The sequence below is a fragment of the Denticeps clupeoides genome, chromosome 18, assembly GCF_900700375.1.
Source record: "Denticeps clupeoides chromosome 18, fDenClu1.1, whole genome shotgun sequence".
NCBI lineage: Eukaryota > Metazoa > Chordata > Actinopteri > Clupeiformes > Denticipitidae > Denticeps > Denticeps clupeoides.
This window is the reverse complement of record NC_041724.1, coordinates 3,883,922-4,000,948: the sequence shown is the minus strand read 5'-3', so window position 1 is coordinate 4,000,948 and position 117,027 is coordinate 3,883,922. Positions and strand designations below refer to the sequence as shown.

Here is a 117,027-nt window from a genome sequence, read left to right as displayed (position 1 = left end):
GTGGGAGTATGAAATAACACGCGTGAGGTTCACACTCTTGTTTCCAACATTCCTGAAGGTTTATGCTGAACACTTTCTTATTATTCACTTATTTACATGTCAAAGGGGACATGTAATGATATTACAGTTGAATAGGTGCCCAGTATTTGTCTCTTGCTTAATCTTAATTTCCAGTGTCGCTGAGACTGAGTTCTTAGACATCTCTCAGGGTCGGAGTCAAGACTGCACATAACCCTGCAAGTTTGGGGGTCAAAATGTATTAGTTTTTTTTAAAGGTCCCCTATTATAAATATGTCACTTTGTGAGATTATTTAACATCAATACGAGTTCCCCCAGCCTGTCTATGGTCCCGCAGTGGCTAGAAAAGGTGATAGGTGTAAAGAGAGCTTTGTTCATTCTTCTTCCCCATTCAGAGAGCGGCAGCTCAGACGGTCGGATCTGGATTTTGTCCCCTTATGACATCATAAGGGGAAAGGTTACCTCCCGTTTCTCTGGCTTTTTCCGCTCAGAGAATTTCCCTCCCCTCCCATAAAAAAGTAACTCCACTGACCATCATGGCTTCCAAACATGTGAAGCATTGCAGTTTCTCATGATTGGATGTAAAAACAAGCACAAATTAATTTTTTTGTTGTTTCGTCACGCAGGACCAGTTGGTTCTTGCACAACTTCCTGTCTTCACCAAACATTGTGGTTGGTGAATGACATCATTTACGCTCAACTTCTATTCTCCTCCTCGTCCCACCTCTCTGCTCCTCATCAGCATTTAAAGCTACAGACACCGAAATGGTGCATCCTGGGAAATCTCATTGTGGGACTGGATCAAAGTGGCTGTAATTCTGCAGTTCTAATAGGAGATTGTCTATGTAATATTTCATACAATGTGTTGTTTAATTATTAAAGTTACTTGACCTAAACTGCTAATAATGATTTGTTTAAGGGAGAGAGTGTGTGGGAATGACTTCAAATAAACCCAGCACCAGCTCTGGCCTTAAACCTTAAAGCCCCTCAGCTGGCACAGTTTTCCCCAAATCCCACTCTTGAACCCTCTTCAGGAATTCTTTAATATGGAACGCTAGCCAATGGAGGACGGGGGCGTGCAGGGTGTGGAATCGGACCACCTCAGTCCACATGGCAATCATGCACCATGCCCCGCCCACTGTGGGCCTGGAGGAAGTGCCAGGCGGAATCCGGCAAGAATCCGCGCCGGGGGATTGTTCAGACATGAGCTGACCTTTCTTCTCCAGGTTTACCTCCCATACATACTAATAAAGGAGTTATGATGAATCACCTTCCGATGACAAGGACCTTCCATGTAAGAACTTTATCAGTCTTGTGACCATGATGTCTGCAGCCTTGGGTGGGTCAGGTAAAGAATGCAGCCGCGTGACCTTTGAACTCTTTTTCACCGCCATAATCCAACGGCAATGATGTGGCCCAGTTTCCTAGTTCCAAATAATCTGCCTCAGGCGTCGCCTCCCCCCGAACTGCGTTCTCGAGCCGCTTGCGTTCCCGTCAACTCTTATGCAAGAGCTGCTAAGGAGGGAAAATCCTCTGGTTCCTTCAAGGTGGAAGAACGTCTGCAGAAGCTTTTCTGCCGTGCAGCGGCAGTGACATCAGAAAACTCACCTTGTTGTTTATCTGGAGAGCCGCCGCGGTTCCAAAGTCTTCACGTTGTCCACGTGTCGTCTGGAACGTCCCGCCAGTGTGCAGAGGATGCAGAGACGGAAATGGTGTGTCCATAAAAGAGATGAAATCATGGTGCAATGTCACTACATATCATGTCCTATAATAATCATAACCACACATTTTGAGGACTGTGAGACTATGGTAAGCGTACCGTAGGCTCCCTGGTACAACAGATTATTGATCCTAGATTAATATTCACAGCTGCTGTGTGTGTTTGACAGTATGTTGAAAATACAGTGTGTTGTATTATATATTATTGTATATTTAACTTTAGTTCTTGCCTTCAGCACGTAGATGCAAGATAAGTCCAAGTAAAAGCTGCCTGACCAGGTTAATTTGGTTGACCAGCTAGTTTTGGCACTTGTCATGTCAGGTAAAAACCACCAGCAGGGGCAATGTTAACTAATGGCTAAATAATTCTGTGATTAACGAAGCCAGTGACTAATAGTCCTGTCCACTCTGGACGTGTGTGTGTGTGTGTGTGTGTGTGTCAGAGGAACTGTGCACCCTCAGGGCAGCAGCGTCCTTTTAAAAACACGTCAGGTATTCATGATCATTAGAGATCATTACTATTCCCTTCAGTTCCATTTACATTCACATTTACAGCATTTACCAGATGCCCTTATCCAGAGCGACTTACAATCAGTAGTTACAGAGACAGTCCCCTCCCGAGGGCAATTTAGGGTTAAGTGTCTTGCTCAGGGACACAATGGTAGGAAGTGGGGTTTGAACCTGGGTCTTCTGGTTCATAGGCGTGTGTGTTACCCACTAGGCTACCACCAGCCCAGTTCCTTACACACATTGAACTGTACAATTATTCCAATAATTGATTCCAATCCCTACTGTAGCTTTTGCAGTCTGGTGTTGTTCGGTATGATGTTGCCCACCGCTTCACACCCTGAAATAAAACCTGCGCTACTCCAAGGAGTTTCACTGCATTGCGACGTGTACACGAAAATATTCTTGTTTTTTAGAACGTTCAGGGCATCTACAGGACGCTTGTTCACCTTTACAACAACATTCATTTATTGCCTGAAATATCGGGCGAAACATACTCAACATACTCATACTGCATTTTGCAACACAGTTACATTTTTAAATAAGAGAATTGTTATATAATACATCAGCCACAATGCAAAGAAATATCTGAATCTGCATTGCAAGCTCAGATGGGCGATGGTCAATAAGTAATTTATTCACGTTGACACTTTCACCACCCATAAATGCTGCAAAAAAGTCTATTTTAACTGAATACATTAGTAAATACTTTAATGGCAGTATACTCAGTAAACCTAATCCAAATATTTGACAACATTGAACCAAAATCTCATTTGTCGTGTTCAGTCATGAGACGCTAACAATCATTCTGAATCATGTAGAAGAAGAAGGTGCAAAAAGAGGACCACTGTTTTTTGCAGAACTCCTCGGACAGCTTGTGCTTGTCCATCCTGTGTGGACACGGTTCCCCCTCCTCCGGAGAGCCAGGGGTTAACCTGTGAAGTCTGAAATGCGCCTCGTCTCCGGCGTTCCGGCACATCCTCGTCCTGATCGGAGACGCGTCGCCCTGGCAGATCTTCTTCTGCCTCTTCAGGGAGCGTTCAACTTGCTTCCAGTACGCCCTGGGGTTGGACAGGTACTCGGGACACGAGCGTGGATTAGCGGTGTACTCACAGGCCACGCCTTTAGCCCCGTTTTTTTTACATTTGACCGCAAGCCCGCCGTTGTCTCTTATAGCCCATCTGCATTGGTATTTATCCCAGGTAGAGAATCTTCCCCTTAACACTTCCAACCCTGGTCCATTCTTATTCCCAGCGGGGCCTGGGGTGGAAAATTCCGGTTCTGGGTTGTCTCCTCTCAAGCTTCCCCCCGATCGTCCCTTCTTTCTTGACCTCTGACCTTCTGCCCTGAGGCAGACAAGCAGCAGCAGCAGCGGCAGAGCAGCGTTCTTCCAGGGCATCGTCTCTTCATCTGCCTGCGAATGCAAAAGAATGCAAAGAAATGGCATAAGAACTGCGGACAGGACATCTCCTCACCTGCCGATGGCGTCTTCGCTTACCTGCTCACAGAGTCGGAGGAGGCGCTCAGGGGAGACTTTTATTGCTCTGGAACACCTGAAAGTGCTCAGGAGCTTTTTATAGACCCCCTCCCTCCTTCCCTCCCTCCCTCCCTCTCTCGCCCTCTCTCGCCCTCTCTCTCTCTCTCTCGCTCTCCATCAAAGACTGAGATATATGTATTTAATACACTAACACTACAGAACAAAATGAATGTGGCGCACATCACCGGGCCTTGACGTGCTGTTCGCAGTACAGTCAGACATTGCATTTCTTTCACAGCCATTTCTGGGAAGAGACTGGCCTTTTTTTTATTATACTTTATTAAACTGCAGCAATGTGAAGTGCATTTGTGACGTGTGAAGTGCGTTCTGGGAAGAGACTGGCCTTTTTTTTATTATTCTTTATTAAACTGCAGCAATGTGAAGTGCATTCGTTTGGCTCGGCCTTCAAACATGCTGCATATTTCAGACTTTTATGAACATTTTGTTTACTTCAGGCGGTCATATTTTACAGAATCATAAAGCTGTTTTCCGGAGTGACTGGGGTGGCTTTGGAATGTCCGGACGGCTCACGACGGCCCCCTCCTGGCCAAATGCCACTAAAACACATATTTTAGGCAGACTCCAGGTTTAACCATTTTTTCTATACAATGCCACCTAAAAGCCTTTTTCAATGCAAATTTAACAAGAATAGTTTTTTCATATTGGATTAGTTTTGGCTAACCCTTGTGTGGTGTTCATATTTTTGTGGGTCAAGGTCGGGATTGGGGGAGGGGGGTTAACTCTTTATTGTGCAAAATTTGGTGTTCTTGAGAAGCAGAATGCAAAATCATAGAAGCACAATATCTGGTGCTTTTAATAAAGCACAACCCCATTAATCTATACATATTATAGAACCAGTAGGTGCTCTAGGAGGTACAGGATATAATCTTTGATTTGCATTTTGTGAGCACACTTCATCTGCAACTTTTACTGAATAGTGTATGAAATAAGGGAAAAACACACATAATAAGCAAATATGTTTGTATTCAAACCTTTATACATAATCATATAAACACATGCACATTAATGCAAGATAATCATTTGACATTTACATTAATAGGCATTTCAAATATAAATACATAAATCATAGAAAATGTATGCTTTCCCAAATCTACGCCATGGTTCTCATTATAGAATACCTGGTTATTTATTTAATGTCAGTAACCATGGTAACAAAGAAGGAAAATGTCTTTCAGGTAAATTGATTTCAGATGTGGAAAAAGATATCAACTTTTTTTTTATACTTCTGTGTCAGCCATAGAAACACAAATACACCGTCTACAACATGATGATCAGATCAATTATTTTATGATTATTTTATTATTTAAGTGTCATTTTTGTTGCATTATTGTCGTATTTTCAGTTTATTTATTTATTCGATAGCCAATAAATGTTCTCAAGCTCTAGACAAGATATTTCATAATGTCGAGCAAAACAGAAGAAGGCGTGGCACCAACTGCAGGACACGTCCCAGCATCTCATCCATTCCCTGCCGAACTCTTTTCCACAACTGAGGGACGAACGATCCACCTGTCTTCAAACATAATGTCTGTAAAAAAAAAAAAAAACCTGCAACAAAAAATTAATAAAAAAAACCCGAAAGAACAGCAAATGTCTGTATTTATAGCAAACGTTCAGAACTCACCTCCCCGCTCTCAGTTCCGGAAGAGGCCGATAAAAAAGGCGCAGACGCGGTAGAAGGACTTCCAGCATTTCTCCTGGGCAAGCTTCTGGGCCTCGGTCAGCGGGGGAGGGTGTGTCGGGCCAGGAGTCGTGGTGGCGCCGTATTGGAACGGTCGGGGCCTGGTCGGCGGAGCTCTGTACGGGCCGGAAGCGGAGGAGGCCGTGAAGACCATCTGCGCCTCGTCCGGTGCCCTCTTGCACATCTGAGGCTTGATGGTGCGGCGGGCCTGGCACGCGTCGTGGAGCTTGCGGAGGTCCCACATGATCTGGGTGAAGTAGTGGCGCGGGTTCTTGCTGTAGGAGCGGCACGCTTGCGGCCGGCCTTCGTACTCGCACCAGTACTCGCGCTTCGGCCCTCGGCAGTGGACCCGCATCTTGGTGAGGTCCCGCTGGCCCGTCAAGCTCATCGTGCAGGCGTCCCGGGCCTTGGTGAGGAACCTGATGGGATCGGCCCAGACCCGGTCTGCGTGGGTCAGTTGACCCTCGGCCGCCCACAGGCAGTGGGTGAGGAAGAGGAGGGCACCCACGCTGCTCTGCATGATGCAGTCGAACTGTGTCTGTTTCCTCTCAGAGTCCAAACTCTGCTATTTATCCCAAACACACACACACACACCCCTCTTGATGTTATGGACACATGGAACCAATTTAGTGAACATTGTATAAAGTGTGCCGAATTCTACACAGCATCTATATTGGGGCGACGTTGCTCAAGTTTCCTCGCCTTTAGGGTGTTTGAGCTCAGAATCGGAATCACGCTCCACTGAAAGCGGGTAAAACAAAAAAACAACAAAAAAAAAAACCCACTAGAACAATGTGGCATCAGGAGGCCGCGGCCGCAGCTTTTTAGGGGGCCCTTGTTGGTAAATGGCTCTCCGCGAACATCGGGTGGTTTGCCAGAGTGCTGCGGCGAACCGAAGGATGCACGATGATGGGGACTCGTTTCCTTTTTTCCTGCTAAAAACGAGGAGCAAAACAGCGTTTTTACTGAAATACTAAATCCTGAGGCATTCAAAAAATGGGGAAAATAGACAGAATAAACATGCGGGGAGGGAGCGCAAATTTAGGCCACGTAGCATGTAATTACGGCCCGAGAGGAACGTCTGATGGGAGCTCTGTGGCCAAAATGAGTGTCTGATGGTGTGTCAATAAAAGGCCGTCATGGGAAAGATAAACAGCATAAATCTTCATCTTTCTACAAACAATAAGAAAACGTGCCGATCGAGATGATGGAGCCCCTTCAAAAAAAGTGTGTTAGATTAATGTGACACTATTGCAGATGTTCATCACATCATGTCTGCCTTTAAAACTGGACAAATCCTTGGTTTTTCATGGAGCATAATTTCGTACAAACCCTCCGCTAACAGCCACTGCAGCTCGCTTGTCCTCGCTGTCCCTCTCGCCGTGTCAGTTTGGTGTAGGGGTTCTGCAAAAAGCAGCAAATATCAATTTTAACGTCTTCCATCTTCCATCCGGTCAGTTTCTCTCGTCTTGTTTGGTCTGATTAACCAACCCAGAGAACTGCACAGCAGGCTGAAGCTAAAAGGTGTGAGCAGGAAGTGTGTGAAGGTGAAGTGATTGTCATTGTGAAACACCGCACACAGTGAAACATGTCCTCTGCATTTAACCACCATTCTTAGTGAGCGGTGGGCAGCCATGACAGTCAATGAATGCCGATAGACAGCATGGAAACTACAAGACGCAGTGGTGGCCTAGAAGTTAAGGAAGCGGGTAATCAGAAGGTTGCCAGTTCGAGTCCCGATCCGCCAAGGTGCCACTGAGCACCTGCTCACCCAGGGTGACGGTTAAAAGCAGAGGACACATTTCGGTGTGTGCATATGTGCCATGCTGCAGGGTATCACAATGACAATCCCTTCACTGAAACATGTATTTTTGTTATAACTGTCCAGTATCAGTGTGGCAAAATAAAACTGTGTTGGTCTCGCACACGCGCAGGGTGGTAGTAGCCTAGTGGGTAACACACTCGCCTGTGAACCAGAAGACCCGGGTTCGAATCCCACTTACTACCATCGTGTCCCAGAGCAAGACACTTAACCCTAAATTGCTCCAGGGAGACTGTTCCTGTAATACTGATTGTAAGTCACTCTGGATAAGGGCGTCTGATAAATGCCATAAATGTAAATAAAGTTTGGAGTTCTGTGTGTTCTTTGCGCCACAACTGACTTTGTATAAGTTTGACTTTTTTTAGAGGGTGCATGCCTTTTTGTCTGATCATAGCAAAACAGACCATGAAATTTATTTCATAATCTATTTAATTTGATTCTACTCACTGCTGCTATTTCATTTCTATTAAGACTCTTGCAGTTGTGTCTTCATGAGTAAAAAATATTCCAACAAACACTGTTACTTGGTTTAAGCAAAACCCAGATTCCATCTGTGGCCCAATCACAACAAAAAAAGCATGAAAAAGAAACAAACTCAAAGTTGTCATTTTATTCACAATTTGTACACCTTCACTCAGATAACAGGGACGTGAACGAGCATCAGCAGAATCCGAATGACGGCGAGTGAGACGCAGCGGTTCAGCATCCGAAGGTCCGGCGCAAGGGCTTCCTCGGGTTCCTCGCGGAGAACCGAGGACAGGTGGGCGCGGAGCGTTTGACACTGCCAGGTTCTAGAGAGCCGCAGCAGATGAGAAAGACCCTCTCATGTCCGCGGTGCTGGACTGGCTCCATCAGACAGAGGGGAGATGAGACATAACGAGATCTCACAAAAATCCACGTAAGCACAACATCTGTAATATACAAATATTTCACATGTACAGTACATTCCCCTTCCACACCACTACATGGTCCTTCAATAAAACAGGGAACCATTCTAGGCCTAAAACTAAGACCTCAGAAGAACCTACAACAGAACTAGCTTCTGGCTTCAAACAGCATCTGCTAACAGAAGCCCAAAATTATGTTAATTAACAAAGGTGAACATAGTGCATGGGATAATAATTCTAATTAATGATTTTAAATCACCCACTAGCACTGATTTAATCATTTTTTGTAAAGATGCAAAAATTATATTTGTGAAGGCAACGACAGTGTTGTCCCCAGGGGTAAAATGTGTGTATGAAGGGTTGGTACGGACCACCGTACGACTAATTCGCCCCAACGTGTGAGCTGCTGACTCAGTGGAGGGAAGGAAAGAAAAAAGAATACATTAAGAACTCTTTTTTTATTTCCAGCCACCCATTTCATGTGTCTGGGGCTTTTTGAATTTTGCAATAAAAAGTCACGGCGTGCCCGTAGGCTGCAGGTTAATTCAGCAGTGAACAGCGACGTTCCACCCGCATATCGGGGCAAATCCTCCGAGAAGATGGGGCAGCAGGACGGGTGGGCGTGCCTTGAGAATTTGGGGTGAATGTGGATCCCGTGCGCCTGAGGTGCAGACAGAAACCTCGTCCGGACGCCAGCGGGTTTCTGCGGTTTGGGAAATGTCCAATCTGTAAAAGCAAAAGGAACAATATATTTAGTTTTACGGGAAAATGTGATTGTTATACTAAAACAACGAGCTATTACAGAACTTGCTTTTTAAAAAGAAAGCTGTGAGAGGGGCTTGACTATGAAAAAGAATTCATATCTAGTTTCCAAGCGGTTACAAAACACTTATGCTTTATCAGATCTTATATATCATTAATTACCATTTAACGACTAAATTAGGAAATGTCATTAATGAAAAAGGTTGTTGACATTTAGCAGAGCAGGGCGTGGCATCCAGTACTTTAAGCTTTATCGCCTACAGTGTTCAACTTATTGTTTTCACGGTTGAAATAGCACCCTATAGCACTCTAGTTCTTTTACAATAGTATCTTTTACGTGATTGGTCATAATCGAGTTTTCGGAGTTCCGGAAGTCCAAACGTACTTACAAACAACAGTGCGGATAATTCAGTTCCAGTTTTCAATGGCACTGGAAAAAGAGAAAAAAGGCAATCAGCCAAAAGGCCACCCCCACTGCCGGTTCAAACACACAGACAGAGCAGACAGGAACAAGCACAGAAATTACAAACAATTACAAAACAGGAGTGAGACAAAAAAAACCCACCAAAAACTAACCGACATACTGGTACGTTAGTTAGTTTAAAGTTGAACATTTACAGTAAATCTAGACATATTTCGCTCTTGGGGTTGTCAATCGATTTAAAGTGCACGGGCCATCAGTGTAATAAACTGATTGGACACCTTACATGTTATAATGCATATTTAAAACTATTACAGAGAAAAGAAAAAGGCTCGGAACGTTTCCCATTCACTTCCGATAAGGAGACGTCATGTGCCACCAAAATGGAATAATGGGTCCATTACTTCATCTTGCTTGTGATAGAAAGTTAAAAAATGTTGAGCCAATCAAATCTGAATCTGAATCTGTTGGGTTCTCAGCGGGTTAAGCAGCTTTAATGTCGTAAAATGTCTCCGACATGCCCACCCTCAAGCGCATGTGTGAGCGTAAACTAGCCAATTCATTTCATTTAATTTCAACATGTTAAATTTAAGGTCAGGTGAGTACAGACATGCCGGAAGAAAGGAAAAACAACAATTATGTATTAGTAGGAAGAAGAAAAGGGGCAGATGAGAGTCCAAGAGTTTGGCCATCAGTACCTTTCTTCAACCGGTGAACAGAGCATAACCAAAAAAATCTCTCTCTCTCTCTCTATATATATATATATATAAAAAAAACGAAATAAAAAAAATCCAGCGGTGGTTCACCAGTTGCCGTGTCGAGGTGGGGCGGAGGCTCGCGGGAAGCGAGTCATTGTGTCATAGGCGGGGATGCTAGTGGCAAAGAGGGAGAAAAGGTCAGGAGCAGGCAAGGGCTAAACACAACAAACCTCGCCCACAGCCCTGCAACCCACAAGCAGCAACGATTAAAGCAACACTACGTACGTTTTACGGCCTCTTATATGCGGTCTCTTATAAACGCTGATGATTACATAACTGAGGGCTATACTGATATTTAAATAATTTTTAGGGGAAAAGTCGTGATTTAACCCTGTTCTTGCCAACAGCATGCAAATTCCAATCGGCAATGGCAGACGTAGTGCTGCTTTAACCAGGGCTCATGCTCAGGGACATGCAGTTAGACGTACAGCGTGATTAACTGGTAAGTGGTCGCCCAGGTAGCAAAGCAAATCTTCGGGGCCACAATCGTATGATGGCCGCGGTGAAAAACTGTTCTTTCTGATTAAAAATGTCCAGGTTTGGGTCGCACCCGAACGTTACAATAGGTCCGGCCCACTCTGTCTTTGCTATCTGGACACTTAAGTCCAGCCAAATCATTTTTTGTTTCTGTAGCGCACAAGAAAACATTCATTACAACGATTATCCATTAAGTATGCTCCCATGATCCCATGCAGGCAAAGAACATGCGGTTAGTGCCGGCAGCTGAGATCATTAGCCAGGTCAGAAGAACTCCCCCCCAAAACCCATGAGCCACATTCGCTTCCAACACTTGTGCATGCAAGACGTGAGAATTTGGGCTGTTTACCTTGCCATTACAGGGTTATGGACACCTTGTAAACGTTCGTTATGATAACCATTATTACCAATTTCCATACTGAAACAGAACATCGCATTTACACATATATTTTTAAAATGTGTGGAAAACAAAGACAACAGAACATGACTTGTGACATGTGGCATGCGCTCAAACAGCTGCAGCGAACGGGTTTAGCCTGGTTATAATAATTCATAAGCATCGGCAGCAGCTTGTGTGTATAAAACGGTACAAATCTCAAATGCTATCAAACACTGACACCGTGCAGGAACTCAGAGGGATTGTCGGCGTCGTTAAGGTGACGACAGTTTTACAGCCCTTGACATTTAACAGAAGCAAAAGAAAGATATTTTCCCCGAAACACAGCATAGGAAAAAGAAAAAAGGCCCTCCACCACAGAAGCATTACCGAAACAAAAAATTATACAGCTAAAAAAATCAGCACCAAGAATTTTAGCATTTATACATCTATGTACAAAAGATGTGCAAAAGAAAAAGTAAACATAATAGAAGGAATACTTGGAAAGAAAGAGAAGAATTGGAACAGGTAAAGCTTACTTTTTCATGGGAATTGTCTCAATGCTAAAAAGATACAAAACAGGCAAACTTGTTAATGCTTTGCTGCAGAATTGTTAGCCTATGCACCATAAGGTCTGTGTGCGTTGGCGCGGATGAGGCACCAGTCATGCAACACATCAACTGTGATCAGGACACTTGGTGATGTCTCTAATTCACTATGTATTACAAATTACTGTATGACAGTGAATGGCTGAATGTAAATGGAAAAAAACAAAGGGTTGTGCACAAATATATTAATATTTGCTTATGAATACAAAGAGCCGCACAGACAGAGAATAGAAACAGAAAGGATGGATGAGATGGAAAAGTGGCAGGAATTGGTTATCACAAAGTAAAATGCCAAGTCCCACAAACAGAGGAACTGCAGCAGAGAAATAAGAGAGGAGACAAGAGAGAAAGGCAGAGTGAAGAGTAAAGTCAAGAACAGAAAGACGAGAGAAAGACCAGCATCGTGGCACATAGCACAGTTGGCCATTAAAATTGATTTTGTACTGGTATTGCATAGTTCATAGATTCACCTTCATACAACATGCATATTATTCAAACTAGAGTCTAATCTGATGCACATTTACAGTTTGTATAGATTTCTGCATATTAAACGCATATTTTTTAATGATTCAGTCAGATACTCACTCATCGTAAACGTCCTCTGTGTCCATTCTGCGGTAAAACTTGGCTAATTTGACAGCAAATATGATGCTTGGAAGCAGGAAGAGGGTAGCACCTCCGAGTCCAAACCAGAAGGTGTTCTGAAAAAACACGGAATGTTTATTGACGCACGGCGCCCTGCTGCATGCAAGCGGAGCTGAAACCCACCATTGAGTCCATGAGGAAACTGCAGCCCACGATCTCCAGCGAGTCCACAATGTTACTGAATGGTTTGCACCCGGCCACCTCTGTCGCCAGCTGCAGGACAGTGGAGTTAGCAAACATCAGCGGTACTCGACAACGCAACCATGGAAACACATCTCTTAAAACTTTCAATCATGGAATCATCTCCAATAAGAGCGATTTCAAACAACCAACCAGAAATTTGCTGTCTGGAGATTCTTAGCTGGTGGGTCACAAACCCCCCTTTTTAAGTGTCACAGCACACGGTGACACAACGAAATGTGTCCTCTGCACTTAACCATCCCCTTAGTAGTAGGGACGGTACCTTTGCTTAGTGGCACCTTGCCAGCTCGGGATTCGACTACGGGTCCGTTACCTTACCCGCATCCTACATGCCTAGTCACTTCCATTCCTTCCCCGATCGTGCTAGTCAAAGTAACAAAGAACCGATGAAAGGTTTTGGTTTTATTTAAATTAATTTAGTATAAAAGGAAATATTCCCCTCTCTAGCCGAGTCATTTGATAGTCATTTTGGTTTAACATTAGGCCCTGGGCCATTATTGGAAGTTTACGAGCATGCACATCCACAATTATGGCAACATAATCACCATCCGTTAAGCACAGAACGACTCTTACCGCATTCACTAGCCATTCTAAATACTGCTTGATGTAACCGAGGATCGTGTCTCGGAATTTCGCCGTTTCCTGTAATAACACACATAATGCGTTATGCCACTGTCTTGTCACGACGTCAAATTACAGCACGTATCTCTTGATATTATTATGTGTATGCAGTTACCTGACTGACAACAAATGATGCATTGTGGGAGATGAGAAACTGGGCCACATCCACAGTGTTCAGGACGTCAGACACTTTGCTCTAAAGAAAAACAAATGAAAACAAGAAAAAAATGGTATGGACAAAGCACACTAAATATTGACATAAAATGCTTTTATTGTAGCGCTCAGTATGACATTTTAAAGGCGTACCGGTAAATCTGCTGCCGTTGCCTGCAGATATCTGATGCTCTGGTTCAAAGTACTCTTTAATATGAAAAACAAAACTACATCACAAACACTGACAAAAACACCACCACTGTGAACTTTAAATACATACTCATAACTCAAAAAAATAAACGGAACACAATGTAACTCCAAGTCAGTCACGCTTCTGTGAAATGAAACTGTCCACTTAGGAAGCGACACTGATTGACAATCACTTTGACATGCTGTTGTGCAAACGGAATAGACAACAGGTGGAAATTATAGACAGACGTCCCCAATAAGGGCGGGGTTCTGCAGGTGGTGTCCACAGACCACTTCTCAGTTCCTATGCTTTCTGGCTGATGTTTTGGTCACTTTTGAATGCCGGAGGTGCTTTCACACTGGTGGTACCATGAGACGGAGTCCAGAACCCACACAAGTGGCTCAGGTAGTGCAGCTCATCCAGGATGGCACATCAATGTGGACAGATGGTTTACTGTGTCTGTCAGCGTAGTGTCCAGAGCATGGAGGCGCTTCCAGGAGACAGTCCAGTACATCAGGAGACATGGAGGAGGTCGTAGGAGGGCAATAACCCAGCAGCAGGACCGGTGCCTCCACCCATGTGCAAGGAGCAACAGGAGGAGCACTGCCAGAGCCTGCAAAATGACCTCCAGCAGGCCACAAATGTGCATGTGTCTGCTCAAACGGTCAGAAACAGACTTCATGAAGGTGGTATGAGGGTCCGACATCCACAGGTGGGGGTTGTGCTTATAGCCCAACACATGCAGCATATTTGGCATTTGCCAGAAAACACCAAGATTGGCAAATTTGCCACTGGTGCCCTGTGCTCTTCACAGATGAAAGCAGGTTCACATACCCTCCAGGTAGCCTGTCTGCCATTAGGAATGAAGATGAGATCCTCAGACCCCTTATGTGACCATATGCTGGTGCGGTTGGTCCTGGGTTCCTCCTAATGCCAGACGATGCTAGACCTCATGTGGCAGGAGTGCGTCAGCAGTTCCTGCAAGACGAAGGCATCGATGCTATGGTCTGGCCCGCCCGTTCCCCACACCTGAATCCATGTTGCACCACGGACTGTCCAGGAGTTGACAGATGCTTTCGTCCGGGTGTGGGAGGAGATCCCTCAGGAGATCCCATCCTCCATCTCATCAGGAGCATGCCCAGGTGTACGGAGGTCATACAGGCAAGTGGAGTCCACACACACTACTTGTTTTAAGGACATTACATCAAAGTTGGAACAGCATGTAGTGTGTTTTCCAATTTTGAGAGTGACTCCAAATCCAGACCTCCAAAAGTTGATAAATTTGATTTTCATCAATTATTTTTTGTGTGGTTTTGTTGCACAGTCAGCTATGTAAAGAACAAAGTATTTAATAAGAATATTTCCTTCATTCATACCTAGGATGTCTTACTTTGTGTTCCCTTTATTTTATGAGCAGTGTATATTGTAACTCAGTAATTGGAATAATTGCAGGAATGTTATAGAATATTTCACTGGAAATATACACAAAAGATCAAAGTGCAGTCATTCAATGTTTTCGTATATATATACAAACACACACACACACATATACAGAAACATGTAATTTGTTGTGGCCTTTCAGGCAATAAAATTCTAAATGTAAATGAAAAATGTTCCAACAGCAGCACAGAGTGAAATGCAAGAACCAGAGGGGCGTATCTTACAGGGCCAAAAAATAACATAATCTGAATCAGTTTATTTGTGTCCTTTTGGCACAACCGATTGTGTGTCAAGAGATTTCATTTTTCATTTGATATATTTAACCCAAAATGTCACTTAAAACCCGTCCTCTGGTTCTTACCCCTTGATATCACAACACAAAATTGTAAATGAAATTGAGTGTTCACAAAGTGCTAAAATCATTTAGAAAGTAGTATTTCAACATGCGTGGAAGTAAACGTTGACTCCACTCTGTCATCTTTCCTTACGGTGAGAGTTGCTTCACATGCCACATCAGTGTCGAAACTAGAGGGCGCTACAACACAAAACATAAACGGGGTTCCAAAGAACAAATGGAATGAGGTCATCCTCATGCGCCAATCTGACCCGCTTTGGTATGAACTTTTTGCGCGCGCGTCTTGACACGGGTGTGGCTTTGACCCCCTGCGGGCGAGATCATGCGCTGCCTGTCAGCGGATGAAAAATGAAAAGTCAAAAAGCTCCAAATGGAGCCAGGGCTCAATTTGACTTTGGCTTTTCATTCCACACATTCACATTTCACCACAAATTTCTCTCAATGGTGTTAAAATGTCCACAGGAGACAAAGACAGCATCTTACCCTCGCTCTAACATATTTCTTGGCGCCCCACGAACGAAGACGACATTTTTAGGAGGAATAGAGAGAGATAACGATCAGAAAGGAACCTTAAATATGCTGAGTAACTCGGGTCCTTTTGATGTATCTAAAAAGTGTAGCATACATAATATGTGGCCTGCTGGCCTAGTGGGTGACACACTCACCTGTGAAGTCACATGCTCAAAACCCCACTTACCACCCATTGTGTCCTAGGGCTGCACGATTAATTGAATTTTAATCACGATCACGATTGTGGCTGCCATGATTGAATTAAGATGATTGTCGCCGATATTTACTTTAAAATAACCAACTACCGGGGGGACGAAAGCATAGACTGAGCGGCAACCTCAAATTGTGAGAAAATGTTCACTAGCCAAAAATCTGAAAGTCTTGTTCACTTACTGTATGTTAAAAATAGAAAGTGCAATAAAAAAAATAGTTTTACCTAAAATAATGAATGATTGTGCTTAATTATCGTGATTACAATATTGATAAAAATAATCATGAATATCATTTTGGCCCGATTGTTGTGTATAAAGAGGGTGGATGATGGATTACCACAGACTGCTCCATTGGAACAGCCAGCTGAGCGTGGATCTGTCTGATGGAGTTGACGTGGTTCTTCAAAGATGTCTGCAGGCTCCCGCTCGGCTGAGGAGGAAACACAGACAGACAGGAAACAGAATTAAAACACAATGAAATGTAGCAATTAATGATTTGATTTATTTCTTTTTCTTTCTTTGCACAATATCAATGAATAATTTAAATCAATGAAGATTTCTTTGAATAGATGTCTAATTGACAGCTCATAAAAAGACAAAAATGCATTGTGGACTGCCTGTATGCTGCATTGCTTAACTTAGATAATATCAAACTACAAGCCTCAAAACTTGCCACAATGAAATCACATCGACAATCTGGATTTTTTTGCACATAGAGATGTGAGCATTTAGTGTGTAAACGTTGCAAAAAATCTGACCTGTTTAGGATCTTAGACCACATTAGAAGTGGCCCAAACCGGAATGGAAAAGATGCAAATTACACAGGTTTACACGGATTTGCCAAATCGTTTGGTGCAACTCACCACCTGTTTGCTCTGGGCCTCCAAGTCACTGGCAAATGAGAGCAGGTCGACACGAGTAACTCGTTTACTGACCTGCGTGCGAGCAGACACACAGCGTGAAAACCCACTGTACACACATGCACTGTGTCTACACGCTCTCGGCCCCTCTTAGTGACGCTCACCTCCTCCAGGTACGCGGCGTAGTTGATGTCGCCGATGCCGGCCTCTGTGAAGTCCACCAAGTTCTTCCTGCCTTCCGTCTCCAGCAGGACGATGCCTCTCAGGTCCACTCGAATGCCATCAATCTTCTGCGACACGTGCTTAGCATACTGGAGAGCACAGGAAAAGATGGCTTTTTAGTGCATTCATATATGTGTGTGTGTGTGTGTGTGTGTGTGTGTGTGTGCATATATACCCACTAGGCATCAATTAAATATACTTTCAGAAGCCTCGACATGAGGCTTCTGATTACATGATGGTTACATGATTACATGATTACAATGGAGTAGAAAGTGTTCTAGAACATTCAGGACGGAGCTGTTTCATTCCCTTTAATGGGCTCTCCATGGACACATGGTAAAGGCTGCTGTTTTCTCACAGCAACACACCCCTACAAACACTTCATTCAGCACAGAAAATAAGGTAAATTATCTTGTTTGTTCTGTGGAATTAAGGTAAAGTTCAGGATCTGGGACACCCACCACTCTTGAGTTCAGGAAAGCGGTGATGTTGAAGACTCTATCCAGGTGTAGTGCCGAGTAAATCCCTCGGTTCTCCTCACAGTCTCTGAAAAAAGGGAATGTAAAAAAAACATAAAGATATGATTCATTTTTGAATTCAGTTTTTACTGAAAACATCTCACGTGTAAAGACTCTCTATCGTGAGGTCCATGTCGGGTTCATTGTACAGGTAGCCGGGGATGAAGTTCTTCCAGGCAGGCATGATGAGATACGGCGTGTCCAGCACCTGCACAGAATTATACTGTGGTTGCAGAAACACTAGACCAGATGAGCAAAGCAAAGATATGATCTCTAGCAATAAAAGTAAGATATCTTCCAAACTGAGCCAGTTCAGGAGCCGAATCACTGACTGAACAAAATTCAGAAGAAAAATTCTGTTTGATTCTCTTGTAAGCAATTGTGGTAAATTAAAGTTAAAGGGTGGGAGGTTCATTTATTGAACATGGGAGACACCAACAGGCCAGATTTTTAGCTCTGCTTATAACTGTGTCTTCCAATGGAAACATGGTAAATAACACTTTTCTTGTATAAAGTTTTACTCCCCTCCAGCAATATCCATTTCAAAGATAGATAATACATTTTAAAATACATTATTGTACCATGTCGTATGAAGAGGTTGTTAGATGTGGGGATGAGGGTACTGCTTGCATACCAGTAATGTCTTTAATCTACTTGCCTTAAACAGCTCTTTGGTGTGGAAGGGCTCACACACCAGTTTCTCTACATTTCCCCCAGCCAGGAAGGTAGTCGTCACCACTGCCATCAGCACCCAGGAGAACAGGAAGCTAAAGCCAACGCCACTAAAGAAAAAAAAAAAAGCACTCTCACACCTTGTAATTTATGTTCAGTGCATTACAACAGAACATTTCCCATGATTCACTGGGGTACTCACGCCATGAGCAAGTTTCCTCCAGTGTTGGAGATGCAGCCACGTGTTGTGGGTGTGGCATGCCTATCAAATCCCAGAATGCCGCACAGCAGCCCCAAGTAGTTGAAAGCCAGGACCATCACCACCATGCAGCAGAGAGTAATGCAGCCAACCCACCTGCAAGTGAGGCCATTATGATGGCAAATTGAACATCCTAGAACCAGGCATTGAACTGATTGGGCTGTAGATGGTAATGGCTGACATTAGAGCTGTAAACGTTCCGATCATTTCAGTAGGAGTTGGGGTGGGGCGGGATGGGGTTGGGTCTGGTCAAGCTTGTGCGATAAATGAGCGGTCAGCAAACACGAACCTCCGATCTATAGAGCAGGCCAGTGTTTCCAACATTTATGGCATTTATCAGACGCCCTTATCCAGTGCGAATTACAATCAGTAGTTACAGGGACAGTCCCCCCCCGGAGCAATTTAGGGTTAAGTGTCTTGCTCAGGGACACAGTGGTAGTAAGTGGGATTTGAACCTGGGTCTTCTGGTTCATAGGCGAGTGTGTTACACACTAGGCTACTACCACCCACATTTTCACATCTATAGTACATCTATAGCACCTATCCTTTATGATTCGTTGCTTGTTCATTTGTTTTTGAGCATGTTGAGAATGTATTTTTTTATTAAATGTTAATGTTTTTTTGATATGTTAATTTAGTTTGCAATTCATGAGAGAGATGTGAAAATGGATGCTGAGAAGGTGAAACGGAGGGTAGCTTCTGGCAATTAGGTTTTAAACCCGCTCATTTTCTTTCCCTCTTAGGTAAGCACTCGTAGCGCATGCAAAGAAAGCCAGGCTTTTAAAAAGTTGTACATGTCGGTTCGGGTTTGATTCTGTCGGCCTTAGGCCTAACCTCTTCGGCCCGGTTATGGCTCGAGCTGACATTACCTGTAGAAATCATAACGATCAATTTCAGGGTACAGGTCCTCAATCTTGGAGTGTGCGTGGCTGATGGAGATGGTGAAGTTGGTCAAAGGACTGTGCATTGAAAACAACTTGGGCAAAATGGTAATGTTGGAGCCGATGTCATCCAACATGTCTTTAATGCCTAAATAGAGTTCAAAATAAAAACAGAACAATAAGAACCAAGACCGCTACTTTGCTTGCAATTGACACACCATCTTGTTTGAAGATTTGAACCTCCCATCACTGAAACTGTAATGTCTCACACTCACCCCTCGCCACACTTGTTGTTTGTTCAGCCACTAGAGATGGTGTGTTATTAAAGGACAAAAACCCCTATAAAAATGTAAAAAAAAAGGAGAGGGGGAGTTTTTTTCACAACGGATGCACATTTTGAGGCAGAACATGCAGGAGACTGACCCTCTGCACAATAGCATCAAGGTCCGTCTTCAGGACGTTGTTCACATTGTTCAGCTGATCGGCCACATCTGGCAACTGCAGCAGGAAAAAAAAAAAAAAAACAGTGAAAGACTGAACACAAGCAAATAAAAAGAATCCAAAGCACATTGTACGTCAGTATTAAAATAATGCCGCATTTCATTTCAGCAGCATCATGGGACTGAACATTACATAATTTACTCATATATGTAATAAAATGAGCCAATCGTTACACTATACGTGTGACGTATGCTTTCACAATTACCAGACGGCCTTATCCAGAGCGTCTGGCTAGGGGACACAATGCTAATAAGTGGGGTTTGAACCTGTGACTTTGTGGTCTTCTGGTTCAGAGTGTGTTAACCACTAGGCTACTACCTACCTCATGTCATGGCCACAGTGAATACTGAATACCAGGTTAGTTTTGTCTATTTTTCATATACTGATAATGTAGAGTGAGATCCACTGAGAGCCTCTGTGATGCCAGGTGCTCCATGACAGGCTGTCTATCTCTTACCCTGGAGTAATTAGCGCTGATGTCAAGCTGTGCGAGGGAACTGCGTATGCGGCCACAGATATGAGCGACAGCTTCACAGGCCGGGTCGTCGAGGCTCTCGTTGAGACTGGAGCGCACCAAGCTCAGGTTGACCTGCAGCTTTACGTTGCCGTCCTGCAGGACCTCCAGCGTCATGCTGACGTTCTCCAGAGCCTCTTTGGTGTCGTGCATGGCTGAGGAACACAGTATCATCTCACAGGTTACCTTTACACAGCATAGAACATTCTATAATCCACTTACACACATGCACAACCACGAGGACCTTGTGTGTGTGTGTGTGTGTGTGTGTGTGTGTGTGTATGTACAATGCATACCTCACAAGGATATGCACATACACAGTTGCAAGCACAGATTAAATTGTATGCATTTATACATACAGTCGCACGCCTTATATCAGTCTATTCCTGCCCTATAACTGTAGGGTCTGTTCACCACCAGAAGCAGACTGATGAACAGTTATCCCCTCAAAAAACTGCACCTCTCTCTGTTCCTCAAAGCTGGCCAACACGTCACACTGGGGAAGAGGTGGACGCATGGGGGGATGACGGTCAGGACAAATGGACAGGGGGATCAAGGGATTCCAACCAGGGCCCAATATAAACTGTTACCTTTCATGGCCTTCTCCACTTTGACTTTCCGACCAAAAGCGAAAGAAGAATAAGAGAGTGAGGAAGAAGGTTGACCACACACAGTAAAATATGTCAGTGTGTCAATATTTCAAAGTAATACTAACGTTAACTCTCTTTAACAGCCGAGATAAATGTCAAAGTACAGTACCACAGACACGCAGTGAAAATTCAACTGTATACAGTGTGGATTAGTACCAGCATGCATTGCACTCCCAGTTCAGTATGAGCCTCTTTTTGTATCCTCTTTATGATAGCTTTCTCTTTTTTTATACTTTCCTTACTATAGACTGCTCATAAAGATTAAGGGAACACAAAAATAATGTACTGATGTACTGGCCTGTCTCCTGGTAGCGCCTCCATGTTCTGGACTCTACGCTGACAGACACAGCAAACCTTCTCAAAAAGTGGGGCAGTGGTGGCCTAGCGGTTAAGGAATCTGAAGATTGCCGGTTCGAATCCTGATCCGCCAAAGTGCCACTGAGGTGCCACTGAGCAAAGCACTGTCCCCACACACTGCTCCTCGGGCACCTGACACGGCTGCCCACTGCTCACTCAGGGTGATGGGTTAAATGCAGAGGAGAAAATTTCACTGTATGCACCGTGTGCTGTGCTGCTGTGTATCACATGTGACAATCACTTCACTTTACTTTCTTGCCACAGCTCACATTGATTTTCCATCCTGGATGAGCTGCACTACCTGAGGCACTTGTGTGGGTTCTAGACTCAGTCTCATGCTACCACCAGAGTGAAAGCACCTCCGGCATTCAAAAGTGACCAAAACATCAGCCAGAATGCATAAGAAACTGAGAAGTGGTCTGTGGTCACCACCTGCAGAACCTTTATATGGGACGTCTTGCTTATTGTTTATAATTTCCACCTGTTGTCTATTCCGTTTGTACAACAGCATGTCAAATTGATTGTCAATCAGTGTTGCTTCCTAAGTGGACAGTTTGATTCCACAGAAGTGTGATTGACATTGTGTTGTTTAAGTGTTCCCTTTATTTTTTGAGCAGTGTATATATATATATATATATAGATACCTCTATGGCACAGGGACGGCACCTAATTTCGTCATACTTGTTACAGTGACAATAAAGATATTCTGATTCTAATATATCATTACAAATTCGAGTGTTATTTTTTAACTAAATTGAGTAAAAGATAACTATATAAGGTGTAATCATATTAGTGTTAAATATTTTTAACACTTAGATATAATTAACACTGTTAAACAGTAAATAAAGTAGAATAAACTCTGGAAACAGTCAACTATGGCCATTGTGCAAATTTTACTCTAATTTTGAGTGGGACCAAATGTTACCTGAAACAGAATTAAAATCAACTCTTAGTTTTTGACTTGGCTAATCGTTTAAGCCCATGATCAGCCTTTAACACTAAAGAATTTGGTGTATAAGAAATTCGGTACAAACTAAAAATTATCAATAGTATGAGAAACCTTTTTTTAAGAAAGAAAAGTACTGAATGCATCCTGTCTTGTGCTGTTCTGCAATAGCACTGAGTACCACTAGAGGCAACAGTGAGTTACTGTCGGACGACCATCCCACTAAGTACAGAGGGCGTGTTCTCACACCCTGGTTACGAACAGGTAATATAGAAAAGCGTAAATGTCCAAAATATTTTGATATCACGCAATTAATGATTTGGATGTCCTTCTTTCACATGAAACAACGAAATGATATTAGAAATGATACAAAGGATTCTGTACCTCCAGCCATGTTTAGGACTCCATCCAGTGCAGGCCGTACCTCCTTCCCCAACTCGTCGTATATGCGTCCCCCAAGAAGAACCCCAATATCTGGAGAGTGACACATAGTGACGCAGCGATCACAGGGAACAGGTACACCTCTCAGATTGGAGATCTGAATCCCATTTCTTATTCAGTATGTACTTACTATCCAAATCTGCAGTGACGTACTTCTTGGCAGTGAAATACTGAGACACCAGGTAATCGATTTGCTGCAGAGAAAGAAGAGAGTGCTGCTCGTCACACTGGTATTAAGTGGAAGAAGGAAAAAGGATGGAAAATATGATATTTTTGGCAGCTTTTTGAACGGTTTGAGTGCACTTGTTCCCCAGCTCAGTAGGAAGTGATGGGGTCCTCTTACGGCAGGCGTGTCGTTGGCAAACGTGTGCAGGTCCCTCAGGTTGCTATTGACGAGCCTTCTCATGCTCTTCAGCTGGGAGCTCAGGTGCTGATTGGCCGCATATGCACACAGGATGCCGGCCCTGTTGTCATGGAAACAAGCATGCATTAGGTAAAAGGAGCGAGACGGTTTTAGTAGTTTTCTTTACCCCACCCCCCCAAGACAAATCATGTCTTTCATCTCGTTAATGGAGATTTTAGCTTTTCTTATTTTTTGTAGAGATCTGAAATGCTTCCCTCCGGGTTGTGTTTTGAGTTTGTGTGTCAGGCAGTACATCTGACACCAGGGGGCAGTAGTTGAACAGAATAGTCTCCACACTGTGTCGGATGGAAGACGTGCTCAATTTCCATATCTTTACACACAACTATCATAAAATATTAATGGTACCAAAGCTCACAGGAGCAGCTATGGTCTTGCTATGCTGTCTTAGCCACTTTTCTGTTCATTTTTTCTGTTCATTTTTTCCTTGCAGCATCAAAAGGATGCAAACGACAGCACATTTCCTGCACCCACATAGTCAGTTTTCTGAAACAACATGACAATGACTTCAATAAAGCCACTAATTCCATGGATCACAGCTGTGTGTCACCGTGGATTCATCACACGACTCACCAAACCACCAAACACCAAACACAAACAGGATTAATGCGCTTTCCGCTTCAATGCGGCATCTCCTTGTCAAGGCGTGAACGGCACCTAACCATGTCTCCAGCGCCGCACTTCAGGCAGAGGACGCCGCCTTGTTAATTGATTCAACATCAAGGGGATCTCGGCATGTGTATTAGCGTTCCTTTATGACTCATCCCCCTCTAGAACAAATGGGAATATCAAAGGCCCAAAGCGGATCTCGCAGCTTCTGCATGCTGTGATGAGGGGTGCGTGGTAGAACTGCAGGTTGCAGGAATGCTACACAAGAAGCGGATTTACATTTACAGCATTTATCAGTAGTTATATTAGTCAGTAGTTACAGGGACAGTTTCCCTGGAGCAACTTAGGGTTAAGTGTCTTGCTCAGGGACACAATGGTAGTAAGTGGGATTCGAACCCGGGTCTTCTGGTTCATAGGCGAGTGTGTTACCCCCTAGGCTACTACCACCAGGGATATCAATTCAAAGTTGAAGCCGGAATGAACCCCTCCCAAAAGCAGGCTATTTCGATGCAGAAGTTTTGTCAGAAATGGTTTGACAAAGACCATGAGAGGAGAGTCACCTCACCCAGGTTAGAACCCAGGTCTCAGAGGGCGTAAACTCTGAACTTGTGTAGAGACTAAAATGCGGTGATGGCACTCCCACAGATTTATTTTATGTTATTATCCGATCATTTAAAAGGCCGTGGGTAAATACTGGATTTACATTATTGGCAGACTGTTGAGTGACCATAACTAAATGGAGAAACAACGTCTGTGGTTCACACTTTCCCTCCACTTGGCACATTGTCCCTCACCTTCATAGTCACGTTTCCCAAACCCTAGACGGGGACGTGTCACATTGAATATCTAGATCCCAGGGAGTTCTACTATGGCAAATCCGGACTGATGGGAATTTTGCATATTCCTTATTTATCACATATACAGTTACACAAGTCCATTATGCAGCGGTTGGCCTAGCGGGAAAGGAAATGGACCTGTAATCAGAAGCAAACGCCCCATCGAGGCTGCCCACTGCTTGGCCCACTGATGGGTTGATTTCGTTGTGTGCACCGCGTGCTGTGCCATGTTTCACAATGACAAACACGTCACTTTCACTTTCAGTCAAAATGTACCCCGATCACCCAACAAGGCTATGTAAGGTACAGAAGGAACTATTAGATTAACTTCAAGACAGAAAGAAAGACAGATCAAATTCTATTTGCATTAATTTCTCCTATCTTGTTTTGCATGCGTATGGGGTGTGTGCAGTGCAGAAAATAAATACCTTCACACCCGAATTTCCAATAATTTGTGTTGAGCCGAGCACCTGAAGGAGTTTTATTTTACGGGAAGCGGGGAATGAAAGGCAGGAAACAGGTGGTAAACCCACCAGGCTTATCACTGACGCACAGGCACGCGTGCAGCGGCGCGTTTCATGTTAATGATGCATCCCTGTTTATCACCGACACACAGCTGCACCGCCCTTTCACCGAATCCAACCTGGCGTCGGAAACATGGAAGGCTTGTGGCCGGAGTGAGTGTGTGGCATGTGCTCTGATGGAAAAAAACAAACTGCAAAAAGTGTAAATGCACGAAAAACGACGAAAAATGAAAATAAAAATTCATTAAAAGAGCTCCAACTCCTTTTGACTTTGTTGGGCAAGTGGAAAACTCAAAAGGGCCTCTGCATCACAAAGAGCTTTTGTGATTCCTCCCCCTGCCCAGCCCCTGTCCCTCCTTCTCCCCCTGTTAGGAGGCCTGCCATCAACAACGGCCGGACCGTCAGCGCCGGGGAACAAAAGCCCTTTGAAGACGACCAGGGGAGCATTCCACACGCTGTGGCGGGGCGACGAGACGACCCCGGCCACGTTTAACTGCCCACTCGCTCCGAGCATACAGGCGAACTAGAGCAAATAATGATCAACTTAAAACGGGCTGGAGAATTAATTCATATTAAAACTCACGTTTCAGTTCCGCACAACGGAAGGAAAAGGGGACTTAATCTGGTGGGGTGAGCAAAGTGTCCTTTAATTAAAGGATGCAGAATATGGGTCGGAGTTCAATTGACGGAGTGTCGCATGGTCTGATGGCTCTATGGTTTTCATTTGGCCAAACAAGACCCTCCATTCAGAGGCTGGCGTGGAGCCCCCTGACGTGCACAATGGGGCTCCGATCGCGGCACAGGAACCCACCCAGAGAGGCCGGCTTCGCCCATTCACATTTTACATTTACGGCATTTATCAGACGCCCTTATCCAGAGCAACTTACAATCAGTAGTTACAGGGGACAGGCCCCCCCTGGAGACACTCAGGGTTAAGTGTCCGACAATGGCGGCTGCAGGTAAACTCCCGGCTTCTCCCAGATATGCCATTTCATAGACCTGCGGCCGCAGACGGGAACACACCGCTTCTCAATTTCCAAACAGGCCCCTCGCCTGCCATGAAGCGGCACAGTTCGATGCAAGTGAAGTGATTGTCACATGTGATACACATCAGCACAGCACACGGTGCACACAGTGAAATTTGTCCTCTGCATTTATCCCATCACCCTGAGTGAGCAGTGGGCAGCCATGAGCAGTGTGTGGGGACGGTGCTTTGCACAGTGGCACCTCAGTGACACCTTGGCGGATCGGGATTCGAACTGGCAACCTTCTGATTACGGGGCCGCTTCCTCAGCCGCTAGGCCACCACTGGCCCCTGAAGTATGAAGAGTCATTTGCTGGGATGCTAGCCACAAAAACAGAGGAATGGATGTTGAGGATGTTGAGGTGCACACAACGAACTGTGTCCCTGCATTTTACCCTGCATCAGGGTGAGCAGTGGGCAGCCATGATTCAATCCCGCAACCTTCCGATTATGGGTCCGCTTCCTTACCCGCTAGGCCACCACTGCGCCCTTCTTTCCGTTCTTCCTTTTTTTAACAGAACGTCCGACAAATCCCACATGGCTGCAGGAAAAGTAGGCCGTGGCGGCACAGCCACCGACGTGTAAGATAATCACTTTCTTTTGTGTAGGCATGCAATGCACGATCAAGCTCACAGTGAACGTTACAAAATACAATCTCAGATTACAGTCTGTTACCAGTAAGGAAATTAAATATGAGGATATATCAATTTGTGACCTAGTTGCCATCATTTGTATTTTATGTAGTTAGTCCACTGAGGCAATCATATAAGCAGGCCAGTTTAAAAAAATCAGGTATAAAGTACTTCTCGACATGTTCGTATGTTTTATCCAGAACAAAGGACTACTGGCCTAGTGATGGATGGCCTTCGGATTTATTTTCATTGTTACATAAAAGTCTTTGAATGAAAGCAGACATTTATGGACTCTTATTTCTCCGAATCCATGGTTCAGTCCAGATTTCCCTTCTGGACGATTTAACGCCCTCCCGTCACCATGTCACATGACCAGGTGTAGCGCAGTGTCCTCCGTTTCTCTTCCGTTTCCCTTTATTCCTTACACTCCTAATATCCCTTGTACACAGGGTGTGCCATAGGAAGGCCCAAACGTGACCACGCCCACTACAAACACCAACATGCAGTACGGTGAAAATATTCCATTATAGAGCCGTTATTTGCCTTAACAAAATGGCTGTTTCATAAGAGACGTGTGTTACCGTGTAAACTGTGAAGTGAAAAATGAGTTCGGGACAGTAATGGGCGCAGACTGCAACCCGGTCAGAAACGCAAGGTTCAGGCTGGACAGAAGGCTGCGGCGTCTGGCTGCACCACTCGCTGGACCGGCGGGCCACTGAGGGGACCGCAGATGGCTGGGGGGCGCAGAACACAGAGGCGGGGAGACTGTGTGTGTAAAGACGAGGATGTTCTGTCAACATGCTGACACTCTAGAAGGCACACACACACACACACACACAGAACACAGAACAACAGAACAGAGGATTTCTGGATATCTGATATTTTTCTGCAGGTTCTGTGGGTGTCTTGCACAAAGCCCCCTTCTACAGCAGAGACATGTGACGACTGGTGGTTGCCATTAGTGTCAAATAATTAGATCACGCTGCTGTCTTACTTGTTAATATGAAAGATCCTCATTTGAGCAGAAATGACTAATTTACTTTAATTACACTCTTTAGAAGGTGCATTAAAGGCTCAACTTAGTAAATTTGTAATATCTGAGACCTCCCGGTTGGTTTCGCACACTTGTGCCTGAGAACAACAGGCCATCTGAAACGGGTCGCTGTGGGTTTGAATGCCGGTTAGTGTGCCAGGTAACCCCAGTCGCAGCCTCTGAGGCAGCAGATGGGTGTCGCCGAGGTGCTGGGACAAAAGCTGAGCGTGGAAGTAGACCACTGCCTGCAGAGGCACGGGCGCAACAAAAAAGCAGCAGAGACGACGTGGAGAGCGCAGGCGGAAATGTGGAGCGCGCTAAATTTAGGCCATTGCACTCCCGGTTTCTGTTGAGACCAGACAATCATTACTGAGACATAACGTGTTACTCAAGCCACTGCAGGCAATGCTTCTTTTTTTTTTTTTTTTTGCGTTTTTACATTGGACACTAGATAAAATGTTTGGACAGTGTTTGGCTGCAAATCTGGGGGCTACGAGGTTTGACACTTCCTTTAGGAGGCTGCATTGTTTGGGCCTCAGGGAGCTCTGAGCCCGTATCAGACATTGTTGCTCTAAAAAAAGGCCCACAGCAAGGCGAGCAGGAACCAATTACTGAGTGGAGAAAAAAAAAAAGTTTTATGATGGGGAAGTTTTATTGAGACAGCTAGAAAAAAAATTTGTCTTACTCAATGTGACCTGTGAACTCAGATATGAAATGATCACAGCCCAATGGACAGATCAAGAATTAGTGTAAACAGAAAAATACATTACTTTTCTCAGTTTAAACTACATTTAAAAATATTATACAGAACCAATAGTATCATATCACCCAAAGGAAAAGGAAGGTTCAATAGGTTACGGTTTGAACACACAAACGATTGATTGGAAGAGATGTGCTCTAAATTCTAATTCACAAAAAACAGCTTTTGACAAAAATGAGGCTGAAAATCATGGTTATTACTGCTATCAAAATGAAAATGAAATTACAGTTCTTGAAATGAAACTGAAGAATAAATTTTTTTTTATGAGGAATTTAATTGCTTCATTTTCGTTAAATGTCCCCCCTCAATTTGAACTGTAATTAGATTACTGCTACATCTAGAAGAAGCACAACAAAAGTACACAACACACGAGGATTTTTCTAAATCCTATTTGAAGCCATGCTGTCTTTTATTCAAAGTTTTTCAATCTTTCAAAAATTAAGGTTTTCCTCTAACCTTCTCAAAACAAAAATTATAGACAGATTTCACAAAGGTAATTAATACAAATTAAAGGCAAAGAAAAAAAAACAACAACCCTAATACACCACTATAATGCCACACAACACAAATCCACAGTGGGTGTGGCATATTTAACAGGCTAATAGGTGGCTCCTCCCCTCATCATCAATTGAACCTGAAGCCCAAAAATGTCAAGAGGGTTACTCGAAGAGCAGGACGAATCCATTATGGAGTCCAAGGGTTACAACAGCATTAAAAAAAATAAAAAAATCCCAGAAAGGTCCAGGCAGAGCCTCAGATGACGTCTAAAAAAATCCCAAGGCGTCCGTTTGCTGATGTTATAAAAGCAGAGTCGTGTAACTAAGCAATCAGCTCATGAATGAAGTAGAGCGTAAAAATAACAAGAGGTCAATTGTTAATGATGGTATTAGGTGCTATTATTAGCGCCGGCTGCTTCTTCCTTTGCAGGCATCTCCGTCTGGCTGTGGGCCTCAGTTATTCTGATATGATTCGCGGCATCTGCCCCGCTGCCCAGCGCCAGTGACGTTTAACGCATCTCCAGGCCTGGATTTATTCATATATGATGCGGCTCTTCTTAACACAATGGGACTTTTTAGGTCTCCAAGCCCTATACACTGTATTGCTAACATTTAAGGACATTTAAGGATAAAATTCTGTGTCCCATATTTAATCTATACAGGACAGGGTTTGTCCCAAATTTCTACGCAGCTTCATTCCGTCCACATTTTGCGTTCAGCCCGGATTAATTAATTGGGGTCTAATTTCGTGAAGGATATCAGTGGAGGGTTGAGTGGGATGCTGCAAACATGTGGCTGTAAAGTATTGAGGGAAGTAATTTTGTTGGCAAACTGTCAGCGTTAATGTAACTAGCAATACAGAACATACAGTACAGGCCAAAAGTTTGGACACACCTTCTCATTTTTATTTTTTCCCCAATGTGCCTTCCCACTGAAGGCATCACAACTATGAATGAACACATGTGGAGTTATGTACTTAAGAAAAAGGTGAAATAAGCACTTGTTGGCCCCTTTGCCTTCACTCTGTGGTCCAGCTCACCCCAAACCATCTGGATTGGTTTCAGGTCCGGTGACTGTGGAGGTCGGGTCTCCACTTTTTGTTAAGTACATAACTCCACACGTGTTCATTCATAGTTTTGATGCCTTCAGTGAGAATCTACCAACGTAAACGGTCATGAAAATTAAGAAAACACATTGAATGAGAAGGTGTCCAAACTTTTGGCCTGTACTGAATATTTGAGACGCAATCACCATATTCTTAGCATCTCTTAGGAAACCTCCGCTGCTAAACGCTAATGCTGTTCTCAAGATAATGCTAATTTATTCATACTGCAGGTCTATTCAGCACGATATATTTGGTAGAGGCGCTGGCGGCGTTGCTAATCGCCTCTGACGGGACCATATTTCCATTTCTGCATTGATCTCTTCGTGGCTTCTGTTAGCGACTGCAGCCGGAAACATCTTGCTGTGACTGCTGGCCCGTCTTCATGCTACCTGGCCTTACCGGAGTCTCTTGAAAACTACTCAAGCCTTGAAAAGCCAGGGTTGCTACTTCTCGAGCTTTCAGCCTCAATCAAGCAAGAAATCTAAAAAAAATGTGTTGTTCACAACTAGACTAGACAAGATAAATAGCATTTCAAAGGGACAGGCAACGAGCTCTGACCAATATTACAAAATCCTGACTTCTAAATCCTGTTTTGTGGACAAACAAAAATTTGAGTTGTGGTCTTTTCCAGCATTTTTTTTTTTTTTTTAAAAAAAGAAGTGGTCACAAAACAAACCCATATTCAACTCCAGACCTTACTAGTCCATTATAAACCAAAAAATTGTCCACAGCAAAGGGGTTTTGGGATTTGACCATTTCAATTGATTGAACTGGAAGCCTCAACCCAGTTAACTCTGGCCTAGAGTCTTGGTAACAGTTGTTCAGGGCCCCAACGCATCTTCATGCCCGTGTTCTGCCGCCCTACTCAGGTGGTAGTGGCCTAGTGGGTAACACACTCGCCTACGAACCAGGAGACCCAGGTTCAAACCCCACTTACTACCATTGTGTCCCTGAGCAAGACACTTAACCCTAAATTGCTCCAGGGGGACTGTCCCTGTAACTACTGATTGTAAGTCGCTCTGGATAAGGGCGTCTGATAAATGCCATAAATGTAAATGTCCCATGAGAGCCTCATTTAGAGATTTCCGACCAAAACATCCTAGTGTGAAATGCACACGCAAGCGCTGATGTCAACCGAAGGAGGCCCCTGTCCTCGTCTGAATGCACAGATTAGCCAGGCAAAAAAAATTATATTTATCTCCAGCGCCGGAGGGCAGATGCCGCGCTGCGGTGGCTCCGCGCGGCTGACACGCAAACAGCTGCTCGTCCATGAGCGTCGACTGAGAAAAACGCTGCGCCGAATCGAACATTCTAATGCGCAAAACGACGAATTCCCAAAAACGCCGAAAGAACTGTCGTGGCCACGCGTTTCCACTCATTAACTGGGTCGCGTCTTTAATTATTCAGCAGCGTGCATGAAATAAGGCGATTAATAAGGCGCTGCCGTGCAGGCCAACTGCGAAGGTGTGTCAGCATCCCAGCCGCACGGTAGCCTGTCATAGCGGCGCCTTGAGACTGCTGCTTGTTTTAAGGTCACTTGCTCGAAAAGGCTGGTGGTTTCGCCGAAACTCGTGCCTCCACGTACATTCAATTGCAGTTACGGTTATTGCGCTTCAGCAGCCAGTCCGCCATACGAGGTTTAAGTCCTTCTTATGGTTTCCGTTCTTTGAGAGAGAAGGGTGTAATTTTAAAAAAAGAAGAAAAAAATTGTATTTTTGGACATTTTTATCATATTTTAGCTGGTGACAGTTGTCAAATGCCCTTCGCACATTCCAAAATGGACATCGGAATGTCCATGGAGTCGGCTTTGGAAGCAGCCTTATTTGAAGAGCACAAGTCAAATATGTTGACGTGTCAGCGGCAGTTAAAGCTCGTCAGTCCCGCGTCGAATAATTTAACCGTGGAATTTGCAGCAGAGCAGAACGGGTTATTTCACTTGGACAGGCATGAAGACAACACGAGCCAAGGCAAGCCCTGAACGTGTTTCCGACCTGACAAACTCAAAATTTCGCTGCTCGTGTGATTTTTAGAGCTATCTAAAGCCTCCTCACGTTCATCAGATTCATGCCTCTTGCCCTCTGAAAGAACCTGAGAGCTGAGACTGTCTAGAGCTGAGGTGCCTAGGCCCCACTGGCGGTATTTATTTTTATTTTGCCGTATATGAGATGTCGCTCTTTCGGCCCTTTTTTGCTCCTCATGCCACTGCTTATCTATCTCTGCTACACGCTGTTTTATTTGGATTGGTGCCTTGTGGCCCTGGAGATTTAATAAGAGGCCGAGGTGGTCGTGACACTCATCTCTAGGCCTGCGGAATTTCTCATATAGAGAAAAGAACATCAAACAGAGCCCGGGAAATTTCAATCACTGGCTGGAAGGTTTCTGTCCTCCCAGAACTTTCCAAAGCTCCCCCTAATTGTCTGGGTCTGCAAACATGGCAACAGCGTGCCACAGGACGAGCATCTCAAATGAAGAAGATGTATGAGCGCACCGACCGACTCTGGTTCGCTGGCATACAGATCTGCCTCATTGGGAGCCTAACGCTAGGAATGTGCGATACCACCGATTTCCTTTCGATACAAAGAAACATGAAGGCCGGAATCAGCGGTACTGATCTGATACTCATAGCAAAAAAAGCGAACTTAATAAAAAGTGCATGTCAAATATCGGTCCTGTTTTGCTGTGTGAATTTTTACAAGTGTGTTTTCTATATTTTGCACATGAAATGGTATTTTGATAGTATACCGTATATTGTGTACGGTACAGGCCAAAAGTTTGGATACGCCTTCTCATTCAATGTGTTTTCTTTATTTTCATGACCATTTACGTTGGTAGATTCTCACTGAAGGCATCAAAACTATGAATGAACACATGTGGAGTTATGTACTTAACAAAAAAAAGGTGAAATAAGTGAAAACAGGTTTTATATTCTAGTTTCTTTGCTCTGGTTACTGCTTTACACACTCTTGGCATTCTCTCGATGAGCTTCAAGAGGTCGTCACCTGAAATGCTTCTCCAACAGTCTTGAAGGAGTTCCCAGAGGTGTTTAGCACTTGTTGGTCCAGCTCACCCCAAACCATCTGGATTGGGTTCAGGTCCGGTGACTGTGGAGACCAGGTCTCCACTTTTTGTTAAGTACATAACTCCACATGTGTTCATTCATAGTTTTGATGCTTTCAGTGAGAATCTACCAGCATAAATGGTCATGAAAATAAAGAAAACATGAGAAGGTGTGTTCAAACATTTGGCCTGTACTGTATATGGTAGTAATGACAATACTTGATCTTGACTTAAATTTCCAGCATGGGGTGTGGGGTTACTGGCTACTGAGCTGCTGGGGGGCGGGATTTGTGCTCGGCCTGGGCACCAACCCGACTGGGACCGCCCCTTTCAGTGTCATGTTGATGTTTGAGGAGGCAGTATTTCTACTGGCACGTTTACCTTCAGCTGGAATGTGGTACAGAAATACAAGAGCGAAAATATCAATCCAATACTGATACCAACTTGGTATCGATAGTATCGATAATTCGGAACGAACTCACTTTCAACTCATCGAGCAAAGAACCCGGAAGAACGGCTACTGCAGCATCCCACCATGATCCGGACTCACGTGATGACGAGCGACGTGGAGAAGAGCAGCGTGGCCAGCAGGCCCCTCTGGCAGTCGGCGTTCTTCCGCTGGCGCTGGTGCATCTCTCCACCGCAGTTGTCGCAACAGCGGCACAGGCAGAACAGCAGGCCCACCAGCGGCATGAGCACGAAGAAGAGCACGCCCAGCAGCGCGCACACCACAAAGCCGATCTCGTAGTAGATGGCCTGCAAGGAGAGCAGTGAAATCACCAACTCCTACAGAAGACCAATCAATGGCTTTCAACGTGGCAGTGAACAAAGTTAGCCGCTACATGCTAACACAGTTAGAGTCTAACACTGATGAACTGTGCAGGAATGGTGCTACTGCGTCAAATGAACATGACATCTGTTAAAAGTGACTAATCCGTGTTTCCGTTTTCGAGAGCTAGTCAAATAACCATTCAGAAACATACAAACTGAAAAAGTCTTCATCATGAAGTCAGCGCGCTGATTTCCTGTCTCCTGAAGGTCAGATTGTGCCAAAATTTGTGGTTAAGAACTGCAGAATATACATAGGTTGAGCTTTATAAGAGTAAACTTATAAAGGAGTCTGTAATGTAAAGGAGTACGGGAATGGTACTTAGAAGAACATGAGGAACAAGGACACGTGGTTTATTTTTTGCTGAAGACAATCATGTCATATTATCATATTATATACTGATATATCATCATATTTATGCTAATTGTCCATCTTGTTGGTCTCAACCTGCACTGCATTAGGGGTCATTGCACAATGTCCTTCGCAATTTCGTCTCTTTGTACTTGTACATGGTGAGATGACAATAAAGTTGACTGTCACGGGGAGGGTGGGTGGAAAGGCCACTTTGGTCAAGTGGTCCCTTATGAAAGTAATTCCTAAGGTGGCTATTACCATGCCAATGTGGGATAAAGTGGCTTGAATTTCCAATCTGTATCGCATGAGGGACGCGTCCGAGTCCTAACCGCATAAGAAGAGGGTAGGACGTCCGCCGCTGACACCTTATTAGCAGTCTCGGGCGAGCTGGTCCGCACCTCATGCAGGGGGGAGTCGTGGAAAGCAGGAGAAATTGAATGAATTCCCCCGCTCGGCATCTAACGTGTCGCGGTGATGAGGAACGGCTGCTCCATATGGGCAGCGGAGATCCAAGCTGGCAGCTTTTCCCTGGACGTTTTCCCAAATGTGACAGAGAGGAACTCTGGGAACTTCACACCCTGTCATCAACCGGAGATTACCCTGACAGGCGCGCCTCCTCGGGGACTTCGCATCTTGCAAAGCTGGGCCTGTAGCCGGTGCTGCACCACCGGTGTGATTTGATGGTTTTTACACCCCACCCCCCAGTGATCATTACAATCCCTGGGTAACGTTAAATTTCACGCTGCAATTATGAACGGGTGAATATTTGCATCTTAGAACATTCTTATTATCTTCCACTGAAGTTCTTTGCAAGTATTTCACGTTAGATGTTGCTTTTTTGGAAGCGGAGCACGCTGAATCTAAAATATTCACTCTCTTCAGCTCTGCGGAAGCATATTTGATGAAGGTTGTAAAAATGCCAGCCCTCAGAGGGGGAAGCCTTTCTCTGAAACACTCTCTGACTACTGCATCAAGCCTTCAGCCGGACTGACGATAACACGCGCGCGACGAATGAAGCGCTGAGCATCGGACGGAACGTCAGCACCTGTCCGGCTGCTGCGGGAGCTCCACCGGAGGAAGGGGTGTTAACCAACTCTCCCCCCGTCAGCAGATCTCAGATTAATGGCTGGGCATGACATCATAAGATTCTGTCTGATTACCTGCTAATGCAGAGTCACGTGTTGTGTGTGTGTCCACTACTGCGGTAAGCGAAGGAAAAAAATTCCTGCTTGAGAGCTTGACATACATACATATTCCAAAATATTCCATATGCTTGTTTTAAAATTATGCTCAGTCTAGTGGTGCTTCCTTATATGACTTTTAACATTCGCAAAATAAGAGTTGGGTTTAAATCTAATCTCAAATGATTTATATTTATAGATAAGAGATGAAAGATGAATTCGACCTGAGGGTCATGAATGACACCACCAGTGGAGTTAAAATGCACGTGTGTGAACAGATGAACAGTAAACAGGCTGCTATGGGATTGGCTGGGCTGGGGAGAGACGTGAGGCGGAGGAGGAGGATGAGGAGGGCGGAGTGATAGACTTTACCTGAAGAGTCAGAACAATGTTCTCTGGCTGGAAGGGTTTGCATGCAGGAATAAAAAAAAAAAAAAAGTATATGGCATTTGATGATGGCACATTATCAAACAAATAAAAAAAGCAACATTTGAAATGGTGCTTCATGGAAACAAGGTCATAATTTATTGTGGCAATATATTTTTGACAACAAAGCTGTTGGTCCACTGCTTCAGAGACGAAGACCTCAAAATGACAAATGTTGGTTAATTAAAATCCTGCTGTGACGAAGCCACGAGCTTCTGTGCCAAAAACGGTTATCTCTAAGGCAACAAGGCTCCATCACTTACCATTAACGCTCCGCTCTACGTGATGCGGCACGACAGCGCAAAGCCTAATTAACCGTGTCAGCATACCTGCACACACACACACACACACACACACACACACACAGACGTGGAACACACAGCGTTACCTTCTGGTACTCAGTCTGGATCGCCCCAAATTTATCCTTGGCAACTCTGATGACGAGATCTGCAAAGGCGGCAAGAAAACAAACACAGCATGAGACGCCTTCTTGCAGTCCCCGGCCGCCACCGCGGCTTACGCGACGAACGCGGTTGACGGCCTTCTCCGGGCCAACGTGAGCAGTCAGCGATTCCGCAGACAGATACAGTAGCTAGAGATGTTTGGGGCGCAATAAAACATGGCCTTAGGCCCCCGTCTCCTTAGCCCGAATAAAACATATGTCTTTGGTGACTTGTGATGGTTCAGAACATAATACATTTACATTTACGGCATTTATCAGACGCCCTTATCCAGAGCGACTTACAATCACTAGATACAGGGGACAGTCCCCCTGGAGCAACTCAGGGTTAAGTGTCTTGCTCAGAGACACAATGGTAGTAAGTGGGATTTGAACCTGGGTCTTCTGGTTCATAGGCGAGTGTGTTACCCACTAGGCTACTACAACCCCAAAGAAATGTATAATAATACATTCCTTGTGTTATTAGTCAGCAACAGAAAGAAGATTTTTATTAAGAGTGGATACCAGAGACCAAAATTCAATTCTATAACCTACAGTGTAACACCAACAATGGCAGTTTGTAACTTTATTACGTTTTTATCATGCTTTATCAATTCTAAGCATCTCAAAATCATATTTTAGGGCAAAGAGGACTCGTAAAAACTCAGTCCATTACACAGTGACATCAATAGATGAATCGTGAAAAATATTAAATGAATAGAGGAAAAAAGCCGACGGCTTTCTGCCGCAGAGGGCGAGTTTTACAGAAGAAAAAGTGGTTTTATTCCTGGCGCATTGCAGAGGTTTCACATCTACAGGAAAACTGTGAGTGTGTGTGTGTGTGTGTGTGTGTTTTGAGGAAGGGATGAATTTGTTTTTTTTTGGACAGGCTCTCTCACGCCCTCTCTGTTCCTCGTGGTGCCCAATGTTCTATTCACCGGCTATTCGAAAAAAAGATTACGCGAGGTCTCTTCCCGTTTTTAGTGAGCCTCAGCAGCACCGCAGAGTTGACAGAGGACACATTTTTTTTATGGATTGTAGTGTCTGGGGGGGGGGGGGGGGGGGGGGGGGGGGTTTGACTTTACAAAAATGAATTTTTTGTCAACATGTACATTTCAGCTGATTATTGAGAATGATAGATTCTTTCACATTGACTGGAAGTGACTGAATTGAAAACCTTAAATCAACTTAAATCATGTTTGGCCACAAAAAGGCTTACGGCCATACCAGCCGAAGAATGCCCGATCTCATCTGATCTGAAGCTAAGAAGGCTTGGGCCTGGTTAGTACTTGGATGGGTGACTGCCTGGGAATACCAGGTGTAATCAGAAGGTTGCTGGTTCGAATCCCGAAACATTCCTCCCCGGGCGCCTGTCATGGCTGCCCACTGCTCACTCAGGGTGATGGGTTAAATGCAGAGGACAAATTTCACTGTGTGCACCATGTGCTGTGCTGCTGTGTATCACATGTGACAATTGTTAAGTAACAAGTTATAAAAAGCTCACTCTTTTCATAAAATATATTGTAGTAACATATAAAAACAATATATCTACATAACATAGTGTGTCTAACCACGGAGGACATGAGGAATACGTGAGTTGTTGGCTGCTGGACCAGACAACATCCCTGGAAGATGCTCAGAGAATGTGCAGACCAGCTGGCAGATGTTCTCACAGACATCTTCAACATCTCACTGATCACCACCCTTGTTCCAATGTGTCTCAAGGCAGCCAACATCGTGCCCATGCCGAAGAAGTCTTCAGTGTCGTGTCTCAATGACTTCCGTCCCATTGCACTCACTGGTCATGAAACATATGAAGACCCTGCTCAAAATTGCTGAAAGTCCACCACTAAAACGATCGACTTTGTGCAAAAAATACATTAAAGAACTAAAATTCACTCCAATGTGACTACTGTCACGGGGTTGTGGTGTGACGCGATGAAAGAGCGAATGTCGGAGGAGACGTGGAACCACATCGCGAAGAGACGCGAAGTGGTGGGTGAGTCTCCACCGTTAACCCTGCGAGCGCGTTCAGCATACACCGCAACCCCCACGGAGGTTGACGCTCGCATGACAAACACAACTAACCGGGAAGTGGGGATGAGGAAGGCAGGAGAAAGGATCGGGCTTACTGGAGAACAGATGAGGAGAGTTGAGGTGAGCCGAGTCGTTTCTACATTGACACGCAATGACTGAGCACCGGCCGGCTATCAGAATGCTGGTTAAATGGAGAACGCGCCACCCGGTTCCATGGTCTTGCTGCCACGCAACCAACAAGCTATATTGTAAAAATGCTCTGTTACTTTATACATGTTGCATTAAATATAGATCATATACAGGGTGGGCCATTTATATGGATACACCTTAATAAAATGGAAATGGTTGGTGACATTGAACACATTTTAGAAGTGGTCAGAAACTTGTAAATAACTCATGAAAGAATATAGTTAGGTTAAAACCACACCATTGTTTTTCTTGTGAAATTACCAATAAATTTGATGTGTCACATGACCCTCTTCCTATTGAAAAAACAAAAGTTGGATCCAATGGTCGACTTCAAAATGGCCACTATGGTCACCAACCATCTTGAAAAGTTTGCCCCCCTCACATATACTAATGTGCCACAAACAGGACGTTAATATCACCAACCATTCCCATTTTATTAAGGTGGATCCATATAAATGGCCCACAATGTAGAAATGCTCTGTCTGAAGGTCTTCGTAATGTAAACTGGGGAACACTGATCCATGTGAAGAGGACCGTGTGAGGCCGAGATTGAGGCCTGTTGGGGGTGAGTAGTAGTCGGCCGTCTCAGATATGCTAGTATTATCCATGCAAACCATACGGCTTTAGGGGCAAATTCGGTTATAGAAAGAGCGTCATCATGGCTGCCTCGCAGAGGGGATTACATAACCCACGTCAGGAAACTCAGGCTGGGGTTGCTCTGCTGCAGGGGGTTTAAGCGAAGCTCCACGAGCAGCGTATCAACTGTGACTGGAGCTGAATGCTCGGTGCTTATCTTCCATTCTGCACAGGAAGTAAATTTATCAACACATTGATAAAAAAAAATGCTGAAAAGCATAAAGATCATGTAAGAGAGGCTGCTGACTAGTCCTAAGACAAAAAAATAATTCCTCATGTGATACTGAACGCTACTTTATCAATGTCATACATTAATTGAGGATACTGAAAGTGTGGTCATGCAGCAGAAGGTTAAACAACGTTGGGTTCATTGTAGGTTAAGCGGCTATGCTGCTGCAAGCGAGAAGAGACAGCTGGTTGCCACTCCTGTGCTCCCTGCCCACCTGACACGCCCACCCCTCAAGCAATGACATGATGCATATAAACACAGAGAAAAACGAAATTATTTTAACACGCTACTCAAGCAAAAAAATCTCTCTTGCAATCAATTCAATTTTAGGCCTAAGAATTTTAGGGTAAGAAGCGTCCCATTCCCAGTCTGCGTGTCCTCCTGTCTCCAGGACCAGGTACCGATCCTGACAGGACTCAGGGTGACAAAGGAGATGCAGCGAGAGTGAAGTGAAGCTGAAGTGGAATGGCATCATCTCACCCCGGAGCAGCTTTCACAGTCTGATTCATTCTAACGCACTCAGGGGAACCCTGAGCAGAATGCAGAGGAAGCTGTTTTCGCCTGACAAGATGACAGTGGCTGTGTGAGCACGCGTGTGTGTGCTGGCAAGTGTGAGAAACACACTGGTGTTAAGAGGTAAAAGAATTGTGGCCTGGAGTACCAGTTCTCCTCACAGTGGGCGGAGCCTCACAAGGCTGAAATTGCATCTCATCCGCCCGCGGTGCCGACCCACGCCACCCCCCTGGAGATGAGCAGCAATCATCCACCCGCGTGGGAGAGCGAGTGGCTCTTCTTGCACGAATGCAGACATCGCCCTTCCAGAACGTTCCATCGGGAGGCTTCCATGGAGGAAAAACCCGAGAAAATGAGAGCACGACGCGTGATCACGAGAATGAAACCGTCCCTTCAGAAAACTCTCTCTCCAGCATCAGCTCCAGTCAGCATCAGCGTGACTTTCATGCCAACGCCGGCATCACAGTTCACATGGCGCCTGATGCATTTCCAGCACACGCCCCTGTCGCTCAGCCTCTGGCTGCATAAATAAAACACAGCAATTAATCACGTGTTAATCAGACGCATATTAAACGAAACGAACACGCACGGTTATTTAAAAGTGCTTTTTTTATTTCAACACATCTACACCTCAAAAATATCTTAGAATAAAATGCCAGTCAGAAGCCGATTGATCAATGTTTTATGATATCCCTAGAAATCATGCATTTTGCATTAATATGAATTCATAACCTAGCGCGAGCTCTCTTATTATTCCCTGTAAAGTTACTGGCAGGACCATGCACTGTAGTACTATATAATCTATTATTAACCTTAAAACAGACTGATACGAACCCAACCGAGCGGTCGTATTCATTAATGATAACCCGTAATATTGTGGTGCCAGTATAGTGAAATATCAAGTGCGTGAAGCGGGTGCCCATGCCCAGGTATGTGATAATTATTGCATAAACTTTCCCGGTAGACTTGTGCAGAAAAAAGGAGGATGGGTTTACATCTAAGTGCATGAACTGAATCTGCAGAGTATCACTGCAGCGTTAGATATGGGCAGGGGTGTTGTAATAAATATCACAATCGATGCACCGCGAAGCAGACCTGGATGATTCTGCATCGATGCAGTGCAGAACATAATCAATTATATCACAACATAATGATATTGCTTGATAATTTTCTGGCAGTGGGATAAAAATTCTAGTTAAAACGTAGTGTCGGTAGTGACTGTGGCTGCCTGATCTGAGTACAAGAGTAAAAGGCCTATTCCACACGGACGTTTGACAGGGTGGTAGGGTGGTAGTAGCCTACTGGGAAACACACTCGCCTATAAAACTGAAGACTCAGGTTCAAACCCCACTTACTACCATTGTGTCCCTGAGCAAGATACTTAAGCCTAAGTGTCTCCAGGGGGGACTGTCCCTGTAACTACTGATTGTAAGTTGCTCTGGATAAGGCGTCTGATAAATGGCATTAACGTCTGTCGGGATTTCGCCTAAAATGCCTGGTTCAGACGTCTGTGTAAACGAGGACTGAACTCATCTCACTGTCTTTATTGAAAACATAATGTGAAGTTATGTAGAAAAATTGATGGGCTGCATCATGATGCATAGATAATTGTAATCGAATCATATTGGGAGACCAGTGAAGGTTCACACATCTAGATATGAGTGTTATTATTGACTTAATAACTATGTAGAATGGCAGTATTGATTTAAAAGGTAAAATTTCACTTTTTAAGATTTTATTTTATTTGATTTAGGATTAAATCAAATCGAGCCGGTCTATGGTCCTGCGAGCCGGTCTATGGTCCTGCGGTGGCTAGACATGGTGATAGGTGTAAAGAATGCTTTGGTCATTCTGCTTCACCATTCAGACAGCAGCAGCTTATGACGTCATAAGGGGAAAGGTCACCTCCCATTTCTCATGCTTTTACCATCCAGAGAATTTCCCACCTCTCCGATAAAAAAGCAACTCCACTGACCGTCACGGCTTCCAAAAGTGCAGAAGATTGCAGTTTCTTGGTGATTGGATGCAAAAATATTTTTTATTCACAAGAGATTTAAATTTTTTTCTGGAAAATGACGACACAAATTCCTGCCCGCTCAACTTCTATAGGCCGCTCTCCTCGTCATTTAAAGCCACAGACACCGAAACGGCGCGCCCTGGCAAATCTCATTGTGGGACTGGATCAAAGTGGATGTAATTCTGCAACACGGCTGAGACTTCAGATACAGTATTAGGGGACCAACAAGACCGATATAAAAGCAAAAAAAAAAATCATAATGAGGGACCTTTAAGGGAAATGGGCCAACATCTCTGTACAAAGTGGCGAAGCGGCTTAAAATGCACACTTGAAAGAGCAACAACCGTAGAGAAAAGATGACAGCGACAGATCAAATAATTCAAAAAGCCACGCGGCGGGGGAAAAAAATGCCTGTAATATTACCCAGGACCCTGACAGCGAGAGGATTAGAAGAAGCCTGCCTATCTGAGGTCCATTTCTGCTGCGTGATTTCTGGGTTGACGTGGATCTCTCTGCCAGATGTCTGCAGAGCACCAGACAAAGCTATCAGTGGCGGGCAGGGTTCTGCCAGAGATGGCGGCGAACGAACCCGCTTCAGTGCAGAGCGCAGCAGGGGAGGAGCGGGGAGAGGCGGCGGCGGCTGGGCACACGTAACGGTGGAGGAGCGCCAGTCACATCTCTGAAATGGTGCGGGATTTCAGGCCGAAGGTTCCCTTTATCATTAAGAATGCTTGGCGTCTTCATTTTTATAACTCTACAAGTGTGTCCTATAAAATAGCCAAGATCACACATTTTACCGCTTTTCCTTCTATACATATATACACGGTTTTTCTGAAACATTAAAGACCTACAAACTGATTATAAAATGTTCATGTGAGATAAAATGACTGACATAAGTGTCACTGCAACCTGGATTTAGGGTTCAATCATGCAAGTTTATTTATAATAATCTGAAAAATACTGAGCTTTATGGATCTTTGTTTTTTTTTAATAGACAAGAAGTGGAGTGGAGCACACATTCATGGGGCATTCATTTCGACCATATCCTAATCAAACTAAATAACATTCCCTAATCATTGTTGGAATGTTCTATGAATCTTCCGAGGAAAGTATACTTCATTTGAAGTCACGTTTGATTGTGATTGTGTTGAGCATGTGAATATGACACGACAACTTTATCTGGAGGGTCTAAAGGAAACATTCCCCAAGGGTTCAATTTAAGTCGCATAACGACCAAATGAGGACTCTCTGCAGAGCTTGTTATCAGCAGCGCCGTGCTATTGTCCTACAGAGAATATTGTGGTGGAGACCAGGGTAATCTGGTAAACATGTGCAGCCCTCAAGGATGCAGGCGAACTAAATAAGCCACAGCTGACGTATCCCTCCAGAATCCTTGGAGGTAAACACGGGGGGAGAGCAATGTTAATAAAAACCGCATTAGGAACCTCTGTGGCTTTACCCACCATTGGGCTCCTGAGCCCCAGGCTGCACAGATCTTCAATAAGCCATGATCCATAATGAGAAAGGATGAGGATAAGCTTCAGATCATTTTGATATCACACAGCGTGAGTGCGTGTGTGTGTCCCACCGATTTAACGGTCCATACACAAGCACCACTGTGTAGAAGCTGCTGGACTACATTCCCAGTCAAAAGTTTGGACGCACCTACTCATTTATGGCTCTTGCATTTTTTACATTATATTTACAGCATTTACCAGACGCCCTTATCCAGAGCGACTTACAGTCAGTATTCACAGGGACAGTCCCCCCCTGGAGACACTCAGGGTTAAGTGTCTTGCTCTGGGACACAATGGTAGTAAGTGGGGTTTGAACCTGGGTCTTCTGGTTCATAGGCGAGTGTGTTACCCACTAGGCTACTACCACCCTATTATAGAGTAAAACTTAAGACACAGGACTATGAAATAGCCCAGGTGAGGTTATGTAAAAGCAAACATGACAATAGTCATCAAGAACGTTGGATTCTTCAAAATGGCTCCATCTTAGTCTCCATAACCATCACAGAGTAGGGGCGTCCAAATTACTACATTTCGTTGCCCTGTACTTGTACATGTGTAATGACAATAAAGTTGAATCTAATCTAATAATTAAAGTCAGACCTTTGAGGGACTGCAACGTTTGTCTGGAACTATGGAGAAAATAAACATATATAGATTTTTTGAGGAGAAAAAAGCCCTAAATGTGGTTCACAGCTACCGGTCCAGTTCTGGACGGTGACAGCACTGCGTCAGGCGAGTAGGCACAAATCATGTAAACAACCCTCACATATGTACTCACTCTCTTTCGATAGCTGTACTATACTAACCAGGGTTGTGGCTGTCGGAGCCCGTCCCACGACACTGGGCGCAGGGAGGTAAATGGTCATGAAAATAAATATGTAACATACATTATCTGCAAAAACCTCTTAACATTCTATTCTAGGCATAACGTAACCTAAACATAACCCCCCACTAAGAAAGATTAAGTTATAAAAAAAGGAGCGAACCAAACCGGCTGTGAAGCCTCACGTTCAGCTGCTCTTGTTTTCACTTCCATCCTTAAGTGCAGTGGGACAAAGAGGGAACAACCAAGTCCCTTAAGAATCGGCCCGCACTGAACAACACGGCCTTAAAATGTCAGCAGAAAAACGCCCAGCGTTGGCCCCAAAACGGAACCAGCTCAGCACCCTCCTTCGAGCTAGTATTCGGACTGCCGTGCTAAATGTAGGACCTACCTGGAGGCTGCAAAGACACATAGATGGCAGCCATTTAGCATTTACGTCAAGCTTTTCTCCGTCTTGGCTGCTTGTTTCTTGCATCGTCCTTCACATGGTTTTCCGGGTTCGCCGGGTTCCCCCGGCCACCCAAACTAGCTGGCCAGCTGACTAAATTGTCCATAGGCGGTGTCCGCTGGTGCCCTGAGACGGGCTCCGGCAGCCACACCCCTGACTAAGCGGTTATGGACAGCAAGCGAGCGCGTGTTTTCCATCTCTACTAATTTGAACCGTGTTCACCTTATCTCACAAATCACAAGCAATTAAACAAATAATCTGCTGAAGCACCATTTGTAATTTAATTACAGCATTCAGTTGTCTATCAGCATGGCACTTATTGTGACCACAAAAACACTTTTTTATTATCAAAATCAGTTTCAATTAATCTAATTTATTGTAATTTAATCTGCAAAAGGAAAAAAAATGCACAATAACAGTAGGGCTGTACGGATGCCCCGCCCCCTTATAACATTCAGCGTCAGAATGGCTGTTAACTGATCTGAGGAACACTAAAACCCGGGCAACAGCCAAACCCCAGGGGGCCACGGAGCCGCATTACGAGGAATAACCCGCTCTCCCAGCGGCCATTCCGGCTCCCTCTGCCACCTGCAGCACCGGTGACGCCCCTAATTCCGGAGACTTGAGGTCAATGGCCGCCCCTCCCCCGCCCAACCTTTCTCTGCGGCGCGTCTGCGGCAGTGACTGGCCACGTCGCGAACCGCCAGTTCCCACCGGGCACTGCGGCGCGCGGCAGCGAGGCGGAACTAAGGCGGGGAGATGTGCGCGACTCGCCACGGCTGACCCACATAAGCAAGTGCCCGGCTGGCAGGAGGCGGATCCGGCCACTCCCGCGCGGTTGGCCGCTGCCCTCTTGACACAGTGGCCCACTCCAGGCCCGGCATGCTGGGAATTAAAGTATTTCCTGACCTCTTCCCTAATACCGGGTCTTAAGGTGTCTTAGAAAGGCTAATTAACGAGATTACGTTACTCCGGGGCGTCTAGATTTCAGAAAGAAGTACCCTTTTTTTTTGCCCCCCGGATGGCCCTGGGCCCTATTTTGTTCCACCGTCCTTAAAAAGAGGCATTTTACGGTCTCCGAGGTGGTTCGTGTGACACACTCGGCCGTATTGAATGGCCTCAGCCTCAACAAAGGGAACCGTTGCGTAACGAGGGCAACATTCTGGGACCATTCAGCCCCCATCTCTCTCACCCCCTCTCTCTCTCTCTCTCTGAGCCGAGGCCTTTGTTTCACTCGGAGGCGAAATTCTACCCACGCGCAGCGAACAAGACCGAGGAGGGAGCGTTGGAAGGGGTAGCTAAAAATAAGAAAGCACAGCGGTTCCCTCGTTCCTTATCTGTTTTGGCCATAGCGGTATGCTTATGCCGATTACGTCCAGTCATGACAGAAAATTCATCTCTGCTTCTCGAGAACGTGGTGCAGTACAAACCCATTATGCGTCCATTAGAACATTTCATCTGATTTTCGTGTTGGCCGAAATGCATCGAAATGCAAAGTGAACAACCAAAAGTTCGTAGGTACACGTAGGCACAAAAGTGTTGCCAAGTGTTGCCAACTTGTTATGACTTTTTTTATCCCCCCAAAACGTTGTTGTCAACATTCCCTACAGATCTTCGTCCGTCCCCGCGCTTGGAAAGGGATTGATCTGCGTGTGTGTGCACACCTCGAAACCTTTGCTGGTTTGTCGCTCCCATCCACAAGTTGGATGGCCGACAGCACATTTTTTACTAGAAATTATATGTGTGATGACTTTATGATCAGATTTGAAGCTAATATTATATGTGGACTGCAATGGATTGACCCATTCGCAACATGCTCAGTAAAATGTATGGCATTTTAAAGAAGAAATGTGTAACATATATATATATATATAAAATAAAATAAAATGAAATCATTGTTAAATCATTGTAAAATAGACGTTAAAAAACAAAATATCCAAAATGTCCATGTCCAATGATGATGTCATTTATATGCAAATTAGTGGCTCATCATCTCGCAACATTATCTTTCTGTAGGAGATAGTTGGCATGAAGTATGATTAATTACACCAAATCGGTGCTAATCAGCATCAGTTTTCGCACATCATTTGAAATACGTTCATTTCCTGAAAGTGAAACAGGTTTATGGCACGTGTCATGACATCAGCCATGGTTTTTGCAGGCCAAGACGTGCCGTTCAAGCTCTTCCGAAGAAGCGGGCGCCATTAACTCGGATCCGGACCAGTAGGACCGAGGCACAGCCATCTTCCCGGAAGAGCTGCGGCCAAAAAGCAGTACCTCCGGCATGGAAGCCAGGCCAACGACTCGATTATGCACGAAACACGGGAACTGTGACGAAAACTGGCAGCAGGTGCTCTGGACGGATGAGCCCGAATTTGGAATATTTGGCTGTAGAAAACGGCGGCTTGGTCGCCGAAAGCCTGGAGAGCGGAACAGACAACATAGAAGTATGGTGGGGGTTTCTTTGTGAGTAGTGGAGGATGAAGAGAATTGCAGAAACTCCATTTCATGTCCATTTCATCCTCTCACCACACACTGACGTGGGCTTTGAAAGCCGAATGTTGAGGTCTCTTGCATTCTCAATTTAATGCCACAGCATTGGCAGCCCTTGCGTTTTACTGATGGTGGTCATTACGTGTTGAGCACCCGCTACCCACCCAGCGGCCGGCCCAAACATGTTCCTTAGCAACAACACCAAGAGCTGGAACTACTCTGCTCAAAAAAGAAAGGGACGCAAAAATAAGACATCCTAGATCTGAATGAATGAAATATTCTTCTTAAATTCTTCTTTACATGTGCTGGTGAATGTGCTGACAACAAAATCTCACAAAAAATAATTGATGAAAATCAAATTTATCATCCCATGGAGGTCTGAATTTGGAGTCACTCTCAAAATTGCAAAACACACTACATGCTGATCCAACTTTGATGTAATGTCCTTAAAACAAGTCAAAATGAGGCTCAGTAGTGTGTGTGGCCTCCACTTGCCTGTATGACCTCCGTATGCCTTGGCATGCTCCTGATGAGGTGGAGGATGGGATCTCCTGAGGGATCTCCTCCCAGACCCGGACTAAAGCATCCACCAACTCCTGGACAGTCCGTGGTGCAACATGGATTCAGGTCTGGGGAACGGGCGGGCCAGACCATAGCATCGATGCCTTCGTCTTGAAGGAACTGCTGACGCTGCTCGTGCCACATGAGGTCTAGCATCGTCTGGCATTAGGAGGAACCCAGGACCAACCACACCAGCATATGGTCTCATAAGGGGTCTGAGGATCTCCTCTCGCTACCTAATGGCAGTCAGGCTACCTCTGGTGAGCACAAGGTGGCTGTGTGGCCCCCAAAAGAAATGCCACCCCACACCACTTCTGACCCAAAACGGTCATGCTGGAGGATACTGTAGGCAGCAGAACGTTCTCCACGGCGTCTCCAGACTCTGTCACGTCTGTCACATGTCCTCAGTGTGAACCTGCTTTCATCTAAGAAGAGCCAATCAAATTTGCCAATCTTGGTGTTTTCTGGCAAACCCGTGGACGTCGGGACCTCATACCACCTTCATGGAGTCTGTTTCTGACCGTTTGAGACTACCACTAGAGTGAAAGCACCACCAGCATTCTAAAGTGACCAGAATGCATAGGAACTGAGAAGTGGTCTGTGGCCACCTCCTGCAGGACCGCGCCTTTATTGGGGACGTCTTGCTAACTGTCTACAATTTCCATAGAGTGTTGTCTATTCTATTTGCACAACAGCATGTGAAATGTGATGGTCAGTCAGTGTTGCTTCCTAAGTGGACAGTCTGAGTTAACAGAAGTAAGACTGACTTGGAGATATAGTTTGTAGTTTAAGTGTTTACAGAGAAATTTCTCCATTTCTTTCATCAATATGCAAAAATGTGAACAGCCTCACCAAGTGCAAGTATTGAACGTCAATAGTTTTACTGTCATTTGTTCATTCTTCAGGCCAGATTATTGGCCACAAGTGTCCTCGTTCTCCTCATCAGCTCTGAATGGAGCTGCTCTGAGTCACGTGGTATAATCTTCTTAAAGTGGTCTTGCTGTTCGGCAGCGATCCAGCTCCACAGATAAACCCGCACATCAACGACAGGTGCGGGCGCTACGCCTATAAGAGGGACAAGTGTAAAAGGGTGCGGAGGATTAGTCCGGCTTAAATGGGACACGGTGGTGAATCACCATGTCTGGACCCACGAGTGGCGACTCGCTACCTTCTCATTGGTTCCTTATGACATGCCAGTGGCTGTGGCCAGGAAAAGAAACGGACCACAGACACGGATCCGAGCACTAATGAGAATATTATAGCCACTGGTAATAAAATGATGTAATATTATATAAGTATAATTGTTAAATAATGCATTATGTATCACTAATTATTGAATTATTTTCCATGTTAAGTTAGCACTGTTAAACAAAGCAAATTTAAAGCGAATGGGAATTGAATCCATTTTCGCCACTTTTCAAAACACTTGTCTCTGTAATAGTTTAAAATATTATATTGAGCTTTAATCTTAAGAATGAATCCTGAATTAATCGCAATATATTAGTTACAGGTTAGTTTTTCTATATAAATATGTATGGTGGTACGTGTGCGTGTGTGTGTATATACATACCACCATGTATATTATCGATGGAATTGTTTCGATGGAACTGTTTCAACACCAATATTTATAGCATTTTAAATGTTTTAAAGGAACATATTTGATTAAAATGGGCATTTTTTATCCTTCCCCATATTGCACAATTGTGCATAAGTGTAGCCCCCAGCATGCCACTGACAAACCCGGCATCGTAGCAGTATTACATGCCAGGAACGTGGGCATTTGCTTTGTTGCACATCACTTTGGGTTAAATGAAGCTAAACTCGGATATTGTTTGTCACACATTAGCCTGGGAACACATACACTGCTGCTTTCATGAATAAATATGAGGAGTGGGACCTCCCCTGTGCATGGACAAGGCCGGATGGACACAGGACCCATGTTTCTTGATATGGCATCATGTCAGGTGATGTCCTGAGACGCAGCACCAACACGGACGTTACGACAAGTGACAGCCTGAACACCATTTTCTGGTTACCATGTGATTAAAATGCGATTTATGAAAAAATACATGCAAAGTTAAACATAATGAATGCTTTCATATGTTGCCCAATGGCAAAATCCCTGAGAAACACAAGAAATGATATTTGTAAATTTTTTTGCAATTAAAGGTCACATGACATTAAAAAAATACAAAGTGCAGTGTGTCTGGATGGAGGAAATGTTGTTCACCACCTCCCAGTGGTTTTAATGTAACGGCTGTTGCGTATGTGGTGACCTGATGATGTTTTCTGGCATTTTCATTACTTCACTGGTCAGAAGCATCTGCAGAGGGTGCATATGACCCACTAAAGTGCATGAATCCGCCTTGCAGCCCCCGAGCTCCTGCGTGCTCGATGGTCACTGGATCCCTGGTCGTATCGTACGCGTTTATGATGCTACTGTGCAAAGTGACCACTGCACTAGTGTGTGTGTGCGTGTGTGTGCGTGTGTGTGAGGGGGCTAGTTATGACGGAAACACTGAGTTGGCACGACTGCAATCACAAGCAAAATGAATATCGTCCTGCACTTAAACCGCGTAACTCTGCATTTTATGTCCCTTCATTAGATTAAAGTTTAAAGTGAATTTAAAGTGAAGTGATTGTCACATGTGATACACAGCAGCACAGCACACGGTGCACACAGTGAAATTTGTCCTCTGCATTTAACCCATCACCCTGAGTGAGCAGTGGGCAGCCATGACCGGCGCCCGGGGAGCAGTGTGTGGGGACGGTGCTTTGCTCAGTGGCACCTCAGTGGTACCTTGGCGGATCGGGATTCGAACCGGCAACCTTCTGATTACGGGGCCGCTTCCTTAACCGCTAGGCCACCACTGCCCCATCAATGGGATGAAATGCCACGAAACCGGAAGTCACATGATCAGTAAAAAAGCCCCCCCCCCCCACACACACACACGAGTTAAGTGGCGGGGGAAGGTGGACCTCGGCTTTTAGACATACGGAGGGCGATGGGGAGAATCGACAAACACCGGGGCTGCCGGGGCCTAGCACCTCGTTTCCCTGGCAACGCCTCCTGCTCGCCCAGGGTCCAAGACGCCTGTTGTTCACGGCCCATAAAGTGACCCGAATGTCACTGCTGAATGTGAAAAAATGACTGATATGACGTTTTGGGCTTCTTGCCTATTGACATGTAAAAAAATAATAAAAGAAATAAATAATAATCAGTTGTAAAAAGTCTCTCACCACACGTGGTTTTCTTTTCACATCGCAATAACGCTGATAAGATTTGGCCAGCGTGTCTGCTATAAAATTCATCATAATGCGTGTCATTATACTGCCGCCCTATAATTAAAAAAACGTTTCAGTACAAGTGAAGTATTTGGTTTAAAGTTGACGGATGCTGACCTTGCTCCTCTAAAATGGTTCAGAAGTGGGGTTTTTGGGGGGGTTTACTACGCTGGTTAAACCCCGGCGCGTAACGGAGGTAATGGTGAACGGTTACGGTTACGCGCCATACGGGCCCTGGCGGATTATCCCGTTAGGCGCCACCGCGCCCTGATCTCCCCGTGTTGCGCGCCGCACCTGTGGCGCGTTTAGGACCCCGCGGCACCGGCCGACGCGCGAAGCTTGGAGCAGAAACCACAGCGGCGACGTGTTTTGTGTAGAAATGCGCTCACCCTGCGGAAACGGGTTGGGCTGCACCACGTACAGGAACGCGTGCACCATGTGGAACAGGATCCCGATCGGCCCGGGTTCGTGGTGCGCCAGGGTCTCGTACACTCCGGAGGGCACGTAGCCGAAATCCAAAGTTGCCGAGCGCGGGGAGGACCTCGGCTCGCCGCCCGCACCGGAGCCCAAGCCCCGGCAGAGCAGCAGCAGGGACACGGTCCAAGCCGCGCTCCTCGCGGGGGTCATGTTCTAACGTCCCCGGTCGAGTAGTTCAGGGAGGGGTTGGTTGGTTGGTTGGTTGGTCGGCTGGTCGGTCGGTTGATGGGTGGTGGGGGGGGGGGGATGTGCGCCAAACTTGACCCGCAAGGCGAGACTCAAGTCCTGCGGAGGTTCTTCATGGTTCCTGCGGGTTACGCGCGCTCCTCGTGCCCTGTCGCCACGGTTCTCCGCGCTCCGAGCGCACGCAGGTTCCGCGTCCGTGCCGAGGCGTCTCGGCTGCGTGCATCCCCTCCTCTCCTCCTCCTCCTCTCCTCTCCTCCTCCTCCTCTCCTCTCCTGCTGGATCGTGCTCCGCGGCTCCGAGCGGCGGAAACTCGCGTTGCCAGGTCCGCGCATTCCGCGCGGTTTCCGGCCACGGCCGTGCAGTCGCTCACTGGCAGGTGTTGCGAACAAGCGGCGTGTTCGAGTTACTTTTTTCTTCTTCTTGTTTTCTTTAAGGAATCTCAGGTGTCAGCGTCATGCCGACAAGCTTCGTTTTGGGATCGTTTTGAAATAACTGGCGCGTTTATTTCTCTCCCCCGATCTGGCAACCGCGTCAGATAACAACGCGCTCCACCTGTCGGTGTCATCCCCCCCCATCTTTATTTTTACAAAACGTTTACTCTAGCTTTAAGTAACTTGAACCAGCTTAATAGCGTATAATTGGCAAATGTAATTTAGATGATGTGAAACACGCCACAAATTCTCAAAATAATCAACATTTCAAGGTTCAACCGTGGAAAATGTCACTGTCTGCTCAGCCTTACTGTACCGTAAGTTTGCAGCGGCACATAAAAAGACCTCAGCTTCTGATTTTCACCTCCACACCACGTTGCCGCGTGAATTTAATAGAGAAGAATAAAGTTGGTCCAAACACAAATGAACAACTACACCCCCGCCGTAACAACTACAGCTTCAGGGATCTTCAAATGGAACAGTAACACCATAATGGACATGTAATGTAGACCATGACACTGGACTACATTCTGGACTTCTCCAACCCTACAACTGTAGGACCTATTATTATTTTTTTCGTTCTTTCTTTCCTATTGTACAAATCATCACCAACCCTGCACTGACACCATTTGCAGGCTCACTCTACCCTGGAAGGGGGTCCCTCTCTGTATCACTCCTTCCCAACGTTTCCTCCTCCTCCTAGAGTTTTTTTGTGTGGAGTTTTTCCTTGTGTGCAGAAGGGTCAACTGTAGGGCCTGTCAAAGCCCATTGAGACATACTGCATGTGATTTTGGGCTATATAAGAAATAAATGTTGTTGTTGTTGTTGTTGTGTTCCCCCTACAGGCGTAATGCTGGCACTGCAGCCGGCTGAGAGGCACTTAAGGTGAAACAGACAACAAAAGTTAAAAAAAAAAAAAAACTAGACATTTTAACCACGTAGGTCAATACAAAATAAAAAGGATAAAAATTTAAAGTTGCTTTTACACTTGATGTTGCCTCATTTAATTTTGCCTGGCAGCGTGTGTGGGACCGGATTAAGCAACACGGCGGAAAATGCATGTGCTATGTGAGTTGGGCCATTTCACGCCACCATTTCGCTAAGACTGTTCAAACAAGACCACTGCTGGCCATCCATGCTCATCTGGTCCAAGTGCCAGTTTTTTCATGCATGATTTTAAGGGTCGGGATGTGAGCCTGCCACTGAAAGTAGAAGGGACATCAAGCGAATGAGGGGAATAAAACACACCAGCAGCGTTTGGATGGACAGGACTGAGGAAACCCAGAACAGACTCCGGAGAGCTGAGGCGGAGGACTCTCACCCAGGGGCTAAGGGGCTTAGTGCCACAGGAGCTGTGGATTTACTCAAAGCTGCCCGTCAAAGGCCGGTCTGTGTGGGTGACCAGGACACATGGGGACCGAGTACATGAAATACAGGACTGTGCAACTGCAACAAGCGAATCGAAGCTGCATGCAAAAAAGCCGTCAAACAAATATTCATTTTAATTGCATTATTTCCTTATTTTTGTGAAGCAATGACATGACGTGTGTAGAGAAAGAGTGACGCTGATGTCACACGATTCTTGACATGCAAACAACACAATGCAAAGCTTGCAGAACAGTTTTTATTTGGAATTCAAGAAAAACATCTTACATAAAAACGAGATGCTGAATCTGACCACGCCCACGTAGAGCCTGATGCTGAACCCTAACCAATCATACATAGACGCTCAGCAGAGCTCTGTGCATCATATTACAAAAAAAAAAAAGAAAAGACAACCTTCTGTCATTAAAACAATAAAAAGAACTTTACAACACATTCTACCTAATTAAATCTTCTCAATGCTGGTATACACTCCCGTCCATTTATTATGCATAAAGCATATCAAAACAAACTTTGAAATGGACAATCCTGGTGAATTTATTTTAATATTTCACGTCAACCACCTGAATGTAATGATGTCTGAACTGACAGGACAGGCGAGAACATAACAATTGATATTGTGCACAAATTATTTTTCATTAATTTATATCGAAATGGACCCTGTAACTTTTAGTGATTACACCTACATTTATTACAAAATATTATTTGTAGATTTAATATATGTTATGCAGATGTAATACTGGATAGGCGCTTACAAAAATACAAAAAAAAAAATTATCAAATGGAATCAACCCGTGTTTAATACTTAAAAAACGGCTGTAGTATAAAGCTTAAGACAACATGGCAAACCAGTGCAAAATTTTCACAGCTGAATCTATGACCTCTCAGCAGCAGATTCAGCTACTACCACGCGACGCTGAGCGTTTTGCTTTATTAACTACATAGGTCCCTTTATTCTTAAATCCACCAGACTGTGTCAAGTTTGGTTAGAAACAGTGAGTGGAATTTTATTCGTTGGCACACTTTTTTTTTTTGCAGTGGGGGGATGATTATAAGCTGTGATTTTACTTCGACCCTCCATAACCAAGATGCAGAAAACATGACCGTTATGCAAGACAATTTTACCATGACCCTGCTTTTAACCCAATTCCTCAATTAAGTCTCTTTACACATGGCACTTTGGGTGGCTGGAATTTATAATAATGTCTTTAACTGGAATGCAAATATTTGCTAAATTGTCAAAAGCTGCACTTTAGCCTTTAATGAGATTTTTTGGACCACGGTGGGAAAATCTCTATGCGCTGGGTTAACTTCAGCGAGACGGTCAATGCTTGTCGTTCACAACAATAACGACCTCTAGATAATGTTAGCATCGAGATTTGCTTTTCAGCAGTATGCACATGCTGTGCACAGACAGAGGAGAAGTCGCACATCTCCTTTCCACCAACCAGAGCAGCAGACATAACGTCATGTGACCGACATGAGACTACGGCCGCCCCGCGACCAGCGCACTTCATCACTTCAGCCCCTGTGGCTCCGGCAGATGAGTTCTGAAGACTCAAGAGGACGTGGGGAGGCGGAATGGCGGAAGGTGGCGGAAGCGACGGAGTCCCGGGCATCAACCGATGCGGTTGCCGCATATCGTGAACCGGTCAATCTCCAGCAGGTCCTTTTTGGGGAATCTCTGTTTGAGCTCTGGAGAGTCAGGTGGCGCGGTGGCCTCCGCTGCTTCGACGCCGGTGGGAGGGGTGGCAGGAGGGTGGCCAGGATCTGGGTTGAGGGGTGGGGAACAGGTGGTGATGAGCTCTGCTCTGGGGGCCGGCTGCTTGGTGACTGAGATGACGTGACGCTCCACCTTTGGTTCACCTTGGAGGGAAAAAAGAATGAAGAATAAAATGTAAAAAAAAAATATCACACAATCTGCAAAAATACAGATAGCGTTTTTTTTTTCCCCTCTATTGAGTCTTTGTGGATGGCAGAGAATAACAAAATTCTCCTCACTCAGGATCAAAGATATATGCAGATATATGCAAACATATTCCACATTTACAGTTGAGAAGATGACAATGACGTTTCCAATAAAATAACCTGAAAATATCGGGAATTAGCAAAAAGAAAAATCTGAATTATATTGAAATCTAAATCAGTCAGACAGCTGTGCTTAATTTGGACCAAATGTGTGTGTGTGTGTGTGTGTGTGTGTTGGTCTGGCTTGTTATCTGAGCTAAAATCAGCTCCGACTGTAGAAACTTCCCTTTCATGTCACAGCTGACTGCGGCTAAGAAGTTGTGTGATTGTTGTGTGCAACATCCTTCGCTGATCTTCTCTCACAACCCCATCATTCAAACACACACACACACACACACACACACACACACTCCATTCTATCTGAATGATAAAAGGTAGTTCATGCGTGCATTGAAAATTAAAGGAAATGGTTGTGCTCCGCCTCTCTTACTTTACGGACCTACATTATATACACAATACACACATATACATCCTAATTAACATGAGGTGATGTGACAGACGCCCTTATCCAGAGCGACTTACAATCAGTAGTTACAGGGACAGTCCCCCCCCTGGAGCAATTTAGGGTTAAGTGTCTTGCTCGGGGACACAATGGTAGTAAGTGGGATTTGAACCTGGGTCTTCTGGTTCATAGGCGAGTGTGTTACACACTAGGTAACATTCTATTTACTCTATATAATCACATTTACATTCAGATGTATGGAAGGGAAGGTGCTGTAGAAATGAAGGTATTGTGATTGTTGTTATTACCATTTAACATCATTTTAACATTTAACATGTTATTACCATTTAAAATCTGATATGGTGGCCTAGCTAATGTCACGGCGGAGGACAGGGTATTGGGGAGACTAGTAGAGTCACACGCACCAGGTGGCGGGTGGCTGTGTTTGGGCGTCCTGCTGGCCGACTTGCTGGGCGTGGCTGCGGCAGTGCGCTCGTGCAGCTTCTGCTCCATCCTGGCCTGCTTCACGTACTTGCAGGACTTGCCCAGCAGCACAACGCTGTTCAGAACCTTCAGAGATATCAGCCTGTGAGCACGCAAACACACACAAAATGAGATTCACCAAAGATCCTCCAGCGGTTCCACACACCGGGCGTGACGCCTCAGTTTACCACCGGCCTTTCAGGCTCCAGCTTCACTGTAAAACGGTAATTAAAGCGAAGTGACGCCACAAGTGAAGGGTCCGGTTGCAACTCATTATGTTTGGAGGTCGCGGGCTCATCCACGGTCTTTCAAACCCAGCCAGAAGAACCTTAAACAAGTTCCACCCGGCACCTGTAGCAAAGATTGAGGGCGGCGCAATGCACAATACAGAGGTTCCGTACCCCAGGTAAAAAAGCAGCAGACAGACGGACGCCAGCGCGCCCTGGATCTTCACGGAGCTGATCACCACACGAATTAGCTGGTGGAACACAAACACAACACGCCTGAAGCTGGCTAACACACAGACGCAGCGGGTTCGTATGTCTGCAGGACATGGCGCTCACCAGCACAGCCAGCGGCAGCGGGATGAAGCCCATCCTCCTCGCCACCGAGTCGCTGTAGTCCGTGTAGGCCTGCGTGCGCAAAGCAACAACGCGTCAGTGCGCTGCTCCGCTAACGGGGGCGGGCGGCGGCCTTCTGCGGCGGGGGCTCACGTACGTTTTGCTGCCGGCTGCTGAGGAGCTCGATGGCCAGGCTGGCTCTGTACTCGCTGTACACCTGCACCGAGGATCAATCAAAGAGGGATGAAATAAGACCTCCTGTAGTAGGTTGGGAAATGTACAGTGCGAGCCAAATGTTTGGACACGCCTTCTCATTCAACGTGTTGTCTTTATTTTCATGACCGTTTACATTGGTAGATTCTCACTGAAGGCATCAAAACTATGTACATAAGTACAGAACTCCACATGTGTTCATTCATAGGTTTGATGCCTTTAGTGAGAATCTACCAACGTAAATGGGCATGAAAATAAAGAAAACACATTGAATGAGAAGGTGTCCAAACGTTTGGCCTGTACTGTACATGACTGTTTTGTCCTTTGGGCCCTATAGTGGTTTCCTTTTTAGGCTGTTTGCTGGGTGGAGATTGGTGTTGATGGTTCCGCCTAGCTATTCCCTCATCATCAGTCTGCCAATCAACTCATCAAACAGGAGCATTTAAGGACAACTCCAGCCACCAGACGGGGCCCATTGTTGTGGAGCCACAGGAGGATAGGTGCAGTGGTGGCCTAGCGGTTAAGGAAGCGGCCCCGTAATCAGAAGGTTGCCGGTTCGAACCCCGATCCGCCAAGGTGCAACTGACCTGCCACTGAGCAAAGCACCGTCCCCACACAATGCTCCCCGGGCGCCTGTCACGGCTGCCCATTGCTCACCAAGAGTGATGGGTTAAATGCAGAGGACAAATTTTACTGTGTGCACCGTGTGCTGTGCATCACAATGACAATCACTTAACTTATAGAGAGGTGTTAAAGAGAAATTAGCGAAAAGCCTTTGTTGTGTGTTAGAGTGGTCAGTGTTTTATAGTGTGTGGTTCCTCCTGTTATATTTTGTGTTGTTATGTACAGCACAGGTTTTGGCTGGTTGTTCACTTCGTGCTGTAAATAAAAGAACAATATTTCACTTTGGCCTGGTACGCTTTTGGCCTGGTCCCGTCTCACACATCCCTCTCCTTCGTGGTCACGTTGCCCAACCCCTAGACGGGGACGTGATAAGGACAGGCTTTTATCTCTACGGGAGTGAGCGTGTACGACATGAAGCGAGTGTGACGCTCACGTCTGCGGTGAGGTCGTTGAACTTGGTGATGAACGCATGCTTTACAACGTCAACGGCCACTTCTGAAGCCACCACCATGAAGACGTCCGGAAACAGGACCCACAGATGATCTGCGGAACACAACCAAGAAGCCAATTGTCACCGCTAACCCAACATTTATAATATAAAGTCATGTTTTTCCGGTCTTACCATACAGCTAAGACACCAAATGAACCCCAAGAACCCATATTACAACTAGTACTACCTCACATCACTGCATAGTAAACTCGAAAGGGAAGTAAAATGCTCAACCAATTTAGAAATTTTGTAATAATTCAGTGACATCGGTGTGAACTGAATGTGTCAGTTACCTGAATTCCAAGAGAACTGCTCCATGTTACGGAGACAGACAATGAGCAGAAGCACAAAGTTGGTAAACCTCTCCTTGATATCTGCACAAAATATATCTGTGTCATATTAAACATAAACTTTTATTAGGCAATTAAAAAGAACACTTAACACAAAGATAAAAAAAAACAAAAAAAAACATAATTTTTATTTAGTGCTCTTCAGTCTCTGTCAATGTTTTAAAAAGCCCTATCAATCAAACCTGGCAACCCTGAGAAGAACCCTGAGAAGAAATATTCCTTCAACAAAGGTTTGTGCCTTAAAAAGATATAACAATACTTTTACAGCAAAAACTTGATTCAGAAGTGAAACAACACCAGAAAAAAAACGAAATATTCCACAAATATATACAGAGAAAAGAAAATGTTTACTGAAGAAAATTCTCGAACGTACCGCTGTTAGACATCTGGAAAAGATTGTTCTTCTCAAATTTCTTGAAGACGCTGCCTTTGATTTCTACAAACTGTGAAGAGGAAGTAATTAAGCAGAAAAGCAACTTTGACGTCACAAAAACGAGCTTTGTGTAAAATCCCTCACGTTGTTGGACATCATGATGGTGAGCAGCGACTTGTTGTGGGAGTTGAAGGCCACGTTGAGGGTAGAGGCCTGCACCATGATGAGGATGGCGTGGAGAACTGACATACAGAAGAAGCTAAGGAAAACATTAAGTCTCTTAAGTTAACATGGCAACTGTCCCTGGCCGTTTATATGTAGGGTGGTAGTGGCCTTGTGGGTAACACACTCGCCTATGAACCAGAAGACCCAGGTTCAAATCCCACTTACTACCATTGTTTCCCTGCGCAAGACACTTAACCCTATGTTGCTCCAGGGAAACTGTACCTGTAACTACTGATAAATGCTGTAAATGTAAAATGTAAAAATATAAATAAATATCTGGATGTAACATCTGCTGGTAGCAGGTTCAAAACCCCACTGAGTATCCCTGAGCAAGACACTTAATCCCGAGTGTCTCCAGGGTGGACTGTCCCTGTCACTAGTGATGAAGTCGCTCTGGATAAGGATGTCTAAATGTAAAAAGCAGGATTGTGGGGCTTTTTACATTTAGACATCCTTATCCAGAGCGACTGGCGTTAAGTGATTGGCGTTAAACAGAGTGCCGGAAGGATACACACGTAGAAGACGGCCATGAAAAAGTGAGGAATGACCCCGATGTGCGCCCTCCTCCTGGACTTGGGCTCCGTGGCTGTCCAGTACAGTGCGTCCAGGATGTCCTGGCCGAAGGATGAGAAGAGACGGTCCGCCACCTAGGAGACATGGATGTAACAATCACGTACCACGTAAACAATACATACCTCAGTTTATTAACTTAGGATTTTGTGTAAATTTAAAGCATAATACTGGAGAAAATTATAACATTCCGTATGTTCAGTAGTATAGGGTTGTATTCATATGTTTCCATCTAAATGTTCGTTCTCATGAGTGGCTGTGCACCTCCAGCATGTTGTAGATGATGTACAGCTTGATGACCGACTGGCCCCGGATCAGGTGGTACATCATGGAGTAGTCCACGTAGTGCATCATGCAGAAGCAGAGGATCATGATCAGACCCTTCAACAGGTCACACACTTGGGCCGGTTGCAGGAGACGGGCGCCACTGAGATCACGCGCGCACACACACACACACACACACACACAACACAAGGGGGAGAAAATGCATAACACTGAGTACAGAAACGCTACAAGCCATCAATTCATGCAGAGCATGCACATGAACATGTGGTGGGACATGAGACAAAAATATGAGACAATTTTCATCGCCACAGCTTTCACAGTGACAAGTCTCACACATACGTGTCTGTGTTTGGGCTGGGTTCTGAAAATACGGCGGCGTCTCATTAACTCCTGAAATAGAAGGACCTCAGATTTGCAAAAAAAAAAAAAAAAGAGCGACAACTAGAGATGGGACTCGAATATTCATCTTCTCACGTCTCCTTATTTCCTGTAATAAATCCTCCCTCCCTGTTTTTTTAACCACAATACGGTTATTGGATATCTAATACCAGAAACCAATATATTTCACAATTGACGTAATGTGCCTAGCCATGCCCCTCAATTTGGGATTTTAACAAATGATTGGAATCTTGGAATGTGTTTCACGGAGTAATAATCGAGACCTTGGGTCCCCGCCCAGCTACCGAAAACCCGCGAGACGCATCTGGGCTGTAGGATCTGCGTTCTTGATGTCCTTTAAAGCCCTATATCTTTGACCCCATCCGCGAGAGCAGGGTGGTAGTAGCCTAGTGGGTAACACACTCGCCTATGAACCAGAATACCCAGGTTCAAACCCCACTTGCTACCATTGTGTCCCTGAGCAAGACACTTAACCCTAAGTTGCTCCAGGGGGAGATTGTCCCTGTAACTACTGATTGTAAGTCGCTCTGGATAATGTAAATGAGAGCATGTGACCGTACTGACGTGCCTCTCCATGTAAAGGTCAGCCATGCGGGCGACCACGCAGCGGTGAGGCCAGTGGGGGACTTCAGGTGCCGGAGGGGCGAACCGGGAACAAGCAGGGGTGTAACGGTTTAGGAAAGGCAACACCATTCAAACCGGACGGGCGCATTGTCCTCTGTGTGTGCTGTATACTCAATATGGTCGGTTCAATGACGACAAGTAAAGCAATCTTTTTTTTTTTTTTTAACATAATACATAATGTGCCACACCAGCCTGGCTCCTCCTGACGCATGGTTATAGAACAGTGATCTCCTCTCCACGTCGAGGCGTATTTAAATTACAGGGTGGTGACGGGTGTAAAACTTCTGAAGATCAGATCACTCCTTAGATCTATTTTTTTTTTTTTTTTTAACCTGGAGAAACGTTGCATTCGCCCTAGTGCAAATGAATCGTGCAACACATATGATTTCAAAATCAACAAAAATGAACAGCAACAGTGTCACAAATACTGGATATTATGTACATGATATCATCTATCAGGTAAAATGAACGATACAGCCAGCTATGATGGGTCTCAATATTTCTCATGCACTCTAACCCCCCCAGCATGTACTAAAATCAATCGCTAGAACGCCGTCTCAGTTTAGAAAATGGATGGATGGACGGATGGACTCTCCCAAGCACACGCAAAATAACGCACACTCCACCGCAGTGGCGCTTATTCCGAGAGGGAAAGACCGAATCCGGTGATCCACGCCTGTCAGGACACACAGGCTGAAGTAAACTTGCTGCTGACTGCGAATGCAGGCAAAAGCAGCCATCTGCCAAACAAACCCCACTGGCTAACAAGCCCCCGCGCCGTACCTCTCCTCCCCCTCCGAGACCAACTTCAGAGAGTGACTGGCTATGTTGTGCACCACGTTTCCGTGTTCTTCTGAGAACCATTACTGTTGTGAGGGGTGGTTGTAGCCTAGTGAGTAACACACTCACCTATTAACCAGGTTCAAACCCGACTTACTACCGTTGTGTCCCTGAGCAAGACACCAGGGCGACTGTCCCTGTACCTACTGTAATGTAAGGCACGCTGGATAAGGGCGTCGGCTAAAGGGCAGAAATATGGATGTGAGGGAGGAGCTTCCACGGGAGACGCCCGCGGGCCGCCTAATGATGCGAGACTGACACAAATTTGACAGCCGGCTGCAGCAAGCGATGCAACGTGCACAACACCAACACAAAATGATGATGACACACGGCGGCCCGCCGCGGCAACTTCGGCCGCCTGCGCGTACCTGCTCCTGTTGCAATACGGGCATACGTTAGCCCTGCAGAGGAAAGACAAGAGCTGTTAGGGGAAAAAAAAAAACGTACACATGGAAGCTGAAGCAAATTCCCTAAACTAGCCAAAAACTTTTCCACAATGAGTCACGCTGTCACCATTTTGCTTTGTTAGCGTTATGTGTTCACGATAACCTCAATACGCTAATTATTTTTTTATTTTTTGCCTTCGGAAAAAAAATCACCACAAATGTACATTTGCAATGTACAGGCAGTGGTGGCCTAGCGGGGGCAGTGGTGGCCCAGCTGGGGCAGGCCACTGATCTGCCAAGGTTCCACTGAGGTGCCACTGAGCAAAGCACCGTCCCCACACACTGCTCCCCGGGCGCCTGTCATGGCCGCCCACTGCTCACCAAGGGTGACGGGTTAAATGCAGAGGACAAATTTCACTGTGTGCACTGTGTGCTGTGCTGCCGTGTATCACATGTGACAATCGCTTCACTTTACACGGTGAACATATAACCTACATACTACCAGAATTGTGAGCCTATGACGTAGCACTAAATCGGCACCAAGGCGAAAAGAAAAAAAAAAAAAAAAAAAACAAGGAAGAACTATGATCTTAAATGTTGTAACGCATGTGACGTATTGACCGGGTGGGTCTTCATCGTCCAAAACGATGAAGACCCATTTTTGGGGATTAATCCCCATTTTTGGGGATTAAAAACACCGTCAAAGATCGAGTTCCGCCCGACACAGGTACAAACCGCACATGAAGAAAAAAGGCGGACGCCTGACCATATGAACGTGTGCGTGAGTTGGTGAGAGAGGAGACTGACCCCAGCCCGCAGCAGGGTATGGTGAGGAATCGCAGGAGGGCCAGCAGCATGCGCAGCGGTAAGAGGGTGAAGACGTACAGGAAGGCGTCGAGACACAGGAACATGCCGAAGGTCATCAGCTGCAAGACACACACACACACACACACACGCAAAGAAAAACAAAAAGTTAAGTAACACTCGGATTTCTGAATGCGTTCCCACTATGAACCTTTACGCAGATGCCGGGCACGCGAACAGCTACACTGACAGTACCCGTCCCCAAAATAATGCAGAGGTTTCACACCACAGAGCACGTTCACAAGTCTGTGAGCATCACCAATTCACCGCCAGAATCTCTCCAGAGATGACAGGATCCCTTGGGACACAATTAGGGCCTAATAAACAGGAAACGCAGAATACGAGCAAGTGAGCCTAACCCAGTTACCAGCACAGGAACCCAGAAGAAGCGGCTTTTTTTCTCTCCTCCCCACATCAACTAGACTCTGCAGAAAGAAACAGCGAAGCAGTGGCGCCTGTGTAATGTAACGTAAGCCAAAGACACAACTCCGTTTTTGTGCTGCATTGTATAGTTGTACAAAACTATTTTAACTTTCCGCCTCAAAAAAACCCCCAAAAAAACGGTAGTTCTCCAAATGTGTTGATTCACAGTGATACGTAAAATTACCAACATACCATGCTCAATAGGTGTCCGTAGAGGTTCAGTATAATTATGGCTTTCATAATGAACTCTTCTAAAGATGAACCAAATGCATGCAGTTTAGCGCCACAGCAGCACCATCTGGCGGATAAGATGAATACTACAGTCCAGACATCCAGGCCTCAATCTGCACACAGCTGGGCCACTGTCCCAAAGTATCAGTACAGTAATATCTATACAATTTCTGTATTACACCCCACTCGAGATGCATCGTTTCACTGCATTCATGTAGGCTTGTAGAAAAGAATGATCACGAAGAGCTGGCCACACCCAACACAAAGAGTAGAACAAATGAAAGTGACGTAATAAAATGATGTGCTACGTCAAGGACACGATGAGGAGACTCTACGTCCATTACGCCTTTTGGTTTGAATTAGGTTCCAGATACCAGGGGTTCCTAATCCTAGAGTCCCCCATGACAGGATGTTTTTGCTCTAAACATCTGTGCCTTCAACCAGCCATTTATCGGTTGTTACCAGTCTCCTGGTCCTAATTAAACAATCTCTGGGATGAAACGAAGGAACCCCTGTCCCAGAAAACTGAGACGTGTTTTTATAAAAGTTCACACTGTGGCTCCTGTTATAGGCTGTGTGTGTGTGTGTGTGTGTGTGTATCAGGGGCGTACCCTCTCCAGCTCTTTGGGGATCCTCATGCATGTGTACACCCTCTCTCTCCTCTCCGTGTACTTTGCTTCGTTGTGCTCCAGGAAGTAGCCTCTGGTCAGCTCCGCACACATGAACTTCAGCAGGGAGGGGTCTGACCCTACACAGAAAAGCAGGGCGTTCAATTTTCAAACTTCGCACAAAATCATAATACATAATACGGGGTGGTAGTGGCCTAGTGGGTATGACAATCACCCATGAACCAGAAAACCCAGGTTCAAACCCCACTTACCAACCACTGTGTCCCTGAGCAAGACACTTAACCTTAAGACACTTAAATGTAAATTACAAGAGATACAACAGAGTCCTATGTAGTCATTGCTTCTAACAAACACCCTGCAAAAAGATACACATTCATATTGGTCCAATATTTCTGATATTAAAAAATATTAATGACCAAAGGTTAACTGGATGGGTAAACACTTTCAAAATGACCCAATGTTTAGGTTCTCCTCAATGCAAGAGTAGTTTTCAAAATGACGTTCTGCAGAGTCAAAACTGGACATTGCCCAGTAAGGACGTTTAGAGCAAACACGGCTTTAACCAAGCATTCTATCCTCCTGAGACCCAGGTGAGAAAAATAAGTATTTTGATTTTGTTTCCATATAAATCAAGTGTTTGGGTGGTAAGAGACAAATTGCAAAGCTTATTTTTTTGGAACCTAATATTAGATTTAGATTTTACAACACATGATGGTGGCCTAGCGGTTAAGGAAGCGGCCCCGTAATCAGAAGGTTGCTGGTTCGAATCCCGATCTGCCAAGGTGCTACTGAGGTGCCACTGAGCAAAGCACCGTCCCCACACACTGCTCCCCGGGCGCCTGTCATGGCCGCCCACTGCTCGCTCAGGGTGATGGGTTAAATGCAGAGGACAAATTTCACTGTGTGCACTGTGTGCTGTGTATCACGTGTGACAATCACTTCACTTTCATGATTCTGATGTCCACTACAGTACACTTTAATAAATTAGTCATCTGCAAAAAGGAAATTAAAAATCTAAGTTCTAAAAACTTACCCAAATTACTTATTAGATGTTTGTTTCAGGAAATTAATCCAAATATATCACTAAACATTTGTTTTAATATAATTATAAATGTTTACTTTTCTTTTTGTCATAAAATGTGCTTGTGCAGAAAAGACAGGAAAGTAGGGGTTACCAATGTCACACCCCCACACATGCAGCATCATTTTAAAGCTACAGTTGTCCCATCTAAGACAAAACAGGACTTAGCAAAGTGGCATGTACAGTGTGATGGTTTTAAGCAAAAACTAATTGTGTACTACAGTACCACAAAATAATTAATTACTGGGTCTCAGGAGGCTATAACATCCTGGAAACCTAAAGCAACCAGGCGCCCTAACCAGTAAAAATATGACTGCAAACAATATATAAACACACACACACTTACACAGAAAAGGGCAAACGTTTGGACACACCTTCTCATTCAATGTGTGACCATTTACGTTGGTAGATTCTCACTGAAGGCATCAAAACTATGAATGAACACATATGGAGTTATATACTTAACAAAAAAAGGTGAAATAAGTGAAAACATGTTTTATATTCTAGTTTCTTTGCTCTGATTACTGCTTTGCACACTCTTGGTATTCTCTCCATGAGCTTCAAGAGGTCGTCACCTGAAATGCTTCTCCAACAGTCTTGAAAGAGTTCCCAGAGGTGTTTAGCACTTGTTGGCCCCCTTGCCTTCACTCTGCGGTCCAGCTCATACCAAACCATCTGGACTGGGTTCAGGTCCTGTGACTGTGGAGACCAGGTCTCCACTTTTTGTTAAGTACATAACTCCACATGTGTTCATTCATAGCTTTGATGCCTTCAGTGAGAATCTACCAACGTAAATTGTCATGAAAATAAAGGAAAAAATACTGAATGAGAAGGAGTGTCCAAACTTTTGGCCTGTACTGTATATCTAACACTGATCAAATGCTGATCGACCCAAAGTGTTTATTGCAGAATTTTCCTTATTTTTTTGTGAAGCGATGGCATGACATGTGCATAGAAAGAGACTCTGTTCTCCCGTGGTTCTCTGTCGTCCTCCATCTGTAGACTTGTAGGAGATCAGTCATCAGTTTGCAGAGTTGGGAGAGACCGACACCCGGCTCTTCTAGCACGTCTCTACATATCAGCATCAACATTATTAACACTGTCACTTTGTAATCGTTTGAGGGTTTTACACTATTTTTTTAATGCTAGTGTGCTCCCTCTTAATGTTTGTTCCGTGTTTTTCCTCAGATAGTGGGGTGTCGACTGTAAGGGCCCCTCAAAGCCCTTTGAGGCAAACTGTATGTGATCGCTGGCCAAATAAGAAACACATGCTGCTGCTGCTGTTGTTAAGGAGGTCAGCACAACGCGCTTCAGGAGCTTTTTACATTTCTAGACAGCGGCAGGTACCAGTGAGTAAGACGTCATACGCGAAGCGGCTGCGAGGTAAAACCGCGGCCGTTTCCACGGGAGCCACGTTGGAAGCTCAGCTGTCAGGTGACGGACGACAACAAACCCACCGGGCGGCTCCCTCCGCTCGCTCCTGACGACCCGCCTGTCGAAGAACCCCAAGGTCTCCGCCATCTCGGCTACGTTCAGACTCTCGCCCGGGCCGGAGATGTTGCTCCAGGGGCATTTGGGCCCCGTCGTCTTCGCCTTTAGCGCCTCCGTCTCGTCGCCTCCGTCGGAGCACACAGCGTCCGCCATGTTCACGTTGGCCCCGCCCACAGCAGCGGAGTGGCGAAGCGGCGGTGGGCGGGACGAATGTCGAAGACGCCACGCCCCTACCGTGACTGTCAATCATTTTGCCTCGGCAAGTCAGCGGCCGTAATTTATGGCCCTTATTAACCCCCCACCCGCTTGATTCCTAATTTACACAAGGCCTGAAACAGTTTATATTCTCAAAATACATTTTATTTTTTATTACAATTTGTTAATGTCATTCAACTAACCAGGCACCCCTGGTCCCGTAACGGCCATACCGGGTAATACTTGCGAGTTTTTTTATTCATTTACAAATATAAGGTTTTAATAGCTTCTTTAATTCCTCATGTATCACATCATGCTCTAACAAAAACAACATGAAAAGGGAACAGCCGAGTTGTAAAATGTTGCCCTCACTCAACATGGCGCCCGCGGGCCTCGCTGCCTGCGTTCCCGCTGAAGCCGCGTTGCCAGTAGTATCCCTGACCCCTGACCCCGCCAGTGTGCCAGCAGTCCGCCATATTGACTGTTGTCTTGCCTTGAGAACGCAGGGAACGTCTGCGGCGCCGGAGGAATCGAAAGTGTGTTTCTGCCCGCCTCGCGTGAGCTGGTTGCGGACCGGACCGAGAGCTTCTGGGGGGGGAATCGTCGGGATGGCGAGGAAGAAGAGCAAGCAGCAAGTAGGCGGCCAGAAGGACCTTGCGGGCGGACAGCAGCCGCAGCAGCAGCAGAGCCTCCCGCAGAACCCAGTCTGTCCCGGCGATGCAGCTGGCGGCGGCGGCGGAGGAGGAGATGCGGGAGTGGACAGACTGGCCAGGGACAATCAGGTAGCTAGCTCCGCGGCTACGGGAGCTCCTTAGCCTCCTGGCTAGCGATTCTGCCCGCCTGAGGGTGGAAAAAAAAGCCCGCCGCTGGTTCGCGTCGTCCGAGGATCCGGGGCACGGCGAGCGCCGCTGGCGGAGAGGAAACACTTTTTAAAATGTTCCTTTAATTGCATCTGAGCCTCGGAGCAGCAGCTCGCTAGCTGCTGGGTGCAGCAGACAAAACTGTAAATAAATAAATAAATACACACACGCATAACGTGCAGCCGCCCCCCCAAAACACACACGCCCCCGGCCTGTATGTCGGTGAAGCGTTACCGATCACATTAATACACCTGCATGCATATATATATAATATTTTTTTAAACTGTTGAGCGCGTTTGACAACAGCCTAGATCATCCGGTCTAACCTGATAACAAGAGGTTTCCGCCGCTGCCTGGGACGCACACGCCCCGCCATCCCCTCGCAGGAGAGGTTTCCCAGCCCGACTTCCGCTAAAACGCGCTCCAACTATTACTATTATTATTACTATTATTATGTTGGGTTTTTTTTTTTGTTTGTTTTTTTTTACAATATTTTTTTTGGTGCATCGTACGCGGGTCTCCGCTTTTTAACGCGTTAAAAACGCACCAGCCGCGGCCATGTGGCATCGTTGGTCATGTCCCTGTGACGGACGGGGGTGGGACGTAGTTGCACGTTCACTTTTTTTTTTTTGTGAATTTAGTGCCCAGTTGCTGGGATTGTTCACTCTATTATTTAATTTTTATTATTTTTTTGTGAATTTAGTCCCCAGTTTCTGGGATTGTTCACTCTATTATTTAATTATTATTATTATTTTTTGTGAATTTAGTGCCCAGTTTCTGGGATTGTTCACTCTATTATTTAATTATTATTATTATTTTTTGTGAATTTAGTGCCCAGTTTCTGGGATTGTTCACTCTATAATTTTTTTTTTTTTCGTGAATTTAGTGCCCAATTTCTGGGATTGTTCACCTTTTTTTCCTTTGACGACAGTCGGTGCATCGACGTCCTGGCGATGCAAATTGCACGCTCGCTCTGAATTATTTCTTCCTTTTTCTGTCCAGTCCATGCACACCTGCTGCCTGCTGTGCCACCGGGAGTTCAAAGACTGGGGGGCGGGTTTGGCGAATGGGCTGGTGGCACCGAAGCTGGGGGACGCCGCGCCGGGCCGAAAGCAGCCGGAGCCGGTGCCGACGCTGCTCGGCGAAGTGCCGCTCTGGATATGCCAGAGCTGCAAGAAGAGCGTGGAAGAGGACGAGAGGAGGGCGGCGGCGCAGGAGCAGGCCACTCCGGTGGGTGTGTGGGGGTCCGGGATGTTCGACCGGGACATCTTTTCTTCTAGGAGCTGCAGAGGACTTCACATGCCGTTGTTTCCACATAGACATGAGCGACGGTGGATTCCTCGTTTTGACACTGTGCTTTTCTGTTGTGTAGATTATTTGGAAGTGAAAAAGTGATTCCCAGCATGCTGCTCCACAATGAAACATGTCCTGCTTTTAACCCATCTCCCTCGGTGAGCAGTAGGCAGCCATGACAGGCGCACGGGGAGCAGTGTGTGTGGACGGTACCTTGATCAAGGGGACCTCAGTGACACCATGCAACCTGCAACCCCATTATCTTTGGGGATTATGATATTCTCACAGATAGGACTGTGGTAGACACTTCTAAAATGCAAGTTTAGGATGCATCTCAATTCTTGTTTTTATATTAGTGTGCAGTCCCTGAGCTTCGAGTTCGAATCTCGAACCACTGAGCAAAGCGCCGTCCCCACGCACTGCTCCCCGGGCGCCTGTCATGGCTGCCCACTGCTCACCATGGGTGATGGTCAAATGCAGAGGACACGTTTCGTTGCGTCACCGTGCGCTGTGCTGTTTCACAATGACAATCACTTCACTTTCACTTTTCTCTTTAACTGGCTGCATTTGTTCTTTGATGCTCTTTACACAAAACGTGTGGTAATATTACTACCATATTAATATTACATTTACAGCATTTATCAGACGCTACTACCACCCTATATTAGAGCCTGAAATATTAGAGCCTGAAAACTTTAAAGAAAAGAAATGAGCAGGTTTAAAACATAATCGCCAGCTGCTTGTCTCCGTTTCACCTCCTCAATCACCAGAACAAATTTACAAGCAGTGAATCATACAAGGTGGAAGCGATCTGCGAATAGAAGTTTTCAGGTCTTGTCGTGGTCTTTTTGGTTAAACACATCTGCCCTTTCTTTGGACAGGTGCCCCTGTCACACTCCACTTCCTGCAAGTCACAGAGCTGCGGGAACGGCTTCCCTGAGCAGAGTTTGGTGGACTGGGACCCCAGCTCCTTCCTGTCGGCACACAAGCTGTCTGGCCTGTGGAACTCGGCCCACACGAACGGGGGTGCGCACTGCGCTCACGGCACCGCCTCGCACTCACAGCAAGGTCAGTCTTGCGGCTCCAGCCCTACCTCACTGCAAAATGCCCATTTCCCTCCCCTCTGTTCACATCGTGTGCCAGGCGGAACCATCGGAGCGACGTGTCACGAGAAGAGGTCGTCCCACGACGCTCCAGGGAAAGCTGCTAAGGCGTCCGGGACCAAGGTCTGTCCCTACAGTCATCCGGCATCGCAAAATTCCGGCACGGCATCGCTGTCTACCTCTGCGGATCTTTGCAAGACCACCCCCAAGCACTTCAAGACAATGTGTCGGCGACCAACACCTCCAGGTGATGCCTATATATAGGGTGGTAGTAGCCTAGTGGGTAACACACTCGCCTATGAACCAGAAGACCCAGGTTCAAACCCCACTTACTACCATTGCGTCCCTGAGCAAGACACTTAACCCTGAGTGTCTCCAGGGGGGGGACTGTCTCTGTAACTACTGATTGTAAGTCAATCAGGATAAGGGCGTCTGGTAAATGCTCTAAATGTAAAATATATATTTTATATACTTACCAGTAATCATATATAAAACACTGACAGACTTAAATGAATCTGTTGAGTTTTTATTAATGAAATTCTTAAAAATTGGTTTAAATGATCTTTAGAGTTGGAGACGCACCTGTGGTCTCAGTAAAGGTCTACGTTGATAAAATAATGTAAAGGTGGAGTATTATTGGTGCAGCGGTTAAGGAAGGGGCCCCGTAATCAGAAGGTTGCCGGTTCGAATCCCGACCCGCCAAGGTGCCACTGAGGTGCAACTGAGCAAAGCACCGTCCCCACACACTGCTCCCCGGGCGCCTGTCATGGCTGCCCACTGCTCACTCAGGGTGATGGGTTAAATGCAGAGGACAAATTTCACTGTGTGCACTGTGTGCTGTGTTGCTGTGTATCACATACGACAATCACTTCACTTTTTTTTTTTTTTTTTTTTTATTGTGTCTTCGGTCTCATGCTTTGTCCCCCTCACAGGCGAAGCTTTTCACCCAACTGACCATCACACACATTCAGATCTGTCAGTGCCACCGAACAGCCCCACCGGACTGTCTTCCCAGCATTCCTCTCTGCTGCCACCCAAGCAGGCGTCCAGTCAGCACACGCACGTCGGCCCGCCCAGCCCCGCCCTGCCGGCCCACGCCCCCTTCTCTCCACTGGTACCAAACCACCACACTCCAGCATCCAACAAGCACCCCGCCAGCACCGGCGCAGACAGTCCCACGGCACTGCACATGTCCGGCGCGTGCAAGAACTCCCACATTCCGCCTATCAGCGCACAGCACAGCAAGCTGGGCAACCCCCTCATGGGCTGCACCCACCCCTGCAACGGGCACAACAGTGGCACTGTGACCTCTTCCACTACAGGGCATCTAACTGCTGGGGCATGCAGGTTGGTTGATGTGGAAAGCATGGAAAAAAAAAAAAAAAAATGGAGGACATTTAGCACCTCGGCTGCATCAGTGTGCACATTGCTTATTTACTCTTGCATACCCATAATCTGCTTAAATTCCTGTAAAAAAAAAAAACAAAACAACTATTGAAACATGGATAATGTTAGTACTTGTGCACGCAGGGACCAGGCATGTAAAGGGCACAAGGTGGCGAACGGGACGCTGTGCCACCCTCCCTGTGAGCTGGAGGAGGGCGAGGATGAAGACAGCAGTTCTGAAAGGAGCTCGTGCGCCTCCTCCTCCACCAATCAGAAGGATGGGAAGTACTGTGACTGCTGCTACTGCGAGTTCTTCGGCCACAACGCGGTACTGTCCCCAATCGGCTTGTTCTCCAGAGCCTCTTTTTTGGGGTTCAAATGACTGGTACTTGGTAGTTAAAGGTGAAGTTTGCCAGATGTTCCCCTCTGCTGCGATTGTATTCTCGTCAAATAGGGGGCAGTATTTCACCACATCGATGCCCAACTGTATCATAAGAAATGTAGATATTGTAGTTATTAAACTGACTCGTTTGTATAGCGATAGGGATCTGTAGTGATGGAGATGTCTGCCTGTCTTCTCGTAGCCTCCAGCTGCCCCCACCAGCCGGAACTACGCTGAGATCAGGGAGAAGCTGCGCTCCCGGCTCACCCGGCGCAAAGAGGAGCTGCCCCAGCGGCAGGATGCGGACCCGGCCGTGCCCAGCGCCATCGACCACCGAGACGTGGACGAGCTGCTGGACTTCATCAACAGCACCGAGCCCAAGCCCGTCAACAGTGCCAAGGCTGCCAAACGTGCCCGACACAAACAGAAGAAGAAGGTTTGTCCGGTGCTCTGCGTCACATCCATGTGGCTTTGAAATGTTCATGTCAGTAATGTACCGGTAACATATCCAAAATAATAATAATAATAATTCACACCTACTCCGTTGTTCTTGCCGGTAAGCTGCCGGGTGTCATGCATGACTGCACTTAACAAATTGCCACTTGCGATACCACGTATGCCGGAAAACGCCGGGCCGTGCGAGAAAAGGCTGAGATGAGTCATGAAATCTGACAGTGACTTCCTGCCAGGGAGGCAGCGTGACTATTCTGAAAAAAATCTGGAGCGTGTCTCATCCTTCACTTTTGGGACCGTGGTGGCAATTCCGAAGGTTGGCGGTTCGAATCCCGGTGTCTCTGAGCAAGACACCGCCCCCACGCGCCTGTCACGGCTGCCCACTGCTCGTCAAGGGCCATGGTTAAAAGCGGAGGACACATTTCGTTGTGTCACCGTGTGCTGTGCTGCAGCGTCTCACAATGACAATTTGAGAAAAAAAAAAAATAAAAAATTATCAAGGAGGACACCGGCTGGACAAGGACGGGTAGTTTCAACTTGACCATGTTGCTCACAGGCAGCATAGCGGTAAAGAAACAGGTCGTGCTGCTTTTGGAAAAGGACTCATAATCAGACGGTTTCCGGCTCGAGTCCCGAACCACCAGGGTGCCACTGAGATGGCACCGTACAACACCGTACACCCCACTAATTCATAGGGTCGATGAAATTACCTTTTCGCTCATTTTCTGGGGGCAATTTTTTTTTTTTGTGTGTTCGAGCCATGTGTGTGTGTGTTCATTTGGGTTGTCAGGTGTGGCGGCATGTAATCGTCCTTTGTTCACTGGAACTTGATATGACCGGAGTGGTGTTTACTTTGTCGGATATCATCTCTTAAGGTGGCTTGTGAAGCCGTACGATGACACCGTTTGAGCGCGGTTATGCAGGAGCCACCGAAACCGCAGCAGAACTAGTGCAAAGCAGTCTGAGGCTGACTGGTGTGGTCCAGCAGGTGTGTCTACAGCCAACGCCTCATCTTGGCATCTTCTAGCAACAGCCAAAAAGGAGCATATTTAGGGATCAGACTTGTTTTTTTTCCTTCCACATCTTACAGATACTCAAAGAACTGCCAGAAATATACGACTTTGTCTGCTGCACCCGGTGACCTTCTTCCATTACTCCAAGTTCTGCTTGTAGTAGCTTTTGGGGATTTTTATTTGTCGTTTTGTTATTTGTCACTTCATTCCCTGAACAAGAGCAAATTAATTCTTCAACTAGCAAGATGCACTGACTGGAATGGGGGAGTGACTGTCCTGGCATGAGTTTTAAAAGATGCTCAGACGACATTTGAACTTTTCCTTAAGTACATGTTTGACCGCACTGAAGTGAAGGTGATAGTCCTCTGCAGGGGAGAAGGGGTTAATAATCTTTAAATCCGCTTCAGACCAGCTTTATAAATGGCGTAATTGGACTTCTTTTTTTTGTTCAGGAACGGGCCCAGCAGAGCACCATGGAATCCCACCTCAGTGACCCCCACGGCTCGCCCCCAGAACAGTTGGAGGAGTCGACCACCGAATCTGAGGGCAACCGGCTGCTGGAGTGGCCTCAGCTGGAGTTGGAACGGGTGAACAGTTTCCTGACCAGCCGGCTGGAGGAGATCAAGAACACCATCAAGGACTCCATCCGGGCCTCGTTCAGCATGTACGACCTCAACCTGGACGTCAGCGACTTCCCCAAGAAGGCCGCCACCATGGAGAGCAACCACCTACTGTCGCACCTCAATGGCTCCTCTGACCTGCAGCCTATTGACCTTGACATGGCACCACTGTCCCTGAGGGACTTCAAGAGGGACTTGGAGCTGGTCCGCAACTGGGAGGACACCACTGCGACCACAAAGGACATCCAGCGGCTCAACTCCACCCCGAGCCTCTCCAAACTCATCCGCATTCGTTCCCCGGACAGGAGCCCTGCTCCGGCCTCTGAGGACGCCCAGGCCACCCACACCAAAACCGCTAAGCCCAAGGAGGAGGCTCCTGATGCAAAGAACTCTATAGGGACTGGAGTGAAGACAAAGAAGGCCAAGAAGCTGCTGCAGCAGCAGCGGTTGCAGCAGGAACAGGCTCAGCAGGATCAGAGCCAGGCCAAAGCCAGTAAAGCAGCAGCAGCGATCTGGAACGAACTGCGGAAAGCCCCCGAAAACAGGCCAGTAGAATCGGACAAAAGCTCCAAAAGTGGATCAAAGCAGAACTCCCATTTCCCGCCGCCTGCGGAGTCCAACAGGAACGGGCAGAAAAAGGCCGAGGAGGCCAAGGTGCCCAAACAGCAGCACAACGGCGCAGTGTGCAGCGTCCAGAGCGCAGGCTCCGGGCCGCAGAGGGGCAAAAGTGACAGTGATGCACGAGCCAACAGGTTGGAACAGGACTCGGAGGGCAGAGCCTTTTCCGGCGCCCCGGTCAACTCCCAGCAGGCCAAGGGCAGGCACAAGAAGAGCAAAAACAAGACGGACAAATCCAGCAGCGCTATTGGTGAGAGGAACACTCCATAAGTTGTTAAGAGTCAGTGTCCAGCAGTCCAGCTTTATCAGTCGCTCGCGCTACGTTGGCTGCGAGCTTGGTCTTAATGCGTTCTGTGTTAGTAGCGTAGCGTGCCGGCTGAAAAACGAGCCTCTGCGCGCACAGCGCTGTCAAAGTTGAAGTATGCTGAGCTGCGACCAATAGAAACACGGCATCGAGGCGGGCTCTCAAACCAAGATGGAGGAGAGGTTGATCGTTGCAGTTTCGATTAAACCGTATCGCTTTACCGTGACGCCGCGAGAAAAAAAAAAAACATGCAGCATTTTCTGGAAGTGCGATGGAGCAGAGCCATGTTCTTTAACAGGGAAGAGAAGAATTTTATTTACATTTACGGCATTTACAAGACGCCATTGTCCTGAGCGACTTACAATCAGTAGTTACAGGGACAGTCCCCCTCTGGAGACACTCCGGGTTAAGTGTCTTGCTCAGGGACACAATGGTATTAAGTGGGATTTGAACCTGAGTCTTCTGGTTCACAGGCGAGTGTGTTACCCACTAGGCTACTACCACCCTGTTTTATCCAAACAGGCCTACAAGACACCCAAATACAACCAAGTGAAATATATCGGTCGCATGTCCGGAAACTTGCAGTTCCACGTTTATGCTCGACACCTCAGTAGCACTGCGGCGCATGGAAATTTCCCTTTTACAATCAATAAATTACCTATCTTTACTCACTCTGAAGTAGAGGTGTGAACCTTCACTGGTCTCATGTTTCGATTTGATTACGATTATCAAATCCTCAAAATCAACGCGTCTCACAATGTTGTCAAATAGAAGAGTTAAGGTCCCCTACGCCTGTGTGGACGCTTAGTTTTCCTGCTCATTGTAGCAAATCAGTCACTGTTCAATCCAAGCTCACTTTTTTATCAGTCCTGTGTCGATCACACACAAACAGTACAGGCCAAAAATTTGGACACATCTTCTCATTGAATGTGTTTTTTTTTTTTTTTTTTTTTTGAGAAGATATGTCCAAAGGTTTGGCCTGTACTGTGTGTGTGTGTGTGTGTGATTTTTATATATATATATATATATGGTATTTAAATGCACTATGCGGTGGGCGTAGTTAGTCGTCTGCTGCAGGTCGACTTTCCACCAAGCAGAGGAGCCTAAAAGCAGTTGAATTTGGCACGTGTAATGTCCTCGTCTCATGTACGAGCGGTTACCGACATTTACCCGGGCGTGGCGGAACTGAGGCGCTGTAAGCATGATAAATGGAGAGGGCGATGGAAACACCAGCAGTGGCATGAGATCCTCTTACTTCCCGGCGGGCCTTATTTCTCTGCATGCTTTTCCTCCAAACCCGAAGCCACAAACGGTGGGAAAATGGCTGGTTCAGACGTCCGTGGCATCAAGTGAGCGCAGACTCTGCTTATTGGAGAAAATCTGAAGCCGCTTTCAGACCGGCATGCGCACGCTCACCACGGGGCTCAGGGCAGAAGATTGTGAGTGGTTTTCTACACTCACGGTAAGACGTAGATCTCTGGACACTCGGAGACTGTCAGGATCAGCTTTTCCTTTATTCCTGCTTTGTGTGTGTGTGTGTGTTTTTCGAAGTGGCAGAAAGAACATTCGAATGCTTTTATTTAGTTAATCAAAAAGTCATGGTCCAACAAATTTCAACTTTTAAATTTACTTTTACAGCATTTATGAGACGCCCTTAGCAAGAGCGACTTACAATCAGTATTTACAGGGACGGTCCCCCCCTGGAGACACTCAGGGTTAAGTGTCAAATGGTATTAAGTGGGATTTGAACCTGGGTATGCACAGCATGAAACTCAGATCACCACCACCAGAAAATCACCAAGCAACGTCATTATGATATAGAATCGTCCACGTCTGCATCGCGATGCATGGACTATACGGTTCCTTTCAACACCCATACTCTGAAGGTTCCTACGTTTTGTTCGTACTGCAGTCTGTGTACAGCAGTAAGCAACAGCTAATGAACCTATTAACGTGCTCGTTTGTGTTCAGTGCGCTAATAGCACTGTGAAAGAGTTTTTTAAATGCTATACATCACTAAATAGTGCTGCATATATTTGCATATTAATCAGTGTCAGTCTTAATTGGTAATTATACAGTTTGGGGTTCCATTGTTCTACAGCTTAGTTCCATTGTTCTGAAATGAAAATTAGACCTCACGACATGTTAATAAGGCCAGAGAATCACAATTGTAAGTTTTTGCTCTTAATCATGGAGCACCGTTGATAACGACCCATTCTTTTTTGTCTTTGTTCCACAGACGACGTGTTCCTCCCTAAAGACCTGGATCCAACGGAAATGGACGAGATTGACCGAGAAGTAGAGTACTTCAAGAGGTTAATAGGTTTTAATTCACAGACGCTAGTTGTGAAATGTGAGTTTTGTCCTGAACGCGCGTTGTTTTCCCTTCTCCAGGTTTTGCCTGGACTCTGCTAAACAGACCCGGCAGAAAGTGGCGGTGAACTGGTCGAATTTTAGCCTGAAAAAGATGCCGTCGAACGTGGCCCAGTAGCGGGAACCGAATTCGCGGCTTCCGAGCAGGACCGTACTACACACACACCCAACTGGCCTGAGCTCTCGTCTCAACCAACACATCCGTTCAAACTGACCATCAGTCAAACTGTAACTTCACCTGCCGTGACCAAGTCACACACACACACACACAGCCGCACAGCCCCACCCATACCTGCCCAGTCCTGTCCTTGACTTCCACTCTGTGTATCGACACGTTTTTTAAGTTATTTTCCAGAAACAACGTGGCGCCTGTTAACCACGTTCACCCTGGATGTCTAAATGTTCATGTAAATGTTCATACGGTACTGTTTTATAGAAATATATATTTAAAAAAAAAAAAAAAAATCCATCCATGTCTAGATGCCGGCGTCCTCCACCCTCCCAGCTCTCTGGCTGCGGGGGACGTGTCGAGTTCAGAATATAGACGTTGGTGTTTTTTTTTTTTTTTTTTAAATCCCACTTCCACGCAAGCAAAGTAGTTCTGAGTTGATTGTGCCATACGTGTTATTTCACAATCTCTTTTGTAAGACTGAATGCTGTGCATTATGGGGAGTTTTTAAATATAACGAGAGTCTTTCCCCTCACCCCTAATGGTTATGCTTGAGAATTAAAGGGGAACTCCGTGACTGTAGACGACTTTAGGAACAGTGTTGATGTTTCACGCTTCTCTTTTTGTATGAATTGTGACTTGAAATGACTTTGCCCCTCCCCCTCTTTATGAATCTTTGCAAAAAAAAACAAAGCAACACTATAAACTTTAATTTGAAATGACTGTTTACACCTTTTTTTTTTTTTTTTTTTTTTTTTTTTGGTTCATCCCCTTCATCCATGCATCTAATACAATGAGGCAGATGAAAATTCTCAACACGTGACCCCTAAAATTGACCAGTATAAAATTGACCCCCCCAAATTCCATTGTGAATGCAATCAAACATTGAGATTTGTCGTGTCAAACCTAAACGTATCACGCATGAGCGGGAATTTGGGGTCGGACCCAATCTTGCGCTTCGCTCCTTCGGTTGTTCCTACTGCATGTCGCTGTGGAGTCAGTGTTGTAGACCACCCGCCCTTCAGCAACTTCTCATCCCCGTTCCAGGCCGCTGTTTTCTTACACCTTTTTTTTTTTTTTTTTTTAAATCATAACTGAGGGGTTTTGCAGGATCGGTACAGAATTCCGGAACAGGTTTCAGAAACATATGTGCTACCACGATGTTGGGAAGGAAGATCTGGGTTTCTGTCAGACTAACATGCCTTTTATTTGAAGGAAGAAGGACAAAAAAACGTTGGAACGTCTGTTTTAACATCCTACAACATCACTGATGCTATCCAGGTTCTATTAAACTAGAAGACGTCGTAAATGTTTGGAATGTAGATTTATACTATACCATTAATGGCCAAGTGTATGGCTCTATGTTTTTTTATATTATTATTATTATTATTATTATTCACTTTTGATACTGTGAAAATCTTTCGCTCAGAAAGATTAAAACATTACAGTTTTGAGAAAAAAAAGCCTGTTGTGTTTGCTTTCTTTATTGAAATTTCCTGATTTGTATGAATAATGAGTGAGAAATGTGTAAAGTATGAGTGAAAGGGAAGTTATTGTCATCGTGAAACACGGCAGCACGCGGTGACACAACGAAATGAGTCGTCTGCTTTTAAACCACCACCCTTGGTGAGCAGTGGGCGGCCATTAAGAGCCATGAAAATCATTTCATCAGAATATTGTATAATTACTAGGGCTGCACCTAATGATTATTTTAATAATCATTTAATCTGTTGATAATTTTTTTTATTAATCAAAGAATCGGATAAAAAAATAATAATTTCCAACGCTTTATTCATAAACAACTAAAATCTTTAGAAAGTGCACAAACATGTTGCTCCTTGAGCTGTGATTATAATAAAATAAAAATGGACCAACACAAAAAGCACACACGTGTATTAGGTGGAACCCACGATCAGCTGACCGGTCATGCTGGAGGATGTTGCAGGAAGTGGTCACTCTTCTTCATCTGTGAAGAGCACAGGGCTCCAGTGGCGAATTTGCCCGTCTTGGTGTTCTCTGGCAAACACCAAACGTGCTGGACGGTGTTGGGCTGTGGACGTCAGGCCCTCATACCACCCTCATGGAGTCTGTTTCTGACCATTTGAGCAGACACAAGCATATTTGGGGCCTGCCGGAGGTCATTTTGCAGGCTCTGGCAGTGCTCCTCCTCTTTGCTCGAAGGTGGGGGTAGTGGTGGGTCCTGCTGCTGGGCTGTTGCCCTCCTACGGCCTCCTCCACATCTCCTGATTTACTGGCCTGTCTCCTGGTAGCGCCTCCATGCTCTGGACTCTACGCTGACAGACACGGCGCTGGGGCAGTGGTGGACTAGCGGTTAAGGAAGCGGCCCCGTAATCAGAAGGTTGCCGGTTCTAATCCTGATCCGTCAAGGTGCCACCGAACAAAGCGTCGTCCCCACACACTGCTCCCCGGGCGCCTGTCATGGCTGCCCACTGCTCACCAAGGGTGATGGGTTAAATGCAGAGGACACATTTTACTGTGTATCACAAGTGACAATCACTTCTCAAACCTTCTTGCCACAGCTCACATTAATGTTAATGTTAATGAAGCGGTCCTGGTTCGAATCCCAACCCTCCAAGGTGCCACTGAGGTGCCACTGAGCAAAGCACCGTCCCCACACACTGCTCCCTGGGCGCCTGTCATGGCTGCCCACTGCTCACCAAGGGTGATGGTTAAAAGCAGAGGACACATTGACAATCACTTCACTTTCAAAGTGACCATATGTGACCAATTACAGCTCCAAACACACTTAAGTTTCAAAGAAAGTTTCAGCATCAATACTAACCTGAATATTTCTTGATAAATTGATTAGGTCAAAATTTAAAGTCACTATACAATTTTTGATACTGCAGGATATCGGTTCGGCATCAGAGCGGTAATGTACAAAGCGTAACAAAGAGGCAGTACATTTCACGAAATGTTCGTGATTGAACCGATCATCATTTAAAATGAACCGAAAGGATCGTGATTCTCGAAGTTCCCGCCACAGCTGTAACGATGCCTGACACTTGTTTACACGACGGGGACCAACCTGCCGCCCAACGGTCACAAAGAAAGCGTTCTTATTACAACAACAGGGGTCCCAGCACAATACATTGATCAGCATTATTTATATGTAAAAAAGCAACACTATAAACTTTAATTTGAAATGACTGTTTGCACATTTTTTGTTCATCCCCTTCATCCAGGCAGATGAAAATTTTGCAGTTCTAAACACATTTAAGTTTTGAGAAGAGTTCCAGCATCGACACTATCCTAAATATTAACGATGTTACGGGACGTAACACCCGGATGCTTCGGGGCGTGTATCGATCAGTGGAGGGGGCGTTTCCGCGAAGCTCGTATCGAGGCGGGCTACATTTGGGGGCGGAGCCTAAAACGATGACGTCCGAAGCCTCGCTGCCGGATGTACCACGTGACTGCATCGGGAAGCGGTTCAGATTTTGGCGCGAGGTTTGCGGCGATGCGAAGCCCTCAGGCTCCAGTCAAAATGTGGGGTCTTGATGGAGAGTTGCGGCCAGTTCAGACTTTGGATGGAGTTTTAATGCTTTGGAGATACTTTGGAGAGTTTAGAGAGAGAAAGTTTGAAGATTTATAAGAGTGAGGACAGCGTTTTTCTTCTGTACCATGTGAAAGGGCGTTTTCAAAGGCCGGAGAGGTTGTCAAAAAAAAAGGAATCGCTTAAAACCAAAAACTGTTGGTGTGATACTGTTATTTCTGAATACAAATGTATAAAAAATCTCCTGTTCCGTCAATCATTGTCCAAGTTACACGACTGGCAATGTCATATAATACCACCATCTTGTGAATATATTCCCACAGAATACACCCTAATAGTGTGTTGTTCTACACCCACGTGATTTATGTAGAATAACTAGAATATTTCCTTGCACGTATTGTGATACGTACAGTTTTCTTTACACAAGTTTTGTTCTTTTTGAGGTTATCTTTCGATTCGGTATCAGAGCGGTAATGTACAAAGCGTAACAATGAGGCAGTACATTTCACGAATGTTTCGTGATACACCGATCATCATTTTAAATGAACCGAAGGATCGTACCACTGTTGGCCCCGCCACAGCTGTAACGATGCCTGATACTTGTTTAAGCGACGGGGACCAACCTGACGCCCAACGGTCACAAAGAAAGCGTTCTTATTACGACAACAGGGGTCCAAACACAATAGCTTGATCAGCATTATTTAAAAGTAGCGTGTTTAAGAAACCCATTAAACTGTGTATGTCAAAACTCTTTGTAACGAGGTGCATTCTGGGAAACGGTTGGAAGGCGATTGGGAACGAGAATTCAAGAATTACTATTACGCTTCAAGAACTTGGACCGCGAGCGCGTTGTCCTTTCTCCGTACTTAACATATTAAAATAATTAAGATAAAGTACTTGGGGTATTTTCTAAGCATTGTTATACCCAATAGCGTAGAAGAACTACATGCGACGAATGTTGACGTCATAATCGTGCGCGACTGAGAAATGTTCACGGTAAAACAACCGGGCGATTGTTACAGTCTTGTAAAGCGGCATTGATTCTTTTAATCAGAATCATAATTCGCCTATTTTAATAAACGAATTATCATTTCCCCCCCATACATTTACGAGTCTGATTCCGTGATCTTTGGAACAACTCAAATGTTGTAAATCGACAAACGCGTTTGGTTTTTCAGGCACGTTTAGGCTTCCGTAACTTGGGAGCGGACGAGGACGCTGCCGCGATAGCCGCAACGCAGCTAACGGGTTTAAACTCTTAACACTGTATGACTCCCGTTTTGCGTCAACGTGTATTCATTTTTTTGTAAATAGCCCGCAACACGTCTCAGAATGGCCGCCGACAACAGATATAAGAAGGTAATGTGGCCGCCATTAAGCAATTTCCCCTGCTTGCTTTACTAGCCTCTACACCCGGAGCTAGCAAGTCCTTTACAAACTTTCATATCTACTCATTAATTACGATTGAAGTACAGTTGAGATTCAAAGATGGTAGCGAATATAGTCACAGTTAACTAGATAACCATTCGATTGGGCGGTCGTGTTAATTCAGGACTTGTGCGGATATTAACTGATTTTGTTGTCGTTGCCACTTCAGAGGTCTCATGTAGAAGAAGACCAGTCCGCTTCAGATGAGGACGACTATGTACCATATGTTCCCGTGAAGCAGCGGAAGAAGGAAATGGTGAGGAGAGAAATCGGCGTGACACTTATCAACGTCTGCATTTACTTGTGGACTCCCGCCATGCAATGTTGCTCGTCCTCAGCTGGAGAAGGTCATGCGCCTCCGAGGGAAGGGCCAGATGGAAGAGGAGCAGAAGGACAGCGGCGGGGAGCAGAGGGACGAAGACGAGGGCCTCGGCCCGCGCTCCAACGTCAGTCTCCTCGACCAGCATCAGCATCTCAAAGAGAAGGCTGAAGGTACTGGATGGAGTGTAAAAATCTTGCTGCTGGCCCTCTGTGATTTGTACAGGGCAAGTCAAATATTATTTTTTTTTACTTTGTCTCTCTAGCCCGAAAAGAATCCGCGAAAGAGAAGCAGTTGAAGGAGGAAGAGAAGATTTTGGAGAGCGTAGCTGAAGGAAGAGGTAAATAAATGACTCTCGTTCTGCTGTTAAGAGTTTCTCTCCCTCCTGTCATCAAACACACGAACGGTGATTTGTCGCTTATGCAGCCCTGATGTCTGTGAAGGAAATGGCAAAAGGAATCACATACGATGACCCGATTAAAACAAGGTGAGTGTTTTATTGTTGTCAGATTGGGCTGATTTGCATTTACATTTTACATTCACGGCATCTATCAGATGCCCTTATCCAGAGCGACTTAAAATCAGTAGTTACAGGGACAGTCCCCCTCTGGACCAACTTAGGGTTAAGTGTCTTGCTCAGGGACACGATGGTAGTAAGTGGGGTTTGAACCTGGGTCTTCTGGTTCATAGGAGAGTGGGTCACCCATTAGGCTACTACCACCATTTGATGTTTTGTGGAAAAATAGTTTGTTGAGAAAAGGCCATTAGAAGAGCTCAGCTCTCCTTTCGACTTGCTAAATGGTTACAGTGCATCACCTTTTCCCCATTTAGTAATGTTACAGACTTTCTAAGTTGATTAAATAACATCTCTACATACAAGGGCTTGGCAAATGTATATTAAAATCATTTTGCACATTTTTACACTGAAACAGTCAGTCGTTGCCATGGCTTTTTATGAATCAACATCATCACCCACTCCTGTTTAATGCATGGTGTGACATGCTTCAACGAACGTGTTAAAAGTAACCTCCCGAAACTCCATGGGAATCTTTGGCACATTGGTAGTATTAGCCTGCGAGCTGATTTTGAATATCTCTGTATGTTTATTGATCTGTCGCGTACCTCTGCAGTTGGAAGGCTCCTCGGTACATCCTGAGCATGCCCCGGGCACGGCACGATCGGGTGAGAAAGAAGTACCACATATTAGTGGAAGGCGAAGGAATCCCCCCGCCTGTTAAAAGTTTCAGGGAGATGAAATTCCCTCAAGGTGAGAATTTATTTATTTTTTTATTCCGTGTTTGTAGTGATACGTGGATGGTTAACTATTCATTTATTACTTTCATGTTTTAATTTTTCCAGCTGTATTGAAGGGACTGAAAAAGAAAGGAATTGTTCATCCAACGCCCATCCAAATCCAAGGAATCCCGACCATGTTGGTTTCCTGCTTAAAAAAAAACCCCACAATTTTCATGCATGTTTTAGATTTCATAACTGTATGAGTGAGTAAGAACGGGTTTGTACTTTTCTGTAGCTTGTCTGGCAGAGATATGATTGGCATTGCCTTCACGGGCTCGGGAAAGACGTTGGTCTTCACTCTGCCAATCATCATGTTCTGCCTGGAGCAGGAGAAGAGGTTGCCCTTCTACAAAAGAGAGGGGCCTTACGGCCTGATCATCTGTCCATCGGTAAGGCCCTTTCGGTCAGGGAGGAAGCGTCCGGTTTGTGTTTCTTTGACCGTTAGACGCTTGTGTGCATCTTTCCAGAGGGAACTGGCCAGGCAGACCCACAGCATCCTGGAATACTACAGCAAGCTGCTGGAGGACGAGGGCGCGCCACAGCTGCGCAGCGCCCTGTGCATCGGCGGAATGTCTGTCAAGGAGCAGATGGAGGTGGTCAAACAGTGAGTCTCAACATCCTAATGCGGCCATTCCTCTGCTGTCTTTGTTTTAATCCTCCCTAATTAACATTGGAAGTGGCCCCGTAATCAGAAGGTGCCACTTAGCAAAGCAGCGTCCCCACACACTGCTCACCAAAGGTGATGGTTAAAAGCAGAGGACACATTTCGTTGTGTCACAGTGTGCTGTGCTGTGTATCACAATGACAATCAATTCATTTTCACTTTTTCACGTCATCTTTCTCTGAATGATTGAGAGGACATGGGTCGTAACAATTGGCTGAGAATCATTAAAATAAAATGATATGACTGTATGAGGATTCAAACACGTTGAGATAAAACAAACTTTTTGCCTGGAATGAAAGCGCGGTTAATCTGGGGTCCTTGGTCTACTCCAGGGTGCTTCGGGCCCCTCCCTGCGCATGAAACATTTACAGCATTCACTTGGTCAGGAAGTGGGCGTCCTCAGCCAGGTTCCTCCAACCGTCGAGTGCTTTCGGTTTGAGACCTTCACTCACGCTCTTCTTGTTGTGTTTGTAGCGGCGTCCACATGATGGTGGCCACGCCAGGCCGGCTTATGGACCTTCTGCAGAAGAAGATGGTCAGTCTGGACATCTGCCGCTACTTAGCTCTGGATGAGGCTGACAGAATGATTGACATGGGATTCGAGGAGGACATCAGAACAATCTTTTCCTACTTTAAGGTATCACAGAAAATGATACTAATAAAACAGACACATCATTAGTTATATTAGTTGACATCATTACACATATTAGTTGACTGAAAATAAAACCCTTAAAAAAACTCTTTTAGGGACAGAGGCAAACGTTGCTCTTTAGTGCCACGATGCCCAAGAAGATCCAGAATTTTGCTAAAAGCGCTCTGGTCAAGCCCATTACCATCAACGTGGGCCGAGCTGGTGCTGCCAGTTTGGATGTCATTCAGGTGAGTGTGTTGGTGTGTCACGGAACTGTGTAACTGAAAGTGCTTTCCGACTCGCTTGAAATGACTTTTGTGCATTTAGGAAGTGGAGTACGTGAAGGAAGAAGCGAAGATGGTTTATCTTCTAGAGTGCTTGCAGAAAACCCCTCCACCAGTAAGAAGATTTCTATACATGCCAATTGTCCCTGTCACCGCAGACCAGGCGAAACTCAAAACAAGAAGTTAATTTAGAAATTTTATTTCAAACATGCACTACCAGGCCAATTTTTGGACGCACCTACTCTGTGTTATGGTTATGGAGCCATTTTGAAGAAACTTATTTGTTGTATCATGGAGGAGATCAAGGATATTTTTAAGTCGTTCACTATTGTCATCCTCAAAAGCTGCTTGATGTGAGATGATTTACATTTACAGCATTTATCAGACACCCTTATCCAGAGCGACTTACAATCAGTAGTTACAGGGGACAGTCCCCCTGGAGCAGGGTTAAGTCTTGCTCAGGGACACAATGGTAGTAAATGGGATTTGAACCTGGGTCTTCTGGTTCATAGGCGAGTGTGTTACCCACTAGGCCACTACCACCCTGATTTAACATGATAAGAAAGGATTAACCTTCAGGACTGTTCGAAGCCGTCACGGTTGTCCAATTTAAGGGGGTGGAGTGAAATGCTGCCATCACAGCATTTGGAGAGCCTCAAACCTTCAACTTTTTACCAGGTTTATTTATTACATAACCTCGAGAATGTTATTTCATAGTTCAGGGTCTTCAGTGTTGTTCCATAATGTAGGTTAGGTTTTATCTGTCACATACATACATTATTTGTCACACATGTGAAATGTGTCCCGACCCCACTATACAGACCGAATCTAAGGGAAATAAATAAATATACACACACACACACACACACACACACACACATATACACATCTAGAAATAAAAATATAAATGTATAATAAGAGCAAGTGTGAAGGCAGTTGTGTGTAAAACAGGTGTGCAGTGTTAAGTGGCTTGTGTAATGGGGGGGAAAAAAATCATAAATGAGCAGGTGCATCCAAACTTCTAACTGCTAGTGTGTGTGTATAAATTGATTAAAAGTGTAATGGTTAATCGCACATTTTACCAAATCACCAAGTGAAAGTGGAAAAGAATTAACGCAGATGAACTACCCAGAGCCTATAAGATAGTTTGTGTGCTGTATGTTGCTTCTGTGTTGTGCAGAATATTTGTAATGTAAGTACATGTGTCCTAACCTCCAGGTGCTGATTTTTGCTGAGAAGAAAGCAGACGTGGACGCCATTCATGAATATCTTTTACTAAAGGGTGTGGAAGCAGTGGCCATTCATGGAGGAAAAGGTAAATTTTATCAAGAAATTAAAAAAACAAATTTTGTCGTTTAAGACGCTGCCATGATGCTACTTGTATTCATTTTCAGACCAGGAGGAGCGAACCAAAGCCATAGAGGCGTTCCGGGAGGAGAAGAAGGATGTTTTGGTGGCTACGGACGTCGCCTCCAAAGGTCTGGACTTTCCTGCCATTCAGCACGTCGTCAACTACGACATGCCAGAGGAAATCGAGAACTACGGTAATGAGGGATGAACTTTTTTTTTTTTCCCCCCCTCGTTTGTCACCTAATTCAAAGTGAATTTAATGCCGAATTTTCGCTGCGTTGCATTTTTCACTCTGCCTAGTCTGTTTCTATGTAGAGTTTGCATGACTATAGTTATGAATTTATTGGCATAGCCCTTGGTGCATGTGGGACTCGCATGTGCTGTGTATGATGAAGCGATCCTGCACGTTTCTGCTAATTTTGGTGTCATGTGACTGAGTGCACGTGCTGTACTTCCGAGATCTTAAAACATATTACGATGTACAAGTTACAGGTCCCTACACATAATCTGAAAAAACAATCTCGCGTTCAGTCCACAGAATAGGAAGAACCGGACGTTCTGGGAAGACTGGCATCGCCACAACATTTATCAACAAGGCCTGCGGTAAGACCTGCCATTTTGATCTTCTTGCCACCTTAATGGGGAATAATGAAGGAACTTGTGAGTGTGTGAACCAGCAGGATTTCCTGCCTGCTATTATTGTGCAAATGTAGCAGCCAGCGCGCTGGGTTCCATCTGATCAGCGATAAAGCATCTCCGACTTTCGTTTTTCTGCAGACGAGTCGGTCTTAATGGACCTGAAGGCCTTGCTGGTTGAGGCAAAGCAGAAGGTTCCTCCTGTGCTCCAGGTGCTGCAGACCGGGGACGAGACCATGCTGGACATCGGCGGTGAGTGTCGCTGAAGGCCAGCGCCAACCGACTTCATTTGAGACCAGCCCCTAACCTGCTGCTCATTCGTCCGTTTTTTCCCTCCAGGAGAGCGCGGCTGCACGTTCTGCGGAGGCTTGGGCCACCGCATCACCGACTGTCCCAAACTGGAGGCCATGCAGACCAAGCAGGTCACCAACATTGGACGCAAGGACTACCTGGCGCACAGCTCCATGGATTTCTGAAGGCTTTGGCCTGTTCTTTGGAAAGGACCTTCTAAAGACAGCTTTATGAACTGTGATGTACAGAAGAATGCATGGAAATTTGTCCATAATGTATATACATGGGTTTCTTGTCACTGTCGTCACGGGCCAGTGTACCTGATGCTTTTTTCGTTGTTGTTGCATGCTCTGCTTTTCTGTACAGCTATATTCCGTAGGTTAGTTTTGTGGAGAAAGGGAACGGTTTAAAAAAAATAAAATTAATACATATTTTAAAATTGCATGTGTGTGTTCTGCTTTTTTCTGCTCGTTCTCTTAGTAAGATTTGCACTCCTGCTTTTTTTTTTTTTTTGTTGAAGTAAGTGTGTTTTTACGTAGGCGCGACTCCTACATCGTTGGTCAACCAAAAACTGCTTCAGCTGCGGCTTCTGCTCTTATTTTAACCTGCTGGGCTGCTGTCAGGGTGGTGCGTTATTTTCCATTGCCCCACACGCACACACACACACACAGACACACACACACACACACACATACACAAAGGTTTAGCAGCAAGAACCTCAAGTCCAGACAGAGCCATGGACACCGTCGTGAAAGAAGGCCCGGTGGTGCTGGAGACGGTGAAGTTCGGGAAGGTGAGTGAGGGGCCTGAACCCCAGTCAGTGGTGATTTATAACGTTTGGCTCTCCAGAGCGATACGTCTCGGGGCTGTTCCGCTCATCGTTGCTGCACGATGAATAATTCACACAAAAAAAGAACGCTGATCGGATGTGGATTGCTTCCATTTAATCTGCGCGAATCGTGCACGGGACACGAGGCTCCGGAGGACCGTTTCTGCAGCTCGTACCGCGGCGAGGTTCGTTTCACGTCGGATATTCGCTGACCACACGCCTCCACAAAGATTTCTGCTTTTTAGCTCCCCATTTTTTGAGTTTTGAAGTCAGTATGGAACTCAGCAGAGGACACGACCCTGTGACCCGAAACCAAGGTAGAACCGCACTGCTGCATGGGACTAGTCAGACGCATATTAAAATGGTCTTGTCTTCCATTGAAAGCGAAGGTTTTTCTTTACCGAAACTCACTTGGCCCTCGAAAAAAAAAAAGGTCTCTGTTGAGGCGTGGGCTGAGCGTCAGAGGCCCGACCTGAAACGAGCTTCACCGGGTTTCATTGGCTGCCGGTGCCGAGCTGCCACTGCCTCCTCCCTCCCTGCAGAAGACGTGGAAGAGGACGTGGATGGCCCTGTTCCAGCCCAGCTCCTCCGGGATCGGCCGGGTGGAGATGCGCGACGTCAAGGACGGCATCCTGGGCCTGGGCGGCGCGGCGGGGATGAGGAAGGTGGAGAAGCGCGTGATCCGCCTGTCCGAGTGCCTCAGCGTCGCCGCGGCCCCCGGCGAGAGCTGCCCCGCCGACCTGGCGGCGTTTCACGTCAACACCGCCCGGCGCACCTACACCATCGCCTCACACGACGCGCTGGAGTGGGTGCACGTCCTGAGCGAGCTCGCCTTTTCGGTATGGACCTGATTTGAACCATGATTATTAGTATTAGTATCGGCCTGGTACTGGTCTAGTGGGCAACTTTGCTGACAAGTTCGGCCTTATCAGGGCTCTTAGTTTTGTAAACTCAAAACTCTATAGAAATCGAACGAGAATTGCTGGTGTCTTCCTCTTGTAAGTCGCTTTGGATAAAAGCGTCTGCTAAATAAAGTAAAGTAAAGTAAAATAAACCCTGAGTGTCTCCAGGGGGGGACTGTCCCTGTAACTACTGATCGCTCTGGATAAGGGCGTCTGGTAAATGCTGTAAATGTACCTTCAGGATTAGCTGCCAGTGACAGAAAGTGACTCTGCTGTTGGTCACCAAGCTTAAAGTAAACGGATTTCGGAGAAGAAGACGCCCGGGCCGAGTTGGCAGGTAGTGAAATCGCCATGACGACCGCTGCCGGGTCTTCAGAAAAAGAGGAAGCCGACGCACTTCCTCTTTTCTGACGTGGCTGGAGGGAACTGATATGGGAGGGGATGACGAGGACGGGGCGCGAGGGCCTTTACAACTCTGTCTGTCAACAGGTAAACAGTGGCGCGGCCCGGGACGAATTCGGGTCTCTGGAGGACAACGTGCTGTACTCCGCCTTGAAGACAGGTAATAATCAGCTGAAGGTGTCTGAAACTGTCCCATCGTCGCGATAACCCTGCTTCAGTGGCACATTCACACTTACATTTTACATTTACATTTACAACATTTATCAGACGCCCTTATCCAGAGCGACTTACAATCAGTAGTTCATCTTTTGTTCATCTTTTAATAAACGACCCTTTTATGGGGAGGGTCTAAATGTTCACCTGAAACGTGTCCCTTAAAGGGACGATTTCAGACTTCAGACTTTCAGGCTCCTGTGTAATTATTCCTGATAATGGACTAAAACGATGTTTTGGAGACCAAAGTTTTAAAAGGGGGAGGAGCCCGTAGGCATGATTGACAGCTCTCACACACTCTTCCAGCTCTTCCTTGTTCTGCCACTCCGTGACACGCCCAGGTGTAGCCCATTCTCTACACTCCTAATACCCTGACGTGGGGGGACCACGCCCACTACCATCACCAACCTGCAGGTTCTGAGGCCATGTACCTCACTTGTAAAAGCAGCCTCGCACCCCGTGAAACTCCTCTCGTGTTGCACGCAGATCAGTACCAAGTCGTGGTCCAGCAGACGGAAGCTGCCGTCAGGTGCGGGTTGCTGGGCAGTTACCTGCTGTCCCCCGGGGAAGACGGCCTCTCCCTGCTGGACCCGCGAAAGACGGACACCGTCTGCCGCTGGCCCTACCGCTTCCTGCGGCGGTACGGCAGGGTGAAGGTAAAGAAGGAATCGGGCTTGATGTGAGGTGGTGTGCAAAGGGAGGTTGTTCTACTTTGTGACGTGTCCTACAGGAGGGCTTTTCCATCGAGGCAGGCCGCCGCTGCGACTCGGGTGAAGGCCGCTTCGTTTTCCTGGCACAGGAAGCGGTGGAGATTTGCAGGGCCGTAGAGGAGGCCGTGGCGAGGCAAAGCGCCCTGAGCCAAGAGCCCGAGCGTCCGTCAGCAGGAGCCGGGGCTGCAGCGCACGACAGGAGCAGAGGAGCCGCCGGAACCGAGCTCTACTCCACCATCACCGCGATCCCTGCCCCCAAGGCCCAGTCCAGGCCGAGTGTGCGGCACTGGTCCACGGGCAGCGCGTCTCCGAGCGGCGAGGAGGAGTCTCTGCTCTACTCCAAGCTGTCCACGCCGGGACAGGACCGCCGGCCCCAACACGTCACCTCCACCGAGATCCCCGTCGACTTCAAGCAGGTGCTGTCCAACGTCCTCTTTAGAGACATGGCGAGGACGCAGCCCCTCCCGTCCTCGGAGACCACGCACTTCAATAGGACAATCTATCAAAATCACACGGAGGACTGAGCAGGGGAAGCGCCGACCAACCCTCCATCGGCTCGTATATTATTTTTGGTAATATTATATAGATATAACACAAAACAATGCATGTGATGGAATGTAAAGTGGGGACAAATAAAGGCCCATGGGCATGGATAGGAAATGTACTTTTTATTTAACAATCATCGTTTCACAGAATATCTAGACACTCGAACATACATAAATAGTACAAAATATTTATTTACTTTATATATCTAATAAAAACGTGCATGGTAATAGATTGAAAGAAAAGTCTTTTTTTTTTTTATTCCAAGGATAGGCTGAAGTCAGGCGATAAAGTGCAACTAAAGGACCTGGTATTAATTCTCGAGGCACAGTCCACTAAAAAAAAAAAAAAAAAAAAAAAAATCGAAAACGAACCAAATCGGATTTCTGTGGCTTTGAACGGGAAATCTATCCTTCTAACGTTGGCTATTTGGTTTATTATTTCTTTGCGGTGGCACCGTCAGCGCCGCACGCCCCGTCCGTCCTCCGCGTCGCTGCAGTGCGACGACTCCCCGTCGCTCCCGTGGCCGCCGGCGTCGCTCTCCGGCCGCACCAGGCCGCGCAGCAGCTCGGACAGCTCGGTGATGTAGATCTGCGCCATCTGCAGCGTGTCGTACTTGGACAGCTTCTTCTCGTTCTCCAGCGACGGGATGACGCTGCGCAGCCGGTCGAACGCCCGGTTCAGCCCGTGCATGCGGCGCCGCTCCCGCGCGTTGGCCGCGACCCTCCGGTGCCGCTTCTCGCCCGCCGGGCCGGGCCGTTCCGGGGAGAGGTCGCCCGGCTCCGGCCGGTACTGGCCCGGGACCAGCCAGCCTCGGGGGGAGAAAAGCACCTCTTCCACCAGCCTGCTCCGGAGACCCCCTTCTGCTTTACTTTTGGAGGACATTTTAAAAGAAATGAATGAGCTACTAATAAAAAAAAATATATATATTTATATATAGTACCAGAAAAAAGTGGTTTCAGACTCAGGTCACCTCACCAGTCCTCTGGCCTTTTTGTACCAGTATCCCCTCCCTCCCTCCATCCATCCCTCCCTCCCTCCCTCTCCCGCCCAGTTTAGTTAATGACAGAGTCCCCTGGTTAAGGGGGGGTGGAGGTTGGGACAACTCTGACACCTTTGTCTGGTGCGCGGCACCCCGAACTCCCCCCCCAAAAAAGTTTTCTTTGTTTTTCTTGAAAAATTTATTTTGGATTTTTTCATCAAATATTGCTTTCGGCCGGCATAATTTCAGCGATCAGTGACGTCACAAACATCTGCGTCATTCGATGCAATTATTCCTTAAGCATAATATTTGGGCTGCTGTAATAAACCCCTTAGTCCACACTGGAGCCTGGAGAGCACATCCTTGTCATTTTCTTTCTTTCTTTCGTTATTTCCTCCTTTCTTTTTTTTTATATATATAGATAAGCTACAGATAAGCAACGGAATTGGCCACCGGAAAAAAAATAAAAAAAAAAAGAATTCGGACGCACGTTGGCATTGCGGCGCAATATGCCGTCTTCAAATAAACCGTAAACGCTCCCGTGGGCTTGTCTGCCGCAATAAAACGAACAGGTGGGAGGCCGGCGTGGGGACACACCTGTCGCCAGGTACGAGCCGGATAGAGCTGATAACCGCGCAATTTACGGTGCGCACTACGCGAATAGCAGCAAATCCCGACCCCAAACAGCTGCTGTTCTGAATATTGTGGGGGGGATCATCAATAACCACGAAGCTGTCACGCCAAACACTTAAACGGGTCGTTTTTAGCCGGTGTGCTGTTCAAATGAAGACTAATGCTATTTATTCAAATATTATTCATATGTAATCATATATAATAAGAGTGCAGTAAGTGTGACTCAGTTCTCAGGGGTGAGGGGACAGTGCAGGACCCTGGCTCGGTCAGCTGGTGTCCCCTGGCACTCGCTCCGGCACCGGAGCCGCCGTCGTCTCCCATATGCTGCGCCACGGGACAGCCCCGCTCCTGCGCGACATTAATTAACGCTGGCCGCCACGGCCCGTTGGCATGGTAACCGCGGCCGCGCCTTCGTCGCATCTTGGTGGCAGCAGCAACTCTTGCAGGAGCTCCACTTTTGGTTTGTCGTAACGTTAAAGGCGATTAAAACACCAGAAGGGATCTCCATGCCAGGGCCAAGCCGGTCGATTCTGATCGGCTTATAAACCCCGTACGCGCGTTTTGATCACGTTTGTGTATCGGCGCGCTTGTTCTTAAATAGTAAGAACACTTTTAAGGCCACTTAACAAATTATACGACCCGATATAATGCCGATAAAGCCAGTGAGTACCATTCTATACTTCATGCAGACTTGCAGGCGCGCCATGTACCACAAACGACTGTACACCACGGGCCAAAAGTTTGGAGACCTCCTCATTCAACGTGTTTTCTTTATTTTCATGACCATTTACGTTGGTAGATTCTCACTGAAGGCATCAAAACTATGAATGAACACGTGGAGTTATGGACTTAACAAAAAAAAAAAGAGAAATAAGTGAAAACATGTTTTATTTTCTAGTTCCTTTGCTCTGATTACTGCTTTGAACACTCTTGGCATTCTCTCAATGAGCTTCAAGAGGTCGTCACCTGAAATGGTTGTCCAACAGTCTTGAAGGAGTTCCCAGAGGTGTTTAGCACTTGTTGGTCCAGCTCACCCCAAACCATCTCGACTGGGTTCAGGTCCGGTGACTGTGGAGGTCAGGTCTCCACTTTTTGTTAAGTACATAACTCCACATGTGTTAATTCATAGTTTTGATGCCTTCAGTGATAATCTACCAACGTAAATGGTCATGAAAATAAAGAAAACACGTTGAATGAGGAGGTCTCCAAACTTTTGGCCCGTACTGTACATGTCATCATATTTATACATATTTATATTAAACTACAATGAGGTTGCATTAGGTGGACAGCAGGACACTTCAGTGGCTCTTATCTTCACCTCACTAAATAATGTTTTACTTGCAGGGACTTTTTTACTGTAAACTCCACTACAACGCAACGTCAGATAATAAAGTTTTACTTCTCCTGTCACGAGCGAATAGAGAAATGCTAAAACAGCAAGTTTGGGACTTTTGTGGCACAAACATGACAAATAAATGTGTCAATTTATGCAAACGCGACTGTGATATTAATCTGAAAAGCCTGTCGATTCATTTCCACTTGGTTCGGCCTAATAGAAAGAGTTTTATGGTCATTTTAATGGGCTCCACCGTCAGAGTACATATACGACATTATATTAAAGGGTGACTTTTTTCATCTAAAATGAGGCGACAATAAGACAAATTTTTTTTACAGCATTTTATTTGCACCAGGGTCATTTAGAAATGTCCATTGATACCCTGCACTGGTGTGAATTTCATCGGTGTCCTGATGACGAGTCGAGCGCACAGGATCCGCTCGGGAACGAACTGTTGCGACGTCGGGACGGGCGTGTGTCCGGCCCCGGGAGCGACAGACAGGCGGCGGGCGTCCCGTCAGCGGGTTAACCGGAATAAATGGGCACGCTCTGCACCCAGGGGTGCCCATTCAGCTCATTATCCTCGTCCCTTTCTCTCCCCCGGCATGAATATTTAATCGGCGCGGCCCCGCGACAGCCTGTAGCCCTGGCGAATTCGGAATGAGGAGGCCGGGGCGCACCTCCCATCTGGCGCGGGGAGAGAGTGGCGGCGTGAGGGTGGGGAGGAAGGTGCGAGGAGAATCAGGGGTCACCCGACAAAACCCCCCCCCCAAAAAACACAACAACCCCCCCCCCCTCCCAGGAGAATTAACACGCCACCAACGCGTTTATTTAGCGCGACACGCAACGTAAAGTTCACGTCCATTAGATTGCTGTTAATCAGCACCATCATCCATTAACGCGCCAAACCTTTAGAATCCAGAAGTTAAGCGAACGCACGTTCGGAGCGAAAATGTCAAATGACGTTAAAACGTCGCGCCGCGATCGGAGATCGAAGTGCGCGTGCACGCCGTTAATTGGCGCGAGGCACGCGCCGGAACGTCCTGCCAATTTACCCGGCGGCCAACCGGACTATGATTACGACACGTACCATTTACGGCATTCACCAGACGCCCTTATCCAGAGCGACTTAACAATCATTAGTTACAGGGACAGTCCCCCCCCACCCCCCGGAGACACTCAGGGTTAAGTGTCTTGCTCAGGGACACGATGATAGTAAGTGGGGTTTGAACCTGGGTCTTCTGGTTCACAGACGAGTATGTTACCCACTAGGCTACTACCACCCTTATTATAATTTATTTCTTTATTTATTATTAATAATTAATTTTATTGCATGGGGTGCGTTCGCAAAACAAAAAAAAAAAAACTTGAGCCCCGGCCCCACGTCCCCGGGGCGAGCGGCTGCCCCACCGCGGCCACGGGCACCCCGTCATTTCCCGGCCTGGTGGCGCGGAACCGAGTGGCGCGCCGCCTTTAATTAAAAGGCCCGCCGCCGCCGCGCACAATGGCCGAGGGCGGCGCTCCGGAGGTGGCGGAATTGGCGGCCTCATTAATCCAGGACAGAGGAGCGATATGCGCGTCGCCGCCCAGTCGGTCGGCCGCGGCCGCGACAGTTGACCACCGAGTCCGGCTGAAAACGACGCGCGTATTTCCGCCCGGACGCGATGCATTTCTGGGCGTGAGCACTCAGCAATACGGCGGGGCAATTTTTATTACATTTTTACTGTAACAGTCCATTTAAAACAGTTTCCTTGTGATATTTCACATACATGAAGTATCGAAATGTAAAAACCCCGGTTTCGGCAGTACCACCGTCCGCCGCAAGATGGCACCGTGGCAACACAGACGTCCTTGTGCAGCACGACAATGACACCACGGTCACACGCCGTCCTGTGAATCGCAGTATCTGTACAAATACATGCAGATACAAATACACACACAACACCACCAGCCAGGTGTTGCCGTTTCCACCGTCCAGGGCACCGAAAAGGCCGACGCTGTGGCTGAAGCTGCCATGTCTGTCCTGCAGGAATGAAGGGCACAAGGGCCGCCTGGGGTGCATTTCCCAATGCTCCCAATGCTCCCAATACAAACGTGCATTAAGCTGCATGCTTCCAGCATTGCAAGTTGCCTGTATAGTTAACAACTATGTTATTTTTCTTCCTTTTATATATGTGTGTATAGATATGTGTACACACACACACACACACACACACACACACACACACACATTACAGGCCAAAAGTTTGGACACACCTTCTCATGTTTTCTTTATTTTCATGACCATTTACGTTGGTAGATTCTCACTGAAGGCATCAAAACTATGAATGAACACATGTGGAGTTATGTACTTAACGAAAAGTGGAGACCCGACCTCCACAGTCACCGGACCTGAACCCAGTCCAGATGGTTTGAGTGAAGGCAAAGGGACCAAAAAGTGCTAAACACCTCTGGGAACTCCTTCAAGACTGTTGGAAAACCATTTCAGGTGACGACCTCTTGAAGCTCATCGAGAGAATGCCAAGAGTGTGCAAAGCAGTAATCAGAGCAAAGAAACTAGAATATAAAACCTGTTTTCGGCTATTTCACCTTTTTTTGTTTAGTACATAACATCTAGAACACAATCACAATGCACAGTCCGACAATGCGTCTAGCAATAAGACAATTAAAAATGCATGTATTTAGTATTTGTTCTCTACATCTAGGTATGTTACAATACAGAGTCAGCCAGAGACCACAGAGGCACAAAATTGAGGGAAGTTGTACGAACCCATGGGATCAGGGGTGTATATCTTTGTATATCTGTCCAATCTTTTGGCTTGTACTGTGTGTGTGTGTGTGTGTGTGTGTGTGTGTGTGTGTGTATATATATATATATATATATATATATATAAAGACACCTATATATATATATATATACACACACACACACAGTACAAGCCAAAAGATTGGACAGATATACAAAGATATACTTTGATACTCAAAGTGCTTTGATGAGCACTTCGAGACACTGGGAAAGGGACCCGACTGATTTATTACATTGCAAACATCCTTTGGTGTACATGTATTAATCAGCAGAGGGCAGTAGTGCGCTTTTGTTTGGCATTGCCACCAGAAATGGTGCGTCTCCATTCTCCGGTGACCCCCGTGACCTCAGCAATTAAGCACAAAGTAAAAAGAAAGACATCAATAATGGCCTGGTAACTTGGAAATTATGCCTGCGACTTGTTTGGCTGCTAAATAAAACCCCACTTGTTCCTCAGAATTATTCATCTTAGGGCCATTCAATGGAGTCGTCTTTCCCCCCTTTTATCTTCCAATGACCTTTCTCAATAAAACACCCCTCCAGGCGGAGTTATGTGACGGATGTAATTCCTTTTAATGTAAACACATTTTTGTGTCCCAGGAGCCATTATTCGATCATGCACGCTGGAAATGAGTTCAGTTGTAAACACGCACTGCCGGTTATATCTTACATGATTAATAGGTTGGGAACCAAAATAAAAGAACTTAATCAGGCTGACACAGGAGACCTCAATTACTCCCTGTAATTTTTAAATTGCCAATCGACAGTTGCTCATCAACCTGCGCCATAATGGATCTCCTTTGGGAAATGAATATAATGACAGGGTGAGTTGGGGAATTATTTTTAATGTCACCAGTTGAGTTCCGGAGTTCAGCGATCAGTGTTTTATGAAAAAAAAAAAACCAACAGTAGGAAATGTTAAAAATCCTGACCGAACGATCGCTCTGGCCTGGATGGTATTTAAAGAGTCCAGGTGTACCGACCCACCCCTGCCGGACCGCCTCTCTCCGCGCCAAGCGCCGGGCGAGCGTGGCAGAGGGTGCTGGAGTGGCGCTGGCAATTTCCTGCACCTGTCTTCTAACTGTGCCAAGGCCCTCTGCATAATAAACTGAGCATGGGAAGGGGGCAGAGGCAAGCGCACTCTTGGGGACCGGTGGCGATGTTCTGATCATTTCCGGATTCCCGCAGCCCACTTGGGAGAGTGGCGTCCGGCTAAGTGGGTCAAGTGGGATTTTGCGAGGTCTTCCGTGTGACCTGGCCGTTTCCCCTGGTCCTCCTCGCCCCTTCTCACGTCCATTCTCCCCTCTCTTGCCGATTCTCAGGTCTGTGTGCATCCTTCCTAGACTCTCCTGGGCGTGCCAGGGCTTCTGAAGGGCAGAAAGCGTTCTCACTCTCTCTCTCTCTCTCTCGCTCGCACAAATATACACACTTTCTCCCACCAGCTAACCAACACCCAGCACTGCAAAATGCTCAGAGAGATGACAGCGTCTGGCAGAGCGAGCATTGCTCACGGCTCGCCCTCCTTCCCGCTCCACGCCCCTGTCAGTGCAGTGCCTATAATTAATGTCTCTTGTTAAGTATGAAGACTGTAAATCAGGGTGTAATTTTATACCTGCGGAGAGCCCCCCGCGCGCCTCGCAGAGACCTCACCTAATGTGCCCTTTTTTACATCTGATAATAATCTCATTGCCGTTCGCGCTGTCGGATAGACTCACCTGACACATGTATTTGGAGCTAAAACATCGATAATTTATGTATATATATTTGTATGTATATATATGTGTGTGTGAAGTGAAGTGAATGTCACAACAAACAAAACGTGTCCTCTGCATTTAACCATCATCCTTGGCGGGCAGTGGGCAGCCATGACAGACGCCCGGGGAGCAGTGTGTGGGGACGGTGCTTTGCTCAGTGGCACCTCAGTGGCACCTTGGTGGATCGATACTGACCCTGCTGTACGGGCTCCTAACCGCAATTCCTGTCTTCCTGTTTGGGTATTGTGTTTAAATAAATACATTTTTTGGTTCCTTCATCCATGCCAGGATTCCATTTGTCTTGTGTATGTGTTGTGACTGTGCTATAAGCATCGTAATATGGGTTTCTTAACAGTAAATGGACAACTTTATAGTGGTATTTGTTTTACAGCTACATTTAATGCAACAAGATCCATTAAAACACTTCCTTCATCCTTCATGTTTGATGCAGATCACAAAATACACAAATTACTTTTACAATTTTAAATAGCAGAAAGACTTTTAAAATGATTGAAAGCTAAAATAAAAAGTCTTTTTATTCCCTTCTTCTAAGAGAGTATAGTACAGTATATACATTAACACTACCAGTCAACCCTACTCATTCATGGATCTTTATTACATTGTCTCTCTACATCAGTGAGCTGTTTTGAACATTTCACACTCTTGTCTTTTCTCCACCCCAACGGGGACGGTTTCCAATAGTCCTCAAGGTTTATGCTGAAGACATTCTTATCATCCACTCATGTTAATCAGCGTCTCATCAAGCAGCTTTTGATGATGACAGAAGTGAACAAAGCCGACATGAAGGTAAAAGAGGCGAGTCATAAAAAACAGAATCATCAAACATACTTCACTTTCTCCTCATACAACAAATACGAAATATTTTTTTTATATTGGGTTCTTCTATTGGATTCTCCATCTTAGTCTCCATAACCGACACAGAATTGGAGTGTCCAAACATGTGTCTGGTATAGTGTGTGTGTGTATATACAGTACAGGCCAAAAGTTTGGACACCTTCTCATTCAACGTGTTTTCTTTATTTTCATGACCATTTACGTTGGTAGATTCTCACTGAAGGCATCAAAACTATGAATGAACACATGTGGAGTTCTGTACTTAACAAAAAAGGTGAAATAAGTGAAAACATGTTTTATATTCTAGTTTCTTTGCTCTGATTACTGCTTTGCACACTCTTGGAATTCTCTCGATGAACTTCAAGAGGTCGTCACCTGAAACAGTCCTTTTCCAACAGTCTTGAAGGAGTTCCCAGAGGTGTCCCAGAGCTCACCCCAAACCATCTGGATTGGGTTCAGGTCCGGTGACTGTGGAGGTCAGGTCTCCACTTTTTGTTAAGTACATAACTCCACATGTGTTCATTCATAGTTTTGATGCCTTCAGTGAGAATCTACCAACGTAAATGGTCATGAAAATAAAGAAAATCCATTGGATGAGAAGGTGTCCAAACTTTTGGCCTGTACTGAATATACAAAGACAATATATGTAGAGAGTAACACAATATATAAAGTAATGATATAAATCCTCACCCAGTGCCACTTTAATCACCCATGATAACAAAGTGCAACGCCCGAGTACCGGCACAGTTGCCAAAAGCGTTTCCCCGCATTCTTTTACAACATAATTCATATCCTTGCGGGCGCTCTGTGCATCTGTTGAGCCTTAATAAGACTGTGCAACCGGGCATTTGAATTTCAGCCAATTCTTTACGTTCTCCCCTGCCGAAAACGACGGCGGAAATTTCCCAAGGCGTGGCGCTGATTACTCTTTATGTGAGCCCAGCGATGTGAATAAAACGAACGGAAAGTGTTTGAGGAAATTGAGTGTGTGTGTTTACGCTGCGTGTGACGCGGGGGGCTTTCAGGCGGTCGCCGCGCGTACTGGGGTTGAGGCCCCGGCGTGGAGCAGAAGGCCCCCCCCCCCCGCTGTCGCCTTTAAAAGGCATGAGGACCGCCACGCCAGCCCGCATGACTGATGCGGGCCTCCAGTCGCTCTGTCGCCTCCGCGGCCGCCTTCTCCGCCGGCTCGCAGTTAATTGGCTGTCATTGCAAGCCGGAGCCGGCGTGCCGAGAGGCCCTAGAAAAGGCCTGAAAAGAGCGAACGGTCCGGATACAGGTGCGTGCGCGGCGGGTTAAAAATAGAATAATTAGGCGGGCGGGGGACGCTGGTTAACCGGTGTCATCCGAGAGACTGACTCACGCCTGTGATGTCTCGGCGTCGCCGATGCGCCCCTCGCCGGCAGCCCAGCCGCTACACGCGGCTCGTGTTGCATTATGCAACTGAAACGTCTGTGGAAGGAAAATTTGGTCGGCCCAGACACTCCACGTGCTTCACCGTTGGTCGTGGAACAGCCAGAAGACAACCGTGTATCTTAACTGTGTGTCTGACCTTGTTGATGCAAAAGCTTGACGCAAAAAAGCTGGACATAATCTGATAAAGGAAAGGTTCTGTGACGCTGATGAGCTTGTCATTTCCAGATATATAAACGCTTGGGAACTGTAATCAAGCGGGGCAGGAAGTCCTCTTGTGGGTCCCCCCCGTGCGCGGTAAAATAAACTTGGATGATCAATTCAGTTGACTTCCTTTATTGCAGCTCCCACGACGGCAGAATTTCCACCACACGTCCCGCCCCGGCAAAGAGACATGGACTCCACCCTCGCGCCCATGCTAATAAAGGACGGGATTTTCACCCGATTTCAGCGCTTGTTCCCACGCTGAACAGGCAGTTGTCGGGATTTGCGGTCGCCCGGTTGCGGCAGCATTTTGCCCCGAGGTGCCGGACGGACGGTATTGCGCGGCTCTCCGAACACGGCCGTTCGATTCAGAAAATGCCGGCATACGTATTTCTGGCAGAGGTCAAGGGATCATTTGCTACCAGTCTAGACGTCCGGCTGCCTTCAACAGCCGAAATGGGGTGCGTATTCCGCTGTAAGACGGAAGTGACAGTGCAGTCCTTGTGCAGCACAGCAGGAGAAGAAGTGCAGTGATTGTCACATGTGATACACAGCAGCACAGCACACAGTGCACACAGTGAAATTTGTCCTCTGCATTTATCCCATCACCCTGAGTGAGCAGTGGGCGGCCATGACAGGCGCCCGGGAAGCAGTGTGTGGGGACGGTGCTTTGCTCAGTGGCACCTCAGTGGCGGATTGGGATTCGAACCGGCAACCTTCTGATTACGGGGTCGCTTCCTTAACCGCTAGGCCACCACTGCCCCAGCACGTGGTGACATGGCGAAATGTGTCCTCTGTATTTACCAGACGCCCTTATCCAGAGCGACTTACAATCAGTAGTTACAGGGACAGTCCCCCTGGAGACACTCGGGGTTAAGTGTCTTGCTCAGGGACACAATGGTAGTAAGTGGGATTTGAACCCGGGTCTTCTGGTTCATAGGCGAGTGTTTTACCCACTAGGCCACTACCACCCTCTTTGAACCCAAGAAAACCCCGAGCTGTGTAAGAGGATGGTGGGGCGGGACGATTTCCGCTTTGAGCCACGGGCATCGCGTGTGTCGCGGGCGCGCGGGACGCGAGAGTAATTACCAGCAGCTTGAGGTTTCGGCTTCCAGGTGCATGTGCGCTGTCACCCAACTCGAATATGGCTTTGCAGCCTGTCATCGGCGGGGTGACGTTTACGGAATATTACTCCCGGGCTCCCACAGCTCAGGCAGACTAATGTACCCATCATGAAAGTGTTAATGCTTTTTTATTTTCATTTGTAACCCAGCGTGGACCAAATATCAAATACCAAAAGTACGACGTTTTGCTGGTCACGTGATCGCCATTGTATAACACTGCAACACAGCATGTGGTGACACAACGGAATGTGTCCTCTGCTTTTAACCATCACCCTTGGTGAGCAGTGGGCAGCCATGACAGGCGCCCGGGGAGCAGTGTGTGGGGACAGTGCTTTGCTCTGCGTTTACGGGTCCATTTCCACTAGGCCACGACTGCCAGTTAAACACTTATAATACATGTGTTGCCTATTTGTGCAGTGTAGGTGCTCACGACCTGTCTGATCGGCCCAGTTTTGCAATTTTATGCATGTTTTCATGTTTATCGCTGCCAAATTACTCGCAAGACCTTCCCACGTAGCCAGAGCCTTTGGGCCACATCCACATGAAAGGCTTCTGATCTGTCTGCAGCGCGGCGCGCAGGTTCAGTCGAAAGAAGAAACACATGCGGCAACATGGAAACACGTTACTGGGGTTACTGTGCTTGGCCATGTGTCCGGGAGACATGCTTGACGACGTGAGCCTGGAAAATATGCCCATATGTTACTAATGTAGAAATCGTAAGACAAATAGGTGATTTTTTCCCCTTTTTTTTCTTTGAATAAATATGGTTCTAACAAGCGCGCACCTGTGACTGCATCTCCCTCAGTTATGCATTAATAAGCCACATGCTGCTTTTATGTAGTTTTTACTGATATGTTGCTAGGTAACCACAGTCTGTTACTGGCAGCGCATTTCTTGGCGGGAGAAATGCTGGTATCGAAAATTAATATTCACAGATCATTCATTTTTTTGTACCATGCACTAAAACCCATTTTGGCATTTTCTCGAAGTGCTTCTGAAGCTCGCATGCGGGCCAGCGCCTCGGCGTAGCTATTTTTCGTGCTGCTGACTATGTAAATGTGTTGATCGATTTCTCGTTTTACACATGTGGCTTGCTGAAGACCTGGAAAGCGTGCTCTCCCCGAGCATTCTCCTTAAAACCACCAGCGTCGCGGTGACAGGAATAGCCGCGGCTCGGCAGGCGATGAGTGCCGACGCCTCGCATTCGGGTTCAGTGAGGGTCAAAAAATTCTGAAAAGGTTTTTAGAATTTATTTACTTTTTTTGCTACTGAAAGTCAGTCTAGACCCGCACGCACGTTCACATGCACAACTATGTTGGTGTGAACCGCTGAGTCAAGCACGCTCAGCACGTATAGAGAAATGTAAAGAACCATGGCAACAGTAGCTCAGTGGTGCATGGGTAACGATCACTTTCTGTGAAAAATCGTCGCTTTGGCTTTCCCTCATGATCACGGTTTTAAAGTTTTTTTTAACAATCAACACCCAAGATTGACCAGCGAGAGCCAAATTCAGCTCAAGGCAACACAGATAAAAAAAAAAAAAAAAAAAAAAAAACGGAAATAAATGAGCCTCTGTTAATTCACTGCATTAATTGGCTCAATGTGAATTTTGTTACATTAAAACTGAAGCAGTGTCATTGCGGGGCCGCTGATTAAATTAAAATCACAGCCTAAACCCCCCTCTTAATGAGAAATGAGACCTCGGAAAATGAGATCTGAGACTTCAAAAAGTAGAACAAAGCCGCACTTCCACATGCGTTTTCCCCAGACCACCCCTTCAAGTGGGTAATTTGGGGTTGATTCGCGTTGAAATGCTGTCCGGGATCTTGGACTGAATCACTCCGACATTGGGATCTCTCAGACAATTTGCCAGGGTGCTTAACCTCGGAAAACCCAGAAACCTTCCTATAGTAACTAAGTACATAAGTACGTATGCTTTGTTAAGCATACATACTTATTAAGCTTAATTAGGGTGCAGAGAACGTCCAGAGAGCAGCTGCTTGCTTTTATCAGCTCTTCTCTAAAATATAAGAGTTTTTAGTTGGGGCTTCAAATGTATGTGGTTTTCTGTTAATTGCCTGTGAAAAGCAGTTGCTGTAGTTACACGCTGTTGATTGCGCTGCTGTTGCTCCAGGGATGGTTCACCAGGAGCGCCTTGTTGAGCACAGTACATATTGCTTTCTGAACAAGTTTTTGGAGTTTCTTTGAAAAAAAAAAAAACGGAATGCATTTATAAACCTGTGTTACATGTAATGTTTTTTTTTTGTTTGTTATACTTTATTAATCCCAAAGGAAGTTCCTTCTTTGCATTAAACCCATCACCCTTGGTGAGCAGTGGGCGGCCATGACAGGCGCAGTAGGTGGGGACGGTGCTTTGCTCAGTGGCACCTCCTTGGCATTCGAACCGGCAACCTTCAGATTATGGGGGCTGCTTCCTTAAGCGCTAGGCCACCCACTGCTTTATTTTGTCCCATTCTATTATATTGAATACTTTACATTGTATTGCACGGTGCTTTCTTGAATTGCGTTATACTATTCTTGTGCTGTGTTGTAATGAATTGTGCTGCATATTTTCTGTTACTCTACTGTAGTAGAATGCATGGGCCTATGCTGCACTGCAAAGTATTCTACTAATCTGATTTTTTTTATTGTACTATAGTGCATTGTGCTGTACCATAATGTTCTCTATTGGATTATACTGCACTTTACTGCAATGTATTTGACTCTGGTGTATTTTACTGTATTTTACCATATTGCATTGTGCTAGACAGTACTGAACTATATTGTGTATTATTGAGTTAAATTGTACTGGACTCCGTGTCATGGGACCTTTAAGATGTTGAACTTGACAATATAGGGGAAGAAGCAGTATTACAGAGCAAATATAAAAATGTGGCTGTTTTATCCTAATGAAAAACAAGTTCTGCCTGATACTGAAGATCTATTTTCTAATGAGTGGCAAGCATGTTCTACAGTGCCCGCTCCAAATATTACAAGAAGAATAGTTTATTATGCAATCTTTTAATCATTTCTATTTTCAACGAGCGCTCAACATTTAATGAAGCAACGGAATAAAGTGCAAAAAAAAGGAAGAACAATAATCTATTTAATTTGTCCGCATGCGGCTGCATGAGACTCCGAAACTCGCTCCTGACTGGTATTATTAGTTTTCAACAGCCATGACAGCTCACTTTCAGCACGCTATCACACATAATGGTTTTTGTCCACACCCTGAATAATTGTTTGTTTGTTGTCGATTGCCAAGTTAATTGACAACATCGTCCTTTGAACTTTTGTCGCCGCCGAAAGCGCGGTGATTAACGGCACGTGCGCGGTGTTTGCCGCGGCTTGGCGAAATGAATTTTGTGGAAACGAGCTCCGGTTTGTCACGCCGGCACTCCTATTGACAGCGTTTTGGCTCTGTCTCGACCTAATGGGCTTTATAATTAACAGCAGCAATTTTGGTGGCATGCGGGGACTCTGCTTAGTGTACAGTGGGATGGAGCGAGATGACATTTCTCAAATTGCGTCGGATTGATCTTCCCCTCCCATCTGGGAGCAGGAGAGACAGAAGTGATGAGTGGAATTAATTTTCTTTCACAGGCCGCCCCCACCGTACTCCACCGGTGACCTTTGACCTTCAGTTGTGCATGACACGAAAGCTTTAATAAATTCCATTTATTCACATTACATATTATATATTTTTTTACTCTACTTTACTTTACTTGCCAGACGCTTTTATCCAAAGTGACTTACAAGGAGAAGACACAGAAATTCCCATTCAGTTTCCATACATTTTTGTTAAATATATATATTTTCGCAGTTGTTTTGATATCAAATAAAAACAACAGTGGGGCAGTGGTGGCCTAGCGGTTAAGGAAGCGGCCCCGTAATCAGAAGGTTGCCGGTTCGAATCCCGATCCACCAAGGTGCCACTGAGGTGCCACTGAGCAAAGCACCGTCCCCACACACTGCTCCCCGGGCGCCTGTCATGGCTGCCCACTGCTTACTCAGGGTGATGGGTAAAATGCAGAGGACAAATTTCACTGTGTCACCGTGTGCTGTGCTGCTGTGTATCACATGTGACAATCACTTCACTTCACAACACAAATTGACAAGAATTCTAGAACAAAACAATATAGCTTTTGTGACAACCCAAGGTCATGAAACTGAAATTACTTTATGATTACTATCCAACAACTATACAAAACATAAAGACAACAGCAAAAAAATGTAATAATAAAGAATAACAAAAGGTTCTTCTTTTTGCCAGCAGGTCTCACTTCACGGCGTGTGACCTGAAGAGTGTGGCGACTCGTCCCCAGTCCTGCTTCGGGACGTACATGCCGGTTTCTGTCTTATTCCACCGATTAGGCCCATTATCCAAATAGATGTAGAAAGAGCGCACGGCGATCTGCGCTCGCGGCCCATTAAAACGCAGAGTGATAAAAACTGTTAATAAGGTGATGAAGTCGGGCCCTCGCAGTGAAAGGCCTCTTTCGTACACGCGCTGCCATGACTTTCAAATGGTTTATAATGCAGCTGCCTGCCCAGTTTTATTGCGATATTCCCACAAAATGCTAATGTGCACCGTTTAGCTCGAACGGGCATAAGCTAAAAAGTGTGCGGGTCTGCTTTTATTTTTATGCCCTATGACACACACCCCGCTCCCAGGCCCCTTTGTCTCTTCAATGAAAGATGCAACAGCTGCTTCTCAGGGAACGTCATGGAAATGAGGGCAGGAGTCGTCATTCTCTCACCAAGCCCCCAAGAATGAGAACAAGTCCCCTTCCCCCCGGACCCGGGGTCCCTGGCACCGACTGGACTTTCTCACACGAACGCAGCCGGAGGAGGCCGAAGTGGACGGGGACTTTCTTCCAGACTGGAGACCTGAGGAGCTCTAATCACAGGGATGAGGGGTTATCAAACAGTGTTGAAATGCTAATTATCGCAGTAATGAACCTTCCCGATGTGAGCCTGTCAGGGTGCGGCCATGTTCCTCTGGACGTTCTGTCACATTTCTCATTTCGCTGCTAATGCCATGTGAGAGCAGAGAGATGGGGGTGGATCAGGAGACAGGAGTCTTAAAATGAATAATTCCATATTAAACACACGTGCAATATAATGCAAAGTCATGCATGCGGACGGGCAAAGATCCAACCTGCGAGATGAATATTTCACAGCTAAGACACAGAGAGATGCAACGTGCAACCGATGAAGAAAGTGAGGAGCACGGAGGCCGTGGCGGAAAATTCAACACACTCTGGAGAATTTCATACAAAACCTGCAAAGAAAGTTCATGTCATGCAGTATAAAGAGATGCTTAAGATTCAACACACTTCTTCTGGGCCTGTAAATTCGTGCCCCTGATCATGCTAACTCATTAACCCCACACTACAAAAGGTCAGAGGTCCCGAGTCTCCTGTATTCCGGCTCTTAGGACATTCTCAGGCCATGCTGGGAAAACAAACAAAGACATTCAAAATTCGTCATTTTCTGTAAAATGTAAAAAAAGGAACTTTTGAACCTGAGTTGACACTTAAAGGTTTCTGATATTACAATGAAAAATACTAATACTGGACACTAACACTTACATTGGTCCTTGTAACAGTCCAGTCGTTCTTTATTAATGTACAACCCACTGGTTTAGTTTAAAATTCATTTTCTTTATGAACAGAACCAGAATCAGATGGGTCTAGTTTGTCCTGGAAGGGTCTGGCCTTCAGAAATGTGACACTGACATTAAACCAGTATTATATATTACACAATTATACACATCAGTATACCACTTAATAAAATAAAAGACAAAAAAACTGCTAAAGGTTCATGGTATCTTCATGATCACTGTCCATTGTGTCTCATACTGTTTACAGTTCCAGATCTTCTACATGATCTAAACAGACACTTTGGAATCATTGGCTGTTTTTTATTTAAATTTTTATTGTTTTAGGTCCAACAACCGTGGAAAAAGTGAGATGAAACCAGAATTCAAGGTTCAGGATCCTCTAACCGCTGTAGAGACGAGGAATGTGTTAAATACACCGCCGTCTTCCACAGCTCTCATGTTGCCCTTGTTCTTTCCAATAGGATTGATTTTCTAAAAATGTAATTTCAATCCACAGATTTCACCCCCCTTCCCCCATCTTTGTTTCCTTGACAACATATCCAAACAAGGAATGGTTGCCGCGACAACAGGGCAGAAAAGCAGGCGCTCGCCGGCGCCATCAGTGGATTGCTACGGCCTCTTTGCTTCTGAGCATCTGGGCGGCATCTTCCAATCTGCTGAATTAAAGCGGGAGCAGCGAGCAGGACTGTGCTCACCGAGGCAGCGGGAGATGCATCTGGAACCGTTTCATCTTCGGATTAAAGAGCTGCTGTTCGACGCGACACCTTCACACACTGCGGCTAAAACCGGGGAAATCAGGAGCGACGTCGCGCCTCCTCTCATATTCCAACGTATTTTTGGGATGTATTTAATGGTGCCCGCAACGGGCCAGAGTCATGTCACGTGTGTCAAATGCATTTTGTGGAAGTTGGCGGAAGAGGACGAGAAAGGGCGGATGGAGAGTGTGTACCTGTGGTGATTGAAAATAGCAAACAAGTCCCTTGCTGGGTAATTTCAACTGAGGGAAAATGCTTATAATGGAGCACACAGTGGCTCTGTCAGCAAGATATTTGCATTAATTAAGAGGATTTAACCCTAAAATTTAACCCTTTTTATTATTTTGTTAATACAGTTTTCATGTATTGTTTATTGAACACTTGCACCTTAGCACAATTTGCACCATTACTTTACCATTGCAGCCTCATTAAGATTATAATATTGCCTTGTATGTAGCTACAAGGCAGGGGTGGGTAGTAGCCTAGTGGGTAACACACTCGCCTATAAACCAGAAGACCCAGGTTCAAATCCCACTTAATACCATTGTGTCCCTGAGCAAGACACTTAACCCTGAGTGTCTCCAGAGGGGGACTGTCCCTGTAACTACTGGTTGTAAGCAACCGACTTTGACTAGCAAGGAAGACTTTCAAAAAATATCCCAAAAATATTTGCATTTCCATATACATCGTAGGCATAAATAAAATACATGAACCCAAACTGTCACTCGTCAGGGTTTACCACACGAGTCGACGTTTGCTTAGATATATACACTAGAGGTCGCATTCAGTCGCTAAGCATGCACCAATACCGCTGCAATATGCGGACGGTATGCATGATACGATTCTCTGGCGGTACCAGCGAAGATTCTGGACTTTTGCGCAGAGCAAGGCTGTAATAACGAGTGAACAAAGAATCACTACACAACATTTCAAAAGCAACATTTTATTCCATCATCTGGTACGTTACGGAATTTAGTTTTCGACAAAAACTGTTACAGGCCAGAGCATCTATCTTCCCACCCCCACCCCATAGCAAAGAGCCAGTTTCTGCTCTGACACCTGTATATAGTGTAGAGTTAGTTCAGTGTCTATAGATCATTTTCTAAAGTTATCCAAGCAGGCTGTGGGTGGGTTACAGCTCCTCCCACCACACGGGAAACACGCAGATTCGCCATGTTGCCTGTATGTAGTTAGTTCATTGTCTATAGTTCCATACAAAATGCCTCTGTGTATAGACCTGTCCTGTCTATAGTTATTTTTTCCAAATAAGCAGGTAAATGGATGTTCATCCTTCATATTAATTATAAAAAAAAGTATTTTCCTTGTCTGAAAAATGTATTGTGTGGAGTTCATTGTCTGTAGTTCTCTAGTAAAGGTCTCTGCTCGTTGCTTTGGATAAACGCGTATGAGTGGTCACGCTATAAAGCTCATCATGAAGGCTGCCAGGGTCTTTCAGCTGACATTGCTGGTCTTTTTTGTTGTCTGTTTTTGCATTATTCTACATGTAGCAGGAGTGTAGTTTAGGTTTATTTCAAATGAAAAAATACCTATATATACCTTTATAAAGTTACGTTTCCAAAAAACGCTTTTATATCAATTTATTCATACATGTCTGACAACTGAAATGAACCAAGACATTAAGAATAGTTTCTCAAATTTGCCGGTTTATGGTCCTTTAATTCTGTATTCCACCTTCACCTTATTACGTCGCCCTCTTGTGGTCTCCAAAAGTGATTAAAACAGAATAAACAGGTAGGCATGCATTTAATGTCTAATTTAAATGCTATTAGTAATAAATAGATAGAGTATAATGTCACAGTTGCAGAACAAATTTACACTGTGCAGCCTAAGGGTTACATTTGCTTTGTGAACTGCACAGCCAATCCGTCACCTGCAGCAATTCCAGGACTCATCTGACCACCTCGGTGTGGGGAAGCCGACGAAAATTGCTTTGTCGAGAGCCGTGATTAAACACCGCTCCTACCTCGGGGCCCTGCTTGCGTGGCGTCGCCGGGATCAGGTCACAATCCGTTGTCTGCTATTGTGCTGGCCGTCCCGACTCAACAGCGGCCGCATCGCATCTGGCGGAACGTTTGTTTTGCCGAGCGTCTCCGCGAAAGGCTGCCCAACTGCATCTACTGCAGCTAGATTGTCACGGCGAGTGCCTCGGGCGGATATAGCCGTTTACCCGGCGTTTGTGTCTCTTGTTTGCTATTTAGATGCCGCCCCATGAGCTGTGACATTCAGAGGTTTCTAAAGCAATGTTTTGGCTCAAGCACCAGCAGGCCCGAGATTTGCTTCACCAGATGTTATCCGCGTCCGAGGGCCGCGCGGCTTCTGTTTCAAGCTCCCGTGTTTGCGAGGCCAAGGCTGCTCTGATAGGCCCTCTGACTGACAGCAAGCCAACCACCGAATGAGACAAAACACTTCAATTTTTAATAAGCCCGCTGGTTTAAGTATCACGGAAAGTAGTTCACAGGTTGAGCAGTGAAAGGTAAGAATGCTTTTTCATCGCTGCTGGTGTCATGTTTCATTGGACTATAATTAATCATTCAGCGTTCAATATCTCTACATGCTCATGCTTTGCAGTTTTAAAAAGGGCAGTGAACTCATGGATGAATCTGAAGTGGGCCAAGATGTGGCAGTGGAACAAAGATGGGGCTTTTTTTTTTTTTTCGTCCTTTACTACGGTACCACTGTAGCAGAAAGTACAATATTACTCTCTGAGCCAATTAATGAATTCAAATGAGAAAAATATTTTATAGGAACGTTTTAAATAATGCATCCAACGAATAATTTCTACAGCGTAATTCAAAGATATTGCTGTAAGAAGCACATCTTTGTTTTTGGTTACATCCCACGGTGAACCAACGGTGGTCTGAATTAGTCAAGATTGCTTTCGGGGGAATGGGTGGTGGGGGGGGGGTGGGTGTGGAGAGGAATAAAGTTTTTCAAATGAAAACATCCCCTGAAAACTCAGGAAAGCAGAAGGGCAGTCATGCATAGTGTGGATGAAAGGATGTGTGTGCGCGTGTGTGCGTATATATATATTTTTATAGATGACTTATTCATTTTTAATGTCACCCAAGGTGTGTTTGTATTGATAGAAGCTTCAGCAGGCGCAACATTGCCTCTAAAGGTCTTCTCCGACATTAAAACGGAGAAATTTGATTCGTTTGAATGTACTGGGCTGCCCGGCTCCTGCATACAATATTTGTATATGCCTGGATCTTATAATATATTATAATGTGTTCCATTGAGAAACAGTGACTATAAAAAACAAAAACAATCCAAGCTGAATACTTTTGTCTTTTTGTTGGTGTTAAAACGGCAAGCGTCATCCTTTCTGGGCCACATTTCCAGAAAGAAGCTGTGCCTGCCATCAGTACACAGAACATGAAAGAAGTGCCGCTTTTCTACAACTCGAGTCAATGTATGGTCGAAAATTAAATATGGCTTAAATATGACAGATTGGCGTGCGTGTGTGGCCGCGAGTCCCACCGGCATGCTGTAATGGCCTCTCCCGGGATGATGCTGAAGGATGGAGTGTGCGCTGGGGAGCCGCTGATGAAACCCACCACTGATAGCTGTGCTGGACACACCTCACTAAGGAGCCCCATGGCTCTCAGAGAGGCCATGAAATGAGAATAAATGTAAGGTGTCAGTCCCAGAGGACATACCTGGTCATCTGTTAAAGTAAAGACGTACGACCACAGGCCATTCTGTCTCTTCACGCGGAGCGGAGATGGAATGGCTTGGACTTGGACCTGATATTGGCTAGCAATGCCGCTTGTTTTTTTCCACACTCGCAGAGTACAGAAACTTCTAGTGCTTTTAGAACCACAATTGCTTTGTGGTTCAGGGCTTTTACTAAGTGCATTTTTTTTTATGTTTGGGCGCACATATTGCACGTGTGGCACGACACATGAACACACTTTTAACTCAGCCGCCATGTTAACATTTGACTCCATAAACACACATTGAATTAAAACACATTAAAAAATGCTTTTGTATTATTATCATAAACATTATTTTAAAGTTAAAAAATCTTTTAGAAACCAATATCTTTTTAAAAAATTCTCATTAACTTTATTCTCTGTAGGCCTCATGTGCAAAAATGACATTAAGGGCATTATTTTGATCATACGACAAGGCATCTGTGAAGGGACTGGTGGGAAAAAAATATTTCAAAGTAATGAAAACGGTTTACATTTTTTTTTTTTTATTACCAGATGATCAAACAATATGTATAAGCACCCTTTAATAGTGGGTTAAAGGTCATGTTAACAGAAAACAGTCAACACAGGATAAAGGATGAAATGCAAACCCTAACATACTATTACATACAGCATTAATTAAGAGGTCATGTTAAAACATATATTAGCAAGCTACTGCCACTAAGATCAAATGCAACTTTTCTCTACAGACCTGCTTAATTAATGACTTTTTTTCATTCACTCTTCTTCGACCAAGCTGGAATGTCCCATGAGGCTGGAACGAGTATAAAGTATCTATCGCTGGGCGCCAAAAAAACGAGTTGATGAAACACCTTACAGAATTTCAGCTCTACTTCTTAGGATGGAGCCATCCGGTCGCAGGAAAGGGAACTGTGCCATTTTGGTTGATGAGCATGAATGGGGTTGAATTTTAAAAACAGTGCTTTATTCCTTCCTGCTCTGCAATGCCATGCAGACAGACAAAGCTTGCTGATGAATGCAAAATGAAATGATTGATAATTGATGAAATGCATGCAGGAAAAGCAGACCCGGGCATGAATGAGCTTTTCAGTGATCCTTCAATAGGCTGTGCAAGAATCAGAGTTGATGCTTGTAAATATGTCCACATTATGTATGAATAAACTAGAAAATATTTCATCAGTCTGCATAGGTGAAAGAGTTTTCAGGACGAGTCTGAGCCGCGGTTTTATTTTTCAGGAGGAGAGTGCTGAAAATATGGAATTTTTATGGGCTAATTTATCATTTTTTTATAGAAAAAAAAAAGACATGAATGCCACTGGAGCTAAAAATTGTGCTTGCCCTTTCCACCTAGCAGTGATAATTCACATATTTGGGGCCAAAAGCTCCTAAAGGGGTTAATGAAATCTCAAACATTACCTGAAGAGAAAAGCGTCTATTGATTCTGCATGAGGGTGAGAGATTCAATATCTGATCAGATTAATCATCCTAGTGCGCGGTTTAATATCGGCGCTCACACAGGAAGGTGTCGCCACCTTCGCTTTTTCACAACGCCTCTGTTGGAATAAACAAGAAATTAATATGCCAGATCTGGAGTGTCTGGCATGCTGACAGGAAGGGCAAGACTTTTCATAAAATGAAAAAAGCAACAATGTGTTCTTTATCTCATAACATTCGATTAACATGTTTGAATTAAAATTCCACTTGTAAATCAAAGTTTTATTTTCTTTGTCAAAAATTCTAAAATGTTACTAAGTGAACTAGTTTATAGGCAACATTTAAAACATAGTAGTAACAACTGTTTTACTTAGAAAGGGTTCAAAACAGGATGAAATAGGATGGTGCTAAAACTTATTAGATGTTGATGTCATAGTCCTCAATTCATACATATATGACCGAGCAGGAAGCTAGTGGCTTCTGAGCTGAATGGGCATGACAGGACGATGCTGACAGCAGTCAGCTGTTTCAGATCTTTGATGTGAAATTATTGATTGTATCAAAGGCATATTGTCAGGCATATTGTCATAAATACCCCGACTGCTTTCTAACAAAATTCTTTTGTTTCCGGTGTTAGCATATGACATCACAATTTGTCTAGTGGGGATGATGTTCACAGATCATAATAATTTTGAATATGGTACAAGTTTATTCTTTGGCACTTCTTTCAAAGTATTCAATTCAAAGAGCATGGCCTGTGGCCTTCCCTTGAAGACCCCTCAGGTGTTATAGGTTTCCTCCAGAAGCCTCGAATCTCTCCATAATAAAGAACATCTAGGTACCAACTCAAAAGAACCAGAGTTAAACTCAGGTCAGCAGTGGCTTATGGTGGCCACTAGTCGCCAGAGAACACTATCGTTATTAGTTTTTTGCCTAAAGCAATAAACATTCTTGCTGTGAGCTACATAAGCATATCTGTACATAGTTGCGTTGTTATTGTTTGTGCTGATATACTGTGCGTCGTAATCTGCAGTATGTACTCCTTGCCACCAGTGTTGAGGCCACAAACCAAATAAATGAATGAATACCTGTATATCATATGATATATTGCAACACTGCCCCTATAAACTTATGCAGGTATTGCATTCGTATCCATCTACGTCTCTTTAATTGTTTAGTACGTTCACAAAAAACGATGCAAAGAAAGCAGTATACGGACCATGGCCCTTATAATGAATGTGTAAGGCTGTGTATAGAATTCTGATGGTTGTGTTAATATGAAGAGAATACATACAATTTTTTTATATATTTATTTATATATTTTTGCAGAATTTGCAAGTAAAAATCTGTTTCACTGGAATGGGCAGTGCTAAAAGTCACAATTATGTGTCATGTTATGGCAGTGCGGCGATTGCAAATAAAAAAACTGGGGGAAATTCCAAGGCAAATTGTGAACTGAAGTGAGGAATTAGGGCAAGGCCACAATACCTTTCCTTAGCTCTGGTTGCACTCTGATGTCACAGGTAGTCTGAAAAGAACTGTCAAAAGCCTTTCATAAGCAATAATTAAGGCCAAAGGCCATGTTCACACTAGTCGTTTCTTGGAATAAACACATTACCACCGCTGGCCCATAATTTTCCTGTTTTTATGGGAAAGTGCATTCAGCAGAAGAATACGGGTCTAAGCAAAAAAGAACGAATGCGATAAAAACAAGGGCAACCCAATAACTTTCTCATCAAGACACCCAGCAGACCAAAATTCAAATTGCCCTCACAAGGAGTACATTAAAGTGCTCCTCAGACAAAAAACACTGACATTGTCTTGTCTGACAGACTCGCCTCGGGTGAAATTTCGGAATCAGAAAAATTATGACAGACGTTGAAACTGATGGGAACTGATCATTCTTTTTTTTTTTTTCTCCAACGCCGCAATCACTCTGAAACCCCCGGGACTAAATCTGAGGCAAATGTGACCGATAAATCTTGAGGCTCCCAGCGCAGCCTAATGAAAACTAATGGATGGATGTGGATGGAGCCATTCATCCTCCTTGTTCCCTTGACCAGCCGCTGTTAGATTCTATCCAAATCTATCCATACAATATATTCTAAATCGGTGGAGTCTTTAGGCCGTGGGGGTGGCGTTGGACACTTGTGTCAAATTTAGAACCCGGGGTCTGTAGACGCACTCATGGTCGGTGTACAGACCCCCATTGGTAACCCAACAGAAACCGTGACAGCTGTGTTGCACTGGACTTTAATTCACGTCACTTGTGCCTGTTGAAATGTGCACAGTGCCAGTGAAATCTGTCACACGTTCGCTTC

At 45.6% G+C, this 117,027-nt stretch overlaps 8 protein-coding genes, 2 non-coding genes and 1 pseudogene across 32 annotated transcripts; 4 read left to right on the top strand and 7 right to left on the bottom strand.

Annotated features, from left to right (window-relative positions):
• Window positions 1-2,694: 2,694 nt before the first annotated feature.
• Window positions 2,695-3,778, bottom strand: fgfbp1a (fibroblast growth factor binding protein 1a). Its single transcript, XM_028959680.1, has 2 exons — window positions 3,743-3,778; window positions 2,695-3,658 (listed from the first exon to the last, which is right to left on the bottom strand). The coding sequence occupies exon 2, from the start codon at window positions 3,641-3,643 to the stop codon at window positions 3,041-3,043; it is 603 nt and encodes a 200-aa protein (XP_028815513.1). The 5' UTR covers window positions 3,644-3,658; window positions 3,743-3,778; the 3' UTR covers window positions 2,695-3,040.
• Window positions 3,779-4,745: 967 nt separating this feature from the next.
• On the bottom strand, window positions 4,746-6,099 carry fgfbp2a (fibroblast growth factor binding protein 2a). 2 transcript variants are annotated; one of them, XM_028959681.1, is made up of 2 exons: window positions 5,427-6,099; window positions 4,746-5,330 (listed from the first exon to the last, which is right to left on the bottom strand). In XM_028959681.1, the coding sequence occupies exon 1, from the start codon at window positions 6,001-6,003 to the stop codon at window positions 5,437-5,439; it is 567 nt and encodes a 188-aa protein (XP_028815514.1). In that variant the 5' UTR covers window positions 6,004-6,099; the 3' UTR covers window positions 4,746-5,330; window positions 5,427-5,436. The 2 variants fall into 2 exon arrangements, with proteins under 2 accessions (XP_028815514.1, XP_028815515.1); XM_028959682.1 differs by having other exon boundaries at window positions 4,746-5,315.
• Window positions 6,100-7,895: 1,796 nt separating this feature from the next.
• On the bottom strand, window positions 7,896-52,178 carry prom1a (prominin 1a). 19 transcript variants are annotated; one of them, XR_003742988.1, is made up of 30 exons: window positions 51,607-52,178; window positions 36,419-36,477; window positions 35,977-36,003; window positions 33,791-33,996; window positions 23,086-23,206; window positions 22,873-22,936; window positions 22,686-22,775; window positions 20,939-20,962; window positions 20,292-20,503; window positions 19,757-19,831; window positions 19,609-19,672; window positions 19,322-19,481; window positions 18,396-18,548; window positions 18,180-18,303; window positions 17,626-17,729; window positions 17,465-17,549; window positions 16,946-17,092; window positions 16,785-16,856; window positions 16,259-16,351; window positions 15,683-15,700; window positions 13,368-13,421; window positions 13,177-13,257; window positions 13,014-13,082; window positions 12,363-12,452; window positions 12,180-12,295; window positions 11,526-11,549; window positions 10,960-11,028; window positions 10,074-10,247; window positions 9,344-9,384; window positions 7,896-8,918 (listed from the first exon to the last, which is right to left on the bottom strand). XR_003742988.1 is itself a non-coding variant. In XM_028959578.1 (30 exons), the coding sequence occupies exons 1-29, from the start codon at window positions 51,842-51,844 to the stop codon at window positions 9,363-9,365; spliced, it is 2,727 nt and encodes a 908-aa protein (XP_028815411.1). In that variant the 5' UTR covers window positions 51,845-52,178; the 3' UTR covers window positions 7,896-8,918; window positions 9,344-9,362. The 19 variants fall into 19 exon arrangements, 12 of the variants coding, with proteins under 12 accessions (XP_028815411.1, XP_028815416.1, XP_028815417.1 ...); XM_028959578.1 differs by having other exon boundaries at window positions 10,182-10,247; XR_003742990.1 differs by lacking the exon at window positions 10,960-11,028.
• On the top strand, window positions 37,683-37,796 carry LOC114768638 (uncharacterized; annotated as a pseudogene).
• Window positions 52,179-54,656: 2,478 nt separating the features above from the next.
• tapt1a (transmembrane anterior posterior transformation 1a) lies at window positions 54,657-67,470 on the bottom strand. 2 transcript variants are annotated; one of them, XM_028959629.1, is made up of 15 exons: window positions 67,272-67,470; window positions 64,716-64,852; window positions 63,394-63,512; window positions 62,569-62,601; window positions 60,317-60,479; window positions 59,994-60,129; window positions 59,402-59,499; window positions 59,258-59,327; window positions 58,828-58,908; window positions 58,478-58,587; window positions 57,365-57,424; window positions 57,211-57,279; window positions 57,049-57,125; window positions 56,590-56,750; window positions 54,657-55,560 (listed from the first exon to the last, which is right to left on the bottom strand). In XM_028959629.1, the coding sequence occupies exons 1-15, from the start codon at window positions 67,456-67,458 to the stop codon at window positions 55,313-55,315; spliced, it is 1,749 nt and encodes a 582-aa protein (XP_028815462.1). In that variant the 5' UTR covers window positions 67,459-67,470; the 3' UTR covers window positions 54,657-55,312. The 2 variants fall into 2 exon arrangements, with proteins under 2 accessions (XP_028815462.1, XP_028815463.1); XM_028959630.1 differs by lacking the exon at window positions 62,569-62,601.
• A 490-nt stretch (window positions 67,471-67,960) lies between these two features.
• Window positions 67,961-79,149, top strand: fam193b (family with sequence similarity 193 member B). 3 transcript variants are annotated; one of them, XM_028959567.1, is made up of 10 exons: window positions 67,961-68,282; window positions 69,363-69,590; window positions 70,535-70,679; window positions 70,797-71,003; window positions 71,689-72,103; window positions 72,287-72,470; window positions 72,727-72,960; window positions 74,443-75,478; window positions 77,772-77,847; window positions 77,927-79,149. In XM_028959567.1, exons 1-10 carry the CDS (start codon window positions 68,109-68,111, stop codon window positions 78,021-78,023), a joined length of 2,796 nt encoding a protein of 931 aa, XP_028815400.1. In that variant the 5' UTR covers window positions 67,961-68,108; the 3' UTR covers window positions 78,024-79,149. The 3 variants fall into 3 exon arrangements, with proteins under 3 accessions (XP_028815400.1, XP_028815399.1, XP_028815398.1); XM_028959566.1 differs by having other exon boundaries at window positions 70,535-70,721; XM_028959565.1 differs by having other exon boundaries at window positions 70,535-71,003.
• Window positions 79,150-80,957: 1,808 nt separating this feature from the next.
• Window positions 80,958-81,055, bottom strand: LOC114768662 (small nucleolar RNA U13). Its single transcript, XR_003743106.1, has one exon. It is a non-coding gene; the product is annotated as a small nucleolar RNA U13 (small nucleolar RNA).
• A 996-nt stretch (window positions 81,056-82,051) lies between these two features.
• Window positions 82,052-82,147, bottom strand: LOC114768661 (small nucleolar RNA U13). The gene has a single exon (XR_003743105.1). It is a non-coding gene; the product is annotated as a small nucleolar RNA U13 (small nucleolar RNA).
• A 639-nt stretch (window positions 82,148-82,786) lies between these two features.
• On the top strand, window positions 82,787-88,932 carry ddx41 (DEAD (Asp-Glu-Ala-Asp) box polypeptide 41). Its single transcript, XM_028959624.1, has 17 exons — window positions 82,787-82,950; window positions 83,189-83,275; window positions 83,358-83,511; window positions 83,604-83,678; window positions 83,765-83,825; window positions 84,469-84,605; window positions 84,698-84,770; window positions 84,870-85,023; window positions 85,102-85,238; window positions 85,773-85,935; window positions 86,046-86,177; window positions 86,257-86,328; window positions 87,432-87,528; window positions 87,608-87,757; window positions 88,095-88,166; window positions 88,341-88,451; window positions 88,539-88,932. Exons 1-17 carry the CDS (start codon window positions 82,924-82,926, stop codon window positions 88,673-88,675), a joined length of 1,839 nt encoding a protein of 612 aa, XP_028815457.1. The 5' UTR covers window positions 82,787-82,923; the 3' UTR covers window positions 88,676-88,932.
• Window positions 88,933-89,153: 221 nt separating this feature from the next.
• On the top strand, window positions 89,154-92,323 carry dok3 (docking protein 3). Its single transcript, XM_028959659.1, has 5 exons — window positions 89,154-89,283; window positions 89,862-90,158; window positions 90,711-90,783; window positions 91,323-91,492; window positions 91,567-92,323. Exons 1-5 carry the CDS (start codon window positions 89,227-89,229, stop codon window positions 92,068-92,070), a joined length of 1,101 nt encoding a protein of 366 aa, XP_028815492.1. The 5' UTR covers window positions 89,154-89,226; the 3' UTR covers window positions 92,071-92,323.
• A 162-nt stretch (window positions 92,324-92,485) lies between these two features.
• atoh1b (atonal bHLH transcription factor 1b) lies at window positions 92,486-92,974 on the bottom strand. The gene has a single exon (XM_028960898.1). It carries the CDS (start codon window positions 92,972-92,974, stop codon window positions 92,549-92,551), a length of 426 nt encoding a protein of 141 aa, XP_028816731.1. The 3' UTR covers window positions 92,486-92,548.
• Window positions 92,975-117,027: the final 24,053 nt, after the last annotated feature.

What these genes read in the sequence shown, in the direction of transcription:
- fgfbp1a (XM_028959680.1), bottom strand. Translation starts at nt 3,643, where the DNA reads ATGCCCTGGAAGAACGCTGCTCTGCCGCTGCTGCTGCTGCTTGTCTGC.
- fgfbp2a (XM_028959681.1), bottom strand. Translation starts at nt 6,003, where the DNA reads ATGCAGAGCAGCGTGGGTGCCCTCCTCTTCCTCACCCACTGCCTGTGG.
- prom1a (XM_028959578.1), bottom strand. Translation starts at nt 51,844, where the DNA reads ATGACCCCCGCGAGGAGCGCGGCTTGGACCGTGTCCCTGCTGCTGCTC. An exon ending in GATCGTTATGATTTCTACAG is followed by an intron (nt 18,549 to 19,321) that starts GTAATGTCAGCT and finishes CCTCACTTGCAG; the next exon opens with GTGGGTTGGCTGCATTACTC. An exon ending in ACGATAGAGAGTCTTTACAC is followed by an intron (nt 17,550 to 17,625) that starts GTGAGATGTTTT and finishes CCCTTTTTTCAG; the next exon opens with AGACTGTGAGGAGAACCGAG.
- tapt1a (XM_028959629.1), bottom strand. Translation starts at nt 67,458, where the DNA reads ATGGCGGACGCTGTGTGCTCCGACGGAGGCGACGAGACGGAGGCGCTA. An exon ending in CGAGCGGAGGGAGCCGCCCG is followed by an intron (nt 64,853 to 67,271) that starts GTGGGTTTGTTG and finishes TTTTCTGTGTAG; the next exon opens with GGTCAGACCCCTCCCTGCTG. An exon ending in ATACCCTGCTGCGGGCTGGG is followed by an intron (nt 62,602 to 63,393) that starts GTCAGTCTCCTC and finishes TTTCCTCTGCAG; the next exon opens with GGCTAACGTATGCCCGTATT.
- fam193b (XM_028959565.1), top strand. Translation starts at nt 68,109, where the DNA reads ATGGCGAGGAAGAAGAGCAAGCAGCAAGTAGGCGGCCAGAAGGACCTT. An exon ending in CGCAGGAGCAGGCCACTCCG is followed by an intron (nt 69,591 to 70,534) that starts GTGGGTGTGTGG and finishes TTCTTTGGACAG; the next exon opens with GTGCCCCTGTCACACTCCAC. An exon ending in GAAGTAGAGTACTTCAAGAG is followed by an intron (nt 77,848 to 77,926) that starts GTTAATAGGTTT and finishes TCCCTTCTCCAG; the next exon opens with GTTTTGCCTGGACTCTGCTA.
- ddx41 (XM_028959624.1), top strand. Translation starts at nt 82,924, where the DNA reads ATGGCCGCCGACAACAGATATAAGAAG. An exon ending in GCCTGATCATCTGTCCATCG is followed by an intron (nt 85,024 to 85,101) that starts GTAAGGCCCTTT and finishes GCATCTTTCCAG; the next exon opens with AGGGAACTGGCCAGGCAGAC. An exon ending in AGAGGAAATCGAGAACTACG is followed by an intron (nt 87,758 to 88,094) that starts GTAATGAGGGAT and finishes TCTCGCGTTCAG; the next exon opens with TCCACAGAATAGGAAGAACC.
- dok3 (XM_028959659.1), top strand. Translation starts at nt 89,227, where the DNA reads ATGGACACCGTCGTGAAAGAAGGCCCGGTGGTGCTGGAGACGGTGAAG. An exon ending in GTACTCCGCCTTGAAGACAG is followed by an intron (nt 90,784 to 91,322) that starts GTAATAATCAGC and finishes TGTTGCACGCAG; the next exon opens with ATCAGTACCAAGTCGTGGTC. An exon ending in GGCGGTACGGCAGGGTGAAG is followed by an intron (nt 91,493 to 91,566) that starts GTAAAGAAGGAA and finishes CGTGTCCTACAG; the next exon opens with GAGGGCTTTTCCATCGAGGC.
- atoh1b (XM_028960898.1), bottom strand. Translation starts at nt 92,974, where the DNA reads ATGTCCTCCAAAAGTAAAGCAGAAGGGGGTCTCCGGAGCAGGCTGGTG.